The following is a 138,863-nucleotide window of genomic DNA, read 5'->3' as shown; positions in this document are numbered from 1 at the left end:
TATTTCACTAAAATAATAATGTAAATACAATAAACAAACAATATAAAACTATAGTATACATTCAAAAACTTAAAATACTATATTCTTTTAAAATAATCTTATTATATAAAGTTGGGTTTTCAAAGTTAGCCATTAACAGGATCATGACACGTGTCAAGTATACAATGAGATATTGACATGTATCAAAAAAATATTATTTTTTAAAACAGTTAATTAAGATAATAACATTAAAAATATTACTTTTCAAAACAGCTAATTAAGAATAACATTAAATCTACATAAAATTTACATCTTTATATCTAAAAAAAATTCCTAAATCAAAACGAAAAATTGACAAAACTAATATATTTTTCATTGTATGCTAATTATATTATATGTGTTTTCTCAATTAGATTTTGACATGTATAAAAAAAATTTCATTAAGCATGTATATTATTATTAATCAAGAAATAGTGAATAATAAAATTAAAAAAAATAATATAAGTTATGTAAAAAGAATTATTATTTTTGAAACGTAATAAGAACAGCTAATTAAAAAAATAACATTATATCTACATAAAATTTACATATTTATATCAAAAGCTTTTATCTTTGATTTTTTTTTCTGATATAATTTTGCAGATCTATTGTGGGTCTTTTATTCGTGCGGGTTTCTGAATGGAAGCTATCAGATGCAATGAAATGGAATCAAAGTATCTAAAGCCCGCTAAATTAATTGAGGATGGAGACACTAATGGAGGTTCCAAAAGTGATTCTACAGTTAGTAGTGTTATAAATTTCAAAGATTAGTCGGTAGTTGATGTATTTGGTCAAAATCTAGAGTTTTCTCATCTAGATAATGTCAATGAATCCGGTACTGAAACAAGAGCTCCTTGATCGAGTAATTGAGAAGCGATTTTAAACTTTCGGAAGTTGGAACGGTAAACCGTTTTAAAATTGGTTTCAAACTTGATTTATGTGGGTTTCTATAGAATTTGGTTCGTAAACCGTTTAAATCCAGGTATATAGAGAAATATATGAGAAGTTTTGATTCGGGTAGAAATATGTTGAGAACTTACGACTCGAGAATATTTGAGATGTGGTCATATTTCCAAGTAGTTTTGGTACAATGCTATATTTCTAAAGATTATAAGGCATCGATCTTTAACGTGATTATGACATATATCATGTTTTGGATTGTTTATAAAGTTTCTATTTTGTATATGTGAATTATCTAAGTTTTATATATACCATCATGATTATAATATTCAAATTTTATTTTTATGTTATATTTACTTTTGTAATAGAGTATATAATTTCGTTTAGTTGTTCATCCAAAATATCTTTGGAGTAAAAAAAAATTCATGGTTAAAGAAATTATGTAACAAAACAATTTTAGTAATTATAAGAACTATAATTATGCCAAACAACATAAAATTTGTTTAATTTGTTTAAAAGACATTTTATAGGTGGTGATAAATAGCATACTTTAACAATAAAATAATTTAGGATTTAAGAGCATATTTTTAATGGTGAAACATACAGTAAAATTGTATGTGGTTATTAAATTATATATTGCTTTGATGAATTCTCTGCATGTAAAATGTTTTGTAATAAGTTGTGACACGTATTTTAAATCTGACAATAATAATATTTGTAATGATGAGTATTTGGCAAACGTTTAGTGGGATATAATTTAGCTTTAGATTATTGTAATAATTGTTATAATATATTAAGAATATAAAATATAAATAAGTGTATGAAGGTAAATACAAATAAAAAAAATTCTCTAACTAAACAATTATTTTTATATTTACTTCAAGAAATAAAATTTATTTTTATATTTTTTAAAAATCTTTTAGGGTTTAAAATTTATTCTCTTCAACAGTTTTAATACCCGCACATCGTGCGGGCCTTTATCTACTTAATACATAAAATATAGAATATATAAGGTTTATATGGTTAGTATAGTTAGTGGGTGAATTAAACTTTTTTTTTATAATTATTCTTACCAATTTCCCAAAACAAAATATTCAATGGTTTTTTCCTTTTTAAAAAAAAAATTGCCAACGAATAATATTTGAGTCATTTCAATAGATCATAGTTTCTTTGGATATGTTTCTTTTTGATATATGGATATGATAAATTAAAGTACTAAAGTCACATTGTTTTGTTATTTCTCCTTCCAGTACAGATAAAATAAGTTTTAAAGGTTTATACAGTAAAACCTCTATAAATTAATAAAGTTGGGACCATGAAAATCTATTAATTTATAGAAGTTTTAATTTCTCGATAAACTAATAATTATTAATTTATGGAGAGACTTTCTTAATTTGGTAACAAAAAATTAAAAATAAGATTTAAAGTACAAGGAGAAGGTTCAAAACCAAGGTCGAGGATTTATGGGTTGCCGAGGTTCTCTATATAGTGGAGAAAGGTTGGACACAAGGTTATCGCTCCAAGAGAGGAAGGTGGAGGAGGTTGGACGCAAGTTTATCTCCCCAAGAGAGGATGGCGGAGCCAAGGTTTTTTCCATGGTGGAGGAGGTTAAATGCAAGGTTCTCTCCATAAGGGATGAGGGTGGAGCCGAAGTTTCCTCCATGGTGGTCATATATTATTGTGATGATACATCATTGATTAGTATATTTTTTATTCAAAATATTTTTTGAGCTAGCAATCTTAGTAATTAAAAAACTACGCAAAAGTGAAAGCAAAATAGTTGGCTTAATGTGTTCATATATACATTTTCTAGGTGGTGATAAATAATATATTTGTAAAATAGAGTATAGGTGTAAAAAAAATATTTTAATAGTAACATACATAAAAGATTTGTAAATGGGTATAAATCAGTGTATTATAAGAAAAATAAAATTTATAAATAACATACAACAATTTTAATATATTTTTGTTAAATTTAATTTAATTTATAAAACTTTAAACCCGCACATCGGGCGGGTCCTCATCTAATTGTTCTTGGAGATTGGGCTTATTCCAAGACAGCCTTATTTGGAACTACACAGACTCGGGTGAGTACACGGTAAAATCAGGCTACTGGCTACTAACTCATGATTCAACAAATGGTGATCCACAACAACAATTCCCACATGGTTCGATAAATTTGAAAATCAGAATCTGGAAACTTCGGATTGTTCCAAAGATAAAACATTTTTTATGGCGTATTGTCTCTAAAGCGTTACCGACCACATCAAGACTCAAACCCGAGGTATGAATATTGATCCATTATGTCAAAGATGCCATCAAGAGGAAGAAACAATCCTACATGCACTATTTACCTGTCCTTTTGCTATGATGACCTGGCGAATGTCAAATAACAGCTTGATTAACAACAACATTTTTAACATTGATGTGGAGGAAAACATTTCCAATTTAATTTCATTCTCAAATTAACATAGTACCTCTCAATTAGACTCTCTGTTACCTTTATGGCTACTTTGGCGCATATGGAAGGCCAAAAACAATTTAGTTTTCAATGGATTCCATGAAAGTCCAACTAGAACTATCCTCACAGCAAAAGCTGAAGTAAAAGATTGGATAAATATTCTTAATCCTCGCGAAAGTTTACTACTTCATGATCAACCTGCAAATCATCAATCATGGTCTGCTCCTTCAGGCACAACAGTCAAATGCAATTTTGACGCAGGATATGACGATCGGACACATTTAGTCACAGGGGGTTGGATAATCCGAAATAATATGGGTATACCTCTTGGATGGGGGGCGTCAAAGTTAGAAACAGCAAATTCAGCATTGGAAGCAGAAATAAAAGCTCTTATTTTCGCTCTTCAACAATCATGGATACGAGGCTATACATCTATCATATTTGAAGGAGACTGTGAAGTCCTGATCAACACATTAAATGGAAAGATTAAAACTGCTTCACTCGCAATGTTTCTAATGGATGTCAATCAATGGTCTCAAAAATTCCATAGTATATGTTTTAAATTTACTAAGAGAAATTGTAATTTTGTAGCTCACAGTTTAGCTAAGTTTGGCTGTATTGTAAATGATTACTATGCTGATTCTGTAACAAAGCCATTTTGGCTTCAAGAAACACTTTGTATTGACCAAGTTTAATAAATACAAAGTGACTTTTGTGGAAAAAAAATACTATAATTAATTAATTATAATCAAAGGTGTTCAAAGTAAATAAAAATACAAGACATATATATATATGCTAGATAAGGATCCGCCCGATGTGCGGATTTAAAGTTTTATAAATAAAGTTAAATTTAACAAAAATATATTAAAATTTGTTGTATGTTATTTATAAGTTTTATTTTTGCTATAATATACTGATTTATATTCATTTACAAATCTTTTATGTATGTTACCACTAAAAACATAATTTTTACACCTAACTATATTGTATGTTACAAATATATTTTTTACCACCACATAGAAAATGTCTGTATGATCACATTAAACCAACTATCATATGTCTTTTTACTTTCATTTTTGAATAGTTTTTTTAATTACTAAAATTATTGGCTCAAGTAAAGGGTATGTAATTGGATTAACATTATAAAATAGATTTCCATATTAGTAGTTCCCTTTTTTAATCAGGTATTGGAAAGTTTCCTTTTTGTTTTTCAATTAGTTAATCAAATTTACATGTCTAGGTTTTTTTACTTTTTTCTCCGCAGGATCCATCTATATATACACCAGAACTCAATACGTTACGTCTATCTGTGTGCAAATCGATCGAGTAATATATTTCTTTCTCATTCGCTTTATTGAATCTCCTTCTCGAGACAGAGCCATGTCGCTGAAACCTAGCGCCAGGACTGAGGCCCGCCGGAACCAGTACAAAGTTACGGTAGATGCGGAGGAGGGACGACGGAGGAGAGAAGACAACATGGTTGAGGTGCGAAAAATCAAACGTGAGGAGAGTCTGATGAAGAAGAGGCGTGAAGCTCTTGATGATTTCTCGGGATTGGTCGACGACGATATGAAGTTGGAGAGTTTGCAAGATATGGTCGCTGGGGTTTGGTCGGAAAATCCTGACTGGCAGCTTAATTCAACTACTCAGATCAGGAAGCTTCTATCTATCCGCAGAAGTCCTCCAATCGATAAAGTGATAGGCTCTGGAGTCGTGCCTCGGTTAGTTGAGTTTCTTAAGAAAGAAGATAACCATAAGATTCAATTAGAGGCAGCTTGGGCTCTAACAAACATTGCATCTGGAACATCGGATCACACAAAGGTTGTAATCGAACACAATGCTGTTCCAATCTTTGTCCAGCTTCTTGCTTCACCCAATGATGATGTCCGCGAACAAGCTGTATGGGGGTTAGGTAACGTTGCTGGTGATTCAAAGCAGTGCCGTGATTATGTTCTTAATTGTGGAGCACTTGTTCCGCTTCTCAATCAGCTTAATGAGCATACCAAATTGTCTATGCTTAGAGAAGTCACATGGACTTTGTCAAACTTGTGTCGTGGTGGTGGCCTGATTAATCCCGAAGCGCTTCAAGCCCTTGAACGATTAATTCATTCTACCGATGAACAAGTCTTGACAGACGCATGTTGGGCACTCAGTTACATCACTAGAGTATCCAATGACAAAATCCAGGCTGTCATCGATTCGGGCTTTGTCCCAAGACTTGTTGAACTTCTCCTCCATCCTTGTATGTCAGTGCTAGTTCCTGCGCTTCGCACGGTTGGAAATATAGTAACGGGAGATGCTCTACAAACACAGTTTGTGATCAATAGTGGTGCTCTGCCTTGTCTTGCCGTCATTCTAACTCAAAACTATAAGAGAAGCATTAAAAAGGAAACTTGTTGGACGATTTCAAACATCACAGCGGGAACCAAAGAACAGATCCAGGCTGTATTAGAGGCTAATTTGATAGCCCCCTTGGTCAAGCTGCTTCAATGTGCTGAATTTGACATTAAGAAAGAAGCTGCATGGGCAATTTCATATGTAGCTTTTGGAGGTTCTCATGATCAGATCAAATACCTTGTAGAACAAGGATGTATAAAACCGTTATGCAATCTCCTACGATGTGTGGATCCAAAAATCATAATTCTCTGCCTTAAAGCATTGGAAAACATTTTAAAAGTGGGAGAGGAAGAGAAGAACTTGGGTAATACAGGGGACATGAACCATTACGCTGAGCTGATTGATGATGCAGGAGGGCTAGACAAGATGGAGGACCTTCAGAACCATGACAACAGTGAGATCTATGACAAGGCTCTAAGAATTATGGAGACATACTGGCTTGAAGAAGATGAGGAAACACAACAATCTCCTGATGGATTCAACTTCAACTGAAGGAATGGAATAAGAAGCTCGTAGCTTGAGCATAGGATTCGAATAAAGTATCTTTCAAATTAAAAAAATAAAATATAACTACTGTATAAAGCTAGGATTGTTCCTGACTACATTGTGATCTCTGCCACGATTATTTTTTTCTTGAAATTTACCTGTAATGATAACATGCCAGTTTGCTTTGATCTATTTTATTCTACTCTGTTTTTGGTGACTTTAAACTTGTTTAAAATCTGTGTCTGAAAATTTAGACAGTATATTTTAATAATTACCACATCTTAGTTTTCTGTTGTCAACTCGTTGCGATAAAACTTGTAATGGATTTCTTTCAATAAAGATGAGCAAATGAGTCTAACCACAGCGATAACACAAAAGTTAAACACATTCCTAAATGCAAAAATGCAGTGGAAACCATAAACCTAACAAACAAGTACATCTGAAAACGCAAATATGATTGCGTCTACTCGGTAACATCACGACTCAATGCAGAAAAGCGAAAAACAAAGTCAAATATCTAGTGTTTAGAACAGATTGATATATTTTTAAACTAATAACAACAAAAGAAGTAGTGTATATATATATATATAATAAATATATAGTTACAAATACATGACAGTCTACGCAAATTTTTAAAAGAATAAAACATTTTCTCTTCGGGAAGCCACAAAGAATAGAGAGTAAAACACTTACATTGTTATACATGAAGTAGTAGTAAACCCTTTCTTCTCAAGCCACGACTGCTCTCTTTCCTTTGCTGTTTTTAGTGTTATCTTTCTTCTTTCTTGAAACGCCTGTGATTGGATGACCCAGAGGACCTGACCACGTCTGGACTTGCGTGCGTTGGTGGTTCGTCTTTGGAAAAATTGAAAGAAGATGATGTGAAGGATGGGACCATGTCTCGTGGCACAAATGTCGGGTCTATATGCTGTGAGGCACCTAATGGTAGGCCCATTGCTCCACCATCTTGGTGCGGTGGCGGAAACTTCTCGCTTTTGCTCTTTGCATTTGCGTGTGTAATTAATCTCCTTCTCTGCTGTTTAGAGTCAAAATATACAAAAGATGATGTAAATAAACGGATCAGTCTTTGTGTGTGTGTGTGTATTTGTAGATATGCCAGAAGCAGAACATTAGTGAAGATTTTTCTTTCCTAAAAACATAAGCATTGGTGGTTTAACAAAAACCATTACTCAGTTCACTTCCTAACATAGACAACAGCCTAAATGCACACAGTACTTGCCTAGAAGCAAACTGATTCGAGCTACAGGAATAAATGTAGAAAAGAAGATATGTTATTGAAAAGAAAACAGTTGGGAGGGACATACATCGACATTTGACTGAAGTTCTGCATTAGCTTCAGGAGCTGGAAGAGCTCGATTTGAACGATCTCTGTGCCGATTCTTCCTTCCACCATCCCCTTGGGCTTTACTAGCAGCTCTTTGTCTGCACAGGATAAAACTGTCAGTCTATGCATGCTAACAAAGACAGTATAAAATAGCTACAGCCTACAAGTAATGGTGGACGCAACAATAATATCTGAATTTCCAAAATAAATGTGTTTCACTCCACTCTATCTGGATGGTAACAGCTTCTATCTAGCCAAAGTCGGATCCTCAACAGGTATATGGTATGGTGGGAAAAACTCTCCACTAAAAAAATCGAGAGAACACAACTAAATACTAAGTGTGACATGGTTTTCTTTTGTGGTTCATTCCTACCAGGAAATAGTGTATAGACTACCCTGCTTTTCAGTATATGAATCATGATTTGAGTGGAGTACACCAAAATATACATAATATTTCAACTATTTGCATCTTCAGCAAAAGTCATGTCAAAATATACATAATATTTCAACTATCCCTTTTTCGATAGCTTGGCATTCGAGAACGTCGGCACATCGTTGCCAACCAACGGGGATTCTACACTGCTAATCGAGTCTGACATTGTCTGGATTGAAAGTTTTCTTGAATGTTTAATCCACAGGCAGCACTGGATAGATTTATACAAGTCTTGGGAGGTAAATCCCTTAAGAAAATTGGAAACTTTCCATGCAAAACGGTAAGAATGCAAAATGGTAAGAATGCAAATTTTCTTATTTTATCAGTTTTCCTTTTGTGATAAAAAGGAAAAATTCTGGTAATTAAGTCCCTAAAAAGAAAATGGGCCGAACAACTCGGCAATATTTTACAAGGGTACTCGGACCCATAAGGATTGACAATAAAAAAGCGGAAAACAAATTCAATTTTAAACGTCCAAGGCACCAGACAGATCTGCTTGAAAACTCTCGGCGTTCGAGCCGAATGGATGTTCAACGGATTCCGGAGCCGTCGTCTCCGGGGGGGGGGGGGGGGGGAAATCCATAACCGAGCTGGTCCGGGGACATGGTAAGGTCATTTTCATTCAGCTCGAGGACATCGATCGCTGTGACAGTCTTCTCGGCTTCGGCCTTTTTCTCGTTAATCTCCTTAACTCGCTCCTTAGGAATGACGGCCCCATTCTCAATCAGATATTGTACAGCTTCCTGTACTCCGGTGGCTTGGTTCAGCAGATCTTCCAGGGGGCGAACTTTCACCTGCTCAACTAGATAGGCCTTGACCTTGTCTAATCGGTTTTGCGCTTTCTTCGCTGTTTGCTCCACCTTCTCCCAACGATCCTTCCGAAGTCTCTTAACTTCGAAATTGAGCTGAACCTTCAACCCGTCGCATGATTCCTGCAGTTCGGCTTTCTCTTCTTCTAGAGTAAGCGCTCGGGAGTTCAGTTTGCTAACCCTCAGTTCGGTGTTGGCAATGATGCCATCTTTTTCAGCGATAAGAGCTTCAAGCTCCTTGATTCTCTCGTCCTTCGCCCTGCTAGCGGCTCGGATCTCTTCTGCGCATTCTTTCACCTTTTCGAGTTCAAGCTCGGACCCCTTGCTGGTTTTGACTCGTCTATCATACGACTGAACCAGCGCATTCATCTTGGCGGCAGTCTGTGGATTCAAAGAATATACGTCAGTTTGAAGCTTTGTTGGATAAATAAAACTTTAATAGGTTGATGAGAATAGTAAGACGAACCATTAAGTGCGATTCAGCGACATCGAGGAATGCTTGCTTGAATTCCAATTCGTCCGCTGACGGAAGGATTCGGCAGGAAGTCTTCAGGGTCCGGAAAAGCTCGCCCGAAGCCTCGCGATTGGTCACCAAGGGATAATTGCCAAAATAGTGATATATGGTTTTAGAATGTATATATATGGTTTTTGGGTTTTAGAAACCCTTAAGTTATTTTCTAGCAGTTTTTGAGAGAAGGATATTGAGAGCTTTTGGGAGAGAGAGATTTGCTTTGTAGAGAAGAATTCTTGAACTCCCTCTTCTACTTTTTAATATCTATTGCATGTTATTCAGAATTATGATTTGTTCTTCATTAAACATGTCTGAGTAATTTGCTTGTTAGGTTTAGGGTTTTTCATAGGGTTTTTATGATTTATTAGATCTGAGATTTTTAGGGTTCTTAATCTTTTATGATCTTCATCCTTGGTTGTTCTTCACAATAATTCTTGATTGATCACCTAGAATTGTTATCTTAGGGAAATAAATTGATATGAGAATATTATTGTTTTCCTGATTAAACCATTGATGAGCAGAATTGTTTATTACAAAGAGATTTGAATTGATAATTCTGTGAACTTATCTAAACCTGTTCTTAAAGCTGATTTTTAACTTGGAATTTTACAAAGAGATTTGGATTTTCTGGTTTTAAATTTAGATATTATTTGCAGTGAGAACTGATTTAATTTACCAAGAGTTTAGAGTTCTAGATCTGATCTTTATTGCTTGAACCTTAATTAATTTTTCTGATTTAATATTTCATAATTTCCTGAGAAATTCCCTAGGCTTAGCTCTTTTGATTTTCTGAATTCACAACACTTTTATTTAAATATTTGCATTGCTTTATTTTAATTCAATTTAACTTGTTTAGCGTAATTTACAAAACTTTACAATCTATTGTGTTTGATCTTGAGTCTCTGTGGATTCGACCCCTAAGTACTGCAGTGATCTCTTGTTTGAGAGAGTAGCTCTAGGGATTAATTTGAGCCTATCAAATTTTGGCGCCGTTGCCGGGGACTCTCTGATCTACCATTAGATTTAAGTTTTTAATTTCGTCTAAACTTTTATTTTTATTTTTCTGCTTACACGTTTTTGTTTTTCTTCTCTTTGGTGTTTCAGGTGCATGCCTCCTAGACCTCACACAAGGAGCAACTAATCTGGTCCTACTGTGAATTTGACAAACAAAGAGTTGGGAAAACTGGAACGTGAGAACAGAAAGGCAGCTAAATCTCTGAAGATGGTTAATACAATCATTCTGATGCGTGATGAGGCTGGTGTTTTGAGGGATCAAAAGGGCCACTTGCGCAATGAGCAGGGCCAAAAGCTTGATGCAGAAGGGAACGTGATCCCTGAACATGTTGTCAACGAGCAGGCTGTTGTGAACCAGCAAGCTGGTGTCGTTGATAATCCGGATCTGGGTGTCGATCGACACCAACCAGGTGGCATCGATCGACACCAACCTGCAGACGTGCGTGGAGCTGCCAACCACGTACAGAACCCAGTTCGACGACAGGAGAACAACCGGGATCTGATCAGGACCATTGCTGACTACAATCGGGCTGATCTGGTGTATGAGAACCGGTCTGCTATTGTTCCTCCCCCTTTTCAGAGGAATGATTTTGAGTTGAAACCTGCATACTTTCAACTAGTTGGGCAGAGACCTTTCTCTGCTTTGCCCAATGAGAAGCCCCTGGATCACATTGAGCATTTTGAGGATCTGGTGACTAGCATCAAGGCTAATGGGGTAACTGAGGACTACATCTTCTGCAAACTCTTCCCTTACTCACTTGCAGGAGAGGCATCTCAATGGTTGAAACAGCTGCCTGCTGGATCATTAACAAGCTGGCGTGATGTCAAGGTGGCCTTTCTCAACCACTTCTATGATGATGCAATGTCAGATGAGTTGAGAATCAAGCTGTCTTCCTTCAAGCAGAGACCAGATGAAGCTTTCAAAGCAGCTTGGGTGAGATTCAAGGCTTACCAAAGGGACTGTCCACACCATGGTTTCTCAAGAGTTCAACTGCTAAGTATCTTCTTCAGAGGGTGTGACTGGGAGTATCAGTTGGCTTTAGATGCTGCAAGTCATGGGAATTTCAAGACAAGATTGCCAGTAGATGCTGAATTGTTGATTGAGAACTTAGCTGCTAGCAATAGTACTAAGAGAGCAGATGCTGAAAGGAAGAGACTACATGGAGGATATGACTCACACCAGTTAGCTTCTGTTAATGCTAAGCTGGATTCTGTGCATAATCTCCTTGTGGGTAAGAAACCTGTTCATTTTGCTGCTGACGTTGAGACATATGAGCCAGAATCTGATCAAGGAAATTATGAAGAAGAAGAGGTGAACTATGTCTATGGGAATCAGGGGCAGAGGTTTGGAAATCAGCAAGGTAGTAGGCCTTACAGTGGAAACAGCCAGCGCAGTAACTTTCAGGGCAACTCTTCTGGTTTCACACCCAAACCTGAATATCAGAAGCAGCAACAAAACAGTGGATTCACAAGGACTTATGGCAACAACTCATATCAGTCTCCGCCTCCTAAGTCTACTGAAACTAGTAAGATGGAAGCTATGCTTGAGCAGCTTTTGCAAGGCCAAGAGCAGATGACAGTGACTTTCAATGGGAAGCTGGACAATGTCTACACTGATCTTAATGGGAAGTTTGAAGCTTTGAACATCCATGTCAAGAAGCTGGAAAGTCAGGTTGCGCAAACTGTTGGGTCTGTGCAAAGGCAAGAAGGCTATCTCCCTTCAAGAACTGAATCAAATCCTAAACATTTTTGCAATGCAGTGACTTTGAGAAGTGGCAAACAACTCCATCCTATACTCCAGAAGAATCAAACTGATGATCTACAGGAGTTGATTGATATAGACGACGAAGAAGATGTTTCTGCCGAGCCAGTATCGACCGACACACATGGGCATCGGTCGACACCCAAACCATGCGAAGTTTCGGACAAAATCCCAGAACAAAGCGTCGATCGACACCAACCAGGTGGCATCGATCGACGCCAACCACGGACAGAAACTGCGAATGTGAAGTCTTCTACTCCAGTTGCAGAAAGAGTCTACATACCTAAGGTTCCATTCCCCAAGATTCCAAGGAAGTCTAAACAAGAGCTAGATGATGCCAAGTGCAAAGCCATGATGGATAAGCTTATTCTTGAGTTGCCTTTGGTTGATGCTGTTAAGACTTCTCCAATGCTTAGGAGATATGTCAAGAGGATGGTAACCAAGGATTTTAATGTTGAGCAAGGAGTTATGATGATATCAGCCCAAGTCAGTGCCATTATTCAGAACAAGATCCCAGAAAAACTTCCTGATCCAGGGAGCTTTGTTCTTGATTGCACTATCTTCACTGACAGATTTGCTAGATCTTTGTGTGATCTTGGTTCTAGTGTCAACCTTATGCCAAGATCAGTAGCACTCAGCCTGGGAATGACAGACTTCCAGCCTACTAAGCTCACTCTCATCCTTGCTGACCGGTCTGTTCGCATTTCGGATGGTGTTCTTGAAGATGTTCCAATTAAGATTGGTGAGTGCTTGATACCTACTGATTTTGTGGTGTTAAAGTATGAGGAGGAACCCAAGGACCCTCTTATTCTGGGAAGATCATTCTTAGCTACTGCTGGAGCTATAATTGATGTCAAGAAGGGTCAGATTGGTCTCAACATTGGTGATTTACAAATGCGCTTTGACATGGAGAAACTGGTTAAGAGGCCAACCATTGATGGCCAGACATTCTATGTAGACACATTGTCTAATCTGGCTGAAGAGATATTCCAGGAGCTGCATCCTGAGGATCCTTTAGAGAGAGCATTGGTTGCTTCTGCTGAAGAAGCTGAGCATCTAGATGACATTGCTGCTGGGTATGTCAAACTGCTTGATGCTAATGAACAAGTGAAGAAGCTGGTTGCACAAGAGGAATTGGTTTGTACTTCTTCACAAGCTGCAAAGGTTTCTGATTGGAGTCTTGAAAGAGCTCCAAAGGTTGATCTCAAGCCACTTCCTGCAGGTTTAAGGTATGCATATCTAGGTGAGAACTCTTCCTATCCTGTTATTGTTAGTGCTTCCTTAAACAATGCAGAGCTCACTTTATTGCTAAGCAAGCTGCGCAAGTTTCGCAAGGCTCTTGGCTATTCTCTTGATGACATTGCAGGAATCTCTCCAGACTTGTGTATGCATAGGATTCATCTTGAGGAAGGAGCTAAAACATCCATTGAGCATCAGAGGAGGCTGAATCCAAATCTGCAAGATGTTGTAAAGAAGGAGATCATGAAACTGCTGAATGCTGGGATCATCTATCCAATATCTGACAGCAATTGGGTTAGTCCGGTACATGTTGTTCCTAAGAAAGGTGGAGTTACAGTGGTGAAGAATGACAAGAATGAGCTGATCCCTACAAGGACAATTACTGGTCATAGGATGTGCATCGATTACAGGAAGCTGAATGCTGCAACAAGGAAAGATCACTTCCCACTTCCTTTCATTGACCAGATGTTGGAGAGGTTAGCTAATCATCCATACTACTGCTTTTTGGATGGTTACTCAGGCTTTTTCCAGATTCCTATTCATCCTGATGACCAAGAGAAGACCACCTTCACTTGTCCCTATGGTACCTTCGCTTACCGCAGAATGCCTTTTGGTCTCTGTAATGCTCCTGCAACATTTCAGAGATGCATGATATCAATCTTCACTGATATGATTGAGGATTATATGGAGGTGTTTATGGATGATTTTTCAGTTTATGGATCTTCATTCAAAAGCTGTTTGGATAATCTCTGTAAGGTGCTAGCAAGGTGTGAAGAGAAGCATTTGGTGCTAAACTGGGAAAAATGTCATTTTATGGTTAGAGATGGCATAGTGCTGGGCCACAGGGTTTCAGAAGCTGGAATAGAAGTTGACCGCGCTAAGATAGAGGTGATGACAAGTCTTCAACTACCAGAGAATGTGAAGGCAGTGAGGAGCTTTCTTGGACATGCAGGGTTCTATAGGCGATTTATCAAAGATTTCAGCAAGATAGCAAGACCACTTTCTGCTTTGTTGTGCAAAGATGTCAAGTTTGAATTCACTGATGAATGTCGCATAGCCTTTGAGAGGATTAAGCAGGAGCTTGTGAGTGCACCTATTGTTCAGCCACCAGATTGGGATCTTCCTTTTGAAGTAATGTGTGATGCTAGTGACTTTGCAGTGGGAGCAGTGCTGGGACAAAGAAAAGATAAGAAACTTCATGCAATCTACTATGCAAGCAGGACACTTGATGAGGCACAAAGGAATTATGCAACAACAGAAAAGGAGTTGTTGGCTGTGGTGTTTGCTTTTGAGAAGTTTAGATCTTATCTGGTTGGTTCAAAGGTCATTGTTCATACTGATCATGCTGCATTGAGGTACTTGATGCAGAAGAAGGATGCTAAGCCTAGACTTTTGAGATGGATCCTTCTTCTACAAGAGTTTGACATTGAAGTGAGGGATAAGAAGGGGATAGAGAATGGTGTTGCTGATCACTTGTCCAGGATTAGGATTGATGATGATGTCCCAATTCGTGATTGTCTACCTGAGGAGCATGTGTACCTTGTTGAAATTGGGTTTCGGACTGATGATTTCAAGAGTTTATCTTCGGATGCATGTGGTGTCGATCGACACCATACTGGCATCGATCGACACCCTTTGTTTCCCGAATCAGATTGGTCGAATGATGGAGATTTAGCTGCTGTGGCTAGCTCCAATCAACCTTGGTATGCTGATATTGCCAATTATCTTGCTGCAGAGGTAGAACCTGATCAATTCACAGGCTATCATAAGAAGAGGTTCTTGAGAGAGCTAAGGAGATATTATTGGGATGAGCCTTATCTGTATAAGCATTGCAGTGATGGTGTATACAGAAGATGTCTAGCTGAGACAGAAGTTCCTGATGTTCTTTTTCACTGTCATGGATCAGATTATGCTGGACACTTTGCTACTTTCAAGACAGTGTCTAAGGTTCTACAAGCTGGGTTTTGGTGGCCAACAATGTTCAAGGATGCTAATGAGTTTGTTTCCAGATGTGATGCTTGTCAGCGGAAAGGTCAGATTAGTAAGAGGCATGAGATGCCACAAAACTTTATCCTTGAGGTTGAAGTTTTTGATTGCTGGGGCATTGACTTTATGGGACCATTCCCTTCCTCTTACAAGAATGAATACATCTTAGTGGCTGTTGACTATGTCTCCAAGTGGGTTGAAGCAATTGCAAGTCCAACCAATGATTCTGCTGTGGTTCTTAAGCTGTTTAAGACCATTATCTTTCCAAGGTTTGGAGTTCCTAGAATTGTCATCAGTGATGGAGGTAAGCACTTTATCAATAAAGTGTTTGAGAAGCTGCTGAAAAAGTATGGTGTTCAACATAGAGTGGCTAGCCCATATCATCCTCAGACCAGTGGACAAGTTGAAGTTTCCAATAGGCAGATTAAGGAGATTCTAGAGAAAACAGTGGGTGTTACAAGAAAAGATTGGGCTATGAAGCTTGATGATGCACTTTGGACATATAGGACTGCTTATAAGACACCACTTGGGACTACTCCTTTCCATCTGCTTTATGGGAAAGCCTGTCATCTTCCAGTGGAGTTAGAGCACAAAGCAGCATGGGCAGTTAAATTGATGAATTTTGATGCCAAGACAGCTTCAGAGAGAAGGTTAGTGCAGTTGAATGAGTTAGATGAGCTGAGATTTCATGCATTTGAGAATTCCAAGCTGTACAAGGAGAGGACCAAGGCTTATCATGATAAGAAGATCATCTCCAGACACTTTGAACCTAATGACCAGGTTCTCCTTTACAATTCCCGCTTGAAGCTGTTTCCTGGAAAGCTGCGTTCCCGATGGTCTTGTCCTTTTACTGTGCAAGAAGTCAGACCATATGGAGCTATTGTGCTGTTGAACTCCAAAGGAGAGAAATTTACTGTTAATGGCCAAAGGGTGAAACACTATTGGGCAAAAGCTGAGATACCAGACGGACACATTGTGCGTTTGGAGGATGCACCCTCTGCCTAATCCGCTGCCAAGTCAAGCTAATGACTTAAAACAAACGCTGGGTGGGAGGCAACCCACTGGTAAGAATTAATTATTTTGAATTTTTGCTTTGTAGGATCACTAACATATTAATTTTTGGTTTTGAGTTTTATTATTTCAGGAAAAAAAAAATAAAAAACTTACAGATACCATTGATTAGAGCGAGCATCGACCGACACCACTTAAGGAGCATCGGTCGACACTCTTATGGACAGAGGCGAGAAAACGGGCCATCGGTTTGATTTTTGCTGGGTTTCAGTTGAATGGGCTTGGGATCGAAACTGGGCCGGGTCCAACAGAAGGAGCATCGATCGATGCTACCTTATATCGGCATCGATCGATACCACTTAAACCCGAGGAAGACCGATTAAAATTGCGAGACTTCGTCTTCTTCCTCATTTCACCCCCAAATCGACTAAACCCTAAATTGCTCATAACTCTCTCATTTCAGCTCCGTTTTGAGTGATTCCAAGCTCTAATCCACTCGATTTTCTCTCCTCTACCTGGATCTAGTGTCAATTTCGTGTTTTGGAGTGATGAAAGCCAACAAGAGGACTCGAAAGAACGACGGCGAAGCTTCTTCTTCAGCTCAGCCACCTCGTCAATCCGACCGCCGTCCGCCTCCGCGAGCTCCGGCGGACCTTCCCCAGCCTCCACGATGTTCGACGACAGCCTCAGCAACCTTACCTGACCTCTCTCTTCCATCTCCCATTCAATCAAGGTTCCCATGGCCAAAAGAAGAAGGTCAACCAATTCCATCAGAGAGAGAATGGCCTCAACACAAGCTTCCTGAGTTTAATAAGCCTGAATTCATCAACAGGCCAGTGGGTGTTTGGGGAGAGTATGAAACAATGCTCTACAATGCATGGTTGGGAGTTGAGATTGAGCCTACAAGGTTTGTTGATCCAGTCATTCTTCGTAGGTTGGGAACTCATGATGAGGTCTTGGATTTGATTGATAGGATGGGATTAGGAACTGTTTGTACTAGGCAGTATGATTTGTACCCGGATTTAGTGCGACAGTTCATGGCATCAGTTAGGATTACTTACCGAAATGAGCGAGCACCAGATGCGTTTGGGGGTGCATTGCATTTCTTCATCAATGGAATGCCTTATGATATCAATTTTGCTCATTTGTGTGATGTGTTTCGCTGGACTCGTTTTTATCAGAATGTTGTTTTGCCTAAGCACTATGAGGATCTCTCTCCTTTGTGGTCCTACATAGGACTTGGTCCTTATAATTCCAAGAAGATGCTTCAATCAGAGGTTTGCCATCCCGTACTACGGTATGTTCTTAGGGCTGTTGCTACCACTTTGCAGTGTAAGATGGAGCCTAATAAGATGCGAGCAGCAGAGCTTAATTTTCTGAACATTGCTTTGCATTCCATGATCCCTTCTTTGGCTTCTGCTGAACGTCGCGACCCTCAGTGCCTCAACCTTGGGGCAATTTTCGCACATCACTTGGTTGAGCTTCAGACCAAGCCATTCTCGGGTACTGGAGTTAAGAGAGAGGCTGTGGGGAGCCTTATTACTGCTATGCTTCAGTTCAATAAGATTCCTATTACTGGTTATAGTGTTATCACTAGGAGAGCACTTTGTCCGCCTTCCACGACCTGATCTTACCACCATCGCACTCTGTAGTGATGATCCTGAGCAGTTGCGTTTTCGCCCTTCGCCCTTTATGTTGTTTATGCTCCTTCCCGTCGCCATTGCACTTCGCGGACTACTACTGATGCTGCAGCTGCTACTAACCCTGCTGGGGGTTTTGAGACTGGTTCTTCTTCTGGGACTGCGGCATTTGAGTTTCCCGAGCCATCAGAGGATCCTGCTACTATGGACCAGGGAGCTCATCAGACTTATGTGGTTTCTGCTTTGCGTGCCATCTGGAATGGCATGGCTCGACTCTCACAGTGTGGCTGCATTCGTCCTACCAGGCGTACTAGGCGCAGGTCCCCTTCGCCATCTTCACCATCTGCTGAGGATGCTGACGATACTGATGATGATGGTGGTGCTGATGATGTTTCTGTTACATTTTAGCTTCTGATCCTGGTTTTTCTTTATTTTTTTCCTTTCCTAGGATTGAGTCATTTTTATTCTTGCTTTGAGTCAGTTTGTGTTTGAAAGTTGTTTGGATTTATGAACTATCTATCTATCATGTTGCTTTTAACCTGTGTTTGTGTTTGAGTGCTTCTTAACAGAATTAACATCAAAGGATTGACCCAACAACACACACAACTAACTGCAACTAACAAGGAGATTCGGCCAGAATTCACCATTCGCCGAAGGTGTCGATCGATGCTGCCTTGCATGGTATCGATCGACACCACTGGGTAACCCGAGAATCTGTTCACTTTTTCATTCAATTTTTCAACACAATTTTTGTTTCTTGACTTTTCCCTTCTTTGATAACACTGGGGACAGTGTTGTTTAAGTCTGGGGGAGGTTAGTACTAACTACTTACTTGGTTTTTGTGTCTTGTGTCAAAACTGTATTTTTGTTTTTATTGAGTCAAATTTTTCAAAAATTTCTGTTGAATTATGATCTCTAACTGATGGTTCTTGTTCTTTGGCTAACACTCTAATGATTCTTGACTAAGCTTGACCTCAGAACTGAAGTGTGGAAAGACTATGAGCTGCATCAACAATCCTGAAAGCCCTTATTCAAAGGATATCTAGTTCAACTAATGCTGTCTCAACTTTTATCAAGATTTTAACTGGACTTAATCTCTTACTTTGGGGTTGGAAATCAGTGGACTAGACTTCTTCTTCAGGCCATACAAGACAGTGCAATTTTTCAAAGTATGTCTCCCCTCTCTCTTTCCCTTTAGTGCTTAAAATCAAAAAAAAAAAAAAGAGAAATAAAAGATGAGATGATTTTGATCAGTTTAGAGAGGTAGGTAAATTACCAGTGACCTCATTATTCTACTCTTGAGTCAAATGATCACACAAAGCTTGGAAGCGAGGGGTAGGTAAATTACCAATGACCCCGGTATTCGCTTACACCTTTGCTAAAAAAGAATAAGAATAAGAAAAAAAAAAAGGAAGTGAGAAAAGGGAGAGGAAAGGAGATGTAAGAAGAATGTCTTGGCCTGAAGAGAGTCCATATGCCACTGTTTGAATACCACAAGGTAAGAACTCACCTGTACTTGCTTTAATTTATGTAATGAGATGGCAATGGTTAGACTAGAGATTCCAGAGGATTGTGGGATTTGAGTAAGGAATGTTGATGCTTTTCAATTGACAAAGTATATGAAGTAAGTTCTTGAGAGTCAAGGCGATAAAGAGTGCGAAGATCAGTTACCAGCAGTTGAGTGAATTCTATGTTTTCAAACCTCTTTCACAGGTTTAAGTTTCTGTTTTGCTTGAGGGCAAGCAAAGGCTAAGTCTGGGGGAGTTGATATATCATGGTTTTTACGGTTTTTAACCATGATATAAGTGTGCTTTTTGAGTCTTTTGATTTGTTTCTAGGTTATTTTTGAGTCTTAACAGGTTATTTAGGAATTTGGCACGAATGGAGCAATATGGAACAATCTGGATCATTTTGGAGCACTTTACCAAAGGAAATTAAGTTGGAGTCGGATCAGAGACCAAGCATCGATCGACACCAATTAAGGAGTATCGATCGACACTCGTGTTTACCCGACGAGAGAACAACAAATTTGGAAGTTTTACAAATTTGCCCAAAGTCTTCTATAATTGCAACATAAGCCCCTGGACGTATTTTAGGATGTATATATATGGTTTTTGGGTTTTAGAAACCCTTAAGTTATTTTCTAGCAGTTTTTGAGAGAAGGATATTGAGAGCTTTTGGGAGAGAGAGATCTGCTTTGTAGAGAAGAATTCTTGAACTCCCTCTTCTACTTTTTAATATCTATTGCATGTTATTCAGAATTATGATTTGTTCTTCATTAAACATGTCTGAGTAATTTGCTTGTTAGGTTTAGGGTTTTTCATAGGGTTTTTATGATTTATTAGATCTGAGATTTTTAGGGTTCTTAATATTTTATGATCTTCATCCTTGGTTGTTCTTCACAATAATTCTTGATTGATCACCTAGAATTGTTATCTTAGGGAAATAAATTGATATGAGAATATTATTGTTTTCCTGATTAAACCATTGATGAGCAGAATTGTTTATTACAAAGAGATTTGAATTGATAATTCTGTGAACTTATCTAAACCTGTTCTTAAAGCTGATTTTTAACTTGGAATTTTACAAAGAGATTTGGATTTTCTGGTTTTAAATTTAGATATTATTTGCAGTGAGAACTGATTTAATTTACCAAGAGTTTAGAGTTCTAGATCTGATCTTTATTGCTTGAACCTTAATTAATTTTTCTGATTTAATATTTCATAATTTCCTGAGAAATTCCCTAGGCTTAGCTCTTTTGATTTTCTGAATTCACAACACTTTTATTTAAATATTTGCATTGCTTTATTTTAATTCAATTTAACTTGTTTAGCGTAATTTACAAAATTTTACAATCTATTGTGTTTGATCTTGAGTCTCTGTGGATTCGACCCCTAAGTACTGCAGTGATCTCTTGTTTGAGAGAGTAGCTCTAGGGATTAATTTGAGCCTATCAGGTATCTCCCTCTGCAACGTTGGATGGCTCGATATCTTCTCCGGGTGCCTGAATAGGGTCGGTGACGGTCTGGTCCGGGGTAGGATCAACTTCGGTTAGACCCTGGGATGGACCGATCTCGGCTTCAATGGCAGCTTGAGTGTCTCGGCGAACAATCTGGAGATCTTTGGATTCCATGACACGGCATCCGACAGATCGTCCTAGCGAACTGGCGAAACTTGGAAAATTTGTCCTAGCTTTGCCCATTGATGTTTCGATACGGATACGAGTGATAAAATCCCACTGACGATGGTTCCCGGTTAGCAAAGCGTCTCTGACAAGGAGATAGTTCGGAGCTAGGCGCGTTGCACAAAACGGACGATCTGGAAGCAGAGACACGAAAAAGTTAAAACTGGTCAGAGGTGCCGAAGTCAATTAAAATACTAGAAATATAAATCTACCAGGATTTTCATTCCACACTCTCCGGTGAAAACCCAACGGGTTAGCAAATGAGTACTGGTCGACGCGGACGAAGAAGTATTGGTTCGTATACTTCTTGAATTTATTCACTCTTTTACCGACAAGAAAATTATGAGCCGGCCTCATGTTCACTTTCCAGCGATTCGAACTCTTCGATAACTTGAAATTTGATAGTTGTTCAAAACATTGAACTCCAATGTTGACTCCGACTTCGGCTGCTACGGTCAGGGCAGCCATAAAGTTACAAATGGCTCCGGGTACGAACTGAGAGATCGCTATCCTCCGTCTTTGGGCATAGATTGAAATCAACTCCGGGATTGCGAATAGGAGGCTACACTCGGTAAAGTAACCCTCGTACAAGCATACATACCCTTCCGGGGGGCTCCAGGGGCGTTGGTCTTCTCGAGGAATCAAAATTGTGACGTTGCTATTGAATAAACCGCACGAGTTTAGCATATCGTTCACAGTTTTGGTCGAACTCGAACTCTTTTCGCCTCCAATTTGTCCTTCGTGGTCAAACAAGGGGTCGATATCCTCGATCGAAAATCCTAAGGGTACGAACCGATCTTCCTCTTGCGAAAATACGTCCGGAGTCAGTTCGGTTTTCTCCTCTTCGTGACGAACTGACGACGGCAAGGTTGGGTTCACCTGTGAAGAAGAGGCTCCTGTTTAACAGCAAACCAGGTGTGGCAGGACTCAGGAGGCCGATCTACTTGATTCCCCGATCTGCGCGGAGCATTCAGGATTGAGAGTTCTTCGTCTGGAAGTACGACGAATTAGTTGCTCGCTTTCAATTTCTGGCGAAGAGGCAGTTTCCGATGTGCTCGCCATATCCTGAGTTCAGAGAGTGTGGAAGAAAAATAACAAAATAAAATGGAAGAGAGATCGGAGCAGATTACCTGTTGCTGTTGGCGGAAAATGAGAAATGACGAGAGCAGAGGCGTATTTATAGAGTCGAATGGGCGGCAACCCTATGAAAAGTAATGATGACCTACGCGACTCTTCGAATTCCGAGCTAGCGGATGTGATGCAAATGACACGTGTCATCCGGACAATACGCGGCGAGATGATTTGGAGATCTGAGTAAAATCAATTAAGTCTTTATGGATTAGATCGGATATTCTCTTTCCATAGTTCAAAATATTCGAATTAAATCTCGAATATACTGAACTGGGGGGGACTAATTGTTGGTGCGGGATTCAGCACCCCCGACATACCGAGCTAAACCAGAAATATTAATTGATTATTTAACCGGGAATCCGGTTAAGGGATCAATTAGGTCACCAGGAGTCAATTCGGATGAAGCGTAATCTTGGAGAAGAAGGAACCGATGTCCACTTCGGTGCGGCGGCCGACTCAAGCAATAAGGCAGTTTTCCATATCTCACTTCGTCCGTTAAGGAAAGTTAATATATTATGTGATATGCGAACATGTATAAATAAGGGGAGACTTCTCCATTGTAAATCATCCAGAATCGAATACAATAATTGAGTTCTCCTCTTGTTCTTAGCAATAAACCCTAATTCTTTTGAGTTCTACTTCTTTACTTTTAATTCCAAGGCTTAGATCTATTTTCTAGAGAGATAACCCTATTGAATTTGTTTCCCCCTTAAACAAATTCATTGTGGAAACCTAGTTTCTACACTGAACATGAATATTCAATCATAAGAAACAGACGTTATCAGTTGAGATTAGCGATGATTAAAACACAATTGAGAAAAATGTTACTAACCTCCGAGTTTCTTCATCCCGTCGCTTTGCATCCATTTCTTTGCTCGGGGGATACTTTGGCAGATCAGCAGGTTCACAGGCATATGGTTCACTTGTAAAGAACTGGAAAGTGAAAATTTTAGAGTAAACTGATTCAAACCTGCTCAGCATAATCAGGCCAGTTCATATAAAGCAGCATCGCCAAAATCAAACCTAAGAACTTACTTCACTTTTTAAAGCAGCAGTCGCAGTTTGGCAGTCTTCTGGTTCTATTGAAAGAAGGGCGTCAATGAGTGGAAGAGATGATGGTGGGAAGTCTTTAAATGTCTCTCTTATGCTTCTTTTGTACGGTTCACGGGGTTTGTATATCGTGTTAATGTTAAGCCTCAAGCCCAACAACAGGCTCTGGTCCAACAACAAGAAAGAGCCCAAGCCTCCCACCAAAGTCAACAGTTCAAAACCCCTCAAGAGTAAGACAGGACACTGCAACCTACTCTGCAACACAAGAAGACAAATGTGCAGGTTACACAAAAGGAACAACTGATTCAAACTGCGGATAGAGACGTATCATACAAATGGCTAAATGTGCAGGTTACTATCAAACCGTTTTAGTCCTATAGAAGCAAGTGGTTAAATGATAGAGACGTATCATACAATTCTATATTGTATCAAAGACCTAGAATGTTCTTTGAGTAGTATAAGTACCAACCTCTTGTATAAGCAAAACTAAGTTTGATTCAATACAGAGTATTTTACCTACCTTCAAACTTCGTCTCTGTTTATTCACATGGTATCAGAGCTTCTCAAACCTTAACCGGTGCTGTCATGGCAGAGAATTCTGGCTCCTATCCGTTTCCTTCCACCCTTCATGTCGCAAGCTCAGTCAACATTAAACTTAGTGATAGTAACTATCTCCTGTGGAAGACCCAATTTGAATCGTTGCTTCGGTGTCAGAAGCTTCTGGGGTTTGTCAATGGGTCAATCCCGAAACCATCTGCTGTTCTAGTCACCAACACCAACAATCAACCTGTTGAGGCTCCAAATCCGGCATATGAAGACTGAATCTGTCGGATGAACTAATCAAGTCATGGATTTTTGGTACTCTCACCGAGGAAGTCCTTGGTCTTGTTCACGCTCTCGCCACATCTCAAGATGTCTGGATGTCTCTTGCCGGGAACTTCAACAAGAGCTCCGTTGCTCACGAGTTTGATCTTCGCCGTCGCCTCCAACTTCTGAACATCAAAGGTAAAAACTTTACCGATTACTGTCACGAGTTTTGAGTTGTTTGTGATAACCTGAGTTCGATTGGAAAACCGGTGGACGAGAATATGAAGATGTTCACTTTTCTCAATGGGTTGGGCCATGAATACGACCCAATAACAACTGTTCTCCAAAGCTCTATGTCTCGCACTCCGGCCCCGACGTTTAACGATGTCTTGGAGATTTCTAGCTATGATTCAAAGCTTCAGTCGTATGAGTCTCCAGCCGATGTTTCACCCCATCTAGCCTTTCACATTCAACGCGGGGGGCATTCTGGTTCAGGACAGTGGGGTCGTGGCTCTGGTCTTGGCCGTGGCGGATACTCGACTCGTGGCAGAGGCTTCTCTCAACAAGTAAGCTCCTCTGGCTGGAACCAATCTGGTTATTCTTCACCTGGCCCTGTTTGCCAGATTTGTGGTCGTATGGGTCACATTGCTCTCAAATGCTGGAATAGATTCGATAATTCTTATCAGAGTGATGAGGTTCCCCAAGCTCTTGCTGCCCTTTGTCTTGCAGACCCGAGTGGTAAAGAATGGGTTACTGATTCTGGTGCTACGGCTCATATCACGACTACTGTGGAGTCTCTTCAAACTACGATGGCATACAATGGTCCTGAGAATGTCATGGTGGCTGATGGGACTTTCCAACCTATCACACATGTTGGTTCTACGTCACTCACAACCTCATCAGGTAGTATTCCTCTTTATGATGTCCTCGTTTGTCCAACCATGGAGAAATCTCTGTTATCGGTATCTAACTTGTGTGATGACTATCCGTGTGGGGTTTTCTTTGATTCTAGTTATGTATATATTATTGATTTACCGACTCAGAGGGTTGTGACAAAAGGACCTCGTCGTGAAGGGCTTTATGTGTTGAAGAATGTGGAATTTGCAGCTTTCTACTCAAATCGTCAAGTTGCAGCTAGTGATATGGTGTGGCATCAACGTTTGGGACATGCAAATTTTCAGATTCTTCAACTCTTACAATCTAGCAAGGCAATTACCGTTAATAAGAGCAGCACTACTTCCGTTTGTGAACCTTGCCAAATGGGAAAGAGCACTAAGCTTCCTTTTTCTTCTTCTAGTTCGTTTGTTAAGGAACCACTTGATCGGTTACACTGTGATCTATGGGGTCCATCACCTGTTGTATCTGTTCAAGGTTTCAAATATTATGCAGTTATTTTGGATGAGTTCTCTCGTTACTCTTGGATGTTCCCTCTCAAGTCTAAATCTGATTTTTGTGATGTCTTTATTGGGTTTCAAAAGCAAGTTGAAAATCAGTTGGGTAGAAAGATAAAGATTTTTCAGAGTGATGGTGTTGGTGAGTTTATTAGTACTCGGTTCAAAACTCATTTACAAAATCATGGAATTCAACACTTGATTTCTTGTCCATCAACTCTCGAGCAGAATGGGATGGCTGAAAGGAAACATCGACATCTCACTGAACTTGGTCTGTCTATGCTGTTTCAGAGTAAAACTCCACTCAAGTTTTGGGTTGAAGCCTTTTATTCGGCTAACTTAATCAGCAACTTGCTTCCCTCTCCATCTCTCGGTCAGCAGAGTCCTCACGAACTCTTACTTAAGCAAAAACCTGATTATTCTTTTATGTGTGTGTTTGGCTCTGCGTGTTATTCGTGTCTGCGCTCAGTTACTCAACACAAGTTTGAACCACGCTCTCTCCAGTGTGTTTTTCTTGGTTACAATCCACAATACAAAGGCTATAGGTGTCTCTATCCTCCTACAGGCCGTGTTTATATCAGCCGCCATGTGATTTTTGATGAGAACTGCTTCCCCTTTACAGATCGATAGAAAGGACTCGTGACACAACACAAGACTGGCACTCTTGGTGCTTGGCAAGCTGCTGATTCGTCTAGTCTACCTCGTGTTTTGCCGAGTCTTCCATCATACATTATGAATGCTCATCAGGACTCACAATGGCTTGAATATGTTGTGGAATATCCTCAAGATGCTCCATGTTGCGTTACTCCATCTTCTAGTTCTGAGCCGGATGTTTTGCTGTCCCCAGGTGTGGCTCCCTCGTCGGTTCAGTCTACTGTAACTGATGATGCTCCTGCATCTCCAGATCATGTTTCTGCTCCTGACACTACTGATTCCGTTCAGTCTGCTCACCCTATGATAACAAGGTCCAAAGCCGGTATTCATCGTCCTAACCCACGGTATGCTCTTGTGGCCAGCAAAACTATTCCGCCTCTTCCTCAAACTGTTGCGGAAGCGTTACAACATCCTGGTTGGAGGTAGGCTATGTTAGATGAACTCAACTCTATATATGAGAACCACACTTGGGATCTTATTCCTCCGACTGCAGAGATGAATGTATTGGGTTGTCGCTGGGTTTTTACTATTAAGCTCAATGCTGATGGCACTGTCAACAAGCTGAAAGCTCGTGTTGTCGCCAAAAGCTTTAATCAAGAAGCTGGTGTGGACTTCACTGAGACCTATAGCCCTGTTGTGCGAACTTCCACCATTCGCATTGTTCTCTCTGTTGCCACATCAAAGAGTTGGAATATCACTCAGTTGGATGTGAAGAATGCTTTTCTTCATGGCGACTTACAAAAAAAAGTATATATGATCCAGCCTCCAGGGTTTGAAGATGTTAATAAACCGACTCATGTATGCTCGCTAGGAAAGGCTCTCTACGGCTTAAAACAGGCTCCCAGGGCCTGGTTTGACAAGTTCAGCAACTATCTCTTGGAATTTGGGTTTGTGTGCAGCAAAGCTGACCCCTCCTTGTTCACTTATCGCCGAAATGGAGACACGCTGGTTCTCTTACTGTATGTGGACGACATCCTGCTGACTAGTTCGAATCCTACACTATTTAAGTCTCTGATTGCTGAGCTTAGTTCAAGGTTTGCAATGAAAGATTTAGGGAACATTCACTATTTCTTGGGTATTCAAGCACAAGCTCACCCTCACGGCTTGTTTCTCCATCAATAAAAATATACAGAAGAGATTCTTCATCATGCGCATATGTCAACATGTAACTCTGTTCACACTCCTCTGCCTCAACGTCTTGATCATGTCTTCAAGGATACTAAGCCATTTTCTGAACCCTCTTACTTCAGAAGCCTTGCTGGGAAGCTTCAATACTTGACCATTACTCGACCTGATATACAGTTTGCGGTTAACTTCATTTGTCAACGAATGCATTCTCCCACTGTATCAGATTTTGGTCTCCTCAAACGGATTCTTCGCTATCTCCATGGCACTTCGAAAATGGGTTTGCATCTCTACAAGAACAGTCCTCTACATCTTGTCTCCTACAGTGATAGTGATTATGCGGGGTGTAAGGATACTCGACGGTCTACTTCAGGGTTCTGTGTCTTATTGGGCGCTAATATTGTGTCCTGGTCTGCAAAACGTCAACCTACTGTGTCTCGGTCATCCACAGAAGCTGAGTACCGTGCTCTCGCTTCCACTGCCTCTGAACTCACCTGGACTGCTTCAGTTCTACGTGATCTTGGTATATCTCAATCATATGCTGCTCTTCTTCATTGTGATAACCTCTCTGCGGTACACCTGTCTGCCAATCCTGTACTTCACAACCGTTCCAAGCACTCTGATGTTGACTATCACTATGTCCATGAACAAGTAGCACTCGGTCTTCTTGAGGTTCAACACATTCCAGCCGAACTGCAACTTGCTGATATCTTCACTAAGTCCCTTCCACGACCATCCTTCCAACGCTTACGACACAAACTGAATGTGTGCCTTCCTCCCACACTCAGTTTGTGGGGGGGCTGTTAATGTTAAGCCTCAAGCCCAACAACAGCCTCCGGTCCAACAACAAGAAAGAGCCCAAGCCTCCCACCAAAGTCAACGATTCAAAACCCCTCAAGAGTACGATAGGACACTGCAACCTACTCTGTAATACAAGAAGACAAATGTGCAGGTTACACAAAAGGAACAACTGATTCAAACTGCGGATTCTCTGAATATAGTACTATCAAACCGTTTTAGTCCTATAGAAGCAAGTGGCTAAATGATAGAGATGTATCATACAATTCTATATTGTATCAAAGACCTAGAATGTTCTTTGAGTAGTATAAGTACCAACCTCTTGTATAAACAAAACTAAGTTTGATTCAATACAGAGTATTTTACCTACCTTCAAACTTCGTCTCTGTTTATTCACATATCGCTCCATGTGTGAATTTTCCTTTTTTCCAATAATCCTCTGATGGTGAACCACAGAGCTTGTAAATCTTATGGAGCTGCTCTACCTATTTCATGATGATCATAAGCATAAGTAATTATTCAGCATGCCGAACTCTCCTATAACATTTGTAGTTTTTAAAGACCAGTAAAGAGAAAAAGGTAAAAAGATACTTCATCAAGCAAGTTCAAAGTGCAGTGCAGGGTAATAAAAGTTGGCGATGCACACTGTGGGTTTACTTTTTGCTCATCTTCATAATCATTGTGAGAAAGTGCCATTTTTCAATAAAACTACCCAAGGAACCACTCTAGTTGCATGGAGAGATCTGAATTAATTTGGAATCTAATATGTTCATGTAAATTCATTGTCTATCTGTGTATGTCTGTGCATAAAAGCAGATTTCAAATATTTCTAAGAATGAGATACTAGGAAAAACACAACTTGCATATTAAGTATTGACTGAAATATTAAGATGATGAATTGACCAGATACCTCTGTCCGACCGGGCATAATAGGTCTTCCCGCCAATAGCTCAGCTAAAATACAGCCGGCACTCCAAAGATCAATACCTACACCATAATCAGTAGCCCCAAGAAGAAGCTCTGGGGCTCGATACCATAAAGTGACCACTCGACTTGTCATTGGCCGTTTGTGATTTGGATCAAAAAATTGTTGCCAGTCCAAAATCAGCAATTTTAAGGACCCCACCATCATCAATAAGAAGATTTTATCCTTTGATGTCACGATGAAGCACACCAAGACTATGGCAATGCTCCATACCAGATATCAATTGACGTATTAAACATTTCACCTGCAAGATGGAGGAGTAATCTGATCTTAGCAAGAGACCAAAATGACCTTATATTTGTAGAGGAAATTTTGAAAAGGTACTAAAAATAGCCCTATAAATATAGATACTGCAGGCCTAACCTCTGGTTCTGAGAACTTAACAACAGGACTTGAAGCAAGACCAGCCAAATCATGATCCATGTATTGAAAGACAAGGTATAAGCTACAAGACATCCTTGACGTAACCAAACCTTCTAGCTTCACAACATTAGGATGATCAAGTCTCCGCAACACAAGAATCTCTCTTGCCATAAACTTGACACTCTCTGGCTCCAAATTGTCAAACCGAACCTTTTTCAACGCTACGATTTTACCAGTCAAGATATCCTTTGCTTTGTACACATTACTGTATGTTCCTTGTCCAATCTACAACATAAAAGAAGAAGAAAAAAAGAATCCACTTGAAGAAATTTTATTAAAAAAAAAACACCAAAAAATATAAGTGGAATCGTCTAATGTGTAAATCAATCTAACACCTTATCGATTTTCTCAAAAGTGTCAGCTTTTCTTGGAACCCAACCATTCAAAGCTTCACCACAAACATCAGAAAGCCAAGAAGGCCAACCAGCAGCAACATGTTCACCACGCCAATGCTTTGAAGGATTACTCAACCGTGGATTAGGCTTTGACCTTCTCCGATCTCCTTTCGATTTCCTTTCTTTATCACCATTTTCCTCCTTAGGAAGAATCTCCTCATTCTTCTTCTCTACTTCAGCAGCAACAGCTCGATTACTCTTAGTCACTTGCACACTACTCCCTCCTTCTACTCCACTATCTTTAGAGCTCTTAGCTTGTTATTATTATAATAGGATCATTATATGATTGTTCGGGTATAAATAATCCAACAAGAATATAAGTAATGGGTGCTTTATTTTGTCATATCCAAAATTAAACTCTACTAAAACGAACTAAATCAAATTTACACTAATAACCATATTATTCCAATACCACGATACTTCTTTTATTTTATTTTCTCATGTTTGTTTGTTGACATCACCATCTCCGTCTGATATTCAAACATTGATTTGTTCACCTCCCGATATTTCAAAGAAGAACAAAAAAAAAGTAGTTTGGTTAGAATGACTCATTCATGATTATAATTGTTTTTAAAGTTTTAAAAATAAAATAAAAGGATTTGTGTGAATTGAAAAAAAATTAAAGTAAGTAACTATTCCATTCGAGTCCAGACAGCTGTGAGTTTATATAGGCATCGTCACGGGCTCCCTTTTTTTAAAAACCAAAACAAATAAAAAGATCTCACTTTCCTTTTTTTATTATTAAAAATTAAAAAAATAGAGAAAATTGTGGTGATTTGCGTCGTCTTCTCTCTCTCTCTCTCTCTCTTCCCCGATCCAATCTTCTTCTCCTTTCTCTCGACACAAACAAAGAAAACAGCTGAGAAAAACTCTTATTTTCTCTCTCTCCCTACATCATAAACCCCTTTCTTCTTCTTCTTCTTCTTCTTCTTCTCCTTCTTCTTCCTCGTAATAAAACTTCTGTTTCATCTGAGCTTCCTTCTTTCGTTTGATTTGAGCTTTGGGAGTTTGTTTGTGATCTCCGTGATCGGGGTTTCTTTTATTACTTGCTTTACCTATTTTTTTCACAATTCGCATTTTGTTCTTCTCTGATTCCAGAGAAGCAGCACAATAATCACTAGAGAATCTCTCTCTCTCTCTCTCTCTCTCTCTCTCTCTCTCTCTCTCTCTGTATGCGTCGGTTCTGAGGGTTGATTCGATTGTTTTGCGCAAGCAAGTCCACGGTGCGAATCTCGAGAACAATACAATAGACGACTCGTCTTGTTGTTGCTTTGAAATCAACGACCGTCGGCTCTTTGAAGACGCGGTCAATCAAGGTTTTAGAGTATCTTTTTGATTTTGGTTTGCGTGTGAATTCCGCATTTTCAAGAATTTTGGAAATTAGTGAATGCCCTGCCGAGATATTTCTCTGAGCCCAGCCGCTTGGGCGTAGATCTAATTTATTTTCAAATTACATAAAGAAAAAAAAACTGAGAAATCAGGTGTATGACCTCATCGCCGTCAATGGAGAACGGAGGCTCAGCCTCCTCTGTATCATCTGCTCTTCTTGGTTGTATGCAAGAATTCAAACTCTTCGAGACTCAATCGGTAAATAATAACACGATAGATCCACTTTGAAGTATTCGATCTGCTTTCGTGCCTAAAGATATTTGTAACGAGGTTCATGGACTGTCACTAACATGATTTTTGTTTTTTCAGAATTTCTACATGATTGGTTGGAATGGTAGTGGAGTGTATAGAATACTAAAGATAGACCGGCTAGATGCGTCTGAGCTTAATCTCAGAGAGGATTCCACTGCTTATTCTAAAAAAGAATGCTATGAGTTGCTTAAACGGATACACGAAGGGAACAAGGCCACGGGTGGGCTGAAACTTGTCACTCTTTGTTATGGAATTATTGGTATGTGTTTTTTTTTTTTTGGTCTCAAGTTATGTTTACTGAAGGGTAGATCCGTAGATGGTTTTACTTTCCAGCTTTGTTCTCACGCCGTTTATGTGCTCTTCAGGGTTCATTAAGTTTTTGGGACCATATTACATGCTGCTTATAACTGAAAGAAGAGAGATAGGTGAAATTTGTGGTCACGTTATTTATGAAGTGTCAAAGAGTGAGATAATTGCATTGCAAAATTCTAGCGTGCTTACCAACTATGCAAATTCGAGAGACGAGAACAGGTATGTTGATATATCTTTTGCTACATTCTGTGTTTTTTTTTTTACGTATATTTAAAATCCCAGTGCTAAAGAGAGTTCTGTTTGGTGAAAAGAGAGAGTGCACGTTCCCTTCCACCCATTTTATGAACTGAAGTCATTTAACCCTTGCGTTTTTCTATTGGTGTTTCCCACTTGTTTATAAACAGGTACAAGAGACTCCTGTGTATGGTGGACCTTACAAAAGACTTCTTTTTCAGTTATTCGTATAATGTAATGCGAAGTTTCCAGAAAAATATATGCGACCATGAGAGTGGAGGTTCTCTCTATAAGAAAATGTTTGTGTGGAACGAATTCTTGACTCGGGGGACCCGACATCATCTTCGGAATACCCTGTGGACAGTAGCATTGGTGTATGGTTTTTTTAAGCAGGTGAGAAATTGTATGTTTTTCTTCACCATTTACTATCAGAGAAAAGAAAGTTTCCCCGAATTCAAATACAAATATTTTTCTTCTTTCCTCACAGCTATAGTCATTTTATTTGTGTATCATTTTCTTTGGGTTAATTATTTTGCATCCCTAAATCATGTCTGTCTTGCCCAAAGGTCTGGAAAGAAGCTTTCTGTCTCACATGCAAAATTTAATAGTTATGATGTATCAATTTTGATATTATTGGTCGTGCTATTTCAGATACAGCTATGATACTCTTGCATTTTTGTTCTCAAATACCTTGATAGTCTCACAGTACTGTTTAGATTTATGGATGCTGAACCTTGTTTTACTGTGCATGCAGACAACACTTTCTGAAGCTGGACGGAATTTCAAACTCACTCTAATTGCTAGACGTTCCCGCCATAATGCTGGAACCAGGTATCAGATTTCATCACTCCATAGTTTCCATTTCTGTGGTAACATGTCTATTATAACTCGTTCTGTATTCTAACCTTTAGCAGTAACATGAAATAATTGCAAATAAAGCCCACATTGCTAATCACATAGGAATGCATGCGCTAGAGTTGTGCAATATATGTCTATCTCCAGGGTTCTTCCAACATTGAGATTTTAATTAGGCATCTTTATTTCAGTTAGTTATTATGCTTAGTTTCTCCTAAACCCCGCTTTTGCTTTTAGGTACTTGAAACGAGGAATAAACGAAAGTGGCAATGTTGCTAATGATGTGGAAACAGAGCAGATAGTGTCGGAGGACGTTCCTGTAGACCGTCCCATGCAAATAAGTTCTGTTGTGCAGAATCGTGGCTCAATCCCTCTATTCTGGTCACAGGAGACCTCAAGGATGAAAGTTAAGCCTGATATAGTATGTAAGTGTTATTTATACTAATACTGCCTGGTCACCTCTCTCCCTCCCTCTCTTTTCTTTGTGTTTGAACACCTCAATGTCAATTCCAGTGTCAAAAAAGGACCTGAACTATGAGGCAACTAGACTTCACTTTGAAAACCTTGTGGAGCGATATGGAATCCCCATCATTATTCTGAACTTGATCAAGGTGAGTTGCCTAATCTAGCTTTTTTCATCTATCACGCCTAAATCATCACTTCGTTGGGTACTTTTTGTATTGGCAAGTGATGCATCTTCTTACACCTTAATCTAGTTATACTTTTAATGAAACAAACTATTGTGTGTTCATTATATTTTTGATGCTCTCACATCTCAAGCTTTCACTGATGTCTCCTGTTACTTTTGACAATCCATAGACCAAAGAGAGGAAACCCAGGGAGTCGATTCTCCGGGCAGAGTTTGCTAATGCAATTGACTTTATAAACAAAGATCTGCCAGAAGAAAATCGGCTTAAATTCCTCCACTGGGACCTGCACAAACATTTTCACAGGTATCTTTTCAATTTGCGATCCAGCTGCTTCAGATAATGAATATATATCAATGCATATTTCTATATAAACCAGTTTTCTCTATTCTTTCTTTTTTTTCTTTCAGCAAAACAGAAAATGTATTGGCACTTCTTGGAAAAGTAGCTGCCTGTGCTTTGATGTTGACAGGTTTCTTTTATCATCAACTTACACCAGCAATGAAGCTTGAGGGTTATATGAGCTTGTCTTCTTCTGAGTAAGCCTTTTTGCTTGAGTTCCTGTAACGTACTTGTTCATCATATATATTGTTCTCCGATTTATATGTAGCTGTGGGCTTTCAACTGAATCTTGTCAAAGTAGTTAATGGATTTATTCTCCTGGTTATCTTCCTGCAAATGTGGATAACTTGTTGATTGTCACCAATTATCCATTATTTGTTTTACTCTTTGTAAATGGGTAATAGCCATTTCTTGGTGGAAAATGATGTCATTGAAATATTTCTATTAGAAAAGTTAATTTCCTGCAGCGATAGAGTAATTACTTACAGTACTAATGTCTTAAAATTGCAGCGCCGATATGTCTCCACATAATAGTTCTGATGATGATAGTGGGGAATATGATTCCTTAGAGAAGAATTTTTGCCCAAGAAAGAATGCTGCAAATGGCGATTATGATATCAAGCCTAGCAGGCTCCAGAGGGGAGTGCTAAGGACCAACTGCATAGATTGCCTTGATCGTACAAATGTTGCCCAATATGCATATGGTTGGGCTGCTCTAGGGCAACAGCTTCATGCTTTAGGAATTAGAGATGCTCCAACTATAGAACTTGATGATCCTTTGTCTAGTACTTTAATGGGATTATACGAGATGATGGGAGACACACTAGCTTATCAATATGGCGGATCTGCAGCCCACAATAAGGTAATTCTATTTTTTACTTTACTCGTATAAGTCCTGACATAGCATCAGAATGGTTTTGTTCATGTTCATATGGAACTGTCCATATTAAGTCTTCTGCTAGAGACAGTTAGTTGAAACTAACTACTGGGCTATTAATTATGTTCAAAATAGATTCCATATAGTCTCTGGTTGGAACGATTCATGACTGGCTCCATGAGAAAGTACATCCCTTTTCTCGTCGAAGGAATTTATTATTCACAGTTAAAAAACAGCTGATGTCTTTTAAAAATAAATGTTAACTCATGAAAAATCTAGTTTCCTCTGTGCATCCTTGTTTCTCGGTATAACATCAGGAATCCTTCATGCATGCTGATCCACCATCGCTTATTTGAACCTATCTGTAGCTTTTCAGCTGATATTATTATTATTATTATGATATGATTCTTGAGTTAGAGCAGCATGTACATAAGGTAAATATTAAAATGTTTTTTTTCCTCATGAAACGTTTGGAATTATGGATGATATTGGTCTATAGAAAAGCTGGTCTGATTTCTGAGCTTAGTCTTTGATGTACAAGAATTACAAGGGACCCTTGCTATGTCGTCTATGTTATATCTCAACCGCAGTTGAGCCCTCATTATCTTACTTTCGCCAAAGGATTTCGGACTTCAGTTAAAATTCCTTTTGTAATCTGTCCCATTGTTCTGAACTGAATTATGATGTTTCGATCTTCTGCAGCCGACTCAAGCTAAAATTATGTTCACTATTGTTGAGATACACTTTGTTGATTCTTAGAATTTCTGGTGTGCAATAGGTTTTTAGTGAGAGGCGAGGCCAGTGGAAAGCAGCAACCCAGTCACAAGAGTTCTTGAGGACTCTGCAACGTTATTATAATAACGCATATATGGATGCGGATAAACAAGATGCCATTAATATGTAAGCTTGTCTCTTTCACTCTATTGTATATATCCACGTTTCACGTTAATCTCCCAGAGACTTACAGAAATCCTTTGGGCCTTTGTGGATTCCTGTATGCAGATTTCTTGGTACTTTCCGGCCTGAACAAGGGAGGCAAGCGGTTTGGGAGTTGCGTTCAGGTTCCCACTCTAATGGACAAAGTGGAGAGATAAGCATGGGGGAAGATGAAAGGTAGGGTTCTGTGACTGCAAACTTGAATTTTAGATATTCACCTATTTATAAAATTGCTGCTGCCATGTAGGTAGAGAGGTTTAGTGGTTCCATTTTCTCCTTGAGACAATTTTTGATGATTGTATGTGTTATACGAATTTGAAACACATAGGCTCTACAGATTTTAACATTGTCCGTTCACTGGAATTATATATCTCCATTCTTCACCATAACTTCCAATTTAGATCCCGCAAAACTATTGTGACCCTTATCATATGATTTAGACATAAGGAGGTATGAGCATTTGTTATTGACGAAAAACTAGGATTGGTTTGTTAATTGCATCGAACTGTACCTTAATCTGTACGCTCTATATGTTTAAGAATTTGCTCTGTCTTTTTTGGTATGTCAAATTTTCATCTTTATTAGCCTTCGTCTTAAAGTGCACAAATATAATAGACTTTGTTTCGCCACATCTATGATCATAGCTCTTAATACTATGCTTCCAGGTTTCTTGTGAAGAGGTGCTTATCAGATGGGAATATTCTCCATGAAAGTCACACTCCGATGTCCGCAATGAGTAGAAAGAGTGAAAGCATATCACATAAAGGCTTTGTGTCGTCACACCAAGTGACTCATATAATTTCAGAGTCATCACCAGATATGCCAGCTGCCGGTGATGTAACATTATCGAGGTTTGTTCAAATCTTTCCTACAATTTTCTTCACTATAGCTAGATAAAATATGTGCTGCTGGTACATTTAGCTTGAGTCTCCATGCTATGTATGCATTATAATTTTGCTGGGTGCAGCTCTATTGTGCTTCTGAGTTCTACCCATGATAGCTCATATATTCATGAAGTGGTTGTCTTTATGCTTCATGTAGCTAAGATAGTGTGTGTGCTAGTACATAGTAACACTTGTCTCTCTTGTTGGTCTTGATATTTAGCTATAACATCTCTGTAGGTGTACTCCGTCAATGCCTAGCACATATTTTTTTGGAGATGCCCAAAAGGTTCAACGTAATGGTAGTAGCTCCAATTACTTGTCCGAGCAAGAAGATATGTCTAGTGTTTCAAATTTCGTTGATATTGAGTGGCTTTCTTCGTCGGAAAATCTATGTGAGAACGATCAATTGTCCAGGTAAAATTACTGTGCACTAAAGACATCAGTTTACGATTTTAAGCAGACAATAGGGGAACCAGATCTCATTCCACAGAAGTATAAAATTTCTACGTCTATACCATTTCCTCGTCCATCTATCTAAAAACACAGCTGATAGATGTCGAAAAATGTTAAAACTAAAATTTTTAAATATCCATTTGCATTTGGTTTTCACCATTGATGACTAATATAACAATGATAGCGTATTCCTCATGAATAATCAACAATTTTTTCTAGTCATGGTTTAGTCAGTTTTACTACGTATAACGGTATAAGGTCATGCAATTCACATTGCGTTCTCTTGGCAGGCCGTCATTGCTTACAATATATTCAACCGCCGAGACGTCTTCATCAGAAAATATCACTACTGAAGCAAAACAACCGACGCCAGCTATGAGTGAGAGTGGATCAAGCAGCAGGAAGGTCAGTCTTCCATATTCTAGTTTGCATATCTCTCTAGCAAGTTTTGTACAGTGAGAACTGGTGTTACTTTCTGCCATCTACCTCGTATAGATTTCTATATGATATCTTCTCTGAACCTGGATGAACCATTGGCTAAACCTTGAACCACGGAAGTGAGTCGTAACGAGCTCAGATTGGAAGTAGATGCTATAATAGGATTTAACGAGCAGAGGATATCTAGTAGCTGAACCTGTCACAAATAAACGGATTTTCTTACTCTCTTCTTTACAAAGCATGTAGTCTATGACTTAAAACGTTAAATTAACAAATGAAATGGTTAGAGTCTGGCCAATATTAGCTAATAAAATAGTTTTATGGGTGAAGTAATTTCAGCGCTGTGATTTTATTTGGTATGGTATCATACGACATATTTCACTGCACTCAGATGGTTTGATATTTTGGGGGCATATATTGTGATTTGGTTACTTCACTTGAAACTTAAACCGGATTTATTTCCTTTGGCAGGGAAAAGAACCTATGGGAACCGAACAATCTGTACACACAAAGATTCGCGATGATTTCCCAGATAGCTTCAAACAATGGGTAGCGTACGGGGAAGCAATCTGCCATTGAAGCTCTCTCAACCGTCCATTTCCAACAAGAACATACTTTGCCTTCACCATACTTGAGGTCTTCTGAACATTTGGGTATTACGGTTCGAACATGGAGAAGCGACTGGTAGAGAGATTCGCAGTGCCATGTATTCGAGACTTCACGGTGACGACCTGTCAAAAGAGATTAGAACTATTAAGAGGAGCAAATACTAAAATAGCTGAGAAGTTTGAGTTTGCAGTCTTGCAGAAAGAAAGAGGAAAAATTCATGTTTATGGAGAGAAACTTGTGAGATAGTCTGAGACTTACTTATGTTAGGCTCTTTAATTTTGGTTTGTGGTCGGATGTAAATATCTGTTTGTTTTTAAATCCATCTTGTATAAGCTCTTGTCTGTTCTGAGAATAAATCGATTCTTTATCACCCTCTAGTCGATTCGAGTCGCAACTGCACTTACGCGTTTGCGTTTTGCGGTCTGGAAAGAGATGTTGCTAGCCTGGCCATTTCATTGGTTTTAGAACTACAGTCTACAGTAGTATTCAAATAGGTGTTGACCAGCCAACAAGTTACTAATCGTAACGAGATCTTTCAAGGGTTCACTCACACCATCCCAGCATTGCCTAAATAATCAAAATAAATCAGACCAGATGATTTGTCTTTTGAATAACACATATAGAACTGTGTGGTGTGAATGATGTTACAGAACATCATTATTTGTCTTCTCTGTTCCTTAAGAGACAAATTCCTAATTCTATCCCTATTATTCTTTCAGATTATACTAAAAAAATTCCTTAATATAGAGAAACACTAGAAGGACACTTGAAAGCTGAAAGGAAAGTAAGTATCATTATTTTCTCTAAGTCTTTATTCCAGAAAAATATTTCCAACCTATCTATCAGGTAGGAACATAAATAAAAAGTTGAAAACCAGGTGTAGTATGCAGATGATTCTCATAACTTTTGTAAAATGCTAGTAAAACATATCAAATCATAAACACACGTAAAGTGAGGGGAAAAAACTTCTGACACATGGATTTGTCTCTGATGAATTGGAGTATCAAATTTCCTAGATGTTATCATATGCAATGTCATATTTGCGGTCTTTCGATGAACAGAAAGATGCAAACCTAATAGCAACGTGATAGATTACCATTAGATGTCGTGGTTTGTTAAAGAAAATGATGGATGATTGAATATAGCGAAACACTTTAATATTATTTTGTTGTTGCCTGATTCTGTATCAGAAGATGGAACTTCAATTCCAGAAATTAGGCAAACCTAATGGAAATCATGTAATGTTTGACTACTACCTAAAAATCAAAATGAAACATCACAATTTTTATTAAAAAAAAAGAAGAAGATGCTTAGAAATAGAAAAAAACTGTAAAGTATCTAATTTAACTTCAAATCCACAAAAATTATCAAAACTCAATTTGAATTTATAAGATTTAAAAAGATAATTTAAAATGTTTTCTTAATTTATGTGAAATTGCCAAACAAATTAAAAGAGATATTATTTCATAGAGACATGTCTTTTGTTGTCCTAAAAGAAATGGCCAAATAAAAGTTTTGATATAAATATACTTATTAACTTGCATAATTCTTCATTTCTTACCATTTACCTAGTTTGCTCCAAAAAACAACTCATCACCAAAAATTCCTTGTTCAAAGAGGTTTTAGACACCTTGCAGTTTTCGTAACACTGAAACAAAACTTTTTTAGTTAAGAATTATGTTGTTCAACAAACTAATATTAGTCGAATCGTAAATAGTATTTTGATTTTGAAAGATTACCACTGTAAAATCTATTAACTAACTTACATTATGCATTTACACAGACAGGCCCACACAACAAAAGCTTCTTTCTCGTTACATTCATCAAAACATAATGAGTATTGCTTTAATATGGATGAGGGTTGGGTGGAAACTCTATTGCTAATTGGTATATTTAGGCAAAATAGCCTCGGATGTCATTATGATTCAATAGAAAGCATAATGCAATATGTTAAGAAAGAACTGAAGAAGTATAGATTTGAAACAAAATTAGAAAGTGGAACAAACGTTGTTAAATGTTAAACGGGTTAGATGAAAGGTGTTATAATGGTAGCAAATTAGAGAGAAATAATAATCTATCTACCCTATTCCACTTCCTCTAAACTCACAACCATTTTTTTCTTTTGTTGTAATTGTCAGCAACCATTACTAAATCACAATAACAAAACAATAAACGAGAATTAAAATACCGCTTTCACCTACACCTCAAAAGTCAAAAACCACCCCACAGAAAAATAACAGTGGACTGTGTTTAGTGGACCAAAAATATTACTTTTAACGTACGAAACTGAATTAATCAAAATTGTAATTGGACACTAGCTCCTAAATCCTTATCCTAATACAAAATGATTACACAACTTTGTTATTTCATTATCCAAAGTCGGTGGAAAGCCGCGTCACAATCAACCAATATTGCTACAAGAACTCGTCCTGGCCTCCTGTTTTGTTGTTGTTGGTGTAGCTCCTAGATTCACTAATACCGTCGTTCCACGTGAAACCTTTCTTGTACTCCGACACGTGGTCGTCGATAAATGGGGATATGTATTGATGGCCATTTACAATTTTTTATTTGATTTCTTCCATCATTCACAACGTATAATTTCTATGTAGTCAAAGGGTATAATATTAATAACTTAGCAAATGAACAACAACTTGGAATAAAAAAAACTTAGCAAATGGATGACAAAATATATAAGTCGCTTCTGGAACATCCGATTAAATTTGGATGACAAACTATTAACGGAATATTTTTCCACAAAAAGGCGACTGAATTTTTTATTGCATAACTCACGAAACTACATTATCTAAACCATCAATTAAAACCGGAACACAATATTGGTGCTAGTGAAAAAAACATTGTTAAAGAGATATGAATTGTAAAAAGTAAGCAAAGTGATGATTGATCGCCAAAAAGACTACATTTGAATAGATCGTATTACAAAACAATCATAAAATATTATAATTAAAGAAAAAAAACTAATTCAATAGGTAAGTGACTATTAATTGTTGTTAGTTAAGTTATACATAAATCATTTTCATTGAACATATGATACCAATAAAATTTGATAACGTATAAAAATACTAGGAAAAATCGTGTAATCACGTGAATATATAAGTTATATATCATTCATCAGAGTCAGACATATGGGTTACTAACATTAATCAACCGTAATTTTTTTTTTACTTTTTTCTTTTATTTTTGGCTTACCGTAATTTTTTTAGTCGCACCTAAAAATGTTAGAGACGGACCAACTCTTCGTGGATCTATCAGTCCAACTTGATTCTTTAAGACGTAGAAAAATACTTAGGCAAAATGTACGATGATGCTAGCTTTCGGTAATGCTACCTTTTAGTCGAGGTGTATTTGTATTGCAGAGTGATCAATGTCACGTCCATCTTCGTGATATTGTACTATGTTCACTGTAAACACATCAATTTTATTACTATGCATGAGTTTAGACTTTAGATGATGAGCTTATATGATTTAGCTCAACCATCCATTTTTCTAAAATACGTTTTCATCATTTTATCAAAGATTGCTGATAGAGTTATATTAATTTCTAAATTAAGAGAAAGAACAAAAAATAGGGTAAATTTACTGAATTAAAGAAGGTAAAAAAGTTAATATAACTGAAATTAATTATTTTCCTTGGTAAAATATCTATAGGTAGAAAAGTTTTCGAAAAGAAAACATGTGATAAGTTTACAGCTTATTTGTCAAATATTTAGAAGTTACTTATAAAAAAAATACTAGTAAAAAAGACAACACATATCATTTACAAATCACAATAAATGTAAAAAATTATTTTTTTAAAGTTGAGAAACTTAATGTAATTTAAGTCGATTTAAAATAGAAATAAATAACTTCTAAAGACTTTTTGATAGCATAAATATATGAATACTAGCTAATAATAGAAAAAAACTCTTGGCATTTATTCAAAATTAAAGATAAGCTAATACTTTTAGTAATTCACTTTATCATCTTTACCCCAAAAATTTTCAACAAAAAAATTATTACAATGTTTCCATTTATTAAGCCAAACAAATTTCCCACAGAGTCAAACGTACTAATATATTAAGTTTAAAAATTGAAATGTTTGGATTGTTTGGCACACTGAAAAAAAAAATATCTTATTGTGGTTTTATAAATGGTAATAATTTTTTTCTTGTTTGTCAAGTATTATAAAGATAGATAAGATCTCATTTATGTAAATTTCGATCCAAAGATCAGTAATATAATCCGATATCTATTCTATTTAAGGAGAAAAGTATTAGTGATTATACATTTTTAAGGAAAATTACACCATTCCAGAACTTTCTTCTTTTCCTAAAATGTCCTTTTACCTTGGACTTTAAAAAATCCATTTATCTTCTAGACTTGTAGTAGTTTTTGTCCTGGGTTTGGAGCCCAAGAAATGAAACGTAAAAGGAAACAGAGGAAGTAATGATTCATTTTATTATTTTATCAACTTACCAAATTTTGCATTTAAGCTTTCAGAATCCTCTCCCTATAAATTTGAAGCATATCGAACGTAAACCTTCATAGCTTACTCAAACCACTTCTCTCTCTAGCTACTACTCCAGGTTCTTTACTACTTCTGTTCTCTTTAATTTGTTTTTTGTTTTTGTTTTAGAAGTTTGTCTATTGCATTTACTTTAATCATGTTTTAGCTCTAATGCTAGCTAGATTTGTTTTGTTCTTGGTTTATTTTTTCTGAAAAAGAGAAGATGAATCAAACAACACATCTTGTAGAAAATTCTTTCCTGAAAAATCTCTGGTTAGGAAAAAAACACCAAAACTCTTTTATATTTTAAAGAATCAGTCGTGCTTTATATTCTATTTTCTCGCTTTTTTATTTTTAATTTTATTTTTTAGAGGAATTTTCTCATAAGAGAATTTTCCAGCTGTGTTGCAAAATAAAAAGAGAATATCATTATTTAAAAAACATAATTAACATTTTCGGAAAATTCTTTTGCATTATGAATCATTTTCTTGCAAAAGAAAAAACTCCAAATATGGAATCCACTATAGAGACATCTGACTGTTCAAGAAACTAAATTGTTTTTTAGTTTTCCCCAATAATTATAATAATTTTCTTTTAATGTATTTGTATGACGTGTACCCAGGATTCTTATATTTGTCTTTATATTATACTACATGTCTCCATCCACTTTGTTCTTATGAGTCACGCTTAGATTTAAATTTTTTGACAAAGATGTTTTGTAAAAGATTCGTAATCACACACACACCATTGCTTTTAACAATGGATGGTGGAGGAGGATAGAAATGTTTAACGAAAACTTATGAAATTTTTTTTGATGGATAAGATTTGTTCTTAAAACATCATTTTCAATTTTCTATAACGTCAAATTCGATGTCGGCTCAAAACATTTGTTTAATGATCATCAATCTATCGAACTTAGGAACCAGAAACCATGAAACGAATTCTGGTTTCGCCATGTGTACGTGTAGAGAGGAGGGTCAAGTAGTTGAATATAATAGTAACCTTCTAGGCTTTGTTTTCGTAATAACATTGGACTCTGTAAGGCTAAAACAGTCATGCTTTGATATCAGTTTCTTGACTTTTAGTTATAATATCTTGACCATCGTTGTATATGATAATATCTAATTCATATTTCTCTTTTGTTTATATATATGAGGTGAATGTGGAAAACAGAAAACACTTCATTTTATTTTCATCAAATCATTACAATCTCTGATTTTTATTTCTCTCTCTCCGCAGTTTTACAAAAAAAACACTTTTCACTGTTTCTGCGTCTGATCAATGGCAAACGCTGAACGTATGATAACGCGCGTCCACAGCCAACGTGAGCGTTTGAACGAAACGCTTGTTTCTGAGAAGAATGAAGTCCTTGCCTTGCTTTCCAGGTTTGTTTCATTCGTTACTCACCTTTTCAATAGGCTTTTCTCAATACTTTTGTTTATGGAACAAAAAGTTTGATCAACTTCACATGTTTTTATTTTATTTTAGGGTTGAAGCTAAAGGTAAAGGAATATTGCAACAAAACCAAATCATTGCTGAATTCGAGGCTTTGCCTGAACAAACCCAGAAGAAACTTGAAGGTGGTGCTTTCTTTGACCTTCTCAAATCCACTCAGGTACATTTCCTCAAATCTTCAAATGGGTAGTGAAAAAGTTTTGATTTTTATTTTTGGAAAACAAAAAATTTGATCTTTTTGGTTGGGTGTGAAAAAAACAGGAAGCAATAGTGTTGCCACCATGGGTTGCTCTTGCTGTGAGGCCAAGTCCTGGTGTTTGGGAATACTTAAAAGTCGATCTCCATGCTCTTTTCGTTGAGGAGCTTCAACCTGCTGAGTTTCTTCATTTCAAGGAAGAACTCGTTGATGGAGTGTATGTTATAACCAATTCCTTAACTTAAAAAGTTCTGTTTTTTTTCTCTACCTCTGTTTCTCTCAACAATGTCATTTTGAATTTGCAGTAAGAATGGTGATTTCACTCTTGAGCTTGATTTCGAGCCATTCAATGCGTCTGTCCCTCGTCCAACGCTCCACAAGTACATTGGAGATGGTGTTGAGTTCCTTAACCGTCATCTCTCAGCTAAGCTCTTTCATGACAAGGAGAGCTTGCTTCCATTGCTTAAGTTCCTTCGTCTACATAGCCACCAGGGCAAGGTATTGAACTAAATCCATTTGAAATCTCTCTCTCTCTCCCATTAAACCAAGAATCTTTGTTTGAATGACTTTGTGCTTTGTTTTGTAGAATTTAATGTTGAGCGAGAAGATTCAAAACCTCAACACTCTGCAACACGTCTTGAGGAAAGCAGAGGAGTACCTGGCAGAGCTTAAGCCTGAAACACCCTATGAAGAGTTTGAGGCCAAGTTTGAGGAGATTGGTCTCGAGAGAGGATGGGGTAACAATGCTGAGCGTGTCCTTGAGATGATCCGTCTTCTTTTGGACCTTCTTGAGGCGCCTGACCCTTGCACTCTTGAGACTTTTCTTGGAAGAGTCCCAATGGTGTTTAACGTCGTGATCCTCTCTCCCCATGGTTACTTTGCTCAAGACAATGTTCTTGGTTACCCTGACACTGGTGGTCAGGTTAGAACCAGTCTCTTCCTCTAGTAGTCTAGTAGAGATATACACTTCTTGTTCTGTCAAAGATTAGCTAAATTTTTTGTGATATTGCAGGTTGTTTACATTCTGGATCAAGTACGTGCCCTTGAGGTAGAGATGCTCCAACGTATTAAGCAACAAGGACTCGACATTACTCCACGAATTCTCATTGTAAGCTTTGAGTGATTTTGCTCCAACCTTGGATTCTTGCGGATGTGTAAAATCTAACCGTGTGTTCTGGTTATTTTGCAGCTCACTCGACTGCTTCCTGATGCGGTTGGAACCACATGTGGTGAACGTCTAGAGAGAGTTTATGATTCTGAGTACTGTGACATTCTTCGTGTCCCCTTCAGAACAGAGAAGGGTATTGTTCGCAAATGGATCTCAAGATTTGAAGTCTGGCCATATCTAGAGACTTACGCCGAGGTGAAGTACACTCATCCTCTTCCTCTAATACTGTGTTCTGTTTGCCTTTTTTATAGATTAAACCTGAACTTCTCTTGCTATTTCAGGATGCTGCGGTTGAGTTATCGAAAGAGTTGAATGGCAAGCCTGACCTTATCATTGGTAACTACAGTGATGGAAACCTTGTTGCTTCTTTGTTGGCACACAAACTTGGTGTTACTCAGGTTTGGTTTCTTGAATTTAACATTTCATAACCATCTAATGAAATAAAGTCAGGTGGTCAAGATAATAATGTTTTGTGAATGATTCTCTTGTAGTGTACCATTGCTCACGCTCTGGAGAAAACTAAGTATCCAGATTCTGATATCTACTGGAAGTCGCTTGACGAGAAGTACCATTTCTCATGCCAGTTCACTGCGGATATTTTCGCAATGAATCACACTGATTTCATCATCACCAGTACATTCCAAGAAATTGCTGGAAGGTAAAGATATTGTTTGAAGTAAACATATGTATGAATAGTTTCAGAGAAGTGGTTTAGTTTATAAGAGTTGTCTTCTTTACTCATTTTGCAGCAAAGAGACTGTTGGACAGTATGAGAGTCACACAGCCTTTACTCTCCCTGGATTGTACCGAGTTGTTCACGGGATTGATGTGTTTGATCCCAAGTTCAACATTGTCTCCCCTGGTGCTGATATGAGCATCTACTTCCCTTACACCGAGGAGAAGCGTAGATTGACTAAATTCCACTCTGAGATCGAAGAGCTCCTCTATAGCGATGTTGAGAACGAAGAGCACCTGTAAGCTTTTTATTACTCTTTATGTTTTATCTTTAACGTTTTTGATTGTTTTTCTCAAATCTTTTTGCTTTTCTTGTGAAACAGATGTGTGCTTAAGGACAAGAAGAAGCCGATCCTCTTCACCATGGCTAGGCTTGACCGTGTCAAGAACTTGTCAGGTCTTGTTGAGTGGTACGGGAAGAACACCCGCCTGCGTGAGCTAGCTAACTTGGTGGTTGTGGGAGGAGACAGGAGGAAAGAATCAAAGGACAACGAAGAGAAGGCTGAGATGAAGAAAATGTATGATCTCATTGAGGAATACAAGCTCAACGGTCAGTTCCGATGGATCTCCTCCCAGATGAACCGGGTCAGGAACGGTGAGCTGTACAGGTACATCTGTGACACCAAGGGTGCGTTTGTGCAACCTGCATTGTATGAAGCCTTTGGGTTGACTGTTGTGGAGGCAATGACCTGTGGGCTACCGACGTTCGCCACTTGCAAAGGTGGTCCTGCTGAGATCATTGTGCACGGCAAATCAGGTTTCCACATTGACCCGTACCACGGTGATCAGGCTGCTGATACTCTTGCTGATTTCTTCACCAAGTGTAAGGAAGATCCATCTCACTGGGATGAGATCTCACAAGGAGGACTGCAGAGGATCGAGGAGAAGTAAGAAAACTCATCACTCTCTTTCTAATTCATTTAGATTCTCAAGTTTAGCCTTTACTCATCTTTGGTTGGTTTTGCAGATACACCTGGCAGATATACTCACAGAGGCTCCTGACATTGACTGGTGTGTATGGATTCTGGAAGCATGTTTCGAACCTTGACCGTCTTGAGGCCCGCCGTTACCTTGAAATGTTCTATGCATTGAAGTACCGCCCATTGGTATGCATTCTTGAACACTTCTAGTTTTCAAAGAATGGTACATTTGTTTGTCTCTAACGCGATATCTCTACTGTTTCGTTGTGTCTTATAGGCTCAGGCTGTTCCTCTTGCTCAGGAGGATTGAAGAAAAGAGAAAAAAGACTCGGATCGGAACCAGTAAAGAGTTTGAAGAGAGTGGTTCCGGTGTTTGAAGAATAAAACAAGATCTCCTTTTGATTCTTATTATCATTCGGATTTGGGTACTCTTTTGTGTTCCTCTGCTTCTTTGTTATTTTCATTCCTTTGGCATTGTTTTCCTCTGCCCTCTAAGGCATTGCTTTGAATTCTGGTTGTTGGGAGATTTCCCTGCTAATTGCAGTAAAATTTCGATTTTACTATCTTGAAGTTGTCTTTTGCATTTAGTTCCTCAATAATTTACATATTCCAGCAACCAAAACCAACCACCATTAAACAGTAAAAAGTGTGGCCATTATGAGATGACAGATCATCTAGAAACAAATCAATATTGTTAGAGTTGGGCTTCTTAGTTTTAGGCTTGGACTAGGTTGACTATGTTTCAACCTAAGTGGATCTTCGATGGGCTTTTCAATTAGACCTACATACTTGGTTGTTGTAACAGGATAGATTGGCGAGAGAAAGAGGAGTAAACGGGCAGCATCATCATCTGCTTCTCTCTCCTTGCTCTTCAGTTCTTTATCCTTTGTTTTAGCTTTATCCTAGAGAACACATAACTTTTAAGCAGACTATATATGACAGCTTTCCATATGGAAAAATGCCATTGATGTGGAGCTAAAGACTCTTGAACAAAACAGAACTTGGTATACTGAGTCTCTTAATTCTTATCAGCTCAGAAGAATGTGTGCGTTGTAAATGGGTTTTTAAGTTCAAACATAAGCTTGATTTTTCAGTGGAGTTTATGAGTAGTGTTGTACTCAGTTGGTTAGCTTAGCTTGGACGTTGTTAGAGTTGGTTAAGTGAGTTGTGAAATTGATTATGTATCTACGAATCAGAAGACCTTTTTATACATCACTATACTCTTTCAGGTTCTAAACACATAATATGATAACTCACGCCTACTGCCACCCGTAGAGGTACATACAACTTGCATTCATCTACGAATGTTACTGTTGTTGACCCAAATTGCTGCACAATAATTCACAATGTAATAAGATTGAAGAGTGTCATTAATACCATGCAAGTGGAGACGCATAAAGTCAATCTACACCAACTCGTTGCACATGTCTTTCTTGTTTGGTATGGTTGACGATGGTCGAATTTCTCACATGTATAGTGCAACAATCTTTGTAACAAGAAGGATTTTCATGTCGATGTTATATAATAATATGTGTGGAAACAACTTGATCAAATTATAATCTAAGATTCTAAGTAGGTAGATATATGGAGGATATTATTTCTTGTGATGATCACAAATTCGAAGCATCTCTCATTTATATAACCCTTGTGTCAGAGTTATATCTTATGATTAGTCCGATTCTCCGCCGTGTGATTAAAACATATAAGGGTTCAATCGATTCTCATTAGCTAATACTAATAATTTGGAAGACAAAGGGATAATAATATAGGGAGAATTCTTGGGTTTCCGACAATATATATTTTGATGATATAATACTTTGAATAAAAAGACATCAAAAGATCCAAATGGGTCCTCGCTTACCAACATACACTAAGAGGGAATAAAAACGGTTTATTAAGTATTTATTATACTTTCGGTATTGTTTTAAAATGTTTCCTCAAAACAAATGTTTGGTCTTATTGTCCACGGGCTATGCACCACTTAGAAGTGGGGAACACACATGTGTGTGCATTCCCCTTTGGTTAAGACACTTCTGATATTAAGAACTAAAGCTTATTATCAACTTCATGATAATTTCCATGGTTTAGGTTTTTCACAAGTTTAGATTATATATATGTTTTGCAATGGCGAACCTAAACTATGAATGCTAATGTGATATTTTATCGACGCGGTTAGCCATTATTTTGAAATACATTTTGTAAGGGATTTACAAACGTTTTGAAAGTAAAATTACTAGAATATCAAACATCATTTTGTAACTACTGTATATATACTCATAAAATACAATTTATGTAAGTCATATTCTTTGGCCATGAATTTCATAGTGAAGTTTCATACTTATCTTCGAAACTTGTAAGGAAAAACTGGATATCCGTAGTATAAAACATTAAGTACTCAACTCAATATTGGCTTTGACCTACATGACAAATTCTCAATCACCACCGTATACCATAAATTAGTTTATTTTTCATCAGACATGATTATACATTGTAAACGCAAATGCAAAATCCAAAATAATATCTTTTGTCTTTTTTCAAAGAGGTAATAATTGATTCTTACTTTGAAGTTTGAAGGAGAAAAACAACAACCAGAGTCTTTCAACGAACGTTTTGGCCTTTTGGGAAAGAAAATAAGCTCCGTCGTATTCGTCTAAACGGTTCGTCTACAGCTTGACGCTTTGGCAGGTGAAGAGTCCGCCCATATTGGACTTGAAATTTTCATTAACAAATTTAATTTATAATAAAGTTAGAATTGGTAGTTACTCTCATCTTAATTTCTTCTATATTATCTTTACTTGGACTCTTCCGCCAATCTTTTATTTCTCACTTCTAATTAATATTATGGCATAGTTTATTAAGAGGATTGATAAACTTTTTCATAAATTATAAGTAGACAAATTACTAGGAGGAGGTCCAATATATTAAATATTAATACATTGGTTACATGATTAGAAAGACATTTGATGCTCATTGTGTCGGCTGATTATGATAACATTTTCACGTAAAAAAAAGAGAGACAAATCTTCCGGAACTCACATGCTGTAACAGTAGTGGCCAATACAACGTAAATAATAAATACATTGCACAAAAGAATAATGTCGGACTCTAATCTAACCACAACAACATGACAAAAAAATTTGGCAATTTGATACATAGGTGTTTTGTAACATGTTATGTGTAAGGAAAAAAAGAAGATGATAATTTTTTTAATCAAAAGAAATAATAGTCTAGATACTAGCCAAATTACCTAACAAAATAGAAGTAGCCGCTTTTAAAGTTCATGAACCTCCTTTAGTTGTTGGATTAATTTATTATAATTATTGAGTGATTACATAAAGTTCAAGTTTTCATTTATATTGTTATGATCTTCATTCAAAGATAAAACATTGTGTATAAACAAGAAAAAAATATGGGAACTCCATAAATTGTTAGAAGAAAAAAATGTGATTATTAAATAAACAATTAAAGTTCGTTGAAAAAAGGTACAATTAAAATTTTAAAATGAATACAATGAAAATTCGTTGAAGATATGTATATACATTGCATCAAAATATATAGTCTAGGGGTGTATAATAAAGTCGTCATGATACTTTACCATCCGAATTTATTTCCATTAAAAAGTGATGATGAAAATCCAACACTAATCCAAACTTCATCCACCAAGATAATAGTTTTACACACTCGAAGTCTCTCATAGGGTCTTACCACAACGTAGTTAAAACGTTAGTTAAATAAATTTTAAATCATCATGGAGCAATGATGATGTATATGGTTGACTGGGATAACAAAAACTTTTGGAGTGATGTGGATTTGCATGGTTTTTTTTTATATAAAAGCAAAAGTATTTTTTAGGGTGTGTGACACTCGCTTTTATTTTTCTAATTCATAATCATAATCTTTTCGAATAATTGCTTCCGACTCTTGGCAACTTATAGGCTACTTATAGAGATTTGCCCAAATATAAAATAAAGGAAACTTATAGATTATTGGCTATTCAAAATCGGTTGATAAGGTACCTGAGGGTTCTCAAATTTTTTAAAACAAATTTCTATTGGGCGAAAAAGAAACTATAACTACGAAACTACCCCTATAAACTTTATATAAAGAACCCCATTCTCATTCCTTTCTTCGACATCGACATCTCTCTCTCTATCTCTTACCGAAAAACTCACTCCGGCGTTAAAGTCTCCAAACCGAATCGAAAATGGCGAAAGGAGGAAACAAACTGATGAAGCTGAAGTCAGTTTTGAAGAAGCTCAACTCATTCAACACCAAGCCAAACCAGCCATCTTCGGCTCCAGCAAATCACGGCCGATCCTCCGCCGTGAGTGCATTTCCCTCTGAATATCTTCAAACTGTCTACGTCGGCCGAACACGTCGACAGTACCATGTGAGCTCTGACGTCGTGAGCCACCCGCTCTTTCAGCAGCTAGCGGCGGTGGATGGTGGCTGTGGCGGCAGCGAGGATGGTTCCATCTCCGTGTCGTGCGAAGTTGTCTTGTTTGAGCATTTACTTTGGATGCTGGAGAACGCCGACGCCGACGAGTCACGCCCCGAGTCCGTCCACGAACTCGTCGAGTTCTACGCTTGTTAACTTCTTTACAATTAATTTAGGTCCGTCCGAAATATATGATGCTGTTTGTATATTCTATACTTCGTATACTTTACAGTCTTTCGTTAAACAAAATTTTATATATATATTTTTTTCTGTTAAACGATACGACAACCGATAAATAAATGTATATTGTGTGTAAACATTGACTTGCAATGTAATATAAGAATGATCAATTTTAATATGTACGGGATAAAACCAGTGCCGGCTTAAACATATTACGTGTCCCTGGGCAAACAAAAAAAAAATGCCCCTTAACCTATAGAAAAACTTACTGATATTTTTTTAAAAGTCTTTTTGGTTCATATAATTTTTTTTTGTGCCCATTTTTAGCTTACAAATTTTTTTTTTGTGCCCCTTTAAATTAAAAATATATTTTTTCTGCCTCTTTAACTTACAGAAAAAAAAAATGTGTGCCCCTTTTCTGATACGTATATGTCTCTTTAATCTATGTACCCGGAGCGGTCGCACTGCCCGCCCTCCCTGTTAAGCCGGCACTGGATAAAACTAATTGCAATGTCAATGTTGATCAATATATTGGATATATATACAATACTCGGAGCTACGGCGGTCAAATGAGTATAGCAGACTTCGTGAACTAGATCGATCAATCACGGGTTACAAAATTTCAACCCTAATCAATTCATCTTATATTTTATTTTATACTGATTGGCCCATACGTCATTAAAATATTTCACAAAGGAAATATGAGGGTTGACGCAGGGGAGAAGGGGGCTTCCGGAGTCCGGACACCTCGTCAATGTGAAATTTTATTTATCTTCTTAAAAAAAGAAACACAGAATTAATTTTCCACAAAAGAACTACGTCATCTTTAATTTTCGTTTTCTCAAAAGATATGCTGACATGTTGTAAAAAGGTTTTGCATTTTTAGTTCTAAAAATTCACATGTAAAACTAATCCATATGTTTTCCTGTTTTATGACGTTCCACAATTCCCAAACGTATGATAAAATAAGTATTCCAAAGTAACATATATACTCTTAATTTGTCCCCACATGCCCACGCACACAAGAACATTATCGCATGGCCGCATGGGAACACAATTGGAGCTTCCCATACCAGTAGACTGAACAACATATTAAATTACGTGTATTCACAATTAATTGTGATCCAACAAGGCAACAATCCATATATACATCAGCTAAAATAAAATAAAACGTATATATACACACAAATTCTTGACAAATCAACTACACTCCATGTATATGTAACCCCTCAAAATCTTAAATAAAAAGTATTTACACCAAATCCGACCAGTTCTTGAAAAAATCAACCACAAGCCATATATTGATATATACCCCATGCCATATAAAGTATATAAGTTTGTTGCATATTATTCACTAGTCTACTTGATTGACACACATAACAGTCGTTTTCGATAATAACAATTGACGAGAAGACAAGAAATGTGCACATGTTTTCGTTCAAGAGGTTATATTTTTGTTTATAATTTCGTATCACACTTTGACCACCAAATCCTTTCACATCTAACATATATGGCTAGTAAACTTATATCGTCATTGACAAAGAATGAAGAAAGAAAAAAAACCAGGAAAACACAAAAAAATAACCTGATTTTTACAATTACACCCCAAATTTATCATCCCTATTAGTTTCCATCAGTATATGATTAATTAAAAGATAACAAGAATCATGGTAACAAAATAAAAAGTTATAGGAGTTTTTTTTTTATCACTTGACTTGTATTTACTCTTCCTTTGCTGCTACTGCCTCCTCATCTGCAAAAGACAAGACAAAACCATCAGTATCGCTCTTGTTTCTCAAAAATCAGCATAACAATATAGTGACCAATCTATTGCTTGATTTCTCATCAAACAATTTGTAAAGTCTCTTCTGATTGTTAATGGAGCAGAAAAGATGATAAGCGTATGGTGGTTGCTAATGTATCCCTAACAGGCTCGACAGGCCCATTTGCAGCCCAGCATGTTTTTAGCCTTGATTCATCATGGTTTAAACCCAGTCCTGCCTGATTTTAAGCCTGGCTTGGCCATTGATATGATGGTCTAGATAAGAGAGAGGTCTTTGGGCTTACCGGAGTTGTCATCTTCATCAGGGTGATGATCATTAGGATTGTTCTCCATGCATTTAAGTAAGTACTTGAAAGTCTCGACCTCGCAAGGGATGGTGAGGGCGCCGCTCTGATCAAAACCAAACTCTTCCTCTGCTTTCTCAAGCAACACCTTGAAGAGGGAGTGGCTGAGATAGCTTGTCGGTATGATAAACCTCCTTAGCTCTGGTCCAACATAAACCGCAAGATACCCTTTAGGAACATCACGAGGCGGCTCAGGGCTTTGACAGTTCTCCTCATCCGAGTCAGCGTTCTTTACTTCTAATAGCCTCTTGTTGAGGGCGGGTGCAATCATCTCGGCCGCTTGCTTTCCTGCTTCCAATGGAGGAACATCTGACTTGGGGCCTATCGTTACGGTTTGCCATTTCTGCAAAATCTCCTTAAGCCTCACAATCTGCCTGATTCCGGTTAACTTTGCCGCGTTGTTTTCATCCATCTGCCTAATTAATAATCCCGCACACACGTTTCGTTAATGAGAGATCAAATGTCACATATGATCTTCTTCTTCTTCCCTTGTAGCTGCATTTACAATACCACAAACTAAGTTGCATCAAAACAAAGAAATAAACACATTACACAGTTTTATGACCCCTAAATAAATAAATATAAGCAGCCAAAACAGAGGACCCACCCACATCTACAAGATAAGCAGATCCAAAAGCGTCTTTATTAAAGAATGTTCTTTCTCAAACTGCAAATATTTTTAGAGTCCACTTTTTTATGAACATGGAATCTATGGTAACCCTATCAACCAGATCATTCTCAAGAACATCAAACCTTAAAAAATATAATTAAAAAAAAAACAACAACAAAAAAAAAAACTGAATCTAGATTTAGATCCGGATCCGTAATATAAAAAAAGTTCTCAAAAGAATAAAAATAAATTCAGATGAAAACAAAAACCTTAAAAGTTATAAACAAGCAATCGTGTGAATTACGTAAGTATAAACATTATCAGAATAAATAAGAATTAATTACCTGAAGAGGAAAACGAATCGAAGCTTTCGTTAGCTATAAAGAAGACACGATGAAGAAACACACCATGCAACAACCAAACAAAAAAAGGAGCTCACAAAGGTTTCGTTTTGTTTTTTGTACGCTTGGATCTTTTTTTAGGTTTTTTCTGTTATCAAATAGCTCAAAAACGATGATGATACGAGGAAGAGATGTTTTCAAGTACTTCTGAAACTAAACAAAAAATATTAAAACTGAAAAAAAAACAAAATCAAAAGTTAATATAGAATCTAAATATTTGGTGGGGTGAAATTAAAAACGAATTAGAGAGAAGCGGATTTTGAGAGATGGCGAGAGAAATTAAGGATTGCCTTTATTTGGATTTTTATAGTTTCATTGATTCTCTCTCGCAGGATCTTTTTTTTTTAAAGATTTTTTTTTTTTTTTTTGTTGGCTATCCCTTCACTTTCGCCTTTTCAGGTTCTTCTGTTTTATTTTCTCACGTTCCTTCCTCATATATTTTTTTTAAATTTATTATCGGAAAAATTAGAAATAAAGAATAAATAAATCAATTATTGTCCATCTATGCATTCTATAAACAAGATTGATCACATATGCATTTATATTATTAAAATCTCATTATAATCTTAGTTTTTTAAAATCTTACAAAACGTTAAAAAAATATTCCTTAAATCAATTTTTTCTTTTAATATTTTTTAGAACAAAAATATAAGACAATACAATATTCTTTTACTTAAAATAATTGTAGCCGTCGTTCATCTATTGTTCTTTTTCAGAAAAATTGAGTTTTCATAAACAAATTTTTTTTTCTTTATATTTCTTCATTTTACTCTCTCTTATTCTCTCACATCGATTTGTCTTATCATCTTTGTGGCACTCAGAATTTTCCAAACAGAACCTCGATCAGAATTTTATTAATTCTCTGTTATTAGAAGGTAGAGCAGGCGTTTCTTAACAGTTTTGTGGTTTATAAATATTCAGAGCTTCATATATATTCTAGGTAAAAATTATGTTTCAAACAGATTAAAATGGATTTTGGTAGCTTCGATTTCTTTGCATGAGTTGGACTTATTATATTTAGTACTCATGTTGCTTTGATTCGTTCTATTAGGTGTACGTAGTTACGCTTCAGTTGCTTAGCTTTTGATTTATTTCATGAAAAGAGTTTGTTTTGCTATCGTTAATACGTAAATAACTACGTAAATAATTTGTTCACATTGTGACTGATCTACTTTCATGATTTTTTTATATTTTAAGTGTGTATTGCTTTTGTGCAGACATGGAAAATGAATGTCCAAAGCGTCTATTTAAAGATGGAAAAGAGCCACTAGTGGAAAAGATAAATAACAGCTGCAAAATGTTTCTTTTGAGCAAACTAAAGGAAGCATTGCCATCAGAGTATGATGAAGTGAAGAGAGATCCAGTGTTCGCTCATGTCTTTGCAATACACGAAAATAAATTAAGTTATTCAGCTCGCTTGGTACACTGCATCATGTGTAGGCAATTGGTAACAAAGAAAAATCATGAGTTATGGTTTGTGTTTGGACGAAAACCACTTAGATTTTCACTCCAAGAATTTTATGCAGTAAGTGGACTCAAATACATTGATGATGGGAGGTATGATTATGAGAATTGGAAAGATGATAAAGGATTTTGGAGTAAATTGTTGAAGAGAGATGGACAGATTTGCATAAAGAAGTTGTTGGATGACATAGATAATGTAAAGAAGTGGACTCGGGAGGATAGAATCCGTTTCGTCTATATTTGTGTGATAGGTGGGTTGGTCATGGCTAAGGGTGATACGAAAAAAATCGATCATTTATACATCAAGATGGTAATGGATCTTTGTAATGTTCGTAATTATCCTTGGGGACTTAAAGCTTATGATTATCTACTAAATTGTATTGTGAAAAAACAAGATGTGATTTGAAAAAAAAACCAAAAGCTATGTTTTGGATGGATTCTCATATGCACTTCAGATATGGGTGATGGAAGCAGTACCAGACATTGGATCATTGTTGGGAGAAAAAATTAATCGTGAATTGATCGAAGCTCCTAAATGCTCTAATTGGAAAGGCGCAGCAACTGTTTCATATGAGGATATCATTTTTGTGGAGAGCACATTTAAGTCAAATGTGAGTTTATTATATTTATGCTACTTAGAGACTACATTCGGTGTTAAATTCGTTTGGATTCTATCATATTAAAGTGTTATTTTATTTTTGTTGCTAGATCTCCACATATGTCACAACATGCAGTGTTACTTTATTTTTCTTGCTAGTTTCCACATATGATTATCTACAATGGGTTTTTGAATTGTTTTCTGTTTTGTAGGCTGTTGTTTATCCATTCATTTCTTATTCAGAAAATGAGGATGCAAATTTGCATGGTCGGATGAAATCAAAGATGGTGAAGTGAATTATATGATTGATACTAGCAACCGACCCGCGCTACACGTAGTAGTTAGATTAAGGGGTATTCTGGGTTTTGTTGTGTATTTTATTTCTTTGGTTACGTAAAGCCATATTTACGTTTCTTGTTATATTTGATTTTGGTTGCATATGTTGTTTTGTTGGATATTTTATATACAAATAGGTTTTGCAGTAAGTATAATTTAGTATGCTGTTTTTTCTAAAAAAATTGAGATCATCTTGTGTATTTTTTTGGTTTATCAGATTTTTCAAGTAAAGGCTAGAAATCTCTAAAACTCAGGAGAATCGCTTTTTCTCTTCTTTTTCTCTTTTTTCACGCATTAGCACATCCTGCATTATGACGGAAATTGTTAAAAATTAGTATATAATGGTAGATGAAATTAATTTAAATCTATATATATCTATCAAATAGTTGCAAACTAAACTGAAAGAGACAAATACATAAATTTTAAATAGAACTGCAGTTACTGAATCTATGCATGCCATTTTATATAACTGTTGCAAATGGTCTTTTCCTTTTTTATTATAAGGTCTACTGATTCTGCCAGTTTAAAATGAATGCATTGACTAAAATTATGCATGCCATTTTTAAAGTGAATACATTAATCTTCTGCAATATCTCTATTATATTTATTAGTAATAAAACGTCGTAACGCTTAGTATCTGGTTTTTACCTATAAAAAAAAGCAATACATGTCATTTGTGAAGATATCTTCTTCAGATTTTTTCCCTGAAAAGATTTATAACATTTTTCAAGAGAAATGGGTAAATATGATAGAGTAAAGATCTACATTCATGGAGATCAGGCTGGAAGATTTAAGTGAAGGTATTAAGGAAGTGGAGGAAAGTTACTCAGGATGATGCCACAATTCAACTAATTCTGTGTGATGCATTTGTAAGTATATAGATATTTACCTGGTAATATCATTTAGATTAGTTTAACAATTAGCAACATATGTTTCAGTAATTTTTTTTTGGTTCATTTGATATAGGGTGACAAGATTGAAACAACAATTACTGAAGATATGTTCGAAATATTTGATCATCAAATAGAAGAAAATGATTGGAAAATATTTTCAATTTTTCTGTCTGTTTTAATGACACAGAGGCTTAAGCACACTGATTGTGATTACAAGATCATGTTCATCAATGAAACCACCGTTGAGAACTCAGCAGTGATTTCCAACAATCACTTTTTTGATATCGAAAGGTTTGATAGAGTTTTCGAAGGATATCATGCTGTGAGAAATCTCACATTAGGTATGTTTTTAATATATAATCATATTTGTACATTCTTATATTTTTTTTTCTTTCTGTAATCAATAATTTTATATAAATATTTTGTTTTTTAACAGACATAATGGGTGGAGTCGTGAATGTGGAACCTCTCTTTAATCTACATGATCCAAATGCCAAGATGCCACATGAGATGATTAGAATCTTACGGTTTTCTATAAGAGATTTGAGGTTTGTTAACTTTCTCATTGATTTTGCGCAAATGAATTTGTTGATGTGCTTAAATTAATTTCATACTAAGGCATGTTTTGGTGTAAACTATAGTGGACTTGACATACCATGTTTGGCATATAATGACTTGGCCGATTACTTTTACAACAATTGGTGCAGCACAGGATGTTATCATGTTGTTGCAGTCCTCCAATTTTGGCATGTCAAATACCAAAGTGGAGGTAATATAATAAAACTTTATGATTAATGTCAAATACAAAAGTGGAGGTATTTGACATGCCAAAATTGGAGGACTGCAACAACATGATAACATCATGTGCTCCACCAATTGTTGTAAAAGTAATCGACCAAGTCATTATATGCCAAACATGGTATGTCAAGTCCACTATAGTTTACACCAAAACATGCCTTAGTATGAAATTAATTTAAGTACATCAAAAAATTCATATGCGCAAAATCAATGAGAAAGTTAACAAAATCAAATCTCTTAGAGAAAACCGTAAGATCCTAATCATCTAATGTGGCATCTCGGCATTTGGATCATGTAGATAAAAGAGAGGTTCCACATTCACGACTTCACCCATTATGTTTGTTAAAAAACAAACTATTTGTATCAAATTATTGATTACAAAAAGAAAAAAATATATAAGAATGTACAAATACGATTATATATTAAAAACATACCTAATGGGAGATTTCTCACAGCATGATATCCTTCGAAAAATCTATCAACCCTTTCGAGATAAAAAAAGTGATTGTTGGAAATCACTGCTGAGTTCTCAACGGTGGTTTCATTGATGAACATGATCCTGTAATCACAATCAGTGTGCTTAAGCCTCCAGTCATTGAAACAGACAGAAAAAAGTTGAAAATATTTTCCAATCATTTTCTTCTATTTGATGATCAAATGTTTCAAACATAACTTCAGTAATCGTTGTTTCAATCTTGTCACCCTATATCAAATAAACAAAAAAAAAATTACTGAAACATATATGTTGCTAATTGTTAAACTAATCTAAATTATATTAACAAGTAAATACCTATATACTTACAAATGCATCACACAGAATTAGTTGAATTGTGGCATCGTCCTGAGTAACTTTCCTCCACTTCCTTAACACCTTCACTTGAATCTTCCAGCCAGATCTCCATGAATGTAGATCTTTGACTCTATCATATTCACCCATTTCTCTTGGAAAATGTTATAACTCTTTTCAGGGAAAAAAACTGAAGAAGATATCTTCACAAATGACATGTATTGCTTTCTTTTATAGGCAAAAACCAGATACTAAGCGTTACGATATTTTATTACTAATAAATATAATAGTGATATTGCAGAAGATTAATGCATTCACTTTAAAAATGGCATGCATAAGTTTAGTCAATGCATTCACTTTAAACTGACGAAATCAGTAGACGTTATAATAAAAAGGGAAAAAACCATTTGAAACAGTTATATAAAATGGCATGCATAGATTCAGTAACTGCAGTTCTATTTAAAACTTATGTATTTGTCTCTTTCATTTTAGTTTGCAACTATTTGATAGATATATATATATATATATATATATATATATATATATATATATATTTAAATTAATTTCATCTACCATTATATACTAATTTTTAACAATTTTCGTCATAATGCAGGATGTGCTAATGCGTGAAAAAGAAGAGAAAAAGAAGAGAGAAAGCGATTCTCCTGAGTTTTAGAGATTTCTAGCCTTTACTTGAAAAATCTGAAAAACCAAAAAAACACACAAGATGTTCTCAATTTTTTTAGAAAAAACAGCATACTAAATTATACTTACTGCAAAACCTATTTGTATATAAAATATCCAACAAAACAACATAAGCAACCAAAATCAAATACAACAAGAAACGTAAATATGGCTTACGTAACCAAAGAAATAAAATACACAACAAAACCCAGAATACCCCTTAATCTAACTACCGCGCGTAGCGCGGATCGATTGCTAGTATCAATCATATAATCCACTTCACCATTTTTGATTTCATCCGACCATACAAATTTTGCATCCTCATTTCCTGAATAAGAAATGAATGGATAAACAACAGCCTACAAAACAGAAAACAATTCAAAAATCAGTGTAGATAATCATATGTGGAATGTTTGACAAAAAAAAAAATCATATGTGGAAACTGGCAAGAAAAATAAAGTAACACTGCATGTTGTGACATATGTGGAGATCTAGCAATAAAAATAAAATAACACTTTAATATTATAGAATCCAAAAGAAATTAACACTGAATGTAGTCTCTAAGTAGTATTTTTTTTTGTTAAAAAGAGAAAAGAAAAAAAGAATAATGCTACTTAGAGACTCACATTTGACGTAAATGTGCTCTCCACAAAAATGATATCCTCATATGAAACCTTTGCTGCGCCTTTCCAATTAGAGCATTTAGGAGCTTCGATCAATTCACTATTAATTTTTTCTCCCAACAATGATCCAATGTTTGAAGTGCATATGAGAATCCATCCAAAACATAGCTTTCGGTTTTTTTTCAAATCACATCTTTTTCACAATACAATTTAGTAGATAATCATAAGCTTTAAGCCCCCAAGGATAATTACAAACATTACGAAGATCCATTACCATCTTGATTTATAAATGATCGATTTTTTTTCGTATCACCCTTAGCCATGACCAACCCACCTATCACACAAATATAGACGAAACGGATTCTATCCTCCCGAGTCCACTTCTTTACATTATCTATGTCATCCAACAACTTCTTTATGCAAATATGTCCATCTCTCTTCAACAATTTACTCAAAAATCCTTTATCATCTTTCCAATTCTCATAATCACACCTCCCATCATCAATGTATTTGAGTCCACTTACTGCATAAAATTCTTGGAGTGAAAATCTAAGTGGTTTTCGTCCAAACACAAACCATAACTCATGATTTTTCTTTGTTACCAATTGCCTACACATGATGCAGTGTACAAAGCGAGCTGAATAACTTAATTTATTTTCGTGTATTGCAAAGACATGAGCGAACACTGGATCTCTCTTCACTTCATCATACTCTGATGGCAATGCTTCCTTTAGTTTGCTCATAAGAGACATTTTGCAGCTGTTATTTATCTTTTCCACTAGTGGCTCTTTTCCATCTTTAAATAGACGCTTTGGACATTCATTTTCCATATCTGCACAAAAGCAATACACACGTAAAATATAAAAAAATCATGAAAGTGGATCAGCCACAATGTGAACAAATTATTTACGTATCACCAATAGCAAAACAAACTCTTTTCATGAAATAAATCAAAAGCTAAGCAACTGAAGCGTAACTACGTACAACTAATAGAACGAATCAAAGCAACATGAGTACTAAATATAATAAGTCCAACTCATGCAAAGAAATCAAAGCTACCAAAATCCATTTTAATCTGTTTGAATCATAATTTTTACCTAGAATATATATGAAGCTCTGAATATTTATAAACCACAAAACTATTAAGAAATGCCTGCTCTACCTTCTAATAACAGAGAATTAATAGAATTCTGATCGAGGTTCTGTTTGGAAAATTCTGAGTGCCACAAATATGGTAAGACAAATCGATGTGAGAGAATAAGAGAGAGTAAGATGAAGAAGTATAAAGAAAAAAAGTTTGTTTATGAAAGCTCAATTTTTCTGAAGAAGAATAATAGATGAACCACGGCTACAAGTATTTTAAAAATATTGTATTGCCTGAAGAAGAATATTGTATTGCCTTATATTTTTGTTCCAAAATATATTAAAAAATAAAAAAAATTGAATTTAGAAAATATTTTTTTAACGTTTTGTAAGATTTTAAAAAACTAAGTTTATAATGGGATTCTAATAATATGAATGCATATGTGACCAATCTTGTTTATAGAATGCCTAGATGGACAATAATTGATTTATTTATCTTTTATTTCAAATTTTCTCTAGTAATATTTTATACAACTCCATGGGACTACATATAATTATCTGTTATAACATTTTAGACCTGGTCGAATAATTTGTATTTATTGGTTAAAGACTTAAATCCTAACATGTGTGCGGAAGAAATATATAGATGATTGATATGCTCAAATTTAACCCTGAGCTACTCTCTCAAATTAAGAGGTCAATGTAGTATTTAGGGATCGAATTCACAAGAACTCTAGATTCACACAATAGACTTATTATTCTTTTAGTTATGCTAAATCAAAAATATTAAATTAAAGACAATGCAAAAACATAATTAAAAGGTGTTGTAAATTCAGGAATTAAAAACGCTAGGCCTAGGGAAATTCTCAGGAAATCATGGAAAATCAGATCAATTAATTAAACAAGCAGGATTCAATAATTAAGCACCGTTCTTGAACTCTAAACACAATTATAAAATAAATCAGTTCTCACTGCAAATACTATCTAAGTTTTAAAACCAGAAAATCCAAATCTCTTTGCAAAATTCAAGTTAAAAACCAGCAATAAAATCAAGTTTAGATAAGTTCACAAAATCACTAATTCAAATATCTTTGCAAAAAGTGATTTTGCTCACCAAAGGTTTTATCAGGAAAATCAATTATATTCTCATATCAATTAATAATCCTAAGATCTAAATCCAGATGACTAATCAAAAATCTAGCATTAAGAACAACCTATGGTGAAGAACATAAAAGATAATGAATCCTAAATTAACAGATCTAATAATCCATGAAATCCCTAATGAGAAACCCTAAACCTAACAAGCAGATCTACTCAGACATAATTGTAAGAACACAAATCATGAATAAAATAGATAGCATTAAGAGATTAAAAGAAGAAGAAAAGGAGTTTTGAATCTTCTCTGAAGGAGTCTTGATTCTTCTCTCCAAAAACTCTCTAAAAATCTCTCAGGGTTTTGCTCTCAAAAGTTGCAGGGAAAAATAAAGCTTAGGTCTAAACATGACCCAAAAATCCTATTTATATTCCTAAAAATGTCCAGAGACTAATGATGCAAATATGAAAAACTTTGGGGCAGCTTTGTAAATCTTCAAAACTTGTGGGAAAATTTTCCGATTTCGTCTTTGGCCTAGCATCGATCGATGCATATGCTGTGTCGATCGATGCACTCTTCTGAACATGTCTCCCAACTTCGTAGCTCAGCCTCAATGCTTGAATGTGCTCCAAATCCTCCTATTTAGCTCCATTATGCTCACATCCATGTTAAATCCTATAAAAGACTCAAAAGACTCTAAAAATACCAAAAAGACTCTATAAACAAGACTTATATCATGGCTAAAAACACCTAAAACTATGATATATCAACTCCCCCAGACTACCTTTGCTTGCCCTCAAGCAAAACATAAACTTAGCCCTGTGAAAGAGGTTTGAAAACGCAGGAACTCATTTTCTTTTTAAAGTAATGCCATGATCATCCAAACCTTAATCCACATGCTTAGCTTATAAATCCAAATGGAACCACCATGTACTTCTCCGTTGACATTCATAGCATCCCAAATTCAAACCAAATTCCACTACTTCCTCCATTAAGCCTTCATCGGTGGGTCTCATCAATTTAATCAATGTCAAGAACCTTCTAGACTCATTCCCGTACAATACCATAACAAGCAAGACATATCTTTTACACATGTGATACTCATTCTATCCCCCAGACTTATTCTATTTAATCTTCCTTTGAGCTTTGCTTTGTCTTTTTTTTTTGTCAAAGTTGTAGGCGAATAATGGAGTCATCAGTAATTTACCTAGCCCTTGCTTCCAAGCTTTGTGTGATAATTTGACTCAAGAGTAGAATAATGAGGTCATAGGTAATGTACCTACCTCTCTAAACTAATCTAAATCATCTCATCTTTTTTTCTTTTTTTTTTTAACAAAGCTCTCAGAATTTTTTTTAACTTGAAATAAAGGAGAGGAGTACCATTTTCTTTTGTAGCCTTACTTGTCAGGTATGAACAAGGAGTCAAGCTCTATGAACATAAATCTCCTTGATGAGTTGAAAATAAAAGTACATAAATTACCTCAAGTTTTTATGGATTCTGTTGGAAATTCGGATGTCTCTGGTTCATTGGTCAGCCATTGGATTTTTCATTAGTCGGATTTGTGGATTCAATCTGCAGCATTAATCAACCAAGGTAGTATACTAAAAAGAAAAATCATAGTTCCCAACAAAATTTTGACTCAATAAAACCATTTTTTTTTTCTTTTCAAAAATAAAAACGTAGTTAGTAACTGCCTCCCCCAGACTTAAACAACACTGTCCCAGTGCTATCAAGTAAGAGATTGGCGAATAAAATAAAAATAAAAATAATTCAAAAGAACAAGGAAAAAGAAAAACCTACCAGTGGGTTGCCTCCCACTAAGCGCTTGTTTTCAGTCATTAGCTTGACTATGTCGGATCTCAGGCATCCGGTGGATCGGAACATGGCAATGAATGCTTCTGAGAGGATGTCCTCTTCACCCAAGGTGGTGTATAAGATTTAGGTGCATGAGGTCTGCCAAGGATGTGAGGAACAGGACCAGGGCGGGACTTAGGTATGGGTGGCTTTCTTTTAAGTCCTGCAAAATCATCAACAGAAGAAACAAGCGCACTACGATAATCTCGTGGCTTGGTTAACTGCACAACAGTTTTTGTACCTTTCAAATTCTTATTGATGAATGGAGAAGGTTTGGGAGAAGGAGATGCATACCTTGGCCTTACCTCTGGTTTCTTGGCTGTGGAATGATGAGATTTCAGTTTTACAACTGGTCTAGGACTTGCAGCTAAGGAACCAACTCGAGAATATGTGGTTGTGGACAAGTCCGAACTGATTCTGGAAGGTGTGTCGATCGATGCAACAGCTGCATCGATCGATGCTTGGCCTGCAACTCGTGTTTCTTCAACGATTCTGCAGCTTTCCTCAGCAATCCGTGTTTCCATTATAAAAACATCATCTACCAGCGACTTGTCATGGATCAGAACCTCATCATGATCTCTAGTACTGATTAGATGATCTCCTCTCCAATCTTCACGCTTAACAACTTGCTTGCTCACTTTCTCAACAGTCTCAAACTCTTTGACATACCCAACAGTAATGTCTTCATGAAGCTCTATGATTGGATTATCATCAGAAACCACCTCCACATAAAATGTCTGACCATCAATAGTGGGAACCCTTCTCAGCTTGTCCATCTCAAAGTTCATGACCAAATCATCCACATTCAGAGATATGTGTCCCTTCTTCACATCTATGATAGCACCAGCTGTAGCCAAGAAAGAGCGTCCTAAAATGAGAGGATCACTTGGTTCTTTGTCATATTCCAGCACCACAAAGTCAGTGGGAATCATGCAATCTCCGATCTTGATTGGAATATCCTCTAAGACACCTTCAGGTATCCTTCTGGACCGATCAGCTAAAATAAGAGAGATCTGAGTTGGCTTGAAATCTGTCATCCCAAGTCTCACAGCAACAGAATGTGGCATCAAGTTAATACTAGAGCCAAGATCACAAAGTGAGTGAGAAAACCTTCCTGTGGAGATAGAGCAATCTAACACAAAACTTCTAGGATCTGGTAACTTCTCTGCAATCCTACTCCGAATCACTGCACTTACTTCCTTAGAGACAACCACCTCCTGCTTCTTATCCTTCTTCCTCTGTGGAGGCTGTTTCAACAGTATTGAGCTGACATCCTTTGTAAGAAGTGCTCCTTCCTCAGGACTCAAACCATTTGTGACCATTCTCTTGACATACCGCTTAATCACAGGAGAAAACTTAACAGCATCAATCAAAGGCATCTCTATCATCACCTTGTCCATCATAGCCTTGCATTTAGCTTCTTCAATCTCTAGTTTAGATCTCCTAGGCTTAGGAAAAGGAACCTTAGGCTTGTACACTCTCTCAGCAACTGGAATCGGAGCTTTCGTAACTCCCTTCTCGGTCTCGACGTTGCATCGGTCGATGCTAGAGTTACATTGGTCGATGATGTCTCGCAAAGTCAACCCTTCCACGACCACCGAGGGTTGCGTCGATTGATGGTTAGCAGCTGCATCGGTCGATGCTGGATCAAGTGACGTATCTTCGTCTCCTTCCTTCACTAAAATCGCATTACAAGCATGCTTAGGGTTCTCAGTTCTTCTAGAAAGAAGTTCCTCTTGTCTTTTAACAGACCCAGCAGTCTGAATCACTTGATTCTCCAACTTCTTGACATGAGTATTTAGAGCATCAAACTTCCCAGTCAGCTCAGTGTATACAGAATCAATCTTCCCATTGAAGTCCACTGTTAACTTCTGTTGACCTTCCAAAATCTGTCCAATCATTGATTCCATCTTGCTCTCTGAATTGGGTGGAGGGAGGGGTTGGTAAGAAGAAGATCCATAGTTCCTTGTGAAATTGCTGTTTGGATTTCCTGAGAAAGAATTCTTCTGACCAAATCTCTGATTTTAATACCCAGCTCCATACACATAGTTGACATCTTCTTCTCTAGTCTCTGGCTTTGGCTCAAAAATCTCAACATCTTCAGCAAAATGGACAGACTTCTTTCCCACAAGAAGGTTATGCACTGTATCCAACTTAGCATTCACTGTAGCAAACTGATTTGAACCATTGCCTTCATGTGCTCTTTTTCGCTCTAAGTCTGCATTCTTGGTATTGTTGCTTGATGCTAGCCTTTCTATCAATTTCTCAGCATCATCTGGGTACCTTGTCTTGAAGTTCCCATCACTAGCTGCATCCAAAGCCATCTGATACCTCCAATCAATACCACTGAAGAAGATACTAATCAACTGCACCTCTGAAAACCCATGATGCGGACAATCTCTCTGATATGCTTTGAATCTTACCAGATTCAGTTGGTCCTTGTCTAAAGGTGGAGAGCTTAATCCTCAGCTCATCAGACATGGCATCATCATAGAAGTAGTTCAAGAATGCCACATTGATGTCATGCCAGGTTGTCAGAGATCCTGGTTTCAGCTGCCTTAGCCAATGAGAAGCTTTCCCAGCAAGAGAGAATGGGAAAAACTTGCAGTAGAGATAGTCCTCAGTAACTCCATTAGCCTTGATGCTTGTAACTATGTCCTCAAAGTGCTTTATGTGGTCTAGAGGCTCCTCATGTGGCAAGTTCTGGAATGGTCTATGTCCAACAAGAGCAAAGTATGCAGGCTTCAGCTCAAAATCATTCCTTGGGAATGGAGGAGCGACAATTGCGGAACGGTTCTCATAGAATAAGTCTGGCCTGTTGAAGTCCGCAAGAGTCTTGACAAGTTCTCCATTGTTGTCCCGTTGCCTCTGAACATTCTCTGCATCGGCTCTGGCATTGCATCGATCGACACCAGTATTGTGTCGATCGATGCCTTCCTGATTGCGTCGATCGATGCCATCGTTGCGTCGATCGACGCCATCTGCATTCCCATCGGCCACAACGACTTCTTCTTGAATAACCTGTCCTTCAGCATCAAGTTTTTGGCCTAGTTCGTTGCACACATGACCCTCTTGATCCCTCAAAACTCCAGCCGCATCTGGTCTCAATATGATTGGGTTGACCATCTTTGCTGATTTGGCTGCTTTTGTGTGATCACGCTCTAGTTGTCCTAACTCTTGGTTTGTAAGCTTAACAATTGGACCAGTAGGATTTTTCCTGGTGCTAGGCTTAGGTATGTACCTGAAACACACAAGATAAAAGAAACAAAAGCGTGTGAGTAAAACAGAAAAAGAAAAATGTAGACAAAATCAAAGACTTTAATCTAATGGTGAATCAAAAGAGTTCCCGGCAACGGCGCCAAAATTTGATATGCTCAAATTTAACCCTGAGCTACTCTCTCAAATTAAGAGGTCAATGTAGTATTTAGGAATCGAATCCACAAGAACTCTAGATTCACACAATAGACTTATTATTCTTTTAATTATGCTAAATCAAAAATATTAAATTAAAGACAATGCAAAAACATAATTAAAAGGTGTTGTAAATTCAGGAATTAAAAACGCTAGGCCTAGGGAAATTCTCAGGAAATCATGGAAAATCAGATCAATTAATTAAACAAGCAGGATTCAACAATTAAGCACCGTTCTTGAACTCTAAACACAATTATAAAATAAATCAGTTCTCACTGCAAATACTATCTAAGTTTTAAAACCAGAAAATCCAAATCTCTTTGCAAAATTCAAGTTAAAAACCAGCAATAAAATCAAGTTTAGATAAGTTCACAAAATCACTAATTCAAATCTCTTTGCAAAAAGTAATTTTGCTCACCAAAGGTTTTATCAGGAAAATCAATTATATTCTCATATCAATTAATAATCCTAAGATCTAAATCCAGATGACTAATCAAAAATCTAGCATTAAGAACAACCTATGGTGAAGAACAAGAAAGATAATGAATCCTAAATTAACAGATCTAATAATCCATGAAATCCCTAATGAGAAACCCTAAACCTAACAAGCAGATCTACTCAGACATAATTGTAAGAACACAAGTCATGAATAAAATAGATAGCATTAAGAGATTAAAGGAAGAAGAAAAGGAGTTCTGAATCTTCTCTGAAGGAGTCTTGATTCTTCTCTCCAAAAACTCTCTAAAAATCTCTCAGGGTTTTGCTCTCAAAAGTTGCAGGGAAAAATAAAGCTTAGGTCTAAACATGACCCAAAAATCCTATTTATATTCCTAAAAACGTCCAGGGACTAATGATGCAAATATGAAAAACTTTGGGTCAGCTTTGTAAATCTTCAAAACTTGTGGGAAAATCTTCCGATTTTGTCTTTGGCCTAGCATCGATCGATGCATATGATGTGTCGATCGATGCACTCTTCTGAACATGTCTCCCAACTTCGTAGCTCAGCCTCAATGCTTGAATGTGCTCCAAATCCTCCTATTTAGCTCCATTATGCTCTCATCCATGTTAAATCCTATAAAAGACTCAAAAGACTCTAAAAATACCAAAAAGACTCTATAAACAAAACTTATATCATGGCTAAAAACACCTAAAAACCATGATATATCAATGATGATGATGATGATGATATAGAAATTAAATTTAAAAGAGTGTGGTGGTTAAATAAAGGGAAAATTCCCAAAAAAAACACCAACTATTTAATATTTGCCAGAAAAAAACATAAACTTTTTTCGTTGCCAAAAAAATACGCAGACTATTTTTTAGTTGATAAAAAATACACGAACTATTATTTTTTTCCAGTTTCTCCTCGTCTCCGTTACGACCGTTAACGGTATTGTAACGGCGTTACTATTTTGAAAACAATTCCAGAAAAAAACACAAACTATTTATTTGTTGCCAGAACAATACATGAACTTTTTTTCTTTGCCTGAAAAATACATAATTTTTCATTTCTTATTTTTCCATTAACAATGTTAGAGATCATAACTCATAACTTTCTCTGCTCTCTTGAACTTCATACAAGTTTTCACTACTATTTATGATAACTAAATTCAAAAACAAAAATACACAATTAGATTAATCGATTTCCAAATTTCTCAATTAGTATTATTTTTGCATAAATAAATGGTGAATCTGGTTAGGTTACAAGAGTTGATGTCCCACAAAATGGCTATAATCTACGATCTCGATCAAGTTTGCGTACACCAGCCCATTTGATGATTTACACTGGCTATAAGCATCATAAAAGGTACTAAACTAAAGAGATGCATATTTTTTGAAATGTATACAAAGGTCTACAAAGGTGGAGATCTCATAAAATTTTAGAGAAATGTTGATGAATTTTCAAAATTTGTAAAGTCAGTATAAATCCAAAAACAACACTAATCAGGAATTTATAAATCGATTAATCTAATTATGTATTTTTATTCTTATTTTAGTTATTCTATACAGTAGTGAAAATTTGAATGAAGTTCAAGAGAGCAGAGAAAGTTATAAGTTAATGATCTCTAACATTGTTAATGGAAAATAAGAAATGGAAAACTATGTATTTTTCAGGCAAAGAAAAAAAAGTTAATGTATTTTTCTGGCAACAAATAAATAGTTTGTGTTTTTTTTGGAATTTTTTTCAATAATAGTAACACCGTTACAATACCGTTAACGGTCGAAACGGAGAAGAGGAAAAACTGGAAAAAATAAATAGTTAGTGTATTTTTTATCAACTAAAAAATAGTCTGCGTATTTTTCTAACAACGAAAAAAGTTCATGTTTTTTTCTGGTAAATATTAAATAGTTGGTGTTTTTTTTGGGAATTTTCCCGTTAAATAAAGATGATAGTTAGTGTCTAAATGGAAGAGAGTGTAATTTGACATTGACTCATTGTATTTCTAATTATTAAAAAAAATAAAAAAAAATGCCAACGTTTACCCAATAAGAGCATACCCATCGTCCTGATGGAGGTACTCTAAGCTATTGTGAACCAAATATTTCACTCTCTGAAATACCAATATTGAAGATATATATTTTAAAAATAGTAATTTTAGTGATGGACGAACACGGAACATCCTCCACCTAGTAATGTTGCATCGGTCATGCACACAATCATAAGCACACAACAACAACAAAATAAAGAGAGTCGTATTGAAAGTGTTGTTTAGGTTTGTTATACAATTCTTTGTTTTCTAATATTATTAAATTTTCGAGGGGTGGGGAATAACTCATTGGGCTATTCGCATCTTCCTTGCACACAAAAGGCATCTTCCGCTCTCGATTCTCAGCATCTACCAAAAATATTCATACTTCCACTTGCACATTAACATCATATCCAACGGCTTACCTTTCCTAACTCAACTTGCTCTTCATCCAACGGCCCATCTCTCATCTCTCTCATCCCCTCTCCTTTATATAACCGCTTGGAACCATTCTCATATTTTGCTTATTTTCGGATTCCAAACGGCAAAAAAGATATAAAAAGGATAATTAAGATGGCGACCTTGGAATCTCCGTTAGAGGCCTTGGCGTTTCAATACGCTAGCTTCGGTGTTTTCGCCGCCGTCAACAACGTCTGGACATGGATCGCTGTAGTTACTGCCGCCGTCAGCTTCTGGAGGATCAGAGTCACCACCATCGGAGACGGAGACGGCCATGCATGTGTCTTGTTAGAGGAATCAAGAACCGGTCCGGTTAAAGAAACGGTGGCTCGAGTGAAAGAAACGGTTACGAAAACGCCGCAATCAATAACCGCTACGGTTAAAGAAACGGTTGCTCAAGTGAAAGAAACGATTACGAAAACCGAGCCGTTAACGTGCGATGACGGAGTGACGAAGGGGAAGAAGCTGACGATGTATTACGAAGTAGACGTTGACAGTGACGGTGGGAGGTGTATCGACGGAGAGTTAACGGCCGTTACCGGTGACTACGGAGGAGGTTTGGGTGATTGTGGCGGAGAATGGTGGGGGAAATGGGAAGGAGTGGTGAGGATGAGAAATGGTGATGACAGTTGGTATCGTTACGTGGATTTAACGGTGATTAATGGAAATGTCGTAAGGTTATGGGATGACAACAGAACTAGTAACGGCCGGAGTTGTCTAAATTTAGAGTAGTTCCTTATTTTGGAAACTTTAATTGTTTGTTTGAAATGTATTTTTTGTTGGTTAAGTTGCAATTTGTAAATAAAATTTTTTTACATAACCAAGGAATGAAGGATCGCATGAGAGCTAGAGGAGAATATTCAATTGTTGATTCCAAGTTACTGTATGTTTGCTTGCTGGTTAGGCCAATCTAAAATTGACAACAAGCATGTACTTTTTAAGCCCATCAAAACTTGACTCATGCACACATGTGTAGTTGTTTGTGTTGCTAGGGCCATCCTTCTAAATATACTTCCATCTTTTAATACAAATCTTGATGGTGGTGACTCTGATCCACGTATTCTTTTACACAAGTGTAGTTCAGTTCAGTCTTGGTTTTTAAACTCGGCCAGGTTCGAACAGGGCTACTATTTAGTACTTACCACCTTCAAGATTTGTATTAAAAGATGGAAGTATATTTTACCAATTTTTTACATGTATAAATGTTAACTTTCTGATGCAAGTGACGTTGTGGAGATGTTTGTGGAAGACAAATTTTCAGAATCATTTGCTGAAGTTACATATTAGGATATTTCGATCATCGTCACACGGCCCTTAACGGCTTAACCTCTCAAACATTCGATATGGTGAAAAAAGTGGTATCCAATAACATTGTCGACTTGTCGTCCGCAGACCAAAGAGGCTGCTGCTAGCTAGCCTAAGACCATTAACTAACAACTATCACTCATTAGACTTCACGTTATGTATAATTGGATCTCCAAATAATAAACATACGAAGATGTGACATTTTATTTTAAGTGGGTCCTTCCAGAAAAGCATCATTAAAGTTTCCTACAGGCAAAAAAACTTGGCATATATATTTTGGTGTACTTGATATAGCAAATGACTAATTTACCAACTGAAAGGTTTTTTTTTCCTTCTAAATATTTATGCTGTTTGTTTTCATAATTCAATTTTTAAAAAAAATTTGAATGAAGATTAACTCGTTTTAATATTGCATGTAGTATAGAATTTACCCTCAAATTATATGATACAAACTACAAAGAGTGGAGCAAAAGAAGTGGCAGCCATTTTAAATAATGGCAAATAAAGATTTTGTCTCTGAAAGCTCTTTTGTCAATTCATAACCAAAATGTGGACCCAAACTTCTGATGAAACTTCTTTGGAAATAATTGGGCATTAGTGACCAGTCCGCCAATAATTTCACAAATTTTGTTCTTTTTCGTATTGTTTGTTACTTATATAGTTTTATAATCAAAATTTTGCTATCGTCAAAAAAAAAAAAAAATCAAAATTTTGCTATCAAGTTTATGTATACGCAATGGAAATGGACAGTCTTTTTTCTTGTTTTTGCGCTGGATTGGCTACTATTCTATCTGTTCTGTAAAATGCGGTGCATTTAATTTTACACATTTCCCCCATAATGAAAGAGAATGCTGTCCATTCACCTTCTTACCCCTATATTCTGTACGTACACACGTAAAACTAAAGGAAATATCTGAGGGTAATTAAGTAATGTTCCACGGACCTACGGCTTTAAATTCTTCTTACCGACTACTCTCCTTTTCATTTACAGACATAACCCTAGTTTCGGTCTCTCACTCAAAGTCTAAGCCGAGAGAGAGAGAGAAGTTATGGCTCCTTCACATACACACTTCATCGCCGCCATTGTCTTCACCGTCATTGTAGCCGCCACCACGGGACATGGTCGACATAATAATGGTGGTGAAGACATCGTACACTCCTCTTGCGAACACGCGAGCTACCCATCACTATGCGTCCGTACACTTTCATCTTACTCCGGCCCTACCATCAACAACAGCCGCGATTTAGCTCAAGCAGCCGTCAGAATCAGCCTCTCCCACGCACAAAGCGCAGCTAAGAAGCTTGCGGCGGTGAGAGACTCGGTTGGGAAGAAGAAGAAGCTGGAGAAAGGGGCACTCGTGGACTGTGTGGAGATGATTGGAGACTCGGTGGACGAGCTGAGCCGTACGCTCGGCGTTTTGAAGCATCTCCGCGTCTCAGGCGGTTCGGCTAAGGAGTTCCGGTGGCAGATGAGCAATGCACAGACGTGGGCTAGCGCTGCGCTTACAGATGACGACACGTGTCTTGATGGGTTTCAAGGTATCGACGGTGAAATCAAAACGGAGGTGAAGCAGTGGATGACCAAGGTGGCGAGGGTCACGAGCAACGCGCTTTACATGATCAACCAGCTAGATGAGACACGTGGCAAACCCCATGTCGTGCATCTTTGATGTTAAAATGAGCTAAATCGTTCTAATGAACGGTCTTTAATTGTGTGTGTTCTCTAGTTTTTTATTTGAGTGTCTTAATTGCAAGATATATATAAAATCTCTACTATATATAGAAATGAGTTTTTGAAATTAGACAAAGTCCTTTTAAGTAGTTCTGGTATATTGAATAAATGATTTTTAATCTATACTATGTCACTATATGGTATCATGGATGATGGATCCGTTGAGATTCGATTGAAAGATAAACTTGTAACTTTGTAAGTTGTGTAGCTCTCTCGTATCGTACGTCATGTGATTTTGTCTTGGTATGAAACTGAAATCCGAAATATAAGAAATTGATAACGTATGAGTGTGTATGTTTGACCAAGCTCGTGAGAAACCAGGCCCAGCAAGAAGGCCCATAACTAACATAATAATTATCGTTTAAGCCTGCAGGAGCCAGCACTCAACAAGGGTCAGCATTTTTTTCTATATGAATTCACTTGCTGATTTACATACGTGCTGTATCTCGTTCTCCAATTATGTTCAGCATTTTGAACTAACTTTTGGGTCCCTTGAATCATCCAGTTGATGCTTGTTCATCACGACGAAGATCTTAGTTTCCTCCTTTCATAATTAACTCAAATACTGTACCTAAAAATATCTAGAATGTTTCATCTCCTAATTTACCCCTTTATACCATTGTATAATATTCAATATACATTTAATGAGTAGATTGAAAGTTAAATTTGATATTGTAAACAGTTTCTTAAAAGTATTTGAAAGATCAGATAATATGGAATTTAATAAATGAAGGTGAGTATATGACTGTTGTTGATGATGTGGTGTAGGGAAATGAATAAGATAACGCATGTTAGGATTGTTTGAAAACAATGTTTTTCTTTAAATTTCAAGGAAGTTTGTAAAATGTATTTTTCTTTAAATAGATTTGACTAATCCAGGTCCACGGCGAAAGAGATGTCGCGCAAACCAGCTCATGTCATCCACCAAACACTTTGAGCCAATGTATGGGGTGGGAGTGTGACCACGTCAGGTGGGTTTTGCTGTGAGAGAGGGCCTTCTCTATTTTTCTTTATTTCTTTTTTTAATAGTGAAAAGAAAATAAACTTATCAAGAAGTTCGAATATTCGACAAAGGGAACATATATAAACCCACAAAAAGTAAAGAAAAGACTGAACCCGTCAAACGGTTAACCCACAACTCTCTCTTACATAGAAAATAAAATGGAATCGTCCTAAACGTTCTAGTAGTCAACTAGTCCCAGTACAGTACGCTTTAGAATACAAGTAGTGATGGATTTTGTTTTCTCTACAAATTAAATTTAAATCAAGAGAGAGTTTATTTATTTAAGATCATATAAGAAAAATACATAATTAGAAAAAATAGATTATAATTAAATGGATTATGTATCTATTTATACTTCTTTCTTATTGTCTTAAAGTATTAGCGGTATATACCGCTTTGGTGAATAATTGCATACAAAAATAGTAAACATTGTATAACTTAAATCCAAAAATTCGAGTTTCTTTAGTCTGGTGGGAATGAAACTTCCTCAGAGATGTCTGATAATCCATCTAACTCCAGTGTGCGTGTGTTGTGGTTACAGATTCGTATAATATTAACACTAAATGTCCAAATCATTAAAACCGGCTAAAATATGATTTTTGGACAAGCTTGTCCACTTTCCTCCGAGTGCCGACATCATATAGATCTTGGACACATAGAAACGGTTCTGAAACGCGTCATATTTCTCTTGCTCTCCTCGGCACTGAACACGACCTAGAATCTTGGACTCTGTTATAGTTCCAACATATTGAAGTCATAGTTTGGAGTTCATAATAAATTTCAATCGTTTACTAGTACTTTTGTAATTATAAGAGAATTACGAACGAAACAAAAAAGAATAATTGGGAGTTCTCTTTAGGCCACAAAATTACTTCATAAGGACTTCTTACATTCATCCAATGATCCAATCTTCAAAACGTCTGTCTTCACTCTTCACGCATTTATTGCTAAGGGACATCATGTCGCTACTCGCTGCCACTTATTTGAATTGACATCCATTCATTATAAGTTTTTATAACTTCTAGTATTTTTGTAACCATTATAAAGTTTTGGATCGAAACCTAAACTAACAAAGAGGTCCCTAATTTTTGTTTTTTTTGGTTTGGGGTCATTTCAACGGTTAACAACCGAGGTCAATCTAGAAGTTTAAGTATCTACGTATATAATCAGTCCTCAAACCAAATAGTTTGTGATTTGTAAAATATGTATGGTTTATATTCGAGTTATATTCTTAAGAAAAATTATATTTAACGTAGTTGGAGGTGACTGTATCTCTTATTTACTCCACTTCGGAATTAATGCTGGTTGAATGTATACGTGTAATTTTCAGTTTCGAATATGTAATTTGTAAAATGCTGGTTTTTTTCCCCCCTGATGTGGTAGAGATTTAAAAGATTACATAGGGAAATTTTAAATTTAGACCATCGACCAATGTATATCAATTATACATGTTGTTTCATATAATAAAACAGTGTACTGTAAATTTCCATATACTTTTACTTTTACCTTCTTCTTCCTTTATGTTAAGAAGCAATATTTCATCCACATCCAAAACATGATGTGCTTCTTATTAGAATGACAACCGTAAAATTGACTAATACCAAATTATGCAACGAGAACACTGATGTTAATACTAGTCAGCTCTTGATTCAACTATCCAAGAAAGATAGTTTTGAATTGATATGCTCAAATTAAACCCTAGAGTTATTTTATCAAATTAAGATATCACTGTAGTATTTAGGGGTCAAATTCTATAAGGACTTAAGTCTACACAATAAATTATAGAGTTTTATAATTAAGCTAAACAAATTAATTTAAATAAAAAAGCAATGCAAAATATTAAATAAAAGCTTGTGAAAATTCAATGGATCAAAAAGCTAAGTCTAGGAAATTTATCAGGAAATTACAAATTATTAAATCAATAATTAAATAGGATTCAAGCAATTAAAATCAGATCTAGAACTCTAAACACTTTTGTAAAATAAATCAGTTCTCACTGCAAATATTATCTAAATTTAAAACCAGAAAATCCATATATCTTTGTAAAATTCTAGGTTAAAAATCAGCTTTAAAAACAGGTTTAGATAGTTCACAAAATTACTAAATCAAATCTCTTTGCAAGAAGTAATTTTGCTCATCAAAATGTTTTATCAGGAAAATCAATTATATTTTTATATCAATTTATTTTCCTAAGTTATTAACTCTAGGTGATCAATCAAGAATTAATGTGAAGAACTACCTATGATGAAGATCTAGAAAGATACTGAATCATAAATAAACAGATCTAATAATTCAAAAAAACCTTGTGAAAAACCCTAACCTAACAAGCAAACTACTCAGACATGTTTAATGAAGAACAAGACATAATTCTGAATAACATGCAATAGAAATTGAAAGAGTAAATAAAGAGTTTAAGAATCTTCTCTCTACAAAAGATTTCAGATCCGTCTCTCCAATAACTCTCAAAAATCTCTCAAGGTTGCAGAAAGTAAAACTTAAGGGTTTGTAAAACCTAAAAATACTATTTATATGTCCTAAAACATGTCAGGTACTTGTCTTGCAATTATGGAGAACTTCGAGAAATTTTGTAAAACTTCCAAAACTTGGCTTCTCTCGTCGGCTAAACAGGGTGTCAACCGACACTAATGTGGTGTCGATCGACAACATCACTCTTTATCGGCTCCAAGTTTGTTTCCTCCGGACTAATGCTCCAAAATGATCCAAATTGATTCACTTCGCTCCATCCGTGCTTAAGTCCTAGAAAACCTGTAAAGGCTCAAAAACAACATAGAAAACAAATCAAAAGACTCAAAAAACACACTTATATCATGTTTAAAAACCATAAAAACCATGATATATCTTGAATATTAAAAATAAAAGATATATTGAAGAATTTTTTTTTTTACTTAAATCTCTAAAATAAATGAATCCTATGTCTAAACATTTGCTATATAAGTATCATAAAAGCTTTTCTATTCCTAAACCTAATTTACAATTGATGAAACATATACATAACATTACTAAATTTTTAGGTTCCATTTTCGTTTAGAACTTGATTGTAGTTTATTAAACTTGGAACTAATAAAACTTCACAAACTTTTTAAACGATTTTCTTTAATTAACAAAATACCAGAAATCAGAGAATAGGTTTCTATTGAATTATTAATCCTAAAATGTATCTCAATTAATATAATGAAATTTCAGAAACAACCAAAAATATATTAATGCACTTTGATAAAAATAGCTGCTAGTCAAATTAGTAATTTATTTCTTTTTTTTGGGTTCAGAAATTAGTAAGAAAAAATTTACATCTCTTAAATTCTACAACAAATATAAACCTTAATGAAAAACACTCATCAAAGTTTTAAATTTTCAGAGAAAAAAACACTAAAAAAGTTTTTTTTTTTTGAAGAGAACAATAATATTAAGAAAATTTATCGTGGCCAGTTTGCTAGTGAATATGTCGGCTTCATGAGCATTATTATTACTAAACATAAATATAAATAATAAATAAATATCCCAAATAAAAAAAAACGAGAAGGAAAAGAAAAGGAGGAAGAAGAAAAAGCTGTTCCTGTGCCTTTAGCAGACCTTTTGGTAGTTGTCCTGGTCTCGCTGATCATCCCTTTCCGACAACTCTGATGTTCTTTCTCTCTATACGCTTGAGCTCTCTGTCTTAATCTCTTCTTACCTTTGATTCTGTTACTTCTCTTTTCCGATTCTTTTTATCCATTTTCCCAGATTTTCTTTTTATAGAAACCCTTCTCTCTTTGATGCGCCAAGAAAGGAAAGCAGCTGAATCAAGTTAAACTTGTGTGGGTTTTGGTTTCTGGGTTTCTCTTTCTGAATCATCTGACTCGAGTTGAAGAGCCTCGTTCGTTGAGACGATAAAAAAAAAGGAATCTTTTTTAATTTGTCTCTCCGGAGATTCCGCGTGTGAAAAGTCGTGGCTTTTGATCTCTTTGAGATACTTAAAATTTCCGAAGAATTGGAGTCTTTGTCGGAGTTTAAAAGCAGAGATCTTGGAGTCCTCATTTCCGATTAACGACTTCTTTTTTTTTTTCTTCCCCTGCGGTAACTTGGATTGTAAAGAGTGGAGCTTGAAGAGAAAAGAACTTTGTTTTCCATTCACTTTGTGTTGGAGTGAAAAGCTTAGGGCTTTTAAGGTGTAAGCTGAAGATGAAGCTCTCACGTAAAGAGCTCAGCTTTGTATAAAGCTCAGATTTGAGATTACTATTATTGGGTTTTATTTCCTCTAGAGAAACTTTAGGAGTTAAAAATATCAGTAATCATGAAAGCTCCTTCATCAAATGGAGTTTCTCCGAATCCCGTTGAAGGTTTGTGTTTTCTAGTATTTGATTAAAAGGTCTAAATCCTTTTTTAGTAGAAACTCATTGCTGGATTTGTATAGGTGAGTTGATTTTTTGCATATAATCTGCTTTAGAACTAAGCTAAGTAACTATTGTATTGATTTGTAACTGCCTTTTGAGCTTGAGGGGTTTAGAGCAGTTCTTTCTCTGATAGTAGTAACTGAAGGATGATACCAGATATTCGAAGTAATCACAGCTTTGATGGTGTGTGAGTGCAGGGGAAAGGAGAAATATAAACTCAGAATTATGGCACGCTTGTGCTGGGCCACTGATTTCGTTGCCTCCAGCAGGAAGTCTTGTTGTTTACTTCCCTCAAGGTCACAGTGAGCAAGTATGTTGTTCCACAAAGTTTGTTGGTATTGTTCATGGATCAAGAATGAGTCTCTAGATTGGAAGTTTCATGCTGCTGTCTTTCCTTTTCCTTATTTCTTTAGGTCGCGGCTTCAATGCAGAAGCAGACTGACTTTATCCCGAGTTACCCGAATCTTCCTTCCAAGCTCATCTGCATGCTTCATAATGTTACTTTGAATGTATGGTATCTTTTATTATCAGTAATGGTCTCTACATTTACATCTCTTAACATCTGCTTGGCTAATTGTCAATCGTAAACCAGGCTGATCCTGAGACGGATGAGGTGTATGCGCAGATGACTCTTCAGCCAGTAAACAAAGTAGGTTGCTGCTTTTCACTCGATTGTTCAGTGTATATGAGGAGTAGGGACTAATTGTTTTGAGCATTTTGTTGAACAGTATGACAGAGATGCATTGCTTGCTTCTGACATGGGTCTTAAGCTAAACAGACAACCTAATGAATTTTTCTGCAAAACCCTCACTGCGAGTGACACAAGTACTCACGGTGGATTTTCTGTACCTCGACGAGCAGCTGAGAAAATCTTTCCTGCTCTGGTGTATATACAATGCTTTATTATATATATCTGATAATTTAGTATCTCTTTATTGCATTAGCTTCTTACATTGTTGGCAATATTCTGTTAGGATTTCTCCATGCAACCACCTTGTCAGGAGCTTGTTGCTAAGGATATTCACGACAGCACATGGACTTTCAGACATATTTACCGAGGTTTTTCCTTGTTATTGGTAGATTACCTTATTCAATCGTTTTAAGTAAAACCTGTTCTTAGGTATTCCTATATGTTGATATTTATCAGGTCAACCAAAAAGGCACTTGCTAACTACAGGCTGGAGTGTGTTTGTCAGTACCAAAAGGCTCTTTGCTGGAGACTCTGTTCTTTTTATAAGGTATATATCAATCTCAATGTGCCAATGCTCTTTCGGTATTTATTTGTCAAAGATGCTAACTCCTTTTTCACTTTCAATTAAGAGATGGAAAGGCGCAACTTCTGTTGGGTATAAGACGTGCAAATAGACAACAGCCTGCACTTTCTTCATCTGTAATATCAAGCGATAGCATGCATATCGGAGTTCTTGCTGCAGCAGCTCATGCTAATGCTAATAACAGTCCTTTCACCATTTTCTACAACCCAAGGTGGCGGATCTGTGTCTCCTTTTGTCTCCATTAACCTTACTATATGCTTTGTTTCAAGGCAATTGCTGAGAGAAGAATCATAACCGAGATTTTTGCAGGGCTGCTCCCGCTGAGTTTGTGGTTCCTTTAGCCAAGTATACCAAAGCAATGTACGCTCAGGTTTCCCTCGGTATGCGGTTTAGGATGATATTTGAGACGGAAGAATGTGGAGTTCGTCGGTATATGGGTACAGTTACCGGTATCAGTGATCTTGATCCAGTGAGATGGAAAAACTCTCAGTGGCGGAATCTTCAGGTAGTTTGAAGTACAACTCATGATGAATGCCAGATTTGTCTTTCTTGATACATTTGCACCATTCATTTTAGTTACCCCTTGTTTTTGTGCCTGCTAAAAGATTGGATGGGATGAGTCAGCTGCTGGTGATCGGCCCAGTCGAGTTTCAGTTTGGGACATTGAACCTGTTTTAACTCCTTTCTACATATGTCCTCCTCCATTTTTTCGACCTAGGTTTGGAGGGCAACCTGGAATGCCAGGTAAAATCTTTGTACCATTTTCATTGCGACGCAACATCTTTGAATCTCCTCAACGACTGAAACCCTGGTGCTCTTGCAGATGATGAGACTGACATGGAGTCTGCACTGAAGAGAGCAATGCCATGGCTTGATAATAGCTCAGAGATGAAAGACGCTTCAAGTACGATATTTCCTGGTCTGAGTTTAGTTCAGTGGATGAATATGCAGCAACAGAACGGCCAGTTACCATCTGCTGCTGCTGGACAGCCAGGTTTCTTCCCGTCAATGCTATCGCCAAGCGCGGCACTGCACAACAATCTTGGTGGCACTGATGATCCCTCCAAGTTACTGAGCTTTCAGACGCCGCAAGGAGGGATGTCCTCATCAAATCTCCAATATAACAAACCGAACTCTCAAGCCCCAATGTCCCAGTTGCCTCAGCCACCAACTACCTTGTCCCAACAACAGCAGCTGCAACAATTGTTGCACTCCTCATTGAACCATCAGCAACAACAATCGCAGTCTCAACAACTGCAACAACAACAACAGTTACTGCAGCAGCAACAACAATTGCAGTCTCAACAACACAGTAATAACAATCAATCGCAGTCTCAACAACAACAACACAGCAATAACAATCAATCGCAGTCTCAACAACAACAACAACAACTGCTGCAGCAGCAACAACAACAACAACAACAATTGGTGCAGCAACAGCATCAACAACCGTTGCAGCAACAGATTCAGAGAACGCAGTCATTGCAATCTCACTCGCATCCACAGCAACAGCCACAACAGGTACAACAACATAAGTCGCAGCAACTTCAGCATCCTCAGAATCAGCATTACAATGGCCAACAAGCAGCGCAGCAGCATCAGGCGCAACAACATTTGCAACCACAGCTAGTTTCTGGATCAATGGCAAGCAGTGTCATCACGCCTCCGTCCAACTCCCTTAACCAAAGCTTTCAACAGCAACAGCAGTCTAAGCAGCTTCAACAAGCACACCATCATTCAGGTGCGAGCACTAGCCAGAGTAATGTAATTGAAACCAGCAAGTCATCATCCAATATGATGTCTGTACCGCCGCAAGAGACGCAGTTTCCACGACAAGTAGAACAGCAGCAGCCTTCTGGTCTGCCTTCTGGTCTCAAGGGGCAGAATCAGCAAATACTTTCACAACAGAAAGCTCACCAGGCACAGGCCCAACAGATATTCCAGCAGAGTCTCTTGGAACAGCCACATTTGCAGTTTCAGCTGTTGCAGAGATTACAACAGCAACAGCAACAGCAACAGCAGCAGCAATTTCTTTCGCCGCAGTCTCAGTTACCACACCATCAAATGCAAAGCCAGCAGTTGCAACAGCTGCCTGCTCTCTCTCAAGGTCATCAGTTTCCATCGTCCTGCACGAACAATGGCTTATCGACATTGCAACCACCTCAAATGCTGGTGAACCGGCCTCAGGAAAAACAAAATCCACCTGTTGGAGGAGGGGTCAAAGCTTATTCAGGCATCACAGATGGAGGAGATGCACCTTCCTCTTCAACCTCGCCTTCTACCAACAACTGTCAGATTTCGTCTTCAGGCTTTCTCAACAGAAGCCAAAGCGGGCCAGCGATCTTAATGCCTGATCCAGCGATTGATATCTCTGGTAATCTTGTTCAGGATCTTTACAGCAAATCCGATATGAGGCTAAAACAAGAACTCGTGGGTCAGCAAAAGTCCAAAGCTAGTTTAACAGATCATCATCTTGAAGCATCTGCCTCTGGAACTTCTTACGGTTTAGATGGAGGCGACAACAACAGACAACAGAACTTCTTGGCTCCAACTTTTGGCCTTGACGGTGATTCCAGGAACAGCTTGCTCGGTGGAGCTAATGTTGATAATGGCTTTGTTCCTGACACGTTACTCTCGAGGGGATACGACTCCCAGAAAGATCTCCAGAACATGCTTTCAAACTATGGAGGAGTGACAAATGACATTGGTACAGAAATGTCTACTTCAGCTGTAAGAACTCAATCTTTTGGTGTCCCCAATGTGCCCGCCATTTCAAACGATCTAGCTGTCAACGATGCTGGAGTTCTTGGTGGTGGATTGTGGCCAGCTCAGACTCAGAGAATGCGAACTTATACAAAGGTTCGACCTAACTCTGATCCCTGCATGTTGAAATATGGAATATTTGTTCGGTTTGACAGATGTGGTAGATTATCCTACAGGTGCAAAAGCGAGGTTCAGTGGGGAGATCAATAGACGTCAACCGTTACAGAGGTTATGATGAGCTGAGGCATGATCTAGCGCGCATGTTTGGTATCGAAGGACAGCTTGAAGATCCACAAACATCAGACTGGAAACTTGTTTATGTCGATCATGAAAACGACATCCTCCTCGTCGGCGATGATCCATGGGAGTAAGTAGAGAGCAATTTCACACATCAGACCGTTGGAAGTTCCTTTTTTTCTTCTATAACCACCTTTAAAAACTTGATTTCTGCAGGGAATTCGTAAACTGTGTTCAGAGCATAAAGATCCTTTCTTCAGCTGAGGTTCAACAGATGAGCTTGGATGGGAACTTTGCGGGTGTACCGGTTACTAATCAAGCTTGTAGTGGCGGTGATAGTGGCAATGCTTGGAGAGGTCATTATGATGATAACTCAGCCACCTCGTTTAACCGGTGAAGGCAGAAGATCTCTCACAGGCAAAGATTCTTTTTTCTTCGTTTTGTAATATAACTTCTCTTTGATAGCACGTCTCAAGTTTCCACTGGGCACTGTAGAGCATTTACCTGTAAAATATTTTCCACTAAGTTTACAAAAAGATTCCATTTGATGCTAGTCACAGTTTCTACCAAGTCAACTGGTCATTTTAAACCGTTTGTAATTAAAATGCTAAGGGAGTCAACGGTTGAAGAAGGGAAAACAAGAGATCAGCAATAAAATCACAATCATCTTTTCCAACTAAAGTCTTTATTCCAAATTATGCTCATGCCGTTTACGAAAAAAATTTCCACAATTGGGATACAAGTTGCATGTTACAAAGACATAACATAACTAAGAAAGTATAGCCATCACATCTGAAGCTCTGAGGGCAATGTAGTTGGAACCATCTTTGCCCTTGAAGTCGTTACCAGCATACTTGGAGTAAAGAACTGTGCTTCCGGTCGATATTGGTAGTGGGGTAACGCTACCTTCCTCATCTAGGGAACCCGGTCCAACTGCTATCACCTGCCACAAAAATGAAGAGGAGAATGTATTGTTGTAACTCGAGTGTGAACTAAGAAATACATCAATCTACTAAGGAAGTTTCAGATTCGAGATAATAGAACATGTGCACTTACCGTGCCAATAGAAGGCTTCTCTTTGGTGGTCTCGGTTAACAACAACCCTCCAGCTGTTTTCTCCTCTGCCTCAGCAACCTAAACTCATAAAGTTCAAAACAGAAGTTATCACTGTTCTTGCGTGCAGAAACAATATTAAGATGGTGAAGATAAGCACTTGAGACAAACCTTGATAAAGACTCGGTCATTCAAAGGTTTAAGATCTTTGATGTCATCTGTCTCAAGAATGCCAACAATATCATCTTCCTTGAGAATGAGATGCTTCACATCATTGAATTCGACCTCAGTTCCTGCATATTTGGAGTAAATAATTTGTGCTCCAGTCTGCATCAGGAGAAAGAAGAAGGCATTTCAGATAAGTTTATCAGCAAACAACAAAGCAAACCAAAAAAAAATAAGGCTTGAAGGGTAGTGAGGCTTACAGGGACAGTGATATCAATTTTGTTTTTCCCAATAGTTCTTCCTTCACCCACAGCAACGACTTCACCTCCTTGAGGTTTTGTTTGAGCAGTGGATGGTAGTAAGATACCTCCTAGAGACTTCTCCTCTGCCTCCTTGATCTTCACCAACAATCGATCTCCCAATGGCTTTATTGTAGTATACTGAAATAACCAGAACGAAACAGAGAAATTAATAATCAAGACCAAACAACAAGAAACATATCCAAATGTCCCACAAGGCACCATTAAGATACAAACCAAACTTGCAAAAGAAGAGCTAAAAGCATCTAAAGTTCAGTTTCTTACTACATCAGCAGATATGAATGTGTAACACACAAGACGAATGGCCAAAACAATCAAAATGAATTGGTTAAACGTACAAACATCAATCTAAATTTTAGACGAGTTCCACATACAAACAGCCCCAACTTACGAAGCAACAATAAGAATCGACACAAAGCAGCGAGAGCAAGTACCTTAGGAGCAACAACAGAAGCAGCTCTGACAACAAAACGACGGAACTGGTTCTGCCTAAGGGTTCCTGGTTTCAAAGAAGAAAACTTGACACTTGAAGCTCTTAGACCTTCCAGCGAGGCTAAGCTCCTAGCTGACACAGTCACTGGTGATGCTGTAAGTTGTGTAGCCGCCATTTCTGCAATACCATCCACCAAACACACAGAAACACTAAATTAGTAGGAATTGAGACATAGAAAACAGAAAATGAACATTACTCCCAGATTCACAAAACATTTCCGCAAAACCCAACCACTACAGAGCAAAACCAATTACTTTATCCGCTTAAAGTTCGAACCTTTGAATTCAATTATCGTTTCTATAATCCTAATAGAGAGTGAAGAGGAAGAGTGGGTAAGTAAAGGAGAAGAGAGTGATGATACCTTGTTTGTTGAGAGGATAAGAAGAATAAAAAAGGTTGAGACTTTCGGAGGATAAAAACCCTAAAAATTGCAGTAGAGAGAAGAGATAGACTAAAAAACTCACATGACTCTACCCTTTTTATTGCATCTAGTGTTCTAGAACGCTCTACCGGGTGGGTTTTTTAGTCTCTTAAACCGGGTTCGGGTCGGGTCTTTTACCTAATCCTCTTGCCACACACTTTCTGAATTTTCTAGATTAGTAAAATCATTTTCGAGAATTATTAATAGACCAAAAACAACATCTTTTGAATTATGAGAATATTTGCCTTTAGCTAAGAGTCGCCCTGGGAATTATAACCGAACCGATTTATCCGAACCGAACCGAACCGAGATTTAGACAAATCGGTTCGGTTAGTGTTGCTTCGTTCGGTTCAATCGGCACAAGTTGTGCAGAGAATTCGGTTATGTCATTCGGGTCGGTTCGGTCGGGTTATCTGAACGGTTAACCGATAACCGAAAATTAAGGACACTACTATAAATTCTTTCTAAACCTAATAACCCTAATTTTCTTTTTGTTTCACTCGCAGCCTCTCCCACCAAAGAACACGAAGACTCACCACCAAACATCGAATCTTCTTTCATTCGTTTCACCATTCTTCTGTTATTCTTCTTCTTCTTCTTCTTCTCCTTCATCTTCGATCTACTTCTTCTTTGATCTTCTTCTCCTTCATCTTCGATCTACTTCTTCTTTGATCTTCTTCTCTTCACCTCGTCGCTGCAATAGCCCATGATGGTTTCTTCTTCTTCCGCCTTCGTCGCTGCAACAGCTCAGACTCAGGAGTGAACTGCCGTTGTAAGCAACCGGAGTCTGAGAGAACCGCCGCCGTCTACTATCGGAGCCGGAGTAAATCGCCGCCGCTGCATGCCATCTTTTCAGAGAAAGAAGAAAACCCTAATTGTTTTATTTTATGGGTTTGTATTGACGGGCCTTTTTTGTTGGGCCTTTTTAAACTAAAATGTTGGTATTAAAACCCAAACAAAATCGAAATTATTATTGTTTTTAAAAAATCGGTTATTTTCGGGTTTTTAACCTCATAACCGAATAAACTGATATCCGAACCGAACCGAACCGTATTTAATTTCGGTTAGTTTCGGTACAACTTCAAAATTATGTAAATAGCCGATTACCGATTTACCCGACCCGAACCGAACCGAATTACCCGAATTCGCAGGCCTAGCTAAGAGTATCATTGATCAAATAAATACCTCATTTGTTATCACCTAACTCATTAACATCAATATTAATTATTTTTTTCAAAAAATCTTTAGAATGAATTTTAAATAAGGGCAACATGTAGAAATAGACAAAAAAAACTTAGAATGCAAATGAGTTCTATATGCTTAGGATACAAAGAAGAAAAAATTACACTGGTAAAAGAATTATATACAATTTTGATGGTAATAGTCTAATACAATTTGTGTACAGATATAGCGAAATATACAATGTGGTCAATGTTAGTGTTAGAAAATGTGATAGGCGAATCATGTGAAGCATATGTATTGTATGTCGTTGTTTATTTAAAAAAGGTAATAGAAATAAACATCTGAAGGGAAAATATTTATTTAAAAGAAATTTTTATTCAGATCATAATATTTATTTCCACAATCCTAAATCCATCTAAAAAAACCTGATAGATTAAAAACAAGTACGACATTATTTAACGGATTGATCTAAAATTATTTTTAAGAAAAATTATTGCAAATCACTAGCTAGCTAGCTAGAGCTAAGATCTAAATCTAGCACTCCAATTCCACGGCCAATTTTTTAGGTGAATCTCCACAGTCCAAAGTAGAGCCAAACGTGTCGGTAGACACATCGATAGTGCAGTTGCCTTTCCCAACACACTTTTCAGCCACGGTCTTCACTGCATCCTTGTTTCCTTGGCACGTGCCAACCGCGAATGACCCACAATGCCCCACCGGATTTCCAAAGCTCGCGAATTTAACGGCTGAGATTGGCCTGTCATGGCAGGACAACTCCACTTTGTTGTGTTCATGAGCCCTGGCACAAACCGTTCCGACCACGACTGTCTTGAAGTTCACCTTGGACGGGTTACCACCCATTTCTTCGAATAGAGTGATTGTGTTGTGTCCGCTCGCGTTCAAGAACGATCGTGGAACATGGTACCTACAAGAGTTTGGTCATATCATAGTAATTAATGAAATGTTATTGGTTATAAACTTATAATAAGTCAAAACTTTTGATGAAAATAATAAAGGAACCGTTGTTACCATCTTTGAGTTGGTTTGCCGCACATAAAAGCGCATTTGTCGCTACCATACTCCCCACGGTAGTCGCATTCATCTTTGCAACCATCGTCACTAGAGTTAAAGCTCGGCCAGTAACGTCCAATGCTCTGACCGTTGATCCAAGCCTCACCTTTCCCGAGACCATTAAAGTCCACAATCACTGGATTTTTACCACGAGGAGCCTTGAAATGTGCCTGGAGATGTAACAATTCATTGTAAGAAACCGTTCATTTTGCAGAATCAAATGAATTTTTCATAGAAAGTTTTAACTAATACTGACCTTGTACCATGTCAACATCCGACCAGTAGCAAGCTTTTGGTTTGCCCATTTGAGGTGACCAACGGATTTCGTGCTGAAAAGTTTGTTATTATATCCATTCATACCAATCTTGTAGTCCCATTGATGTTTTGATAGATCCTTCTCGATAGTTTCCTCTCCTTTGTATCCGACCAAGGACACAGGACCATCGATTCCAGTTGGACTACTCGGAAAGAAAGGTCCATAATTCTAAAACATAAGAGACGACCACAATTTCAGTTGTCACAAGATATTTTGGACAAAAATTATCATCAAAAAGCTATGGCTTCACATGTTACCTGTAGTCCAACGAAACACTGAGAAGTGAAATTTGATTAGTCCCGTGAACGGGATTGATCTTCCTCTCAAATCTGTAATCGAATTTCCCGTCCTTTACGAATTGGTGACCGACGTATTTTCCATTGACGTAAGCATGAAGAACATGGGCATTGCTGTGAACCCTTAGCGTCATGTTTCGGCTCCAGAGTGGATCTTTCTTATCGAGATGAACCCTAATAAAAATCCCATATTAAAACCATAGATAGTACACAAATCACTTAGAAATTAGAACAAGTCAATCATTACAAGATATTGTTGGTCTAGGTATATAGAGATATACCTAGTCATGTACCAAAGATAGTCACTAGCATCATTTGTAACGTCTTTTTGGTCTACAAGACCTTTGGAAATGAGATCTCCGCTGCCTTTAAGAATACTCTTCTGAGCGGACTCCGGTCTCCACGTCCATTGCAGCATCTGTGGCTTACTAGAGTCGTCGGTCATGATTGATGTTTGAGTGTTCACTTTTGCAGTGTTGTAAGCCTCTTTATCGCAGTCGGGAAGAACACTCACGGACCAAGCCGGTACGTGGTAGTCTTTCCCTTTGAAGTTGACTAAAGCATCCGCAGTTGCGTTCACATTACCAATGAAACAGCTGGATCCTTCCTTTGTTGTGTAAATCGTCGCCTTTAAAGAGATATAAACAAACATGTTAACTAATGGTAGCGTCAACTATGTAAAATATAAGGAAACAGAACCGGGTCTAACCTTGATGGAGTTGCCAAGATCGATTCTTGAAATATTGCCATAAGTCAGTGGTTTTTCCATGGATTTTAGCACTGTGTGGAGTTGTTTCAAGTGACCCCATTTAGGCTGGTTCAAGTTACCTGAAAATTTATATATAAATAAGTCAAAACCGTATTTCCCGACATTTTTGAAGCGATTTGTGTATATATAAGAAAAATGTGAAGTTGTTTATACCGTATTCATCAAGGGGAGCATGGTAATCATATGAAGTGGTGATGTATGGACCTCCAGCGACTCTTCCAAAGTTAGTACCACCATGGTACTGTCAAATATCACATTAAAAAAATCAATAAATAAAAAGTTAAAAGAGACTGGTTACTCATAATAATGTATACAAAGGAGCTGAATCTGACCATGTAATAGTTCTGGAAAGTTCCTCCGGTTTGGAAGAATCTAGCAACTGAAAAAGCAAGATCCTCAGCGGTTCTATAAGGATGTTTGCCTCCCCAATTTTTGAACCATCCGGTCCAATTCTCTGTCCACATCTTTGGGCTGCTCGGGTTGGTTGGTTCGTACTGGTCACAGTAGAATCCATTGCACGTCTCGATCATAGGCTTAGGAGCGTTAGGTTGTTGGCACATAAGCCATGGAACACCGATGTCTAGAGAGTTAGCCATATTGGCACACCAGTCAATATAGGCCTTACCCTCTGATCCATACGATGAGATCACGTTCCCATACTCGTTCTCAATCTACATTATCAAACAAGTTAAAGATATATAACTGGTTTATAGGAAATTTTAAAGAACATATGGGCATCAAAAACGTTATGGAAATATTATATCAATTTAAAGTCTGATGCTGAGTCCAATGGGCCAGTCCGTTTGCTAAAGGACCATTAAACTCGGCCATAACATCACCTTTAGAAAATTAAAAATGCATACCTGAGCTAGAATGATTGGACCACCTTGTGACGCAAAGAGCTTCTCGGCCTTCATCATCTCTACTATCTTTGTAGTAAAGTTTTGCATTTCATTCTGCATAAAAAGATATTCACGAAAACATTAGAAAAAATAAAAATAAAAAATCCGAAATACATAAGAATTATCTGACTAAAGTTTGGGTTATACCATGAAACTAGGGTTAACCGTTCTAAATTCCATGTTGGGCATATTGTGCAGCCACACCGGAAAGCCTCCATAATTCCATTCTGCGCAAACGTAAGGTCCAATGCGAAGAACAGAGTAGAGACCCGCGCTTTGGATGGTTTTGATGAATCGAACAATATCTAGATTCCCCGAGAAATCGTATTGCCTTTGTTTTGGTTCATGTACGTTCCAAAAAACGTACGTCTCTATTGCGTCTAGGCCACCGTCTTTGGCTTTGTTGATCAGATCAGGCCACATCTGCAACCAAAAGCCACGAAACATTAGAAATGATTATATCTATTACTTGTGAATGAAGAAACATATGAAAAATTTATGTAAGTGAAAGTATAGTTACATCAGCAGTGCTTCGTGGATAATGAATGGAGCCTGAAATTAGGATCCGGCGTTGTCCATTAATGGTGATAGCTCGTTCATCGTGAGAGACAATGGTCGAGTTAGCCAAAGGGAATGAAGTGATGAGGATGAAGAACAATGATAAGAGACAAGTGAAGGTTTTCATTTTCATAGCTTACTGTTGGGTTTCTACGAGAGAAGATGTGCTTTCGAAGGGTTTTGGGTGAACTGTATTTATAGTAGTTTTGATGGAACAATAACCTACTATTTTTTAGATTAGTTTGCTTAATATCTCAATTAAATCGATTTTTAGGACTGACTAGATAAACGTTTCTTTAACAAATTTAAAACTATCATTTCAATTTTATTACTTATTCAAATCTCAGACATCATTTTCGGTACTTCGTTTTGGATAAAGCCGTTGATATTAGTTTTTGATATTAAAAACCAATATTAGGTTTTCTGAACTAAAAAAAAAAAAAAAAAGAATTCAAGGGTTTGCATTGAATATTTATGCGAAAAATTCCGATAGAGCTGATGTGTTTTTTTTTTTGTGAACTAGATTTCTATGTATAATTTACTTGAATGGAACGGTGAAAATTATTAATGAGTTAATCCAATATCTTAATTAATTGCCTTCTTTAGCATTGACTAGGTTGTAGGAATTAAAAAAAAAAAAACTTTAAACAAAATTATCTAATTATAGGTTTTCAGGATTTGTAGAATTTCTTAGTTATCTTCTTCTTCTTTTTCACTAATTGACTAGGTTTTTATTCATTTGGAAAAGGGGATTGACTAGGTTAAAAACTTTTAGATAATGTTTAACGAACGATTAGGGATGAGAAAACTAAGAATTTTTTTTTGGATAAACAGTTTGGACAAATAATGTTTGGAAACTATGTATAGATCACGTTAGTTAACCCCAAAACGAGGCATAAGACAAACAGAGTTAGCAAGAAGTTACATATAATGTTTTCTGATAAAAATGTCTACATATGAGAAAGTGAGAGTAACTCATTCACATATAAGTTATATACTTCATGGTGATGAGAGTTACTTTGAAAATAAAATGTAACTCATTCACACTGATAACTATATAAGTTATATAACACATGGTGATGAGAGTTACTTTGAAAAGAGAAAGAAAAAGTATTATTTTCACAATTCCTCTTAAATGCAAGCCTATCACTTATAATCTCTATCATATTGAAACTAACTAATTTTGAGAAAATAGAACAGTCTCATAAGTCATAAGGATTCTTTTTTTTTTTAATTCATAAGGATTCTTGATGATTAAAAAAAAGGAAGCAGAAAGTTACGAAAAGGAAATCCGTAAACTATATATTGGAAAATAGTTTGATATTGATATACAGGGGGGAGAATTGGTTTAGAATCCAAATTTTGGACTCCGAAGGAGAATTTAAAATTGAAAAGTTCTAATATTATAGTGCATGGTTTTTAGACTAGATGATTTTCAAAATACTGTTTTGTGAAGATTATAGTATTTTCCTAAACACTCAAGAAACTAAAAGTGTGAGTCATTTAAAAAAAAAAAATTGAATTGTGAGTCATTTTTACGTGAAGCTCAAACACATGTTTCTTTCCCATCAAACAAACGCTGTTGTTGATGGACGTCGCTTATGATTTTGACGTTTTTGTTGACGGAGGATTGTTTTATCTTTTGAAGGTTTTAAATGCATAAAATATATATAATTGAGAGAGATTGAAATAAATCCAGATGATAGTTGAAGTTGAAGAAGTTCTTTTTTCGGTTAGATCCATTGCTTGATGTAAAAACAAAAACAAACCTTACTTTTTTTTTTGCAAAGAAATTGCATTTTAAAAAAATTCTAAGATCCGTGATCATGATTTCTGATAAAATATGTGTTTGTAAAACAACTGATTTATACATATTTGTTTTATTTATTCTGCTAGAAAATACACATATAGAGGGGGATCTTTAAGTAGGGGAATGGGACCATGCATATGAAAAAAAGGAAAAATAAAAACTCACTGTGGCAAAGTAAAACAGAGAACTGAGTCAGCAAATAATAGTGGAGGGGTACACAATGAAGCTGTTGATGAATGACACGTTCCCACATCTCATGAAAGTGCTAAACGAATCCTCTTTAATTTAGAGCCCTGTGGGATCCATTTGCGACATTGTCGATCGATCTCGACGTTTTGTGTTTTTGGTTTCTATTTTTTTAAAGGTAGATTGGTTGTCTCTGTGTGGACCACTCTTTCATTGGCACCTCATCTTCATATTCGTTTATTTTTTGGTTTAATATCTCTCTCTCTTACATTATTTATGTCAGTATTTTTTATAATTTTTCTTACAGAAATAAATCTTCCCAATCAATTAAATCATTATTATATCTATGCACTGTTTAGGGTTTATGTCAATTAATAAGCTTATACATATAACACTCCACTGAAATTTGTTTTATTGAATATATAATAAAGAAAACATGCATGTGTTGCTGTTATGTACAAGTTTGGGCACTTACAGATGGGTTGCGTTTGGTTTAGACATTACTGCTCACAAAACGTTAATATATTTTTGTGTTTGTGGCAGGATATGATTGTGATTGCATGCAATTGAAACTAATGTTATAGCGTTGTAAGAATTTCGAAACCAAAAGCTATCCTCTCTCGTAGCGTTTAATTGTGGGATAAGTTGTAGGAGGGACCCTTATTTATATGTCATTTCATCTTAGAAGTAAACATAAGCTTATAAATTAATTATGATGATGTAGTGTGAAGAGAGCTATATATTTTCTTGCCTCATGAGTCATGACTAAAAATATATTAAGTGCCCATTTATTTTAAACTAGAATAATATAATGTACTTACAGTTTAACACCGTGTCACCCACACTATTATTATTTGTATCAAGAAGTTCCACATTATGTTTGCGTCAACGTTTTGATATAGCCTTAGTATTTTGACTATCTTCAGAACGATAATTGATGACTTACTCATGTACTTATATATAACATATTAAATTTAAATAGAATATAAGACAAGATTTATAAGTTTTCTATCCTCTGTTAATATATCTCTTATGGGTTTTTCTATGATAGTAATAACCTGGTGAGCTATTCAATTTGCTCAAACTTTATAGACGTTCCATTTAAAAAAAAAAAAAATCCAAAAGATTTCGATTCTAATTAGCTTCACACGCTTTGTGGCTTGTTACGTCATTAGATAGTAGATGGTAGTTTTGTTTTGAAGATAAACAGTAAGGGCATCTCCAAGAGAAACTTCAAAAATGAAGTATGGAAACTTCAAAAATGAAGTATGAGACTTCTTTTCTCCAAGAGTATACTTCATATATGAAGTTTTTAAAATAAGTATTTTGCACTATAGTCCTTATATTATTCATAGTTACTTTAAAATCATAAAACTTTTATAAATAACTTTAAAACATACATTAAAATGTTACACACAATATAAATTTAGTAAAATATCAAATTTAGGTGATTATTAGTATTGTTCTAGTATTTTAATTTGTGTCATATTTATGTGTTCATGTAAATTTTATTTCATTGTATTACTTTATTTTGTATTAATTATGTTTAGTATCATATTTTGTTGTGTAATATTTGTTGTAATATATGTAATTTTTATGAAATTTTAATATTTTAATTTTTATTAAATATATGTAACAATTAAATTTATAAGGATATATGTGAAATACTTGAAGTGATAAAATTTTAGGACTAAAATGATAAAAAAACATAATTTTTTAGGATTAAAATGATTAAAAATATAATTTTTGTGATTATTTATGAGATACACAAATGTAGGGATTGAAATGCAAAAGAAAAGATGAAACTTCAAATTTGGGGTTTTGAACAGTGATACTTCAAATATAGAGTGTCACTGTTCAAAACTTCAAATTATGAAGTATTAAAGTATCTCTTGGAGTACATAAAACTTCAAAATTTGAGGGGATAGAGTATCTCTTGGAGATGTCCTAAGGGTTTGATTCGCGAAATAAGAACAGTTCACGTGATTTATTGTAAATATTGCAATAAATAAAAGCTAGTGTAAAGTTTCTCAACCCTCCCACCAACTCCACCATAAATAACACATCTCTCCCCCATCTCTTATTTGTGGAGGTTTCACAAACACCACCAAGCTTCTCCCTTCTCTCCTCTTATGCTTCTTCTTTTGTTTTTGTTCTTTTTGGTTTAATCTGATCATACCCTTCTCTCTCCAAGATCATGCTTACCAAAGAACCCATCCAATGATCGGAAAGATATCGGACGCTCCTCGTCGGTGTCAACCGGTCAGCGGCTGCTCCTTTCTTTTGACGTCTTGATGACGAGCCCTAGAAGCCCACTCGATTTCAAGATTCTCCCTCAGATATCTCAAAGAAACAGCTCAAAGAGATTCTACGATGACAATCTTGGTGGCTCCGTTGGTCTAGGGATTGTAGCCGCCCTCGAGAACTCAAACACTCGTCTAATCACGAGCGTTTGTAGATCGGAACCGAACCAATCCGGCCGCTCTGATCCGGTTCAGTTCATGAACCATGGAGGAAGCACGGACGGAGAAGACGAGGAAATGTTCATAATGGACGAGGAGGATTACACGTTGGTGACATGTCACCATGGGCCAAGTGGATCTTGTAGTACAAGGGTTTATGACAAAGATGGGTTTGAGTGTTTCTCGAGTAAGATCAAGGAAGATCGTCGTGAAAGACTTTTCGTGGTCGATCTGTCGGTATGGAATCTCCAGAGAACTCGCCGGAGTTTCAGGGTTTGGGATTCCTCAATTCATGTTACTTGTGCAGGAAGAAACTTCATGGTCAAGACATATTTATTTACAGGTATATTTTGGGAGCATATATAAGTATTCACTATTTTTCATATTATTGATTGTCTAATCCTTTTGTTTTTGTTTATGCAGAGGAGAAAAAGCGTTTTGCAGCACAGAGTGCCGATCGAGTCATATAGCAAATGATGAAAGAAAAGAGAGATGTAGATCAAACTTCTCAACCTCTCCTTACCACCGCCGGCCAAAATTTTCACCACCGGAGTCCTAGTGACTTAGTCGGAGTTCAATTCTACTGAGTTTTTACTTATTATATTATATGGGGGGGGATCGGGGGTAAATAAAATAATTAGGCATAAAATAATTGGCAGAGAAATAAATTAGCATATATATATGACATGTATGTCCATATTATATATATATATATATCATATATATGGTGGAACGAAAGAATTTGGAGAAATTTTGATGAGGGGGAAAAATGAAATGTAGAGAGAGCTAATTCTTGATCGTTAAGCATGGCGAGAAATGGAATAATGCTCTTATTTTTATTTTTTTTGGTTCTTGTTTTGTTTCCTGTATTTTTGTGATAATTAACATATATAAAAATAATTTTGAAGTTTTCTAAAATATGGTTTTTCCTTTTCCTTGTGTCCGGTTCTTTTTAAAATGGATGTTTTGAAAGGTGAATATAAAATAAACTGCTCCAATCCAAGCATCATATCAAATAATTGAAGCGAATATTAGCAACAACAAAATGGAACGGTGAAAAATGTATTAAAAAATTCGAATAGTATACGTAATAAAGTTTAAGCATAACTCTGATGTATAATTTGTGTATATAAAAAAGAAAAGCATAAAAATGGTTGTTGCCGTGTTGGTTTTTGTGTGGTTTTATTCATATCAATCAACTTGTGAAAGATACGAAATACTAAAAGAAAATAAATAGTAAAAAATAAAATTGACCCATACGGAAGAAGCCAGCACTGAGAATAAGCCCAAAAGAGGGACATCATTGCTGAGTGGTAAGGGCCTACCACAAAAGTCTTAATTTATTATTGGTTATTATATAAACAGGAAGAAGAAGAAGAAGAAGAAGAAGACAAAACCTAATTTCTTTGTGGTCCTTTCACTAAAATTGACTTGCATGCATCAATTTTTAATATGTCTTTGTTCGTATCCGAATCGAGTCTCCTACCCAATACTCAAGCTTTTGGGTCCATTAATATGTTAGTCTTTTATGGTTTTCTTTTGCTTGTGTTTAAACTATACAGTTTTGACTTTTGATGGTTAATATTTATTGGGAATATGAAATTTTGAGATGTGTATATATTCATAGAAGTCATCGTAGCTAGCTGCATGTGATATAAATTAGAAAACTACCGTTAGACACTAAATCCTCAAATAGAAAAAAATGCGTCTGCAAATGAGTGTAAGAAAAAAAAAAACATAATCACGCGGACTTCTTAAATCCGTTATTAATTATTATCCCATAATTCTGATATAGTCACTACTTTACGTGATTTGCCACTTGTTGTCACCTACTCGTGATTCGGCACATAAAATGTCATATAGACAGAGTATTAATTCCTTTTATTATCTAAATAATTTATTCGTGATAATTTTCGTATATGATCTCTCTGCTTTTCTCGTCTCTCGCTCAGGTTAACAGTTTTATTTGATTCACATATTTGTTCTGATTTAATCCTTAACCAAAAAAATTTGGGAAGTTATGTGAAATTAGGTAAATTAACATGCATGTTTCTTTCTCAGAATTGAGTTTGGAGCTTAAGGAACCCAAGCCGTCAATCTCACAACTTACAAATATGTTGTTTTGCTACAGCAGGAGTCAACATTATCCTAACTTATAAAACTCTAAGCATGATTATAGGACAAAATAGTAATTACTGAGAGATATCTTTGAAAAATATATATTTACTGAGATATGAAGATGATACTTAATAATCTCAAATAAAATAATCATAAATCAGGACAGAGCTAATTAACCGATAAGTTTCAAACCGAAATCAAAATCAAAAGAACCCAAAAGTACAATTAAATTATTATGGATACAATTTTGTAACCAAAACAAATCATCAACTCATGGTGGTCGTCTTATAAAACGGAAATGGTATCCTGTTTCTAACAAGTCTCAACCAAAAAAAACTAAAAAACAAACAAGGATACTATCTAAACTCATTACCGATTTGCGTCTAAGAAAAACCAAGGAAAAATCATGGTTTTCTCTGGCCCAAATCTGACTAATTCAAACAAGATCTAAGAAATGAATTGCTACCAAAATTTATTTTGTTTTAAGGTCTCAGATCCGCGAGAAGAGTTGATCGGACCATAAGACACATATAATCTCGTTTTCATAAAAGAAAGAAAATATTACTATTGAGGTAGCTGAGATGCCGCAGGTGCCAACCCCAACCACCACTTGCTTTCAAGCCGTGACTGAGACACGGTTCCCAAGTGACTACCGGAGTTATTATGATATGGTACTCGTCCTCCACACCTTAAAATCAAATTAGATTAGTTACCAAAATTATTAAAAACCACAAAAGTTGAGAAATTAGGGCATTATAAATTTTTTTTGTGCATACCTATGTATTCTCTTCGCCAAGAACCTGTGAAGTGAATTTCTCCTAGCAACTGGAAGTTCTGCATTAACAACAAAAAAGATTATTCGTTAGACTCTTAAAAGGTTATGTGCAAATTTCCACTAACTTGGATCGCAAGAAAAAGGCCCAGCGCACAAATTAATTAACATGTTACACAACACAAGCAACCAAGAACTTGAACTCAACACAAGTAACCAGTAGTGATACAATAATGGCAAACACAAGCTATCATCGTTTCTTAGAGTTTAAGAGAGAGAAAAAAAGCTAACAAACCCGTGATTAGGGAGATCTTGGTCGGATGAGGGATTGTGGAAACTGGGTTGCTGAGGGATAAGATCCATTGTCTTAACCGTTAGATTTTGAGGAGACTGCAGATAAGATGTCTAGAGGAGATTTGTTTATCCGATAACACTTCACTCAACTTTGAATATCAGTTTTTTTTTGCCAACCTAACAAAGAGGATCTTAAGAGAATTATATCCTTTTTAATTACCGAGTCTTCAGAGATTATGTATTTGAATTTGATAGTGAACTACGATATGCATGTGGATTCCATATGGTAACTGTTATCCATTTTAGATTTTTATATTCAAAATTTTTGTAACTATATTTGGAGACATAATTTTAAGTTTTGTGGTTGCTATCAGAAATTCTTTCATAAAAATTAATAACTTAAAAAAAGAGTCAACTCTTGATCATTTCAATTATTTTAAACGAAATTATCGACCAAGAAAGATAATACTATCTTCTTATAATTAAAAGAGGAGTACATTTTTGAAAATGCCTGAAATCCTACAAGTATTTACAGCAATTGCCACTGAATACATTTAAAAGGAGTAGGAATCGATAAATTAAACAGGGCAAATGTGTCCGAAATCATTTTTAAAAAAATTACCCGACCCAAACAGCTAAGATCCGCGTGTTTTTTAAAAGGACCCTGGTTTCATCCTTTGTTTGGGCCAATTTCATACTAAATCGGCCATATTAGCAATACAAAGAAGTTTTTAAAATTGTCCATTAGCCCAATATTGTCAGGCTCGACAATAAACCTGAAGAATATTCCTTTGAATTTTTTTTGGTAACTACTCACACAAAATCTTCTCAATCAATCCCGCCCTCAAATCTCTCTGCATAATCTTTTTGGCCCCTGAGTATCAATCAACATTGAAAGCAAATTCTATCAGATACATAATATAATCCTAATCATAACCAAAAAATCACGCAATTATCAAAGCAAAACCTATACGATACCCTAGAACACTCAACCACTATAAATAATACAACATCAAACACATTCAAAACTCATCAAGCAAAAATCATTTCTCAAGCAAAATTCAGTAAGCAACTATCAGTGGCTGCAGCTTACGCTTACCTTCGAGACGTTAAGCCTTACAAGACTTCTTGGAAGGTCCAAGTAAGGGTTCTTCATTCATGGAAGACCTACTCAACAAGGTTTGGTGAAACTTTCGATAAGGTGCTCTCAGATGTCCAAGTAAGTATAAATACTTATGTCTCCCATCATTGACCTCTAATTCTAATATTTGTAATGCAACTACAATGTACCTAATAACTTCTTTTACCAGGGGACGAAGATTCACGCTTCTGTCAAGAAGGATTTGATCAGTCGTTTTGAAAACAAGGTCGTGACCGGTCAATGGAGAACTGTCGAGAACTTTGGTTTGAGTATCGCCACTCGTCAATTCAAGCCTACTGCCCATCGTTACAAGATGTCTTTCATCACTCAAACCATTGTCAATAGGATGGACTCTGTGTCTGATGATCCGTATTTAACTCTGTCCCCATTTGTTTCTGTCCTGTCCGGCAACCTGAATGAAAACCATCTTATTGGTGAGTTATTTTAATTTTACCATTTCGAATGTTTAAAGAAACCTAATAAATTTGCTAATTCAATAACATCATTCATCAGATATTGTTGGTCAAATTGTGAATGTTGGGGAGATCGAAACCATCGATGTCAACAACAGACCCACTAAGAAGATCAGTTTTGAGCTTCGTGATGAGAGGTAGCATTTTATTCTAAATACGAAATGCCTGAAAACATTTGTTATCTTAACATTCATAACATATTTTAATTGTGCGTTGTTTTATTAGTGATGATAGACTACCATGCACTTTGTGGGGTACATTTGCTGAGCAAGTGCATAGTGCTTGTGATCCTGATGCTCAAGCACGTGTTATTTGTCTGGTGAGATTTGCGAAAATCAAGACTTACAATGGTAAGTCTTAATCATTCAACCTTATCATAGATTAGTATTGTTTTGCTTAAAAAACCGCAATGTTGTAAGTACTAACCACTTGGGACCTATAAAATTTTCAATGTGTTTAACTCTTATAGAGAAGAGGAGTATCTCCAATGCTTTCAATGCATCTGTGGTGGTAATTAATCCCGACTATGCAGACATCCTAGAGTGGCAGAATAAGTAAGTTTAACTACATATATTTAAAACCATGTTATGCTTAGTGTATATTGGGTTTTTCCAGCCCTACTCAACATATAAATGTTAGGTTGCCAAATGATGGGCTTGCTATTACCTTAATTGAGAGGAGACCAAGGAATAATCTGCAGTTAGCAAATGTAGGCGAGGTCTACCAGAACTTCCCAAGGAGGAACATACAAGCTATCTTGGATATGACTGAGGTAATGCCAAGGGAGATGTATCAGTGTGTTAAAAATATTAAAATTATAATTTTTTTCTTTCAAATTATATCAGTGTTTTCCTAATTCGAATATATACATATGTGTAGGAAGGAAAGGTCAAATTGATATGTACTATTTATGCCATAGATTGTGATTGGGCTTGGTACTATATTTCGTGCAAAAGGTGTAACAAGAAGGTTACACCTATCAACACAATCACCAATGGTTCTGTCTCAACTGCAAAGAAACCCTAGTTCTGGTGTGATGGGTGTCGAGTACATGTTACTAATGTTCTCGCAAGGTATACACATTGAAAATATTTTATCAAATTATACACAATTATAGGTGTATAATCTCCATACTCATCTTTGAACGTTATGGTCTTAGGTACAAACTACATGTTAACGTTATGGATAATTCTGGTGAGTTGAAGTTGATGCTCTTTGATAGCATGGCCACAGAGATTGTAGGCTGCTCAGCAAACTCACTCATTGATGGTCCATTTTATGAGGTATTTGATATAATTACCATATACTCGACTTAATAACCGAGTTTTACAAAGTATACTATCTAAAATACTACTTTTTAATAATTATAGATGGAAGATCCTGACAACTTGCCAGATGATATCAAGAATTTGGTCGGAAAAACATTCCAATTTCTTGTGAGTGTTGAAAGTGAAAATTTGTGGAATGAGTTGGATATCTACAAGGTGTCAAGGGTGCTGGTTAATGATGGTGTACCGGATGATGATCTTAATGATGATTCACACGGTGGGGATAATCCTCCCGATGATAGCACCGGATATCAGGTTTCATTTTACAACTCAATGAAATTAACAAAATGTGTATAGCTGATATTCACAAACCCTAAAATTTGAGACTATTTTTTTGTGATAGGCTAGCTTGTGCTTGACCAGCGGTCAGGAAGTCTCTGACTTCATGACTCCATCGTCAAAGCGTTCAAGTCCTGATAAAGACTTCCCTAATGATAGTTCCTCTACTACAAAGAAGCTGTGTCTTGACAACATCAAGGTGGTCCAGATTAAGCAGGAGAAGCTGACGAAGGCAGAGATGGTGAATGAGGAAAAGAAAAAGAAGCCGTGAGCAATGGAAAATTTCTCGACTACTTCGTTAAAGAAAAAAAGAATAAGGGTTGCGTTTTTTTTTAAATGTTAAGGATTTTCAAGTTGTTTGCAAGTTTTTGGAGTTTCATTTTTCGAAGAATTGATCCAGTGTGATGAAACTGGTCAGAATATTTTATTTCTGTTTTCTCAATAATAAGAAAGGATGATTTCTTTATTTTCGAGATTTATTTTAATTTTTAAACAACTTTAATAACTCAGAAATCTAATTATAAATATATATATATATATATATATATATATATATAATTATTGTATATTTGAAATTACACGAAAAGCTGAAGACCAAATAGTAAAAAGTAGGTTTGTTGATAATTGATATAAGTAAACCAATAGCAACCATCTTGGTTACTTAAAAAGTTACAGCTATCAATCTGTCAATCAAAATCAGTTTAAACCAAAATTGAAAGAAGAGATAAAATTAAAATTGCTAGGTTTTATATCTCTATATAATTTAGAAGAGGCAGTCGTTATTTATTAGAAGTAGTAAATGACTTTGAGAAACTTTTCACTCAATCTCTATATAAATAGACAGTCAGTGTTAAGTTTTGAGAAAAAAACTTAAAACCACAGGAAAGCGAAAAGTTTCGAATATCAAAAGTTTCAGAAAAAAATTCACCATGTCTCATCGGTCCTTTTTTGAAGATATTACTTTAGATTCATCAAGGAAGACAAAGTGGACTATTTTTGTCAAGATTCTGAGTATTTGGAAAGGAAAAGAGAATTCTGTTGAAATGATTCTCGCAGATGAGAAGGTATGCTATCTTTTGTTTTGTTTTTTTATTGTCCGTGATCTTCTATAAACCTTCTCTCACAGTTTTTGTAATTCCATTGTTTGTAAATTGATTAAAGTTTCTTTCTATTTTTATTTTATCCCAGGGATCTAGAATTGATGCTTCTATACCTCCGATCAAGTATAAAGAGAAATTTAAGAGATGGCTCAAAGAAGGTGAATGGTACCTTTTGAACTTCTTCAAGGTTGATGTGATTCCAAAGTCGAATCCATACTCAGTTCACCCTTTTCATCTCATTTTTATTCCTAAAACAACAATGGATCCTGTTGGTCCAAAATCGACAAGTCAGTTCTTTGATTTTACTTCAGCAACACAGATTGCGAATGCAACAGAAGCTGATAAGAAACGGGTTGTTGGTATGTTGCCGATTATTAGGTTTTATCCCTTTGATATATTTACTTATTACTGAAAAGTTTTATTCATGTTTTTATCTAGATGCATGTGGAGTTCTCATGGATGTAACTCCGATTGCAAAGATACATTATATGGACAAGGATAGTGGATGTGAATCTGAAGCAAATATGGTCATTTTCAAACTAAAAGATGCCAGGTAATTTACAAAACATTTTAAAGATTCTTCTATGTTTTGTATAATCCGTGATATCCTAACCAGGCAAAGTATACATCTGTTCTTAAAACTCTGTTAGTGGGAGGATTATGAAATGTGTTGCAATAGGAAAAACGTGTGATGACTTTGTAAAGAACTGGTCTAGAAGGGTATCTGATATCAATTATGTTAATGGGTCAATCCTTTGTGTTCTACGTTTCTGGCGATACGCTACATTCCAAGGTTAGTTTTTTTTTCATGTATCTTACCTAAATTAAAGTGTTTGTAACTTATAAATTTCTCCAAGTATTTACAATTAATATTTTCTAAAATATTACAATCGTAGCTCAAAATTGCTTAATGTCTGATTCTGGCTCTTCAAGATGCTTCTTTGACAAAGAATTCGCAGAAATCGACAGGAAAAATTACAGGTTTGTTTGTTTAGTCATTTAATCATCATATATCGTAAACATATAAATTTTGACTGCTAACCATTCTTATTTCCTCATTATAGTGGACTTGAAGACTCAGAAGAAGATGAAGTCTTTATGGAGGTTGTTGAGCAAAACTTTTAAATTAATTTGAAGTATCCCTTTTAGAATCTTTATTTATGTAATTGATGTTTAACGTTTTCAATTATATTTTAGTATATTTTCTATTTGGACCGAAAGCTTTCAACTATTATTATTGAAATTAAATAGTTAGTCCTTTAATTTAGGAGTTTGTTTACATACCTTTTATCTTGGCGAAGATTACGGTCATAATTCATGTAGAATTTATAGTACCTGCACCCAAGGAGGACCGAAATTGTTAACTCACACATATAAATGTAAAAGGTAATTTAAAATCTAAAAGATTTACCACATTAAAACATTAGCAAAATTACCGGATAAAATATCGGTACCAGAACCTTACAAAATCTCAAATTCATATACAAGTAATCTTTTTACAAGCAATGGTACCAACTCTTCATTTGAGTTTTTCTTAAAAAAATATCAGTAAATTATTGTAAACACATTTTGCTATACAAAAAAAGTAATGAAGAGCAAGAGAGGGTTGTTTGAACAAATAGTTGATCAAGAAAAACAACCGACTAAAAGAATATGTTCGAATTCAGCTCAAACCGAGAAATCAAATAATCAAAATCTGGTGAATGTAAAAGGCGTTTTTGGGCGGATTTTCAGTGACATAACAAACTTGACGCCTATTATTATAGATGAATCCATTGATCCAACCAGAAGTAGTATTATTCCCAGATATGCAGGTAGTAACTTACCAAACTTATCTGTAAAGCAATTATTCTTTCACACAATTTACTTTGTCGTGTAATATTATCCTGCAGAAGCTTTCCCGGGATTAGATGAAAACAATGGTTTTACACATGTTCCAATACTAGAAAGTTTGAGTCAAGGAGTTACCATTGTAGATGAAGACATTTGCTTCCAACATACTCCTGCCACTACACAGCTTGAAAGAGGACTACCTAAAATGTATTCGGCAGGTTAGTCGTATTCTATTTTGAAAAAAAATACATATGTTTACATTGTTAAAAGAAATAAAATTTACAACATACATTCGCAGAGTCGGTACCAGCTGTAATCGAACATTGTGAAAATCTCACACCCGTCATAGTAAACCAATCGTACTCATCTCCTGGAAGTCATGAATTCATATCATCCATACGAAAGCAATCTCAGAAATGTAAAATCCAAAAAAAATTAGAACCCTATTTGTAGAAAACTCCCTTTAATCCCATATCTATCCATTTCAAATATTTTTACCTGTGAATTACTAAGTAAATCTATTGTTCTAATATGTGCAGTTAGAATGATCGACGAACAAGAAAACTCCCCCCTGTCTGCAGTGAATATAAGACAATCATATTCTAGACTAGGAACTAGCAATTTTGTCGACAACTTGAGGAATAAATCTTTAAAAGGTAATCAAGGAGGCGTATTGACAGTTTCTTAAAAAACCCCACTACAAAGAACCTTTCCTATAACGTTTTGTATTTCTATTGTGCACAGCTCATATTAACCCAAAACCAACAAAAGCAACTATAACTGAACAAACTGTGTCTCCTGAAAGTGCTATTTCACAAGGTATGTGTTTTTACTTAATAACAGTTCCTATGTTTATTTATAAGATATATAGTTAAAATTTTATGAAGCTGCATTTATACTCACAGAAACTGTTCGTACCAAAAAAACTACAAGGAAGATTCTTGAGCGAAAGCTAAAGAAATGCTCACGTAAGATTTTACAAGATATTACAAACATACCAGATAGTAGTAGAAGACAGAAGCCACACCTTCCAGCGACAAGTCATACTGCATTAAGAGACACAAATTTTTCAGGTTTAGCTTATTATTTTGATTGAGAATAATTAACTGAATAATAAAATAGTACATTCTAAATATATTGAATTCCTTTCAGATTCACCATTACAACAATATGTCCAAGGGGCAAGAAAGGAAAAAATAACATCGGTTCCTAATCTGGAAGTCTATTCTCATCAAAATGATGATCTTTCGTGTACAGGAGGTATTGTTGAATAAATTGTATGTTTTTTTTTTAATGACAATTGTCCTTTTTTTAAGTGAAATCAATTACAATTATATTACAGGAGATGACCACTCAGATAATGAACAACACTTTGATGTGAGTAGTCTAGAAGATAATGATTCAGATCTTTCAGAAACTGATAGTGATCATTCAATTGGCACAAGGAATAGGATTACTCTTGAGAAGATTTGTGGTACATATAATAGGCGTCATAAAGGTTTTAAAGTTCGATCTCCCGGAATTAGTAGAATCACGGAATTAAATGCAAGGGGTCGATGTTCAAGAGCAAAAGTGGACAAAGGTTAGTCGTTTACATAAATCAAATGTTTATAATTTCCTGTAGCAGTCTTCTAATAGTTGTATCTTCTTAATGGAAATACAGTGTCAGATGAAAAGTATGTAGACCATGGTGACCCAACATTCAAGTGTTCTTACTGTGGTGCAATGATGTGGTATGATGAGCGAATAAACAAACGCAGAAGGTCAAGAAAGCCGAAATTTTCATTATGTTGCTTACAAGGAACCGTTAAACTACCACTTCTCAAAGAAGCACCTGAACTTATAAGGGAATTGCTTAGTAAGGATGATCCGCTTAGCAGGCATTTTCGTGAGAATATCAGGGCTTATAATATGCTTTTTGCATTTACTTCTCTTGGTGGTCAAGTAGATCGTTCAGTTGAAAAGGGTAAAGGTCCTAAGCAATTTCAATTACATGGCCAGAATTTTCACAAAATTGGTAGTTTGAAGCCCGAAGATGGTGACTATGCTAAATTTTCCCAGCTCTATATCGTTGACACAGATAATGAGATTGAGAATAGATCATCAATATTGAGGTATTGTGCTTATTGTTAATAAAAATACTATCTAACGAATTATCGTATTCTACATGATCAACCTTGATTTAAATTGTGTATTTTTTTAATTGTACTAATTGTGCGTTATTTTATTATTATGCACAGCAAGGGGAAGCAGTCCGGAAGTCTTAAAGGTAGACAAAGTATACGAAAAGAACTAATTGCAAAACTTATTCGACTGCTGGATGAAGTTAATCCCTATGTTGAGTCATTTAGGCAAGCTAAAGATAAGTTTGCTGCTGATGAGAATGCGAAGTTGCACATGCGGATTGTAAGTGATCGTGTAGGTAAAGATGGCAGAACCTATTCTATGCCAACATCATCAGAAGTAGCTGCATTGATCCCAGGTGATTTTCATCCTGAGATGCCCGGACGTGATATTATTGTACAAGAAAAAAGCTCTGGCAGATTACAAAGAATTAGTGAAGTTCATGTTGCTTACTTGGCACTACAGTATCCTCTTATTTTTCCATATGGTGAAGATGGTTTCAGAGTTGGAATTGAGAAGTGTTTAAAAGGTAATCAGAAAGATGAAGAAAAAAAATTTATTTCAATGCGGCAGTGGTTTGCTTTCAGAATCCAAGAAAGAGAAAACGAGGCTCAGACTCTACTTCGGTCTAAGCGCCTTTTCCAACAATTTTTGGTTGATGCATACACGACTTTAGAATCAAACAGGTTGTCCTATATCAAATATAATCAGTCTAATATCCGTTGTGATAACTATGCATCAATTCAAGCTGCAGCAGAGGCTGGAACAAATAGCATGGAAGAGCAAGGAAAGGAAGTTCGAATACCAGCCTCTTTTACTGGTGGACCTCGGTATATGTTGCATAGTTATTATGATGCAATGGCTACATGTAAACAGTACGGCTTTCCTGACTTATTCATTACATTTACATGTAACCCTAAGTGGCCAGAAGTAACAAGGTATTTGAAAAAGCGGAAGCTTAATTCTGATGATAGACCAGACATTATGTGTCGTATCTTCAAAATTAAACTTGATTCTTTGATGAAAGATTTAACGGAAGACCATCTCCTAGGGAAGACTATAGCTGGTAAGAATATTGATTGAACCCGTTTTTCTGCGCAATCTTTCACATACATTTTCTAATTCATGTTTTTTAATAAAATGCAGCTATGTACACGGTTGAATTCCAGAAGCGGGGTCTTCCTCATGCTCATATTTTGTTATTCATGGATCCAAGCTGTAAATTGCCAACAGCTGATGACATTAACAAAATAATCTCAGCTGAGATACCAGATAAGGATGAAGATCCTGAACTATACACCGTTGTTAAGGATTGTATGATTCATGGACCTTGTGGTGCGGCAAATATAAATTCTCCGTGTATGGTGGATGGAAAGTGTTCTAAGTTTTACCCAAAAGAGAGTGTTGAAGAAACTTCAGTTTGTAAAGACGGATATCCAATCTATAGAAGGCGAGCATCTTCTAATTTTGTTGAGAAAGGTTCACTGAAGTGTGATAACAGATATGTTGTTCCTTACAATCGTATCCTATCATTGCGATATCGTGCTCACATCAATGTTGAGTGGTGCAACCAATCCGGTTCAATAAAGTACTTATTTAAGTATATTAACAAAGGGCAAGACCGTGTTGCAGTTGTTCTAGAACCTAAAAAGAAAACTACAGATACGAATGAGACTGAAGCTGGGAGTAACAATGTTGCAGATGGTGAGAAAACAAAAAAGGATGAAATAAAGGAATACTTTGATTGCAGGTTCGAATCACAGACTCCTATTTGCCTTTCTTTAGTATTTTTTTTCTTTACTAATATTTATATTTTTTTATTTTGTAGATATGTTTCAGCTTCTGAAGCAGCGTGGAGGCTTTTCAAGTTTCCAATACAGTATAGAAGTATAGCAGTCATGAAACTTCCATTTCATCCACCAGGGAAGCAACCAGTTTTTTATAAAGAGAAGGAGAAGATTAAAGATGTACTTGACAGAAGAGCTAATGTCGATTCTATGTTCATGGCCTACCTAAATCTGAATAAGGTTAATGCATTTGCTAGAACGCTTACTTATGCAGAAATTCCTAAATACTTTACTTGGGATGGTAAAAATAAACAATGGAAAGTAAGGCAGAGGGGATTTGCTATTGGAAGGATCAATTATGTTCCACATAGAATGGAAGCGGAATATTATATGAGAATCCTTCTTGGAATCGTTAGAGGTCCCAAAACTGATGAAGATATCAGGACATATAGAGGCGTTGTGTATGATACATACAAAAAAGCATGTTGGGCTCGAGGTATTTTAGAAGACGACCAAGCTTATATCGACAGTATTATTGAAGCAAGCTTCTGGTTTTTTGGAGATCAACTTCGGAATCTTTTTGCTATGATGCTTCTAGATTGTTGTTTATCAAGGCCACTACATGTGTGGGAAGAAACATGGCATTTTTTATCAGAAGACATTGAAGCTAAGAAAAGAGAAAAATACAATAATCCAGGTTTCGAATTATAGCAAAAAGAATTATTGTTTGATAATCTCATCCGTATCTATGGTTCGCAAAAACTAAGAAACTAATTATATTTCCATTTATTTATGATATTGCAGATTTAAATTTAACAGATGAGGAGAAGAAGAATTATACGCTTCAAGAAATTGAAGAGATATTGTTATGCAATGGTGGAACTCTGAAAGAAATTGAAGAAATGCCAAAGCCAAACAGCATAGGTTTAGATCATTCCAATCGTTATATAATAGAGGAGAAGAACTACAATCGTGATGAATTGAAAGAAAAACATGATGATTGGGTAGAGTTGATGACGTCTGAGCAAAGGGCAATATATGATGAGATAATGGTAGCTGTTTTAAATGATTGTGGAGGAGTCTTTTTTGTTTACGGTTTTGGTGGAACAGGAAAGACTTTTATGTGGAAAACTCTTTCTGCAGCTGTTAGATACAGGGGATTGATAGCTATAAATGTTGCCTCAAGTGGTATAGCTTCTTTGCTGTTAGAGGGTGGAAGGCTTGCACACTCAAGGTTTTGTATCCCTATAAATCCTGATGATTTTACAACCTGTAATATCAATCCTACTTCAGATTTGGCTAAGATGTTGAAAGAAGCGTCTCTCATCATATGGGACGAAGCACCAATGATGAGCAGATATTGTTTTGAGAATCTGGATAGAAGTTTATCTGATATAATGAGAAATGCAGACAACAAGCCGTTTGGTGGAAAAGTAGTTGTATTTGGAGGTGACTTCAGGCAGGTATTACCTGTAATAAATGGTGCTGGTAGGGCTCAGATTGTTCTAGCTTCATTGAACTCTTCGTATCTATGGGAACATTGTAAGGTTCTGTCTTTGACGAAGAATATGCGGCTTATGTCAAAGAATATGACAGAGATTGAAGCAAGGAATATAAAGGAGTTTTCTGATTGGATTCTAGCTGTTGGAGATGGGAAAATTCCCGAATCAAACGATGGGGAAGCTCTTATTGATATTCCAGAAGAATTGCTAATAAGAGATGTAGTTGATCCTATTGATTCCATAAGTAGGGCCGTATATGGTGATTTGGAAAAGTTGCATACAAAAACAGATCCGAAGTTTTTCCAAACAAGAGCTATTTTATGTCCAACAAATAGTGATGTTAACACCATCAATGAAAGACTGCTTGAGAAGCTCCAAGGTTAGTTTCTACTTTTAAATCAGGAAAATTTTTAGTTTTTCTGATGTTAGTTAAATACAATAATAACGTGATCATATATCTATACAGGTGAAGAAATGGTGTACTTAAGTGCTGATAGTATCGATCCTCAGGACAGCGAATCATTAAACAACCCTGTTTTCAGTTCAGACTTCTTAAATAGTATAAAGCTCTCAGGGTTGCCAAATCACAGTCTTCGTCTTAAGATTGGTGCTCCTGTAATGTTACTGAGAAATATAGATCCTAAAGGTGGTTTATGCAACGGTACACGATTGCAGATTACTCAGATGGGGATTAATGTCCTAGAAGCTTGTGTTATTACCGGTGAAAGAGTTGGAGATAAAGTGTTAATTCCAAAGGTTTTAATTAAACCGACTGATACTAAACTTCCTTTCCGGATGAGAAGAAGACAATTTCCATTGTCTGTAGCTTTTGCGATGACTATAAACAAGAGTCAAGGACAATCACTCGAAGAAGTTGGTCTTTTTCTACCTCGACCAGTGTTTTCTCATGGCCAGTTATATGTGGCCCTTTCTAGGGTTACATCGAAGAAGGGTTTGAAAGTGCTTATCTTAGATAAAGATGGAGGGACAACAAAGCAAACGATGAATGTTGTGTTCAAGGAAATTTTTCAAAATCTATGGAAGTAAGGTCTGGTTTGGTGTTTGTTGTTTTAAATTTTTTAATTTCAAGGGTGAATTTTGTTTTTGCAGTCTTCTATTAGTAAAACATTTTGGGGATGTTTGGTTTGTTTCGTATTTGAAGAAATTTACTTAATATACTTAATATTTCGTATTATACTGTTATCTGAACTAAGCATAGACCATATAAAACAAAAGAATGCTGTTTTAATTTCTAGGTTTAGATTTAGATTTTGTTTTCTGTTCGTTATTTGTATACAAACGACCATTCATTCATAAAATGATTTACCAAACAAAGCCAAAAACAGAGAGCCATGTAACTAACCGAGTAAGATGTCAGAGGTGTTTCCTTTTATTTGACTGTAATTTTTGATTTATAAGTCCAGCTTTCTGCAGAAACGTTGAACACATGGATAGAACATATATTATTGAATGAGGAAGTTTACAGAATATTATAATTTATGTAAACGAAATCAAACTCAAACTTATCTTGCTTTGGTGTTGAATCATTATACTTTACCAACCCCAGTTGTCACCTGTAAGAGATAAATTGGTTAAGATCTGAATTCATCTTATTATAAAAAATTTCAAAACAGAGACCCTAAAAATCGGATTTAAGGACAGATTGTAATAGAGTGGATTGAATATATCGATATAACCCTCTTTACTAAAATTTAGATTCTAAATTCGAACTTATATACACTTACGAATTGAACAACAGTTGAAAGGGACTAAAAAAATTTGCTTCATATGTAGTATTATACTGAGTTCTGAACAGAGAATAGTAGGTTAAAAACATCTTAATGCTGTTTTGATTTATTTAAAACTGGTTTTGGTTTTGTTTTCGTGAATGTGTAAACACATGACAATTCCTCGAAAGTCTAATTTAGAAAATAAAGGCAAAAAAAATTGGCATGTTACTAACCAGTTTAGGACGTTATCTCCCTTTGCTTTTAGTTGACTGTAATTGTTGATCTTATAAGTATCTGTCTACACAAGAGTTGTAAACATATAAAGAACATATGTTAGTGTATGATTATGTCTACAGAACACCGTGATATCTAAAGCTGAAATCAACATCGAACTTATCTGGCTTTTCTTTTGAATGAATATACTTTTATAACATAAGGAAATACCTGGAATTGAATTATTAAGATGTTAGATAATCTTATAACAAAAAAGCCCAAATCACAGTCGCTAAATTCAGATGGGAAACAACAGACGATAATATATGTATATAATCCTATTCTCTGAGAGAGAATAATACAGTGAATTTAAAACCCAATTATAAAGAAGATGGCTCAATGGAGAGAGTTTAAAATCAAGAACTTACCAACCAATAAGATCCGAGACTGAAATCAACGAACTCATTTACTGGGTTTGCAAAACATCCGTTTGAAATCTTCAAATTAGATCAATAAGCAATTAAAAATAGAAATCACGGAGGTGAGAATTATAGGGTTCGATCGGGATCTAAGGCAAAGAAGGAAGAGTTCGGTTGATTAAAAAGAGAAAAGGAAGAAAGTTAAAAAAAATCAGATAGACTCTCGAAGAAGCACAACAAAAGTCAAGTGTTTGTTTACTATTTTAGTTGGGCCTTTTTATTTTTTTTTGTGTCCTAATGTCTATACTATTTATAAGATTATTACAACCTGTTTTGATTATGATTTCCACAATATCCTAAAATATACTTCCAAAATGAAATACAGAAACACAAATTTGTACTATATATTAATTATTATTTATACACACCAAACAAATTATTGTATCACGACAAATAAAATAAATTTTGGAAGATTTAAAAAAATATACTCACATTATAACTAAAATTTATTATAATTTTGTTAAATAGTTATTAAATAATTTAAAAATAATTCTCTTTATAAAAAATATAAAAAATCAAAAGTCAAAAATTTTAAAACATTTGACCCGCGGTGTACCGCGGGTTCGAACCTAGTAACAGAATTATTAGAGAATCTGTTTTCGGTTTATATATGTGAATGAGTACACTGTACCAATGATATAATTACCTCTGTATGTGAATGACTACGTCATTTTGTACTTAACTTTCCAAGAATTACCAATTAATATTCAAAATGATATAGTCACTGTTCAACAAATTATAGATACATGAAAAATAATTGAATCAAATAACATTTGCATACTTAAGTTTCATGAAATATCTTCTTTGCTGATATGTCTGCACATTCATCATTTCATCTTTATCTTTGTAACAAAGTTTGACTCCTTCTGGCTTCGCATGGCAAAAGAGATCTAAGTATAAGCAGTTATGTGGAAACATATATATCAAAAAGAAAAAATAATTGGCCACAAGCACAAGACCAATGATTATGAGATGAATGCACTTTTCTCATATAGTAATGATTAGATCAAAAATTATATATATTCCTAGAAAATAAAAAGTCTTATCATGTTTGACATTTTTTTTCTAAAAGAGGAAATATAGAATGAAAAATTGAAAAATATATCTAACTTTTTAATGAATCATTTTGGTTTTCTTATGGAACAAGAAACATAAAACGTATCATTTTTCTTTTTTTCTTTCCAAAGATAGATCACTGCAACCACAAAAAGGAAAATAGAAACCCTCCGAAAAGAAACAAAAACCTTTTATCCTATTTACGAACCCAAATTCTCATCAACACTTCGCTTCGTGGTTAGTATATTATATATATCTACAGATTCCGAAGGTTTTCTTTCTTCCTTTTAGAGTTTGATTGTTCGCTCCGATCATGATTGCATGCGGACTAAACATCTCATCAAGTGTTTACTTGTTCTATCCTTCTAACAGCTTCCCTCATGTCTAATCTCTCGTCTGGATTACTTGCGATACAAGCAGCCCCAACCCGCAACAGTTCCACCATCTGTCGCACCGAATCAGTATTGTTTACTATCTCCGGATCGATAAGTTCTTCTTCCTTTTGCTCCGCAACCGAAGATTGTACCCATTGAACTATATCAGTACCGCCTTTACCGTTGTTTAAGTACTGAGAAGGGAACTTCCCTGTCAAGATCTCTAGAATTATAATTCCGAGGCAGTAGACGTCCGACTTATGAGAGACCTGCTGGGTCTGCGCAAACTCGGGTGTCTTGAAAGCGAACAACGCTTGTGATGCGTTGGTTGGCTGTAGAAGCGGTAAGAATGCATAATCGCTGATCAAAGGCTCGTAGGTCTCGCTGAGGAGAACGTTGCTTGATTTGAGGTTACCGTGTGGGAGATCGTAAGACGCAAACTCCTCGTGCAAGAACTTCATTCCATGCGCAACTCCTTGAATGATCTTCAACCTTGTCGGCCAAGTTAGTTCAGAATGGTGTATCCCCCGGTCACCTGTTGAGAAACAAAATAAATACCAAAGTTTCATTTAGCCTTAGTAAATGAAGGTTTCATATATTGTGCTTTTATGTATGTTGATCACTAAATTGTGTTAAATGGCTTGGAATCAAGATTTATATATATTCTTGACTAATTTTTTTTATTTTAAAAAGAAGCATTGCGGGGTTACCATGCAAAACGTAAAGCAAGCTGCTTTTAGGCATGTATTCAGAGACTACAAGCTTCTCTTCGCGACGGTAGTGATAGGCTAAAGGGGTAAGAATGTTAGGGTGGCGAAGTTTCCCAAAGCGTCTCATCTCGACATCGAAAGGTTCACGTGCAAGTTGATTCATATCCCTAATCCTCTTTACCACAACGGATAAACCATTGGTCATAACCGCCTTGTAAGCTGATCCAAGACTACCATTGCCAAGCACCTCAGCTGCAGCCTTCATTAAATCCGGTAAACCAAAAGAACCCTTGTCGCTATTTACCATTATAATGTCACCCATCCCACCGCCAAGGCCTCCTCCTCCTCCTCCTCCGCCTTTCCCAACTTGAGACACGCCTTTCTTGGAGGAACCGCTTCCATCCCCGTTTCCACCACGCTTTCTACTCGATTCCGTAGACCTTTTCGCTGTCGTGGATACGGATTCGGGTACCCTGACTTCCACAATATCGTTGTCGCTCAGACGTTGTTTGTCTAGCATTCTAAAGTCAGGGTTCTTCTTCTTGTTTCGCTTCCTTATAACGCCTACGATAATAAAGAACATAAGAAGAAGCGTGATGGCAACCATGATCGCGTGTACCGTGGCATTGTTCGAGTTGGGAGATACTGCGGTTGTTGGAGGCGTCTTGCCTCCGTCATCCCTCTCCTGCCCCTCATCTAGGGAAACATAATCACATGCAAGGTCAACTAACGTCCCGCACAAGCCTTCGTTCCCTGATACATTGACAGCAAGATCTTTCTTATTCGTAATGCTTTCCGGGACGGGTCCTTCGAGATTGTTGACTGAGAGGTCGAGGTTTTTGAGGCTCTTAATGTTTCCAATCTCTTCAGGTATCTCCCCGGTAAAATTATTTTCTTGAAGGTGAAGCTCCTCGAGTGGGAGCTGCATAAGGGAGGAAGGGATATTTCCCACGAATTTGTTATGGTCAAGAAATAGACGCTTGAGCTTTGTCATGTCCTTGAAGAAATCGTCAGCGATCTCGCCGGAGAAGCTGTTGTTAGAGAGCATGAGAGACTTTAGGCCCCGGAGTTTAAAGAAATGCGGGAGAGGACCCGAGAGGAGGTTGTTGTCAAGCCTTATTGTCTTTAGATTTGGGAGATCCTTTAAATCATCTACGGTGACGGGACCCGAGAGACCGAGCCGTGTGACGTGAATGCCTGAGACTGTTAGACCCTTTTGGCAATAGATCCCGAACCATTTCCCACTGCAAGGATCTGTTCCTGCTCTCCATGAATTTAGGTCCCCTTTGGTTATTTTCACCGAGTTCTTGAACCGCACAAGCGGTTCCGACTCGCTCACGTGCTGCACAGAAGGGATGATTGAGAAACAACAGAAGAGGAGGAGGACGAGGATGAAGCCGTGATGCAGAACAGCAGCCATGGAATTAGGAGAATAGATGCTGTTCTTCTTTTTCTTGTTGGTATAATGTTATGTCTTAAAAGAGTTAAGGACGATGTTTTTTTTTTTTTTTTTGATAATGGATGTATTATGATTTGTTGGGAGGTGTAGTTTTGTTTAGATTGTGTTTGTTGTTCCAAAGTTTGGACATTGTTTGTTTGTGAGGGTTGTGAAAGTAAGGGTGGCATTTCTCTTTGTTTTTTGTTTGATTGAATTAGTTGTCAAAGTTTAGACTTTTTTTTTGAAGCCAAAAATAGCTTTTTTTTTTTTTTTGTTATAGAATAGAATTTATACAAACCTATTTGTTTGTTTCTGAGAGCTTAAAGAATTTTTGATAAGGATCTGAAAATTTTCTAATCTTAATAAATTTCCATCTATTTTCTTTTCAATCAGATGCATGTCTCATCATTGTTATAGAAAATGACATGCCCAATCGCAATTGCCAATTACTATATTTGGTTTCTTAAAATTCGGACGGATCAGAATAAGTACCAATCGGTTCGTACTTCCGTCAAAATCATGCTTAAAAGCGTTTTAGCAGAATCCAAACTCAAACTTTCAGATATTACATAAAGAAGAATTCAAAAAACTAACTCTAAAATTTCTTTCAATTGACTTCAAGACAATGCTAAGGAGTTGGGATCTGTTCTGCAAATATGGTCGGAACAAAAATCCCGGTATGGACAGCGTTTTGCAAACGTATACGATAAAGACGTCTATAATAGCCAGAGCTTTGCTTTTGTACCATAATAAAAAAATATACTAACTTACACCTCAAGCCGCTAAAACTACAATGTGTGTTGTAGAAAGCTATCAAAAGGCTAAGCTTTGGTTTGGCTCAAGCCCTTTCTCTGAACGTTTCTGCTGATTGATGCAACAGCTGTAACTTGAAAAAACTTAGATCATCGCAAAAAGGATTTCATTCCACGTATCAGGAACACCGGGCAAGCACCAATGGAGGCAATCCTGAACTCCCCGTGAAGCCGAGATACTGAACCGTGATATGTGACCTTCGTCTCTAATAATAGATAAGGCTGTTATGTCCAAAAGCTTAACCCCTGTACCTTTCACTGAACGACCCGCGCTGTAATCGCTCGACTCCTCTTGCAAAACTTCTTTTCCGATAGACATTGGGGTTGTGTTATTGCAACTTCCTCCGGTGTTCCATTCCCCACCCACAAAATGTCTGGGCGAAAGGCTTCTGTAGAATGCCTTAAGACCGGGATGGAGAGGGAGCTGCGAGTTAACCCAACTAACAGTACTGTGGATTGTGAAGTTCTTGGCATTCCCAAGAGCGGCTAGCTTCTTGTTAGTGTTGGGAACGCCATTAACATGCATCACCCATCTGTTACCGTTGAGCTTCCCTCGGTTCCAATGGTGACCTGTGTTCATTACCAACACGTCGATCTTATGAAGGTACTGGCGTAAGAACGCTGGTGGGCGATCGAGATGCATAGCGTGTTCAGTTGCGGGGTCAGTGATGTTGATTGGTTCTATGTCGCAGAGTGTAGATGACCAGTGGTATAGGACCGTTGTGTTTGTTTCTGGGAATCTGTAAGCCCAGCCACCAGGACGAGCTCCACCTTCGGGAGTTATGAACCCAAATTCTGGTCCTACGTCAAGGACATCGCGCCTCTCTTTGCCTCCCGTGATCATACACATCATGGACTGAAACTGTTGTCTTCCCAATGAGTCTCCAACAAAGGCTAGAGTTTTGTTCTTCATCCTGAGAGCATTTGAAAAATTGAGCCATTTATTTACTGTTACTACGAAATTGGTGCAAACACTTGGCAAAATCTATGGATACATTGGATTTAACAAACGTAGAAATGAAATCTTACCTTCTCAAGAATCTGGAACCCTCAAATTCTTCCATAGAGCAATCTTTAGGTTGCCACCTTACCCTTTCAAAGGCAAAGTCTGTACGTTGCATCAACCTGCATGCCCACATAGAAGCAAGCCACTGTTTGCATTGAGATCCCGAATACAAAGGACGGTGATTGTCCACAACCCATTTCCCTTTCGCGTAATTGCAAGCTGGTAAGGAAAGATAATATAAAACAACCTGTTATTATTTCAGACTAATAGTTTAAGACTAATAGTTTCACCGAGATTCAAATAGATTAGGCATGTCCAATTAATGGACACTCGTAAGAATGCTTTAAAGCATCATAATACTTGGATCTACAAAATATGATTTTCTACCTTGATTCGCGATGCGAGCAGTTGAAGTACCACCATCAGTCCTCTCTTCATCTGTTGCAAGAATATTACTCTCTGGATCTGAAATAGTCTCTTTAATATGTGTTGTCTTCGAAGCTTCACCTTCACCAACAGCAACCTCATGTTTCACCTGTTCTAATTTCGTTTCTTCACTAGTTGGTGTCTTCTGATATTTTGGCTCACTTACAATAACTTCACGTTTCACTTGTTCTACTTTTTTCTCTTCAATAATTGGTGTCTTCCCTTGGTTCGTATTACTTACAATATCTTCTTCTACTTGTTTCTCTTCTTCTTCTTCTGTATCTTTATTATCAGTCGAATCCTCTTTGCTGTCCTCTGTCATAGAAAAGTCGGGAACAGGAAATTTTTTTATGCCAAGCTTAGTTTCCCAAAAATGCAGAATACAGCAGACAGGGAGCAAACCCCTTCAAAAAAAACAGTTGAGGAGATTACAAGATGCATGAGAGAGCTTCAGTAAATGCATTGAACATATACCTTTGTTTACAAATGGAGTAGCTGATGAGTAGCTATCTTTACTTTCAGTATTCAGCGTAGTAGGTATTCTCTCAGCCTTTTCTTCTGCAAATGACAAAGAAAGATAACCGTACTATTGGTTTCAAGAACATCTACAGTAATTTCTGAAACATAAACAGGAGAAACAACAAGTGGAAAGAAGAATATTGCTACTATAAGTAATATTCTAGACCTAAACAGAACAAAAAATTCTAGACCTACGAAACATAAACATGCAACACATTTCGCTGACAAGCAGCACTACATTAAACATTAGACAAAGTCTCTATATTAAAGTTCCAGCATTGAAACGGCCTAACAAAATATTGCCAGAAAGAGAGCATAGTGTCATAGTAAAAACCTGTTTGCAGCTTTAAATAGTGACTTTCAGGTGGAAGATAGGCCGAGGTAGGAGTTCTACCCCATGTCCATATTACTACGGTTGCACAAACAAGCACAACAAGCATAACTGAAATATCCCTAGCCCTTCGTCTAAGGGCACCTCTTTTCATCCTGTACAAATTCCAACAAATTAGCTGTAAGATTTCATTCTGCCACACTGAATATTACATCACTTAAAAAAAAGAACAAGAAAGATGATAAAAACTAGAGGGTGCAGCCTTGGATTCTCCTAATCAGATAAGATCACATCACCCCAACACAATGGCTCTTAGTAGTTACATGCACATGTGAGCAGCAATCAACTAGGAGATTTTCTACCTATTTCTATGGAGGGTGATGCTTCTTGGCGTTCCAGAGAAACTTTCGTTCATACTTAAGATCTCATTCAAGGCATATATGTTCCAGCTAGCTCGAGGTTCAGTCAGTGTGATATCCTTTCAGAACAATTAGTAGGTAGATCAACTCAATTTAGGAGTACATCCCTTGCCTAATCATATAAGATTATTGGTGTTTAGCACAGAGACAAATAGAAAACAAAACAAAAAAAAGAACCCTAATCCTTTCAGCATTACCATTAATGACAAAAAAAAAAACCTAAACACAGATCCAATCACAAGAGGCACCAACCTCAGATCTTACCCTATGAGACAAGGATATAATAAGACTAAGAGTAAAGGTTGTTGAGCAAATTATTATTATACACACAATTAGCAAAATTAACATATCTCCTCCAACTACTAATAAAAACACTGTTCCATTGTAATTATAACTAAAACTGGTAAAATACAAGAAGAAAAACAAAAACAAAACCCCACGCCATTACTCGAAATCGACTAATTAACTATAATCAAATCACAGTTTTAAGAAAATGAGGCAATATTGCAGAAGCGGAAATGTTATGGTCCCGATCTCAATCCCACAAACCCTAATCTAAACATCTGAAAGCAACTAAAACCATTTTAATTCCCCCAAATAGTAGTGATTAAGGAAGAAATCTCAATTCCTAATTTTCTTTCTGCCACGATTAAAATCCGAAGACTAATATAAATAAGTTAGATCGGATCGAAACGATGATAATACCTTTGAATCTGAGAATAAGAGAGAGAGAGAGGGAGAGAGAGATCAAAAAGATTCAAATATCTTCCGAGGGGAAGAAAGTGAAATGAATCGAAGGATCCCTCCAAATGAAAATGAATGAAACGGACTCTGATTAATTGGGAGGTCCGTAGATGTCGGCGATGATTAAATCCGATTCACCGGAGGAGACGCCGTACGGAGAGGAGAGGCGTGTTTAGAGGAAAATTACTTACTACGTTGTTGGTGGAGATATCAAAGAAAAGAAAACAAAAAAAAAAAAATCAAATTCAAATAAATTTGGGAAGTGAAAGGAGAGAGAATACAAAAACAACAAAAACAAAAAGGGATTCGAAATTATTTGACCCTTCAAAAAAAATCACTTGTCGGCCGTGAAATCTTAATGACTAAAAAAGAGTACCATTTTTTCTTTCTTTTTGTAATGTAATTTGCATTGAACTTTGGGTGGTTGATTTATTCTTTAGAATAATCGTGGTACGTACGTACATGGAAATCAAGTTAACATCAATTTTTTAAAAAAAATATAAACGAAATTCGAATGAGAGATGGCAATAGATGTGATGTGACTATCAGACTATGTACGTATGTGAGCAACACTACTGCTCCCACCCACTTATTTAGAAATGAGAAAGCACGGCGGCTGGGGGTATAATATCGGACACGATTCTTCTCGCCAAGGAAAAGAAAGGAGTAGTTTAGTGACAAAAGTGCAATCTAACCCACTAACATGCAATGATAACGTTCCACATTTGGACACTTCAATCCTTCGCATTAGATCAACAGCTATAACTTGTAACTGTAGTCATCCATTCTGATTCTATAGTCCACACAAAATCTGTTTAATTAAACACTTGTTATGTGTTGAAAAATAATTTAATTTAATTGAAATGAACCCACAAGCCCAACGGGCCCAAAAAAAAAAGAACACTTCAGAGGCCATAAAGAAAATTTTCAAATTATTCAAGCTCATTTATAAAAAAAAGTCGTCAAAAATTACATTACCTATATGAATGCTCCTAAAAACACCAAAGGCACAAATCCCATAAATCTTCTTTTCTATGTCACTTGAAAATTATTTATAGTAATAATTTTTATTAGCATAATTGGTAACACAAACGCTAAATTTGTTTCATTATGCCTTCTCCGTTAAATTTGTTATTATGTCTAAATTACCTTTTAAAAAAATGAAACTAACTTTTAAGCAATTTTAAAATTTCAATCACCTAAAAACAAATTCTAGAAATAAGAAAGAGGTTGCCATAAGGTGTTTTTGATGAAAATTTGGTGTTTTAACATTGAAAAAAAATTATTCTGCAACATTTAGAATACATTTTCTACTAATTGTATATATTCTGAAGATATTAGATTATAAATTCTACATACTATACATGTTCTAAATAATGTAGATTACAAATTTTTTGCACTCTACTTGTTCTGAAAACTTTAGAATAAATATATCTTCTAAAACTTTTAGAAGTCGGATTTTGTATGTGTTCTACAGAAATTAGAATATATATTCTACACATAACTCTATATTCTACAAATTTTAGAATTTGTTTTCTTCACTTTATACATATTCTACTGAAGTCAGAATATGAAATCTACATTTCATCATGTGTCCTGCGAAAATTAGAACACTAATTCTACACTTTACTCTATGTTCTCCATAATTTAGAAACTGAATCCGAAATTTAAGGAAACAAAATATTTACGTAATCCCAAAATTACGCTAATCATATATATTCTTAAGATTACGTTCTAACATGTTTAGAAAACGTGTTCTGAAAACATTAAACATTTTTAATCGATTTTGTTAAAGGGTTTTCAATATTTTCCTACGCTTGTGGGAGAAGCTACCGGAGTCGTCGATTTTCGCCAGTGGGAGAAGCTACCGGAGTCGTCGATTCTTGCCGGTGGGTTACAAAAGGGTGTCGATATCTCCTGAGAGAGAGAGAGTAATGTCGAGATTTTTTATTTTTGGTAGGCGAATAATATCGAGATTTTGTAAAAAAAATGAGGAAATGAATTAAAAAAAGAAGAATTTTTTTGATTAAATTTAGGAAGTATACAAAAAAGAAGAAATACAGAAAAAGAAAATTTTGGTTTTTTCTACAATTAAGGGTTTAATTGAGTTATTAAGGGTATAATTGAGTTTTTTCTGTATTCTAAAACCTGCTCTACCAAACATAAAAAAAAAATGCATAATGGGACAAATTGAAGAAAAAATGTCCTTTTAAATCAATTTCCCTATAAAAATTTTAGTAGATGGAAAGAGAAGTTGGTTGTACATAAATAGTTAAAAACGATATCAAGTAGCAAATATAAGAACCTCTACAAAAAAAACTAAAAATATTTTCTAAATTGTTTTGGATACTGCTTTTTTTGGTTAGTTACAACAAAAACGCCCATATCACAGTCACACAGTGGTAGAAAATTAATTATCACAACCTATTAGAAGCATTTTTCTCCCTTTTGTTATTTCAGTATAGAATATTTGGTTTGTTTTTGTCATGTAAGAATGGGTTGTTAAGTTTTTCTTCCTTCGATTTTTCTTGTATATATATATATATATATATATATATATACTAGCAATCGATCCGCGCTACGGAGGTAATTAGATTAAAGTATATTCCGAGTTTTTTGTGTATATTTTTTTTTGGTTTTTGTAAATTCATCTTACGTTTGATTTTGTATTTAATTTTGGTTGCTGATGTTTTTTTGTTGGATATTTTAATAAAAATATGTTTTGCAGTAAGTATAATTTAGTTTGCAAACAAAGAAAAAATTGAGATCATCTTGTGTGCTTATAATGCTTTTTAAAAAAAATATTATTAGAATTAACATGGTTTAGTTGAAGTTGTTGTTTTGCTGTAGTTGTTAGTTGTCATTAATTTATTATTATTTTCTATTTTGTGGTTGAATTGTTATTTAATATTTTCATATGTATTTTGTAAACTGTTGGAGTAATTTTTTTGTCAATGTTTTAGTGTTTGGAGTGAAAAAGATTGTGGATTTTATTAAGAAAATTAAATAAAATCAATAACTTACATTCCTCTTTTCTGGGCTATTTTTGTTTGTTTCATTCGGGCCCAATTTCTCTGCAAAGCTTATAATTTGTGGGTTTATTGGGCTATTATTTATATGTTATTGAGTTGAAATTGATTTGTTCTTTTTCAAAATCCGATGTCCTCGTGAACGGATAGGAGAAGAGCAATTTTCCGATCTAGAGGTCTGTTTGAGGATTGAACTTATGTCTTTGATGCTTGTAATCATTTTTTCAGTCATTCCTGTCGTAATCGTCTTCCCTCGATTTTTTTTTTTTTTTGGGGTTTGCGTATTTGGTTGATTCCTTGCTTGCTTCGCATCTGTTGAGGATATTTGGTTATTCCCTGTTGATTTCGTTAAAGGTGAATGTCAACTGGGTTGCAAATTTGTTTATATGAAAATATGTTGGCTTCTTTAGGTTTCCTAATTAAGTTGTGAGTTGTTTTGTGTTTTTGGTTGTAATTTTTTTTCTCGTTTGTCCTGTGAGTGATTTTTTCGATTCGATGTGAGTTGTGTTTTGGGGAAAATTAATTTTCCTTTTTATCTTGATGTAATTTTATAAAGTCCGGGTTGTTTTTTTGTTTTCTCGGTTGTCTTTTTCATATAATTTTGTGTTACGGTTATCTGATTGTGGCATTCATATATCTGAATCTTTTTAGGGGGAGGTATTGGTTTATGATTTAGAAAGAATTTTAATGACTTTGTGTTTTTAAAAATCTTGCTGACTTTTAAAATCATAGAAAATTAGAAAGTAAAAATGAAGGATTCTATAATAGATTGTTTAGGAAGTTATTTTAAATCTTGCTGATTTGTGTTTCCTAATCTTGTAAAATCTTTCAAAATCTTTCTATTTGATGAAAGAGTTTTCATGACTTTTGTTATGAAGGAAATGATATAAAATCCTAAACCAATAACACAAAATTTAAATTCATTAACAATCCAAGATTCTTTTGTTTTAATTGAATAACATAAAACTTTTCATGACTTTATAAGACTCTTAATCCAATAACACTAGATTTATCAAGATTTTAGATAACTTTTTACAAATCCACAACCAATAACACCAAATTTTTAAAGATTTTTAAAAAGTCTTGATTGAATAACAACATATTTTACATAACTTTTAAAGTCATTAAAATTCTTTCTGAATCCTAAACTAATAACCCCCCCTTAGTTTATTAAATGTGTGTTTATCTCTTTGCGTCTTTGTCTTTGGTGATGGATTTGTGAAGTGCTGCCAAATAATTTTAATTGATTTCTACTTGTGTTTCCTTGATTATTTGAAAGTGTTGCTTAGGTTGCCTTGTTTTGATATTTGAAATTTTAAATTATGATCAGTTTAATAGAAAATTTTAACTATATTATTACCACTAATAAAAAATTAGTATTGTTTTCTTATTTTAACATTTAATTTATTTTACATAATTATTTTTTTATTTAAACTTTCGATTAGTTATAATTAACATGAATATGCACTAAATGAATATTTTAAATTTATTTTAAAATAAAAAAATTGAATTCATAGGATTTAAAAATAGTGATGGGTCTAGAGACTTTGAATGAAATAGTATTGGGCCTACATATTTTAGATGAAATTTAATTGATCAATTTGTCATTTGTATGATTGTTGAAAATGCTTATTAAAATCTGTAAGGCCCATAAAATTAAAAAAGAAGTGGCTGACGTGGCAGCACCAGGAGTGAGACAAGCTAACTTTAGATATATAGATAAGTGTGAAGTTTGTTAGTACTAAAACTTTATATAGCAAATCTAGTTATAAATCCGGATGGGTAAAGAGGATTTGGTAAAGTAGTTCGGTCACAAATTTGATATTTGCGTTGCGTTTTGCGAAACTTGAAATTGTGCAAATCATTAAGTCGAAGTTCCTGAAATTCTTTGCTTACTTCAGAATTTGTTGTACACTTAGCTTGGATGATCTGGAAATCACATGGTGCCAACAAAAAAATTGTTAGTTATACATGTTACATGTACGCCAAAAAAGATCAGAATTACTTCACTAGGTAAAAAAAAAGATGAAATGTGTGTTTAACGGACGAGATTAGAAGAAAAGTAATAAGTGAGTGTTCTTATAAAAAAAACATGAAGACGACTAAAAAAGTTCAGCTATCATTTATGTTGAAGACAAAACCACGCCAGCTGTATAGTTGGTTTTTACCACATTACAGATAATTGATATTATTACATTTGTATTAATGGATCATAATAGTAATTCTATTGTATAACTAAAAATTGAAAATCGTACAGCTCAATTATTTTGTATTTGTTGTACCAACATATATAGAGAAACATATGAGAGATCGATAGAGACAAAGAACATGTTGCTTCTTTAAGAAAACGATTCGAAAACGTAACTATTCATGATTTTGGTTCTCATCTTGCCTTCGTTTAAGAAAACGATTCTAAAACGTAATTCACTATTAATTTATGATTAGACATCAAATCAACTGTTTTTTTCTTTCTTGTTTAATTCGTGATCAATGGCAAAAATAACAGTGAACCAAGGTAATTATCCAGTCCAGTTTCCTTTAGCGTTTTTTTTTTTTTTTTTCTCAATATATATCTTCTTTTAGTAGGATCGATATCTTTGATCACTCTTTCAAACATATTTGAAAATTTTACATACAATATAGCATGTTATCAAATCTCACCGAAAAAATAATATCTGATTTCACCCCCAAAATATAAAGATAGTTAAATCGACCTATAACCAACATATCATACTCGTAACGAAAACTACAACAATGCCATTACCCATTACGATGCACGAAAACTACAACATATCATACTCGTGACGAGCAATTGTTAGGTGCTTGTCTTCAAACTCAATCCTAGAAGTCAAAGCTTCTGGTTTAGTTAGACTCTCCTAGAGGCTAGAGTTAGCCAAACCTATAGTAAAACTGGAAGACAACTCTGCTTGACTTGATCAGGTGTTAATTATCAGAAATAAATGTTTTCGTTCTTTGGTTTTATTTGGGGCTAGCTTACATCATATTTATATTGTCATAATCTAATAGATTCTTATAACGTGGTATACATACATATATATATATATATAACCTTTTTATGTTTTTTTATCTATCCAATTTTGATATTATTTTATCATTAGATTTCTGAAAGACCAAATTAAAGATCATCAGGTATTCAAGCTATATGTTTTGCTCTAAAATCAGGAATCTATGAAAACGTAATTTAATAGCAAAACAAACATTTGGTTAGTAGGTGTATATACATGTTATAATAAAAGATAAAAGAAACAAAGACAGTTACTACAGTGAAAAGAGAGCAAAAAGGTTTCCAGGAAGATAAGAAAAGAGAACGAATATATTAGAAGACGAAATCGAGAGGATATCTAAGTTGGCTAAGGGACAAATATCGTTTTCCTAGCAGAAAAAGCTGCAGTACTTTTGTAAAACCTCTGTTGCACGTTCCTCAGTTTTTTAGGTAAATTAAATTCCACAATAATGTAAAATTTGTGAAATATTGGTACGATTATGTATCATATAGTTGTCACATATCACTCGTTGAATATTTGGTCCCAGCATGTGATGGTACGTAGTATATAGTACGATATGTTTATATGGCTTACTGTTTTCAAATGCATAGGGGTATTCTAGAATCTAGATTCTTAATGCATGGGTAGGTTTGGGCATTCGGGTTCGGGTTTTCAGGTTTTCGGGTTTACGGGTTTAGACATATACAGGGCCGGCCCGACACTGTGGGCCCACGACATGAAGAATCACAAGACCTGGAATAACCGCTGCACCATTAAGAGTTTTGGAAATAATGATGCCCTTAAAATTTATATAATAATTTGGCGCCTAAAGCCCTTGCTTTACGGGCTTTAGGTCAGGGCCGGGCCTGGACATATAGAACCCATTTGGGTTTTTAATACTTTCAGGTTCGGGTTCGGGTATTATCCATTCGGGTTCAAGTAATTCGGGTATACCCGAACTCAATTAAACCATAAAAAAAAAAAAACTAATTTTTATTTTTTTATAAATTTTTGAAAATTTGTATATATATAAATATTTAATATTTTATCATAAGATAGAGATATTAAGGTGGCAAAATGGTTAAAGATGCATCCTTAAATGTTCAAGGTTATGGGTTCAAATTCCTTAGGATGCATATTTTTACATTTAGTTCGGGTGGGCATTCGGGTTCGGGTATCTGAACTTCAGAGGCATTGAACCCGATCGAATTTTATGCAATAGCCGAACCCGAACCGAACCATCTACTTTGGGTCGGGTTCGGGTCCGGGTAAAATGCCCAGGGCTATGCATGGGTATTCTAGATTCTTCCCACACTAGCCACCATCGTAAGACTTAATTAGGTTTCTATTGTTCGCATGAAATTTGAGTTTTACATTTACGTAGTTAAAGACTTAAAGATTAACATTTTGAAATTTACCAAACATAATTGTACAACATTTTTCTTAAAAGACAAACAAAATTACGTAAGCAAAATAATTTTGCTTAGAATATTAATTAACATTTTGGGTTATTTAGAAAATACACTATTGATGTCTCCCATTATTAGATCGATTTTCCATCAACATATCTTTTGGGGGCAATAATCTCATACAGCCCTCACTAGGGTTTATATGGATCTTGCTTAGTTTACTGTCAATAGGAATAGGATTTTCAACTTTAAGTTTTAACCGAAAGACATTTATACTTCACCAATGGAGTATTGCTTCAAAGACTAGGTACCTTCTCAACTATGTCCATCCAAAAAAACATGGACCACCTCTTTTTTCATGTAACCACAACTCTTTTTTTTTTAATCCATTAACATTCACATCGAACCTTTGATTGGATAACCTCAATTTCAGGTCCACATTAATTTCACCATTCTACATATATCTCTGGTTTCAAGCAACCATCTATTGCTAATTTGCTATCATACGATCACTGTTGAAGACTTGAAGTAAGTCAATTCATTAGCAATGAGCAAGTAACAATTCCACTCTTCATAATCGAAGGCTACCTCTTCGCCTGACAATAAAAGTCCTACTCTCTAACTAGTTTATAAAATCATCATGCACCTGTTGCCACAACAAGTTGCACTATTTGCTCATTCTTATTATTTTCCCCATCTCAAATATAACGACTTTTCTTTAATATTCTTATATTCTTACTGTCTCTGTCTTTCAGCCATAAGACATGTAAAGACTAATTGGTCCAATTCCCTCCGTTAATTTTCTTTTGTAATTTACTTCATAGCTAACCCTACGCACACACTAAAAAAAAAGAGATTGAATCTAGATTCTAGACTATAAGTTATGGCCAATATATGGAGTTTTCTTCTACATTCGAGCGATCCGGGCGCATCTCTAACCTAGTACCGAGATCGGTAAAAAAATTAATTAGTTTTTTGCTATTGCAAACCTCAATGTGGAATAATCACATTAGAAGACTGATCGGTCTCTAGCCTGGACCGACAAAACTCAAAATGTTTATATGAATACAAAAAAAAAAAAAAAAAATTAGTGTAATCTTCTGATTAAGAATATATATAGACTTAATTAATCTCACAAAGTTAACAGATTTGAATCTGTATTCGAAATATATTGTTCGATATACAAGATTACTATAATTGAAGAGGTGAAAAAAATGAATATCTTGAACGGCAAGATTTGCATAATTATTTTTAATGGATTCATCAACTTACTCAAAAACAAAATTCAATAATTATCCATCCACACCCACATGCATAATTTCAAGATACAAACAAAAAGTTTCTCGCCACATTATCTCACTCACATGAAGCCAAATCCTCCTCCACCCTCAACATTATTTAACATACACACATTATTAATATTTTTTTTTTCCTCAAAACAAAAACTAAAATAAAATAACAGACATGACCATGTATGTATAATCTATATATACATCCAATAAAGACCACCTGTGTATCTCTCTGTATATGAGATTTTATAACCATAATAAAGCTAGCCAGAGAGAACTCGTCGTACACATAGAAGTTTTTTTTTTTACTAAAGTCTTTCCACAAGCAAACCATGTCATCATCAGCATCAGCCACCGATACTAACACTAAGCTGTCGTCATCTCGTTGCCGGCGGTGGAGTCTGTCACGTGCGACACGTGCGGTTTCGCTGAGGAGTGTACACCTGCTTATATCCACCCGTGTCAAAGAACGTCACAAGGGACACTGGCTTTGTGGGCTTTGCGCTGAGGCGGTCAAAGACGAGGTGGTTCGATCTTCCACTCGTATCTCCGTCGAGGAAGCTCTCCGTCGTCACACGACGTTTTGCCACCGTTTCCGTTCTTGGAGCCCTGACGAGGAGGAAGATCCGATCTCGGTCATTGTAGGATCTTGCGTCGGAGCCTCGACGGTTCTCCACAGAGAACAACCACGAGGACGAGCTCGAGCAGTGCTTTTGCCTGGGATCGACGGTGTTGCGTCACGACGGTCGCTTCTCCGATCTGGGAGTTGTTTCCCGTCTCTCTCTACGTGATTGATTAGTTTTGTATTATTTTTTTGTACTATTTTGTTTTAAGATTATTTGTATTTAATTACATTTTAGGAGAGGAAAGGGTTGGAATCCGAGGATTACAAATTTCCTATGACGTCAACCTTTCTTCATAAGTGAGTTAATAAAAATGTTGTAAAATATGAGCAAAGCTCATCAGTTTCGAAAAAATAAAAATTGATCAGTATTATGTTAGTTTAGATTGTTAAAGTAATTGTTTGTATTATATTATATTCATGATAGAGTTTTGTTTACGAATGTTGTAGTTAGTGGTGATGACTGAGGAGACAATGCTAGTTTAAGATCATAATCTTACCGAGGTTAAAAAGAAAAACAAGAAGCTGTCCTTTTGCTTAATCATAGTAAATATTTTTCTTCTGATTGCATATCTTAACTGTCGAAGCTATAGGCGTAAATATGATATATCCCATTTGATCCGATTGAGTTTGACTAGTTGATCTGACATTTTTTTTTTAAAGGTAATAAAGTTGATCCGAGTCATCTGACTTTGGTAATGTCATTTGATTTAAAAACTGATGCAACATATATAGCACCCAAAAAAAGCAAAGGAGGGAAGAAAAACGAAGTAGCGTGGTTCAATGATATACACTGGAAACTGAGGCGACTTATGTAATGGTTGTGAACCCTGAAAGAGAAGTTCACTACATTTTTTGTTGTTTAGATGCATCATTAATCATTGCTTGCCACTTATATTTTGCCTAACCGAGAAAATACATATGATCTTAAAACCAAAAAAATAAGTTTGATACATAATCAATACACATGGAGTGCAAATACACACGCACACAATTCAGAAAAAAAAAAAAAACAAAAAAAAAACACAAACACAAACAATCAAACAAAATGAGTAAATGACAGTGGTTTTTTCAATTTAATGATTTTATCCTTGCATTGTTATGTTAAAAACTCTAATTAATAGTGCATAATTATTTATACAATTATATTTTCGTATAACATTTGAATTTATTTACTTTATAGTAAAACATGGATACCCTAATATATTGTAGAGCTCTAAAACCATATAACTTAATTATTAGTATTTTTTTTAGATGAGCTTTACGCTAAAACAAATTGTGAATTAAACAAATACTATTGAGGAATCTGCTAATACAGTAATACGTATAATACCTAGTTTAATATTCAACGATTGTGTAGTGATTTGTACTTCTGTTATAGATGTGTCACTATATGCATTTGAGCTTGGAAAGATGCGCGTTGGTGATAAGAAAAAGTAAAGAAATATAAACCACAAGATCATTCAGTAGACAGTTGATCAATACATCACAAACCATTTTTAATATAATCACTACCATATGGATATGGTATTGCAGTATTGTATGGCATCCGGTTCACCGGTTAGCCCAAAGATTTAGCCTAATATCTAGTCTGTTAGATCCAGTTAGAAAAGTATATATGAATGTTGTAAACATATATGTATGAATGCATGGCACATGCGGAAATTTCCAGCTTTGGTATGATAAGGAGACACAAATGTTCATTTGTTATGTTTTCACATCACTTCCCTATTTGTGTGGCGTAATGGGTCCTTCCTTCCTTGTCATATGCACTCTTAACTTGGCTTTTTGTCCTCTATTTGTTTCTTAATTGTTTTTTTTTTTAATATAAAGACAATCCATGCTTTTTTGTTTGGGAAAAATGTCAAAAAAAACCCCGATGTTATTTTTATTTGGACGTTTAATTCCCGATGGTTTTCGGTTGGAACAAAAATACCTGGTATATAAAATTAGTGTCAAATAAAACCTTATTTTTAAAAAATTGGTTGAATCGAACAGACGACTTAACAGACGTTAACTTAGGTAACGGAATCGCTAAACCGGATTAGGTTTCAATCACACGTTTTTAAACAGATATATACAATATGTTTACGTAATTTGATGAATATGTTAAAAGTAGTCTAATGGTAAAGGGTTTGTATTAGTCTCTCCACCGAACCTGGGTTCGAACTGTATCCCCAAACTTTTTTTTTTTTTTTTTTTGGAAACTCGAAATTTTTTTTCCCCATCTCGGATCTGAAAACGGCAACGAAATTCACAGGTTAATACGACAGCTGCCAAATCGATCGATCAGAAACAATCCTTCTTAGATTGATGATAGTGATGGATGCTGCTACGGTCTGAAGCTTCATACAGAGGCTTTCCTAACAAATTCAAATAATTCCACAGTAGATCTGGATAGGGATTGTTAATTTGTGGCTGAGACTTCGACGGAGCAGCAGACTCGGTTACCGGTGGTTGTGAATTCAACAGAGCGGCTGACATCTTCCTTGTTTCCGGCAGGTGAGGCGGCTGACTTCTTCCTTGTTTCCAGCAGGTGAGCAACGACATCGGCGATGAGAAAGAAAAAAAAAAAAAAAAAATGTGGTGGTGGGGGTTTGAAACCAGCACTCGGGTGTGGTAAAACTTACCTTGTACCACTAGACTACTTTAATATATTCGTCAAGATAAGTAAACATACTGTATATATGTGTTTCAAAACGTGTGATATCCGGTTTAGCGATTCCGTTACCCAAGTTAACGTCTGTTAAGTCGTCTGTTCGATTCAACCAATTTTTAAAAATAAGGTTTTATTTGACCACTAATTTTATATACCAGATATTTTTATTCCAACCAAAAACCATTGGGTATTAAATATCCAAATAAAAATAACATGGGGTTTTTTTTGGTATTTTTCTCTTTTTTGTTTATTCTCTTAATCTTTTTTTTCTGGTCACTTTTTGTTGCTTGGGTTCAAAATATCCCGAGCCCCTTTCACGAATATCTTTTGAGTATACCCACCAAGATTTGTACCTACCGTGTGTGTTCCATAAAGTATGATTACCCTTCATTTTTAATAAAGTAAGTAACGATCAAATTGTAGGATTGACGACGAACTTATCTTGTAGTAACTCAAATGCTAGTAGTGAAAGAACAAATCCGTTTTGGCAGGGTCTCGAAATTTGCTGGATTTGAGGTATAATTATCGGATTCATCTGTGAGTTTCAAATATTTGGTGATCTTCAGGGACTTTTAACTCTTGCTTTTGAAGTAAACAACAATAAATTTATTAGAAAATGCGTTAGCCAAGTGAGTGGGAAGTGTTATTTGGTGCAAGGAAGAGAAGCAAGAAAGGCGAGAGTAAAAGGTGAAGTGGATTTTCCAAACAATGAGCAAAAATGGAGGAAGTCTTTCTAGAACCCGGTGGACTTGTGGAGTGAGACGGTTGAAGTCAGTTCTGAGCTTCAAGAGAGGTCTTTGCTTCTTCTTCTCATCAGATACTTCTTCCTTCTTTTTGTAAGTTTGAGAACAAAGCTTGTTGGCGCCTTTTTCCCACCTGCGAATTGAATTTGATGCCATCCATGTTCATTGCTGCTTTCTCTCGCCTCGTGCTATCATTAACTCTCATCCTCACTCACTTGCATTGTAAAGTCTTCTATTTCCTCCATGTCAATGCGAAGTGTCCAGCGCGATGAGCCTCCTGTGTCCATTGAAACCGCTGTAACTCTTCCCTCGTCCCTCTCCTTGTCGTTTATGACACTAAGGACTGGAATATTGTGCTTGTCCCACTCCAACCTCGGCGTCCTTCTTGGTCACACAACTGTATTTAGCTCAAAACTGACAAAATCAATCTTATTGTCTCTGCCACATTTGAACCCTTCTTTGATCTGCTCTGCTTCCATGTTTAGGTTTCCAGGAGTGTTTGAGAATAGCGTTATGAAAGCCACTTGATCTTGCCGCTTGTATCCACAACATGTACAACCTACATGTGTACAACCATTTATCAAAAGGCTGAGTCGCATAGTGTTTGAATAACTTTCAAGTAGCAACACAAAATAATTAAAGAACTGCCACTGAAACAATAATCAAAGGGATTTACATTTACTGCTCTGGAAGTATCCTCAGTAAATGCCAGGAAAGACACCAGAAGCTACAAGGGACAGAGAGAGGGCAGTGATAATGCATAATGCAGTGACAAGCAACGTTTTTGCACCTGAAGACCATAAGTTTGTCAAGGAATATGATTCTTAATCAACCAAAATTTCGTAATTATTGTGTGACAAGTTCCAAAACAAAGTAGAACATTACCAGAGAGATGAATATAGGACAGCAGGTACACCATAGTCAGACTTACGAAAGTAGCAATTACAACAGCGATCAATGCATTGCCTAGCCATTCTGGAGTTCCGCCTGGGTACTACACACCAAAATACCCGAAACAACAGCTACATTATAAGGTCTGTTGAAGCTAAAGAAGAAAGAGATTTACAGAACCATAAATTCTCATTGCAGCAACCGCATTCTGAATTTAACTTTAGTTGCCATGTTTACTAAGACTGGGCAGCTGCAAACTAAAAACTAATTAGGATTTCTTTCAATGGTATTCCAACATACTGGGAACATCTTATTTCACTATCTAAGTTTAGGCAAGTGAATTTTAGCCTGTTATGATAGGAACAGAAAGCAGAACTCTCTTTATTTCTCAAAGGAGGAAGAACCAATTTAGGTGAATCGATGACCAAGGGAAACCAAAAAATGTTATGATTTGTTTTGAAGTTCCTAGTATCTCCCAAATTCTTTGGCTCTCAAAAAACTCCTAATCTGTTTACCTTCCGACCTATTTATACAGTATAATTAACTGTTCATCATCCATATGTATCAAGAATCTCACGTTGTAGTGCCTATCAATTTACCTTTCAAATCGAATGAGCATCCCGATCATTGTGCCCGTCAACTGGATAAAACTGCCAGATGAAACCAAAATTGGTACCGCTAGGCTGATAAAGAGAGTTGCAAGTTTAAGGGGCTTTGGCAATCGGATTGGAGATAAAGTCGCCTCGAGCAATCCATCTGGACAACCATTAGGTTTGATTATGTAAACTTAGGACAGCCCTAAAGGAAACACTTTTCAATGTCTCTTAATGAATGTGGTTAGCCTGAAATGATGATAACATCCCTCATTATAGAAAAACAAAACTAGCAAAGATTGGCTTACATGCAAATGCAGGTGGAACTAGCCAAACCAGAGCGAGGTAAGTTGATCCAAGTTTATAATAGGTTCCGATGGCCAGAAGAACAAGCCACTGAATAAAACCAGCTTTAAACAGCCATCTTTCAGCCTCCAGCCTGGCCAGATTATCTCGTAGTCTTGGCGAGACTTGCAATTTGTTCGAATTTCGGTTTGATGATTTCTTCCGAAGGAAAATAAAGGCCACATGCTGACCACTTATTGACCCCAAAAACCGCAGGCGACACAAACAATCCAACTACCATCCATGGGTTTGAAGCATACGGCACAGGTGATGAAGAAATCCAGGGCAATATGAATGCAACAGCTACTGAGAAAGCTACTGAGAATATCTATGAGAGGATAATACTCAAACACGACAAAATCAGCGACACAACAGCCGGATAACCACCCATGAACACAGACAGAACCCATATAAGAAGCGATTGCATGATCACTGAAACATATAGCATTGTCGCAAAACTTTGCCGGTATACAATCATATACTTCCCCTAAAAGTTGACATAAGAATAAAGGAAAGACATTAGGAGATAGTAAAGGAAAAGCTATGTAAGTACATATCTTAATAGATAATAACAACAGAATAGTTGGTTCTGAGATTACCAAAACGTCAAAATAGACGGCTGAGTCCGGGTTGGCTTTCTCCTCATCTTGAAGAGTTTTATCCTTTGGTAGATCAGAAGATGAAGCAACGCGAAGGAGGAAAGCAAGCATATTTTCCCCAAGATGCTGGAGCGATCCTGGTTTTATTAGTTCTATCTTATCATTCTGCAACAAGAGTTGTAACATATTACACATCTAAACGGGGATCAAAACAAGAAGAACAACATGTAACAAAAAAAAAAGGAAATACCTTAGTGTGGTATACAGCAGTATTATCTGCAAAAGCAAAGTCCAATCCAGAGAGACCAGCAACCTCCTTGTATACTTGGAAATCAGTCGCAGATTTTATGACTCCAGAAGTGAACAGATCCTGTCATAGTAAAGCAGTGACATATAGATGCATATATACACCAGTAAAGGGGGAAAGAAACATCAGTTGAAAGTACATACCTGTCCAATTATCTGACCAGATGGATATTTCGCAGCTAAAGCAAAGTTTTCAATAGCCCACGGACTCGGGCCAGCCTACACAGGAAGATATTTCCAACAATCAAAAGGTCGGTATTCGCACTTGGAGATAAGGAGACGCAATTTGAAAACCAGAAACCCAATCCTCTTTCAGGTACAAGGTGCAAACAATAGCAAGTAATTCCAACACAACAACTTAACTTCCAGAAAACGGAATCAGGACCGTTGCCAAAATTACCAAAACCCTTCACATGAAGTCACATCTTTTTTTCAAATTGTACTTCTTAAGAATGGTCAGGAACGAGAGGTAGTGCATAAGATTATACCTGAAAAACACTGGACTTTCCACCCGCACCCATGGCTTCTAAATCAATAGCTAAACGTATTGTGGAACTCCATGGATGCTGCATCAGTAAATTACAATGTGAGCCAGAAACCAAAAGTTCAGGAATTAAGAGATGTAATCGGATTAACTCGACCAAGTCAAAGTAAGACAGAGAGACGAAATACATAAAAATTCAAAGCCATTAAGGTCAGTGTATCATACTTACCTGAGTTATAAAGCTATGAGCACCATTAAGACCTTCTTCCTCTCCAGTATTGAACAAAAAGATAATAGAATTCTTGAATCCATGAGCCGATTGGGAAACAGATCGAGCTAGTTCCAGCATTACAGCTACACATGAACTACAATCTCCAGCCCCACCACTTCATACATTCATTCACAAACAAATTAAAAACACACACACACACTTACTCCAATATGGTAATGCAATAGGAACAGGAATCCAAAATCAATTGATAAAGAGATGAAACAACATACGTGGTAAAGACAGTATCAATGTGAGAAGAGACCAGTATCGCATTGTCCCCTGCGTCTGATTCATATTTTGGCAAGATTCTTAGTACAATGTGACTTATATCTGAATACACAAGTGACTTGCCCTTAAAAGAACCACCAACCAGACGATTTACACCAAATTTAGATTCAAAGAAATCAACATTCACATCAACCTCCCAATGAGCAGTTTCTTTAATTTTCTCAACTTCTCCCAATACATACTGCAAAGACAAACAAATAACAAACTCTGAATACACCCAAATCAAGAAAACACAAAACACCCCTAAAAAAAAAAAAGACAAACCTCAAGGGCATGGACAAGAGCATCAGAAGAAACAGGATGAGGACCAAACTGAGTCAAAGCCTTAACATGTTTCATTGCTTCAATTTCAGAGAAACCCCTTTTACCAGCTTGTTTTGCTGTTAAAGGTTTAGGCAAATTCCCATACTGATAACTGTAAACAGCCCAAGAGAAGTATGTGACCAAAATCAACACTGAAAACCAAACTTTCCCGGATCTTTGAACATCAGCCTGCACTTCCTTATCGAGAGCATCGTTATCATAAACAACATCGGGCTCTTGACGACTAGAAGAAGATGTCTCTGACAAATCTGACGCCTTTGGATTACGCTTCCTCATCGTATCGAGGATTTGGTACTCCCAGAACTACAGCTTCCACCTGAAAAATCGAAACTTTTCAATCTCCTGGGAGTTATTAAAATACCCCTTCTATCACGATTATTTACGAAAATGCCACTCTGACCTTTGACTTTTAAACGGCGGTTGTTGTTGGACACTAGTGTTTTATTGTTGTAAAGCCCACTGGGCTATAATATGAGCCCACACAGAAACGTATCTTCGAAACAAAGTCACCAAATCCAAATATCAGAGTTCATCTTCATCTTCTCTCACAGACTCACCGATCAAAATCAAAAGCTGCTAAAATCAGATCAAAATCAAAAAGCTCGCGAAGATGATGCACATGACCTTCTATGGGGAATCAAAGCCACGATTCTCTTCAATTTCTGGAAAACAGACTCATGGCTAAGTTACATCCTCACTCTGATCGCTTGCTTCGTCTTCTCCGCCTTTTACCAATACCTCGAGAATCGCCGCGTCCAATTCAAATCCCTTTCCTCCTCCTCATCCCGTCGTCCTCCGCCGGCTCGCTCTTCCTCCGGCG

General features: G+C 36.1%; 15 protein-coding genes, 2 long non-coding RNA genes and 7 pseudogenes across 32 annotated transcripts in view; 13 read left to right on the top strand and 11 right to left on the bottom strand.

The window, feature by feature from the left end:
• The first annotated feature begins 4,759 nt into the window (after positions 1-4,759).
• Positions 4,760-6,293, top strand: LOC147918996 (importin subunit alpha-1 pseudogene; annotated as a pseudogene).
• Positions 6,294-11,251: 4,958 nt separating this feature from the next.
• On the bottom strand, positions 11,252-11,352 carry LOC147918995 (small nucleolar RNA R71; annotated as a pseudogene).
• Positions 11,353-28,520: 17,168 nt separating this feature from the next.
• On the bottom strand, positions 28,521-30,354 carry LOC147918994 (putative serine/threonine-protein kinase At1g54610; annotated as a pseudogene). Its single transcript, XR_015592258.1, has 5 exons — positions 30,343-30,354; positions 29,896-30,204; positions 29,501-29,785; positions 29,063-29,381; positions 28,521-28,637 (listed from the first exon to the last, which is right to left on the bottom strand). The product of XR_015592258.1 is annotated as a putative serine/threonine-protein kinase At1g54610 (transcript).
• Positions 30,355-30,656: 302 nt separating this feature from the next.
• Positions 30,657-38,555, top strand: LOC147918993 (phosphoinositide phosphatase SAC4-like). 2 transcript variants are annotated; one of them, XM_087504726.1, is made up of 16 exons: positions 30,657-31,542; positions 31,654-31,855; positions 31,962-32,127; positions 32,313-32,535; positions 32,897-32,973; positions 33,235-33,422; positions 33,511-33,608; positions 33,817-33,950; positions 34,055-34,183; positions 34,497-34,848; positions 35,642-35,763; positions 35,866-35,976; positions 36,465-36,650; positions 36,921-37,097; positions 37,427-37,541; positions 38,046-38,555. In XM_087504726.1, exons 1-16 carry the CDS (start codon positions 31,441-31,443, stop codon positions 38,151-38,153), a joined length of 2,490 nt encoding a protein of 829 aa, XP_087360852.1. In that variant the 5' UTR covers positions 30,657-31,440; the 3' UTR covers positions 38,154-38,555. The 2 variants fall into 2 exon arrangements, with proteins under 2 accessions (XP_087360852.1, XP_087360853.1); XM_087504727.1 differs by having other exon boundaries at positions 30,659-31,542; positions 33,235-33,418.
• Positions 38,007-40,337, bottom strand: LOC147918992 (uncharacterized). The gene is made up of 2 exons (XR_015592683.1): positions 39,745-40,337; positions 38,007-38,750 (listed from the first exon to the last, which is right to left on the bottom strand). It is a non-coding gene; the product is annotated as an uncharacterized LOC147918992 (long non-coding RNA).
• Positions 40,338-42,246: 1,909 nt separating this feature from the next.
• Positions 42,247-47,724, top strand: LOC147918991 (sucrose synthase 1-like). 3 transcript variants are annotated; one of them, XM_087506470.1, is made up of 14 exons: positions 42,247-42,766; positions 43,927-44,072; positions 44,176-44,302; positions 44,404-44,555; positions 44,644-44,836; positions 44,925-45,260; positions 45,351-45,446; positions 45,528-45,701; positions 45,788-45,904; positions 45,998-46,164; positions 46,256-46,480; positions 46,565-47,128; positions 47,209-47,347; positions 47,439-47,724. In XM_087506470.1, exons 2-14 carry the CDS (start codon positions 43,969-43,971, stop codon positions 47,469-47,471), a joined length of 2,427 nt encoding a protein of 808 aa, XP_087362596.1. In that variant the 5' UTR covers positions 42,247-42,766; positions 43,927-43,968; the 3' UTR covers positions 47,472-47,724. The 3 variants fall into 3 exon arrangements, with proteins under 3 accessions (XP_087362596.1, XP_087362598.1, XP_087362597.1); XM_087506472.1 differs by lacking the exon at positions 42,247-42,766 and adding an exon at positions 43,260-43,843; XM_087506471.1 differs by lacking the exon at positions 42,247-42,766 and adding an exon at positions 43,366-43,725.
• A 3,471-nt stretch (positions 47,725-51,195) lies between these two features.
• LOC147918990 (auxin-responsive protein SAUR76) lies at positions 51,196-51,957 on the top strand. The gene has a single exon (XM_087506081.1). It carries the CDS (start codon positions 51,366-51,368, stop codon positions 51,753-51,755), a length of 390 nt encoding a protein of 129 aa, XP_087362207.1. The 5' UTR covers positions 51,196-51,365; the 3' UTR covers positions 51,756-51,957.
• Positions 51,958-53,210: 1,253 nt separating this feature from the next.
• Positions 53,211-55,300, bottom strand: LOC104770457 (protein SMALL AUXIN UP-REGULATED RNA 12-like). Of its 2 annotated transcripts, none has more exons than XM_010494888.3 (3): positions 54,861-55,300; positions 53,847-54,401; positions 53,211-53,532 (listed from the first exon to the last, which is right to left on the bottom strand). In XM_010494888.3, the coding sequence occupies exons 2-3, from the start codon at positions 54,316-54,318 to the stop codon at positions 53,501-53,503; spliced, it is 504 nt and encodes a 167-aa protein (XP_010493190.1). In that variant the 5' UTR covers positions 54,319-54,401; positions 54,861-55,300; the 3' UTR covers positions 53,211-53,500. The 2 variants fall into 2 exon arrangements, with proteins under 2 accessions (XP_010493190.1, XP_087360631.1); XM_087504505.1 differs by lacking the exon at positions 54,861-55,300 and adding an exon at positions 54,514-54,628.
• Positions 55,301-71,242: 15,942 nt separating this feature from the next.
• Positions 71,243-72,289, top strand: LOC147918989 (uncharacterized). The gene has a single exon (XM_087504405.1). It carries the CDS (start codon positions 71,584-71,586, stop codon positions 72,199-72,201), a length of 618 nt encoding a protein of 205 aa, XP_087360531.1. The 5' UTR covers positions 71,243-71,583; the 3' UTR covers positions 72,202-72,289.
• A 1,243-nt stretch (positions 72,290-73,532) lies between these two features.
• Positions 73,533-74,627, top strand: LOC147918988 (pectinesterase inhibitor 3-like). Of its 2 annotated transcripts, XM_087503498.1 has the most exons (2): positions 73,690-73,782; positions 73,815-74,573. In XM_087503498.1, the coding sequence occupies exons 1-2, from the start codon at positions 73,705-73,707 to the stop codon at positions 74,442-74,444; spliced, it is 708 nt and encodes a 235-aa protein (XP_087359624.1). In that variant the 5' UTR covers positions 73,690-73,704; the 3' UTR covers positions 74,445-74,573. The 2 variants fall into 2 exon arrangements, with proteins under 2 accessions (XP_087359623.1, XP_087359624.1); XM_087503497.1 differs by having other exon boundaries at positions 73,533-74,627.
• A 4,338-nt stretch (positions 74,628-78,965) lies between these two features.
• LOC147918987 (auxin response factor 7-like) lies at positions 78,966-84,727 on the top strand. 2 transcript variants are annotated; one of them, XM_087503495.1, is made up of 13 exons: positions 78,966-79,846; positions 80,098-80,210; positions 80,314-80,409; positions 80,493-80,549; positions 80,629-80,784; positions 80,875-80,959; positions 81,048-81,138; positions 81,221-81,385; positions 81,484-81,679; positions 81,780-81,918; positions 81,998-84,033; positions 84,114-84,304; positions 84,391-84,727. In XM_087503495.1, exons 1-13 carry the CDS (start codon positions 79,801-79,803, stop codon positions 84,569-84,571), a joined length of 3,552 nt encoding a protein of 1,183 aa, XP_087359621.1. In that variant the 5' UTR covers positions 78,966-79,800; the 3' UTR covers positions 84,572-84,727. The 2 variants fall into 2 exon arrangements, with proteins under 2 accessions (XP_087359621.1, XP_087359622.1); XM_087503496.1 differs by lacking the exons at positions 78,966-79,846; positions 80,098-80,210; positions 80,314-80,409; ... (1 more) ...; positions 80,629-80,784; positions 80,875-80,959 and having other exon boundaries at positions 81,223-81,385.
• A 115-nt stretch (positions 84,728-84,842) lies between these two features.
• LOC104770453 (20 kDa chaperonin, chloroplastic) lies at positions 84,843-86,842 on the bottom strand. Of its 2 annotated transcripts, none has more exons than XM_010494880.3 (6): positions 86,567-86,842; positions 86,147-86,322; positions 85,653-85,832; positions 85,399-85,554; positions 85,231-85,308; positions 84,843-85,117 (listed from the first exon to the last, which is right to left on the bottom strand). In XM_010494880.3, the coding sequence occupies exons 2-6, from the start codon at positions 86,318-86,320 to the stop codon at positions 84,944-84,946; spliced, it is 762 nt and encodes a 253-aa protein (XP_010493182.1). In that variant the 5' UTR covers positions 86,321-86,322; positions 86,567-86,842; the 3' UTR covers positions 84,843-84,943. The 2 variants fall into 2 exon arrangements, with proteins under 2 accessions (XP_010493182.1, XP_010493183.1); XM_010494881.3 differs by having other exon boundaries at positions 86,482-86,671.
• A 1,321-nt stretch (positions 86,843-88,163) lies between these two features.
• On the bottom strand, positions 88,164-91,868 carry LOC104770452 (beta-galactosidase 7-like; annotated as a pseudogene). The gene is made up of 11 exons (XR_015592136.1): positions 91,683-91,868; positions 91,310-91,585; positions 91,124-91,216; positions 90,593-90,931; positions 90,414-90,501; positions 90,201-90,319; positions 89,773-90,119; positions 89,446-89,665; positions 89,136-89,363; positions 88,838-89,049; positions 88,164-88,733 (listed from the first exon to the last, which is right to left on the bottom strand). The product of XR_015592136.1 is annotated as a beta-galactosidase 7-like (transcript).
• A 3,934-nt stretch (positions 91,869-95,802) lies between these two features.
• Positions 95,803-97,096, top strand: LOC104770451 (FCS-Like Zinc finger 14). Its single transcript, XM_010494879.3, has 2 exons — positions 95,803-96,521; positions 96,602-97,096. The coding sequence occupies exons 1-2, from the start codon at positions 96,011-96,013 to the stop codon at positions 96,646-96,648; spliced, it is 558 nt and encodes a 185-aa protein (XP_010493181.2). The 5' UTR covers positions 95,803-96,010; the 3' UTR covers positions 96,649-97,096.
• Positions 97,097-98,559: 1,463 nt separating this feature from the next.
• On the bottom strand, positions 98,560-99,625 carry LOC104770450 (uncharacterized). The gene is made up of 3 exons (XR_764555.2): positions 99,364-99,625; positions 99,073-99,130; positions 98,560-98,984 (listed from the first exon to the last, which is right to left on the bottom strand). It is a non-coding gene; the product is annotated as an uncharacterized LOC104770450 (long non-coding RNA).
• Positions 99,626-99,628: 3 nt separating this feature from the next.
• Positions 99,629-102,854, top strand: LOC109131170 (replication protein A 70 kDa DNA-binding subunit B-like). The gene is made up of 11 exons (XM_087503804.1): positions 99,629-99,648; positions 100,428-100,599; positions 100,646-100,937; positions 101,017-101,113; positions 101,202-101,326; positions 101,446-101,530; positions 101,616-101,748; positions 101,896-102,023; positions 102,136-102,259; positions 102,347-102,559; positions 102,648-102,854. The coding sequence occupies exons 1-11, from the start codon at positions 99,629-99,631 to the stop codon at positions 102,852-102,854; spliced, it is 1,596 nt and encodes a 531-aa protein (XP_087359930.1).
• A 658-nt stretch (positions 102,855-103,512) lies between these two features.
• On the top strand, positions 103,513-104,808 carry LOC109131169 (uncharacterized). The gene is made up of 6 exons (XM_019241845.2): positions 103,513-103,647; positions 103,772-104,042; positions 104,122-104,236; positions 104,334-104,476; positions 104,580-104,664; positions 104,748-104,808. Exons 1-6 carry the CDS (start codon positions 103,513-103,515, stop codon positions 104,806-104,808), a joined length of 810 nt encoding a protein of 269 aa, XP_019097390.1.
• A 2,433-nt stretch (positions 104,809-107,241) lies between these two features.
• LOC109131168 (uncharacterized) lies at positions 107,242-111,976 on the top strand. Its single transcript, XM_019241844.2, has 5 exons — positions 107,242-107,630; positions 107,757-108,706; positions 108,787-110,124; positions 110,232-111,308; positions 111,396-111,976. The coding sequence occupies exons 1-5, from the start codon at positions 107,242-107,244 to the stop codon at positions 111,974-111,976; spliced, it is 4,335 nt and encodes a 1,444-aa protein (XP_019097389.2).
• Positions 111,977-114,443: 2,467 nt separating this feature from the next.
• LOC147918986 (pollen receptor-like kinase 6) lies at positions 114,444-117,305 on the bottom strand. The gene is made up of 2 exons (XM_087506078.1): positions 115,492-117,305; positions 114,444-115,316 (listed from the first exon to the last, which is right to left on the bottom strand). The coding sequence occupies exons 1-2, from the start codon at positions 116,909-116,911 to the stop codon at positions 114,748-114,750; spliced, it is 1,989 nt and encodes a 662-aa protein (XP_087362204.1). The 5' UTR covers positions 116,912-117,305; the 3' UTR covers positions 114,444-114,747.
• Positions 117,306-117,509: 204 nt separating this feature from the next.
• LOC109124516 (protein trichome birefringence-like 16) lies at positions 117,510-121,909 on the bottom strand. 3 transcript variants are annotated; one of them, XM_010494874.3, is made up of 7 exons: positions 121,148-121,909; positions 120,386-120,554; positions 120,027-120,178; positions 119,648-119,731; positions 119,135-119,488; positions 118,771-118,966; positions 117,510-118,655 (listed from the first exon to the last, which is right to left on the bottom strand). In XM_010494874.3, exons 2-7 carry the CDS (start codon positions 120,436-120,438, stop codon positions 117,827-117,829), a joined length of 1,668 nt encoding a protein of 555 aa, XP_010493176.2. In that variant the 5' UTR covers positions 120,439-120,554; positions 121,148-121,909; the 3' UTR covers positions 117,510-117,826. The 3 variants fall into 3 exon arrangements, with proteins under 3 accessions (XP_010493176.2, XP_010493177.2, XP_010493178.2); XM_010494875.3 differs by lacking the exon at positions 120,386-120,554 and having other exon boundaries at positions 121,148-121,750; XM_010494876.3 differs by lacking the exons at positions 120,027-120,178; positions 120,386-120,554; positions 121,148-121,909 and having other exon boundaries at positions 119,135-119,577; positions 119,648-119,730.
• An 8,145-nt stretch (positions 121,910-130,054) lies between these two features.
• On the top strand, positions 130,055-130,919 carry LOC147918985 (uncharacterized; annotated as a pseudogene). Its single transcript, XR_015593993.1, has one exon. The product of XR_015593993.1 is annotated as an uncharacterized LOC147918985 (transcript).
• Positions 130,920-133,782: 2,863 nt separating this feature from the next.
• Positions 133,783-138,581, bottom strand: LOC104770442 (uncharacterized; annotated as a pseudogene). Its single transcript, XR_015593935.1, has 13 exons — positions 138,444-138,581; positions 137,984-138,359; positions 137,662-137,900; positions 137,390-137,546; positions 137,165-137,242; positions 136,821-136,895; positions 136,621-136,740; positions 136,371-136,535; positions 135,735-136,258; positions 135,429-135,589; positions 134,828-134,933; positions 134,619-134,732; positions 133,783-134,501 (listed from the first exon to the last, which is right to left on the bottom strand). The product of XR_015593935.1 is annotated as an uncharacterized LOC104770442 (transcript).
• The window catches only part of LOC104770444 (protein LURP-one-related 16-like), a 1,884-nt gene continuing 1,595 nt past the window's right edge, over positions 138,575-138,863 (bottom strand). For both annotated transcript variants that reach the window (XM_010494868.3, XM_087506469.1), the window contains one exon: positions 138,575-138,863. This exon is cut by the window's right edge and continues 649 nt beyond it. The gene's annotated coding sequence lies outside the window, so the exon portion shown is untranslated.
• Positions 138,575-138,863, top strand: part of LOC147918984 (copper transporter 5 pseudogene) — a 704-nt pseudogene continuing 415 nt past the window's right edge. Inside the window, exon 1 of the transcript XR_015593934.1 lies at positions 138,575-138,863. This exon is cut by the window's right edge and continues 415 nt beyond it. The product of XR_015593934.1 is annotated as a copper transporter 5 pseudogene (transcript).

The sequence above is a fragment of the Camelina sativa genome, chromosome 20 (assembly GCF_030686135.1).
Source record: "Camelina sativa cultivar CO46 ecotype springtype chromosome 20, ASM3068613v1".
Classification (NCBI taxonomy): domain Eukaryota; kingdom Viridiplantae; phylum Streptophyta; class Magnoliopsida; order Brassicales; family Brassicaceae; genus Camelina; species Camelina sativa.
Note: the sequence above shows the minus strand (reverse complement) of the source record. Positions and strands in the feature narration are given on the sequence as shown.

Bases quoted from the DNA above. Each gene is read 5' to 3' on its own strand.
- LOC147918993 (XM_087504726.1), top strand. From the start codon at position 31,441: ATGACCTCATCGCCGTCAATGGAGAACGGAGGCTCAGCCTCCTCTGTA. The intron at 32,536-32,896 runs GTGAGAAATTGT...CTGTGCATGCAG, and splicing joins TGTATGGTTTTTTTAAGCAG to ACAACACTTTCTGAAGCTGG. The intron at 37,542-38,045 runs GTCAGTCTTCCA...TTCCTTTGGCAG, and splicing joins GTGGATCAAGCAGCAGGAAG to GGAAAAGAACCTATGGGAAC.
- LOC147918991 (XM_087506470.1), top strand. From the start codon at position 43,969: ATGGCAAACGCTGAACGTATGATAACGCGCGTCCACAGCCAACGTGAG. The intron at 45,447-45,527 runs GTAAGCTTTGAG...GTTATTTTGCAG, and splicing joins TTACTCCACGAATTCTCATT to CTCACTCGACTGCTTCCTGA. The intron at 47,348-47,438 runs GTATGCATTCTT...TGTGTCTTATAG, and splicing joins CATTGAAGTACCGCCCATTG to GCTCAGGCTGTTCCTCTTGC.
- LOC147918990 (XM_087506081.1), top strand. From the start codon at position 51,366: ATGGCGAAAGGAGGAAACAAACTGATGAAGCTGAAGTCAGTTTTGAAG.
- LOC104770457 (XM_010494888.3), bottom strand. From the start codon at position 54,318: ATGGATGAAAACAACGCGGCAAAGTTAACCGGAATCAGGCAGATTGTG. The intron at 53,533-53,846 runs GTAAGCCCAAAG...TGTCTTTTGCAG, and splicing joins TGATGAAGATGACAACTCCG to ATGAGGAGGCAGTAGCAGCA.
- LOC147918989 (XM_087504405.1), top strand. From the start codon at position 71,584: ATGGCGACCTTGGAATCTCCGTTAGAGGCCTTGGCGTTTCAATACGCT.
- LOC147918988 (XM_087503498.1), top strand. From the start codon at position 73,705: ATGTTCCACGGACCTACGGCTTTAAATTCTTCTTACCGACTACTCTCC. The intron at 73,783-73,814 runs GTCTCTCACTCA...GCCGAGAGAGAG, and splicing joins CAGACATAACCCTAGTTTCG to AGAGAAGTTATGGCTCCTTC.
- LOC147918987 (XM_087503495.1), top strand. From the start codon at position 79,801: ATGAAAGCTCCTTCATCAAATGGAGTTTCTCCGAATCCCGTTGAAG. The intron at 81,386-81,483 runs GTGGCGGATCTG...AGATTTTTGCAG, and splicing joins ACCATTTTCTACAACCCAAG to GGCTGCTCCCGCTGAGTTTG. The intron at 84,305-84,390 runs GTAAGTAGAGAG...TGATTTCTGCAG, and splicing joins GTCGGCGATGATCCATGGGA to GGAATTCGTAAACTGTGTTC.
- LOC104770453 (XM_010494880.3), bottom strand. From the start codon at position 86,320: ATGGCGGCTACACAACTTACAGCATCACCAGTGACTGTGTCAGCTAGG. The intron at 85,555-85,652 runs GTAAGCCTCACT...CTCCTGATGCAG, and splicing joins AAATTGATATCACTGTCCCT to ACTGGAGCACAAATTATTTA. The intron at 85,309-85,398 runs GTTTGTCTCAAG...TTATGAGTTTAG, and splicing joins ATGACCGAGTCTTTATCAAG to GTTGCTGAGGCAGAGGAGAA.
- LOC104770451 (XM_010494879.3), top strand. From the start codon at position 96,011: ATGACGAGCCCTAGAAGCCCACTCGATTTCAAGATTCTCCCTCAGATA. The intron at 96,522-96,601 runs GTATATTTTGGG...TTGTTTATGCAG, and splicing joins CAAGACATATTTATTTACAG to AGGAGAAAAAGCGTTTTGCA.
- LOC109131170 (XM_087503804.1), top strand. From the start codon at position 99,629: ATGCATGTGGATTCCATATG. The intron at 99,649-100,427 runs GTAACTGTTATC...AGCAAAATTCAG, and splicing joins ATGCATGTGGATTCCATATG to TAAGCAACTATCAGTGGCTG. The intron at 100,600-100,645 runs GTCTCCCATCAT...TAATGCAACTAC, and splicing joins AAGTAAGTATAAATACTTAT to AATGTACCTAATAACTTCTT.
- LOC109131169 (XM_019241845.2), top strand. From the start codon at position 103,513: ATGTCTCATCGGTCCTTTTTTGAAGATATTACTTTAGATTCATCAAGG. The intron at 104,237-104,333 runs GTAATTTACAAA...AAACTCTGTTAG, and splicing joins TTCAAACTAAAAGATGCCAG to TGGGAGGATTATGAAATGTG. The intron at 104,477-104,579 runs GTTAGTTTTTTT...TTACAATCGTAG, and splicing joins GCGATACGCTACATTCCAAG to CTCAAAATTGCTTAATGTCT.
- LOC109131168 (XM_019241844.2), top strand. From the start codon at position 107,242: ATGATGTGGTATGATGAGCGAATAAACAAACGCAGAAGGTCAAGAAAG. The intron at 108,707-108,786 runs GTAAGAATATTG...AATAAAATGCAG, and splicing joins CCTAGGGAAGACTATAGCTG to CTATGTACACGGTTGAATTC. The intron at 111,309-111,395 runs GTTAGTTTCTAC...ATATCTATACAG, and splicing joins ACTGCTTGAGAAGCTCCAAG to GTGAAGAAATGGTGTACTTA.
- LOC147918986 (XM_087506078.1), bottom strand. From the start codon at position 116,911: ATGGCTGCTGTTCTGCATCACGGCTTCATCCTCGTCCTCCTCCTCTTC. The intron at 115,317-115,491 runs GTAACCCCGCAA...GTTTCTCAACAG, and splicing joins CTTGCTTTACGTTTTGCATG to GTGACCGGGGGATACACCAT.
- LOC109124516 (XM_010494874.3), bottom strand. From the start codon at position 120,438: ATGAACGAAAGTTTCTCTGGAACGCCAAGAAGCATCACCCTCCATAGA. The intron at 119,732-120,026 runs GTTTTTACTATG...TGTCATTTGCAG, and splicing joins CTATTTAAAGCTGCAAACAG to AAGAAAAGGCTGAGAGAATA. The intron at 118,656-118,770 runs GTAAGATTTCAT...AAATGCTCTCAG, and splicing joins GGTTCCAGATTCTTGAGAAG to GATGAAGAACAAAACTCTAG.